The following is a 125,578-nucleotide window of genomic DNA, read 5'->3' as shown; positions in this document are numbered from 1 at the left end:
TGTTCTATGGAGTGACAACCATGTAGTAAGTCATCCATGTAGAAGTTCTCGTCCACCACTTTGATGACGTCACGCGGGTAGTTATCTTGTTCCAGGTGGGCCAATTGCTTTAGCGTCATCATAGCTAGGAACGCGGCTGGCTTCAGGCCATAACTGACCGTCTCCAATTGATATTCCCTTAATGCTGAGTCAGGGGAGTCTCTCCAGATGATTTTCTGTAGAGGCTGGTGCTCCTCTGCTACCCATATACATCTGAACATCTTTTCAATGTCGGCTGTAAATCCCACTTGATATTGGCGCCATTTGAGTAGCAGCATTTGTAAGTCTTGCTGTAGGTTTGGACCGCTATACATAAAATCATTAAGGCTCATTCCATTTGATAATTTTTGGCTCGCATTAAAAACCACACGAAACTTCGAAATGTTGGCGTCTGATTTTAATATACCATGATGCGGCAAAAAACATTCAAGTTGTTTTCTGTCTCTGTCGCACTCGCGCATGTGGCCTAGATTTATATACTCAGCTATAAACAATTTATATTGTTTTGCAAATTCGCTGTTCTTGATAAATTTCCGTTCTTGATTGCGAAATTGAGCGATTGCTTTATTTTTTGACTCTCCTAATGATTGACTGATATTTGACTTAAGGGGAAGCCGAACTTGAAATCGGCCATCCTCTAATCTTGATGTTGTAGCCTTATACATTTTTATGTATTCTTGATCATTTTCTGATAATTCTGTTTCTTCCGAAATGTCTTCCGTCTCCCAAAATTTCTGTAGCTCCTCTATGTTATTTAGTGTGACGTTGCATTGCAATGGTTTCGCATTTCCACTTAAGATCCATCCTAAGCGGGTCTGCTGTGCAATCGGGATGTTAGGTTCCGATCGACAGATGCCTTCCATGATTATGGCTGAATAGACGTCTGCTCCAAATAAGATGTCTATGGGTCGGCTGATATTAAACTCTGGGTCTGCTAACTCTATGCCTTCCAGAAACGACCAGTTGGGCTTCGGGAATGAAAAACTCGGTAGCTCCCGTACAAGTTTGTTCATGATAAATACTTGGGAATCGAACGAGTAGTTACCGCTAGCTGACGTACACTTGATATGAGTAAGACCCTTGCTATTACTCTCCTTTGAGCCAACACCTGATATGACTCCGCTACACTTACTTCGCTCCAACCCTAACAATTGAGCGGCATTCTCAGTTATTATAGAGGCTTGTGATCCTTGATCCAAAAGTGACCTCAAAATATGGTAGGACCCGTCTCTTGCTTGGACCCGTACCAAAGCTGTCGCTAACAGCACCTCCGGTATTTCACCTTGCGTTAATACGTGCGTATTCCCCTTAACAGTTTGCTGTTCTTGCTTGGCTGTGATATTCGGACGTATGAACGAGTCGTGCATTATTGTGTTATGATCCTTATTGCACTCGCGACAACGGCGTTCAGAATAGCAACCTTTTCCCTTATGATCATAGAGACAATTTTTGCATAAATTAAGTTTCTCAATTGTTTTTAATTTCAGATATGGTGACATAGATAAAAATGCTTTGCAATAGTACAACCCGTGATCGGCTGTGTTGCAATGAGGACAACTATGTTTACTCGTTTGCGAATTATTCTGGTTGACGTCACGTTTTACTGATGGAAATGTAGAGTATGATTTTTTACTTGATCTAAAATCATATTTCCCGGTATTTGTCGGATTTTGATATGGTTTCTGCGACGGACCTTCTTGCTTTCGCCGTGCGGATTCCATGGCCGTAAATCTATTTTCAAGGAATGATAGGAAGTCATCTAATTTAGGCAGGTCCCTAGGCTGCTTCAGTGACTCCACGTAGTCATTATAAGATTCCAAATCGAGTTTCTGGGACAGAAAGTACACAATCATGGTCCATGGGTCCCATGTACTTGTGTCGACACCCATGGCCTTTATAGCGTTGAGGCACTCTAATGTAGTGTCGTGCAGCCTCTTGATATGGCCTGCAGTGGCTTGTTGCATGATAGGGATGCTTGTCAGGATGTTCATGTGCGAATTGAAAATTAATTTTGTATTTTTATAACGGTTGTTTAAGATATCCCAACTGATGACGTAGTTATCCGATGTAATAGGCAAGTGTTGAATTAGTTTTTCGGCCTCTCCTTTGACCTTACTTTTTAAATATTGCATTTTCTGGACGTTAGACATGCTGGGGTTGTTGTGTATGGTCTCCGTAAAAATATCTTTGAAGGATACCCACTGATGATAGTTGCCGTGGAACACCGGAATGTCAATTTGTGGAGTAGACTTCTCTCGGTGCGACATCGAAGACAACTTACTGTTGATGTTTCTCTTGATCCGCTGATATTCTTGCTCGAACACGGAGAATGTATCTTCGTATTCCTTGTTATTGATGTTACCTGCGCACTCGTTGTCGAGCTCCCAGTGCAGGGAGTCGATAGCTGTCCACCTTGATTGTAGCAGCTTGAGCACGTCATCAAACTCCCATCGTTCACAGATGTTATCCAACTTGATACCTGATATAGTTCTCTCGAGAGCGCGGAAGTTGCTTGATTGCTTCTGCAGCATCTCGTTCGTCTTGCTGTTGGTGCCGTGCGACGACGCGCCGCCAGCATGGAGTGTTGCTGCTTTCAATATTGGAGTCTGAGGCCTTGATTCTTGTTCTGATAGTAAATTATGTATTACCTTTTTAAACTCGACGTATTTCGCCTTGATGACGTCGTATTGATTCAACGAGAAGTACTCGTTGTCGCAAGAACTCGTAGGGAACTCGCAAAGTTTTATATGATTGGCATGAAAGTCAATCCAGAAGTTTTCGAGCGCATCTAACCGTTTAGTTAAATAATCGTAATTCTTCCTTGGTTGACCGTCTTTTTTGAAATTTGCGTAAAGCTGATTTATTGCTGTTATGTTTTCTTGTTACTTAAAAAGCAGATCCTTCATATTCGACATGATAGAAAATAAGGAAAGATCTTACTTTGACGCTGGCACGTAGTTACAGAGGACGCAGCTTTCGCTTTGTACTGCCAACGGATGTCCGGGAAGCTTGATACCCAAACACCACTCCTGATCTTGATAACTTGATACACTGATAGTCCTCCAGAAACGGTAAATCCACAAGAGTCACTGTCGCGAACACGTCACTCAAGTAGTCCCGCCTATTCGGAGGCTCGAAGGACCAAAAAATATATGTACGGGTATAATGTACGTACAGGGAGGTTAAATGATAAGAGTCTGATAACTGATAAATGTTCAATATATTAGAATTTCCACAAATATTTATTAAATGCTAAAACTATGCTAACTTGATATAATATTGAGAACGCGGCGACGACTTGATTGTCTAACACGAACTGAGGATTTTACACGAGTTCTAAGTAATGTGCTGACTAACTTAAACTCTAACTAGGCCGCGGTGTACGTAAACCGTACAGTAGATAACTGTCAGAATTCCGTCGAATAAAAGATCCAGGTGAGAGAGAGATAGATAAGACGTGACGAGTTGACGACACTAACTACACCACAACTGAGTCGCGAGCACAAGTTTCGAACCTCCGTTAACGTTGCGTATCGTCAACTGTCACTGTCAAAATGTAAGGCAAAGTTAGTTCCAAAAGTGACATTTGTTTTTTCGATATGTTAGGTGGAATTTCACCAAACGCTAAACGTATTTAGTAGCCTGTCATACGTCTGTCAGTGAGTACAAAATGTATTTAAAATTTGATTTAAATACGTTTAGCGTTTGGTAAAAGTGACCCTTCGTGTAGATTCGAAAATACACACGACACACCTCTGATTTTGTTTTTAATAGCGATAGCCAACGATGGAGACCTATGTTGCCATATGTTATGTTACATGAAAATGGTGGGTGGTGGGTGAAATCACTCACAGGTGTTATAGGTTTGCAAAACATAAAATTTCTCCCTGAAGTAAAATCGTAAAGATTAAGTTCGTAAAATAGCATATAATAAAAAATCAAAGTCTTGATAGCGAACGCCAGAGGCTAATAATGATAAGAGTTTATCTAATACCTACCGTCCGTAGGTCGGATCTCAATTCGGGCTTGAATAACAAAAAACAGAAACAAAAATTACATCATACATTTTAAATCAGTCCAAAGAAACATTTGGGAAACTGTTTACCCGTTGTTTTTACTCATTCGACTGACTTGTAATCAGTAGGTACATTTTTGTTGTCCACAACTAAAAGTGGGAGTTCAAGAATGCAAATGTAGTTAATGTAGCCAGTCTTTACGCGTCACCGGTGCGCGGCGGTCGCGTTTCACTTGTTTTTTTCCACCAGTTTCACAAATTTTGCCGGCGAAATGACGCAACAAGGCCCGGCGTTCGACGTGAACGCGATGACTCTGACGCGGTGGGTGCTGGCTCAGCAGAGGAGTGCCCCCCAAGCCACGGGAGACCTCACGCAGCTGTTGAACTCCATACAGACCGCAGTCAAGGCCATACAGTCGGCCGTGAGGAAAGCCGGCATCGCTAAACTGTTAGTTACATTAAGTACTTACCTACTTATTATGTTTTTTTAATGTTTCTGTTCAGCTTTAACGCTATTAGCTAGTTATCTAACTGTAACTTTTTAAATATTGGATATAATATCTGCTTCCTAATCATAGATACATGAATGTACCATCATTTTAATTAGGTGTTGTGTTTATCTATCTAACTACATGATAAAGTAGTTAGAAGCAGCCAATTAAACACACACATGAATAGAATAACTTACAATATCAAGCAATTATCTCAATAAGCCGGATGTTAGAGAACAAAGTTTAGCATCAGTAATTTAGTAAGTATTTGTTCCTTATCAAGTACCCACCTTCACTATCCATACTTCTTAACCTTAGTCGTATTGCATTAAGTAGTTACGTTTTTTCCAGCCATGGCATCTCTGGAGACACAAACGTGCAAGGTGAACAGGTGAAGAAATTGGATGTGCTGTCCAACGATCTGTTCATTAACATGCTCAAGTCCTCATTCACAACCTGCCTGCTCGTGTCTGAAGAAAACGACAACGTCATCGAGGTAAACATAGCTTTTTTCTAGGAAATTGAAGATAAGTTAACCATTTGTTTACGTTGGGAGTTAAATAAAATGGGGTAGACTCAAAGGACGACAGTAACCTAACTATCGACTGAATTAACTCGGGAAAGTCGTCCTTTGAAGTCTACAGTACTGTATAAAATACAAAAAGGGCAAGAAATGAAATACATATATATAAAATACAAAAAGGGCAAGAATGGTATACCACCTATGCAATTTTATCCACCGTGCAACAGTTTATTTTTCTTGCCCTTTTAGGTATGTACCTACAAGATAAATTAAATTGGTGCAATTCCTGCTTTGGATTGCCAACTATTTTGATTTCATGACCTTGACATTCTGTATAATCATTATACGACAACGACCTCTTATCTGTTTAAAGTCGCGCCTACAAAATTTAACATTTGGTATATCAAAACAATAAGAGTTTGCTATCAGAATAACGAATAATTATGTATTTTGTTTTATAATGGGACTGACGCAATTACTGTACACAACATAGGTAGGTACACAAAAACGGATTGTAGGTAGTAGAAAACATTTAGAACTCCACATTGTTGAAAACGATTTCCTTTGATGCTATCATAATCATCAACATCAGCCGACTGCCACAAATGCCTCTCCCAAGCAAAGCAGGACACACTGTCATCTCCATAAACGATACTCTATTACTCTCTATTTGACAAAACATTATTATTAACATCGAAGTATTATTAACAAATTATTCTTATCAATAAATAATGAATTAATTCCAGGTGGAGACAGAGCGGCGAGGCAAGTACGTAGTATGCTTCGACCCGCTCGACGGATCTTCCAACATCGACTGTCTAGTGTCCGTCGGATCCATCTTCGCTATTTACAAGTGAGTTCCTTTATAAGCAGTATAAAGATTATAAAGGTAACATTAACAAGATGTTGCAAAATTTTATGTACAGAAACAATGACTACGGCTTTTGTGACTTAGATAAAAATAAACAAACCACATGATTCATGGCCTTATGAAGCTACAGAAATAGAAATCACGCCTTATCAGTTATCACACCTGCGCTGCTTTACCAAACCAACCACACCCAACTCTCTTCCGAAAATCATTAGGTACCTACCTACAATAGTAAATTTGACAAACACCAGCACACTTTGTTACTAGAACCTTGCGTAAATTCCTTTTCCTGTTCACAGAAAGACATCAACAACCGAACCCTCCCTATCCGACGTGCTACGTCCGGGGCGCGAGCTAGTCGCGGCCGGCTACGCTCTCTACGGCTCGGCAACCATGCTGGTGCTGTCTCTGGGGGTGGGCAAGGGAGTGCACGGGTTTATGTACGACCCGTCTCTAGGGGAGTTCATATTGACCGACCCGAACATGAGGATACCGGAGAAGGGGAAGATCTATTCGATTAATGAGGGTAAGTTTTATCGCGAATCGCGACCTATCACGTATACAAAATGTACAACTAAAAGTGGTGGCTCGCTTTTGAGTGTTGAAAATCAGTAGTATCTTCGTCTTCCAATATTATAACTCTTTCACTAGCTAACTCTTTACTAGCTTGTTTAGAGACAATGTTACAATATGAATAGCAATTTTATCACGATTCGCATTATGCTATCATCACGTTACTAACACTACCGACTAGTATCCGGTAAAACAATTTAGATCGCTGATAAATGTAATAGATCCATTATGGCAATAATTAATGATTATTTCCTTCCTGACATCCCGATTAAACTTTCTAATAGTATGGATTTAATTACTAATCTATCATTAATCATTGCTTTGAATAGCCTGACAAAATTTACGCTAATATTGGATCCAATCATAAAGTCGATATTCAAACAAAAGAATGTAACCTTTTGACATTGCTATGTTTAAAAACGTATCCTACAGAACCTCCACTAATAGTGTGTATTTTCTAACTATCTAGGTTACGCAGCAGAATGGTCCACCGGGTTAGCTAGCTACATCAATGAGAAGAAGCGTCCTAAGACGGGCAAGGCGTACGGCGCGCGCTACGTCGGCTCTATGGTCGCCGACGTGCATCGGACCATCAAATATGGCGGCATCTTCATGTACCCGGCTACCACTTCTGCGCCTAAGGGGAAGGTGAGATGATAATTAAATAGTTTAATTGTTTAAATTTGTGGTTGATCTCTGGTTTTATGGTCAAAGCCAAATTATACCTATGACACGATTTAAGACACTCTTTGATCGTCTTGATACAATACCCGATTAGTAAATTTCAAATGATATTTAGCACTCAAGAGTGTACTTAAGAGGTCCACATGCCAAGAGAGCAAAAGTGGCAAAAACTACTCTAATGATTGTCAATAAATATAAGGTACCCAAAAAGGCAAAGAGGAACTAAAATTAATCCATTTTTTCATTCCACAGCTCCGCCTACTCTACGAGTGCAATCCCATGGCATACATAGTCACGGAAGCGGGTGGTCTGGCCACGAGCGGCGAACAGCCAATACTCGACCTCAAACCCGAGTCCATCCACCAAAGAGCCCCGTGCTATCTCGGCTCAAAGAAGGATGTCGAGGAACTCCTTGCCTACTTGAAGAAGTAAATTTGTCTATGGTTGAAAAGAAAAAGTCTAGTCGCCAGCCAGAATGTGACTTTTGGACCTTTTGGTGATACGTGTCATTCCTAATTTATTTACCGCTAAGACTGTGCCGTAAATTTTAAAATAAAGGTTGTTTTTTTTATTTGGAGTATTTGTAGTTGTTATGTTAGGTTATGGTTTGTTAGTACGGTTGGAACGTTATTTTACATTTTAAAAACAAAGATAAGATATTACAATCGGTTTATATTTACATAAACATACTGAAATACATTTTAATAGATTTAAAATATACTTAACTCTCGTTTACTCAATCAAATGCATATTTCAAACGTAGTCGTTATTTATTTGTGCACTTTAAATTGAATGTGTTACATAATAGCTTTATTTAAAACACAATAAATTATCCTTATCTTCAGTCAACCCTAAATAAAATTCGCTTAATCTAATTAAATGAAAATCTTTCGTTCCACATAAAACCATGCCAAATTAGCATTACCTTCCCTTATCTCATTTAATTACATAAGAAAACTTTTCCGTCAAACCTCCTTTCTTCAACATATTTGTCTATGGCCAACGTCCTGGCCATATACAGTATAGTCACTTCCTTCTTCCGAGGTCTCGTTGTCTATGACGTGAGGGCCGTGAACTGGTGGAATATGTCCAGGATATGCGGGTCCAGATCTTGAGTGAAGAGGAGAGTTTCCAATGTGCTGCTGTACTTCTGCACTTGCTCGTGGTGCTGTAACAAAGAAAAGTCGGTGAATAAATCGCTATATTATCTGGATGATATTGTCAGTATGCGTAACGGTGTATTCATAAAGAAAATAGGCGTTTGGATGGATAAGAAAGGGCGAGGGTAGACTGTTCTGATTTGTGAGTATTGTATGTATAATCTATGTCTATGTATAATCTGGGGCAATGTAACCTGCCCCTCTTAGCGACCATAGACGCTCTCTTTTCTTTTCCTCCGACTTGACGAAATATAATACAAACTTTATTGATTGAACTAAAATTAAACTTACAAAAATATGCTTACAGACTAGTAACAATGTCCAATACTCGCTTGCAAGTCACCCCCAAGAGACCCCTTGATTTACAGTCATGTGCATTATGTATGTATGTCTAATAGGCGGCCTTATCGCCAAAAGCAATGTTACCTTGAGGAACACGGTGGCGAGGCGCGCGGTGGTGCCGCGGTACCAGTGCGTGTCGGGGTCGCGCGCGTCCGTGTCGCAGCGCACCAGGTGCTCCGACAGGATCATGATGAACCGCTGGAACACGATGAGGAAGAGCCGCTTCTGGTCCATGTGCGCGGCTTCGAGGCGCTCTTCCATGCGTTCTACGGCCTGAGAAAGGGGGATAGGGTTATTGAGATGTGAATGTTATGGGTGCGTAGCAAGTGTGACATAAAACTTCAGTCACGTCTTATGGGGCGCGCTGCGCATTTTTGATACATATCTAACAGTTGTTTACGTAGTCTATGACCGGGCTGATACAACAGGTAAGTACAGTCCAACTATAAAGTCGTGAAAACGGAAGTGGATCCTAACTAATTATTTAAGATCGTATTTAACCTATCTGTTATATTTATTAAAGGACAAATCCGTTAAAAATTCATAATCAATCGGTATTTTATTTTTAAAATATATGTAAAAGTAAGTAAATAACTGATGATCATAAAAAGTCTTAGCAAAATCGCACTCTTTGATGTCAGGACTTTATAGTTTGACTGTACATGGTATAAAAAAGGGAGTTAGATATCCGTAGATTGTTTATCATATACATACAACGCATATACAATTTTCTATTTTAGACTACTACGATCACAGGATTGATCTAATAACGCAAAGCAATGTCTCTAAAATGTGTTTACACATGGATAACGTAGATACAATAAATAAGCACATACCTCCTCAGTAGGCTTATCCTGGTCCTTCTTCTTCTTGCTAGCGCCTTCGTCTTCAGAATCAGAACTGCTGGAGTCAGCGCGGGCCAGCGCCTCCCGAGCTTCTTGCAGCTCTTTGCCTGGAACAACAAGCAAGTATTAGATTTGGGGTCCAAATATAGTAATTTGTGTATTAGCCGGTGTGGCAAGTAAACCAGGACTGTGTGGTGAAAAACAAAACTACAAGTCATTTACTGTCTGCGTCTAGAGTATCTCGTCTATATAGTCGTAGGACTTCAAGTCATGTATTTTCTATCTTATTGTTCCTAACCGCCATCTACACATTGACTTTCCGGGAAACGCTATGGGTTATTGGGCGAAAATTACTTACTCAGCTTAGTGACATGCTTGTTCATCTTATCAATCGTCAAGTGCAGTATCTCCCACAGATAGTGTGTGTGTGAAGTACTGGCTCATCTCCTTGGAGAACAGCCAGATGGCCACGGCACTACACTCCACTATCTGTGTCTTGAGCATCTTGTCCACTGAACCCAAGCTTATTCTGTGCTGATGGTGGCACTTTACGCACTAACCTTTTATACCGTTTATAGAAAGCTGTCGGCTTTTGTTCGCTTAGAAACAGAGATAACTCGAAGCATAGTGTAATTTTCTCATTTACCAATATAAAAGAAAATATACTCACTCAGCTTAGTGACATGCTTGTTCATCTTATCAATCGTCAGATGCAGTATCTCCCATAGATAGCCGTGTGTGAAGTACTGGCTCATCTCCTTGGAGAACAGCCAGGTGGCGACCGCACTGCACTCCACTATCTGTGTCTTGAGCATCTTGTCCACTAACACACAGACCATCTGCGGGTGTCGCTGCCAGAGCTCCCACACGTTGCGCAGGATGCAGATTTGGGCCTCTTCGGATTCTGCGAGGATCTGGGAAGGAAGGGTTTTGGTTGGTTAATTGGTTGTTAATTTATTGCCAATTTCTCCATTGTCGGTTATCTAACCGACAGGAATTGATTTATAAATTAAACGTCATCTCCATATAAAATTCATGTCAAAAGTTAACTACTACTCCCTGGTTATGCTCTAACCGAGAATGAAGAAATTGGCACTTAACCCTGTTTTTTGCAGAGAGTTTACAGCTTTCAATCTCGATAGTTCTGGTTATTTGGCTTTTGTGCGATGAAATTGGTAATATTAACAATAATTATGTAGGCCGTATTCTATAAATAACGAATACTGCATAGCGAAAGTATCTCATTCCATCAACCAAACAAACATCCATCTCGTTTGGCACATATTTTATGCTTACATATTATTTATCACATAATTATAGCATCTAAAACATCTCATTAATTAATAATAGTCTCGTTAAACAAATCACTTTCCCCGCTGTCCACTGGGGGATGTCCACTCGTCTCGCGCTTGCATTCATCATTGTAAATATAGCATTCGTAGCTTCTCTCTTTGTTGATAGGTGTTTTAGCAGTTCGTGAAGACTAAAAAAAAAAAAAAAACACGCACTCACGCCTTGTACTAATGTACTCCCTTGCGGGGTAGGCAGAGGTGCAGACTACTTTACTTGGTAAATGATACATAATTTGTTTTTGAAGCTGGTTAGCTGTGGAAAATTATCAGGAACAGTAGAAAACCCATGGAAAACATTTACATATTTATTTAATATACTGTAAGTTTTGAATATACCTCAAAACAGTACGCACCTACTAGCCACTTACACATTACCTTACAATTCCCATTTTTGGAGTTTCATACAGATAATACTGAACGGCTCGAATTGATACGTCTACGAATTCTTTCCGAGTTGATATGTGTGCTGTCACCTTTACGAACCAACCTTAAACACATAGTGAAACTTCGATATGGCGGCGGCGCTGTGGTTTTCCGAGTTGATATGTGTGCTGTAACCTTTACAAACCAACCTTAAACACATAATGAAACTTGGATATGGCGGCGCTGTGCGAGATGCTCTTGCTGCCCAGGTTGAGCAGCGTCTGCACGAACACGTCGATCTTGAGCGGGTTGTGCGGCGCGGCCTGCGCGCTCGCCGCCGCCTCGCCCTCGCGCAGCGGGTTCGGCAGCGAGCGGACCACGTTCAGCGCCTCTTCAGGGTTGCTAATATTGCGGACGCATACCTAGTTACTTATGTCACATCTTCAATGCGCCCCGTGCTTCTAGCCCAGGGCTTCTTCGGGGGTGCACTTTTTGAAGACGCATAGCTTCTTACGGTCACAGCACACATAAATGAAATGTAAACTAATCGCCCCTTGCTTGCCCCGTGTCGTTTCATACAAAGAATACTGAACTGCTCGAATTGATACGGCTACAATCTCTTTCCGAATTCATATGTGTGCTGTGACCTTTATGAGACAAAAGCAAACCTTACTTACTTACTCCGGAGGCGCAGCGACCCAAAATGAGACCCGATACAAGAACTCGCCATTTTCCTCGGTCCTGTGTAACAAAAGCAAACCGACCAACCTTAAACACATAGTGAAACTTGGATATGGCGGCGGCGCTGTGCGAGATGCTCTTGCTGCCCAGGTTGAGCAGCGTCTGCACGAACACGTCGATCTTGAGCGGGTTGTGCGGCGCGGCCTGCGCGCTCGCCGCCGCCTCGCCCTCGCGCAGCGGGTTCGGCAGCGAGCGGACCACGTTCAGCGCCTCTTCAGGGGTGCACTTGTTGCGCACGCAGACTACGAGTTGGTGGGCCGCTTCTGTGCCCGGGAGCGATGCTGTGGGGCGGACGGAGGATTGTAAGAAATGAGAGTGTTTTAATTAAATATAGGCGGTGTGTCAAGCATATAGCCATATTATATGTATACAATCTTCTTAGCGCGTCGGTTGCAAATACTATAAGTAATTAGCTAGGGTTTATCATCGTGCGTGCAGGTAAGGGTCCTCGCTGGCTGCCCAGGATGCAACGGGCTATACACGGGAAGGCTACTTTGGTGCATCCCGTAGATTCAATGTATTGCTAACAAGTGTAAATAAAAAGTTGCCGTCAGTCAAAAAGGAAATGATGTGTGAAAACTGTTTAGTTACACCGGAGCGCTTTTTGCGCTCCGGTGTAACTATATATATTCAGTAGGTAATTGTTTGAAGTGAAAAAATACAAAGCCGATAATATTTATAAGCAGTTTCATACTTGATTAGCTCACGAAACGGAATACCTCGAGTTTATCACGCGTAAACTACCTATCAAATATGCTCATTAGAAAGAAAGTAACGTAAACACCAAAATACGTGACATCCTTATTTATATTGTTATGTTGGCAACACTTATTGCTTGATCAGAAGATCACTTGGTGACCAAAACATTCGAAGATTTTTCTTAACTTGGAACTAGGTACATGGAATTGAAGGCCTAGGCACCACGGTCTACTGTTTAGGGCCATCGTCCCTTAAATCTGTATTTACAGAAACATTAAAAGTATAATCTATAAAAACATAAAGTGGTTCACATTACTAGTATATTTACATATAGTTCACATAGTTGCTAAAAGCCCACACATTACACGGTTTTTTGTTAAACATAATGGCACTAGAGTAGATCTGTTAGGGAGATAACGCATAGTGTTACAATAAAATTGCGCAAAGAATACAGATTCTATCTGAATCAGAAACAATATCCGCCCATTTTACTAAAATAGTAAGGCACCTACCTAGTTTCAGTTCTTTATAAAGGTGTGATTTATTATTATTGTGAAATTCTTTATTGCACATAAAATAAATAAGAACAAAGGCCAACTTAATGGTCTTACTAATAGTATTCTCTACCAGTTAACCTTTGGTGATGTCGAGAAAGTGTCTGGTATTGGTAAATTTACTAACATAAAACAAACAGTTTCAGTGAACGCGACTGATGTTTCTCTATTCATTCCTCTAGTTACAATTTCAGTCATATTTTAAACGGCACATAACTCATCAACATCAATATACAAAGCTGTCGATAGTTGGTCGTAAAACATCTAATAATAGAGCAAACAAGTGAATAATTTCCATCAAGGAAAGCCGTTGGATTCCGTGTGTGTCCGAGCGTGGAATGTCGCACGCCGCTCGCATTACAAACAAACGTATAACATTTAACTCTTATTAGTTATTAGGAATCGTCATTAAGTACATTCCCGGTACATTTGCCAAATACCACCCTATTATGAACATGATTAGAGATAGTATTGATCGGATTTTCGCGGTAATGTTAACGTAAAAGCCTAGTACAGGTTGATAAAAAATCATTTAAATTTAAGAAGTGGGAATTAAAATACAATAAACGATAATATCCTATGATTTAATGGTATGAGTATCAGTGAGGTATGAGATAACTCCATAAAACAAGAGCTCGTAAGCGTTCTAAATTTGCCGTAAGTATTTTCAATAAAACTTGTAAGATTATCCTCATACATCTTAACACGGAGTAAGTTGTAAGTTCTTATATAAACATTTTCTTTTTTTACACCTGTCTTATGTGGCTAGGTAACGGTAGGCACAAAAGAGTAATTATTCGCAACATATAAAAACCATAAGCGCCATCTACACACCGATCCGCCTGTACTCAAGCCGTGCGCTTTCCGCGTCGCACGCGCATGAAAAAACCTATGAAAACTCTGGCCGAGATGGAAAGTGCGCACGCCACGATTTCACTACGGGATCGCGTGAACAAAGACAGTTTTTCAGCTCGTACACACTCGCTGGCTAGTGGCTACAACGGTCATTAGAAATACGGTTGTACGGCTGTTCTGTTATTCTAAAATTATATGTTTGGTTTTATGGTCGGAGTTTAGGAAGTTGGCATTCTACTATATTATTTTAGCTGGTTTCATGAATTAATTATAATTACATTATGAATTTCAAATGTTTTATGGAAAAAATATTAAACGATTAAAGCTATGTACCTATCTGTTAAACTTGATTAATTGATTGATAGGAACTCATAGAACTAGGTTCTTCAGGATGACCGATGACCCCCTGAGTCACCGGCGACACACTTTTGCGAAACCCAGTAAAACCCATTTGGTCTGGGTACTAGTTATTATTATGTGGTCTGGCTTAGCTTAAAATAAACTAACAAGGCGCATCCTTTTCCAAGATTACGATCATCAAATACACACATCACACATCCCGCCATTAGCATGCAACTTACAAGTTCAAATAATAATAATTAAACTGGCAGCATTCCGCCATCTCCCGGCAATATTTCCACACACTTCCTGCATCTGATCTTCATTCTAGATTATACACTATGTCCTAACATCACCTGAGAGAAAACTTAATGAAAATGCACCTTTAAAGCCATAAGAATAAGCATACAGCATACAGCACTTTTTAGTAAACTGTTCTCATTTATTGAGTGTGGCAAGCTAACATCACGCATGCTGAATTCCAATGAAAGGAAAATGATTGAAGTAAAAAATGGTAGTAGCTTTCTATGCAAATAAATAACAATTATGAGAAAGTCCTATATATTGTTTGAAGTGTTAAATCGCATGTGTAATATCAAGTAATATGTAACGGGTTACTGTTAATTAATATCACATGATAATGATCTAATTAATTACTGTTGAAATATCTGAAATTTTAATTTTAAACAAAGCTCACAACTTAGAAAATTATTTTTGTTAAGTAAATTTAGGTTACATGGGGACAGTCAAAACTATAATTAAACAATTAACTGCATATTTACAAGGCTGTATTAAAACCTGTCTGGATCCATGGAATACAACTGTGGGGATCAGCAAAAACCTCCAACATCGAAATAATGCAGCGGTTCCAAAACAGTGTTTTAAAAACCATAGCTCACGTACCATGGTTCACTAAAATTTATGAGGTCCATGAGTACTTACAATTAAATGCCTACGGTAATAACGGAAGTGGAAAACCTCTCAAGAGCCTACAGAGATAGGATTGCTGATCACCCCAACAAGCTACTGACCTCACCAGATGTATTCCAATAAGAAGGTTGAAACGAAAGTACATTTAAGACAGTCTAAGACCAGTTGAATAAGAAGGCAACCCAACGACGGGAGGGAGTGCCTAAACCGCCATAAACACACTCCAAACAAATGCAAATGGTCAATCAAAACCGACTGCATGTTAAAGTGACTACAAAAAAAATACACAAATTCATACTCAATATTTAGGTCTCAAAACATTAAGACATTTTCTTTCAATAAAATTAGGCAGCTAAAGTAGGTACCTGTTTCTCATAGTCTAATAAAACAAAAAGACAATCAACTATAACTCTGAATTTGATTAACCTTATAGATAGCAAACCAGAATTATATTCAGACTTAGATTATATGACTATTAAAACCTCAGTAAGCTTGCTGACAATACAACAAAACGTTGCATATGTACTGTGGCTGCCATTTCAGCAACCTATCATGAAACAGAAAGCTATCAGCACATCAGTCGCTCTAGCCATCAGTATTGTCCAGAAGAACAATGTTTTTTTACGGACGCATCTATTTCCTAGCAGTCACTTGGTGGCACTGAGTACCGTCACCACTGTCAACAAAACATACAAGATAACAGGCCCATTAGGACCACAGGAATAACTGAAAAAAATCATAGTAAAATTATAATGCCTAATTAATGCAGGCAAATTATTCAAACCATCTACCTATATGTCTCACCCATTTCCCTGTGGGTGGGTAGGATCTGTCTAGTGACTTATTTTGTTGACGGTACCAGGAATAGTTGTTAACCACCACCAATAGTGGGGTTGGTGCCGACTGGCTCGCGAGACTCCGTCAGTCCGCGGTTAACGGTGCTCTAGCGCCGCACGCGTCAACATAACAATTTAATAAAAATAGTGTGAAAACGTGCGTTTTCGGACGTCGAGTGTTGTGAATCAGTGCCTCAAGATGCGATCCGCGTTGCTATGCGTATTATTTACGATAATTGTAAGTATTCGTTGCAACTGCGCGGGTTTTCTTTTATGAAAGTTTCTGTTCAGTTTAAAATTGACATAGCTTCACGCTATGTATTCTATTCAGTGAACAGATAGTATAAGAAGACAACAAGACACGACATAAGTCATATTGGTTTTTTTAAAACGTTAAAATTATCAGAACAAAACAAATAGTTAGGTTTACCAATCGGAAGTTGTATGGAATGATGTCTTCAAATGTGCATGTATAAATTAAATAATACAATTTACAAAACTGGACAAGTAGGGCATTTTCTTTCAATCAACTACTTTAACCGGTACAGCTAACCATAAACTTACATCTTCACGTATTACCATAATTATATCACAGATTCACAGTAGTGTAGAGCTATGACCTAACAACTCATTAATTAAGCATTCCGTTTGAAACGGGATATCAGCTGTGCAGTTCAAATACCAGTTTTTTTAAAAGAAAGTGTCCGAAATCTAGACGATGATCCATGTGGTGCGATGCTACTAGTTCACACACGTGCGTTCATAGCCATGTGAGTTGGAAACAACCGTGGCTACTGTAAACTGAAAATGGCTAAATATCTACTTACCTACTGTATTCACTGATGGTACAACTTTTTCATTCTATCAATGAACATTACATTTACTTTTGAATATCAACATCATTTTTAAACTGAACATTCCTAGAAATAAAGTTCATATATTTCTATTATTTGTGGGAGCATTTAATCCAGTCTTCACATGGTAATGTAGACACTTACCTACCTGTTTTTTTTTCTATTTATAATCCATCATAACTCGGAAGAGATTTATGCATGTTTGGATTATGTTTACTTAGTAAATGCCTTATGAATCTTTTATAAAGGTATCACATTGACCGACTTTAACTAATTAGTTTATGATATAACTTTACTATAACATACCACTTTTTTATCTTTTTAATTTGACCAAATATGGATATATCGTCGATGTAACAGTTAATTCAATAGAGGTGATTTAATAAACATACACTACACAGTCTACTGATTAATTTAAGCCAATAATTTAGCCACCAAACTATTAGCTAGTGTTTGTTGCAGAATTGCCAAAGAAGACAAAGATTCATTTATTATTTAAGTAAATAGTGAATTAAGCAGAGCTACGTCCACTGTCTTATTCAACTAAGGACACAACAGACACTACTAAATTTTGCAACGCGATTGAATGATTATCTCCGATTAATACATAATCCTCGATTAGCTTTACTTTCCCGACAATAGTTCAAATAATCGCACACATAATGTACTTCGGTACTAATCCAACCATTTCACTGTGACCTTCGTCGGATGTTCTTCATGGCCTATTGTAGAGAATCTCCCACGACGCTGCAGGCCGAAGTAGAGCAATCGATAAAATCGTTAAGAGTTTTTTTCATGCGTTTCGAAATGCACTGTCTAGTTGTCTACATTGAAACGTACTGTTCATTGTGCGGTTAAAGTTGTTTTGTAAGTTCCTGGGTTTTTGTTACTGGGATAATCTTCGTTGTTAGTAGAATTGGCTTTATAAAGTATACCGTTATTTGGTTCAACTTTAAACTATGACATTCATTCTCACAAATGGATTAGTAGCAAGGGCGTTCAATCATTGTTAATTTGGCCAAGCATTCATCATAGTAGTCAAGTTTCAGTGTTAATTATACAAAAAGTCCCTGTACTAAGATATAAACTGACATAACAATAGTTTCTATTTGGGTGGAACCATTTTTGTAGAACAAGGCGAATATACCAGATGATTCTTAATTTACTATATCATACTTGTTGTATAAAATTAACGAAGACCTCAAAGTAAATAAAACACCGGTATTACTAAACCTCAGAACATTGAACCTGTTCCATAGAACGTAACAATAATAATCGTCGAAGTAATCTGTGAAATGTGATGAGGTTTCACGGCGCGCGCGCATCGCGGTCTAGATCAACAGAATGCGCCATCGCACAATACTTTATAACAATAATTGCAACTAACATTAAACGCACCGCTGCACAAGATAGGTCGATCAGATTAATGGTCTTCAATGCCGCGTTAATTGGGATAAATTTTCATTGGTAAGGGTTAAGATTAAGATTGGAGGGTTATAAAAAATATTAAGTATATGACAATGATAAGTAATCCTCTACACAATTTCTTTTGTCTTTGATTTAGCTAATTACTTCAACAAACAACTCAAGTCGATACTCAATTTATACAATACACACTTAAAGTTAACAAGATTTAGAATGAGTCAAATTAGTCTAGTAGTTAACCTTCAGTGAGCCTATCTTTAATGAATATAGCACCCGTGGGACAGTTGTGAAATAGACCCCTTTGTGTAATAATAATTTACATCTACTGATTGTATATTGGATCTAGTCTTTGGTGAGAAAATGTTTCAAAACTAAAAGCCTAATGAATGCGTTCACTACAGCTTTTGCATACTTTAGTTTAATAAATTAAAAGCAGTTTTTTAATGAAAAAAAATAGCAGTATTTTTTATGCCGATGTGCTTTCAGTATGAATGCTTTGCATTTGAAATAATTATTAAGAAATATTTGGACTGATAGAATTTTTGATTTTACATTTTTTTCTTATTCAATTTCCTATGCTAACTAGTATACAATATCGAGAAAAGTAAATAATTTTCTATCAAGTAATTTACCCTGCAATATGGCAATGGAATCTAAATTACAGGTGTGTCTATTTTTAACAATATATACTTAAACACACAATAATAACTAATATACCTAACCTGAGAATGTTAATGAAACGGAGACAAGGCATTCAGTCACGGCGATATTTGAATTAGTTGAGTAGAAAATGTACAGTCAAACTCGACATACAGATATAATAAATCTTATACGTGTAGGAATAAAGATTATTTCACTGGTATGTTTGTGTCAAGGAGCTATGTGTAAACACGCAAGCCTGCAGACACGCTAGCAAAGTCACCGAGCGTCGCACTTTCCATCCATTTTACTTTCGAGCGCATGAAAACCGTTTTTTTCATCCGATGTAACGTCCAATCTAATAATAATTACGTTTCTTTTGTCATTTATACTAAGCCTGCTGTCATTGTTCCAGTATAACCAGGATATAAGATTTACAATCTATCTACTCATTATAAACTTGTAGAACTGTCTTTAAATTTTGAAATGCTTCAGAGCCTAAACGTATTTTTCTGGAACTTTCAGACACACAAGTCAGGGCGAGCGTCACCTGACGACTACTTCAGACCGAAGCCCATACCGCTGTGGGACTTCGACGAGCGAGATGCAAGAGCCGCGCCGCTCTACGAGCCCGAGCAACCCAAGGAGGCGGCAGTCCCGGCCCACTACTGGGAGGACGCGCTCCGGCACAGCGTCTACCTCACCCTGGTCAGAGACAAGATAGACCAGCTCATAGCGCAGGGTGACGTCATCGCGCCCAACTCCAAACCGAACCTCGACTCGTCCAAGGAGGCCGACGATCACGACTTGTGGGACAAAATAAAAAGCGCACCATTCGAACGAATTCAAGCGGAGGAGCAACCCTCGCATGGCGACCTGACTGTCGTGTCTAAGGGAAGGCTTTTAGACCAACACGGCAAATACAAATTCACTGAGGACGAAATGAGCAAAGACAGCTGCGGAAACGACTCGTGCAAGGAAGGGGTCAAGGCGTTCTGGTCGGTGAAGCGCATCAAGCAGAGCGACGACGCCAGCTCGGGGCGGTACCACTATGAGCTGACCTTCTCCGTCGTGACGCAGACGCCCAAGAAACATAAGAAGCCGTACGAGAACCCGACGCGGACGTTCACCGTTCGAGAATCTTCCACGGAGAAAATCGTGGAGCAGCCGCTGGAGCACCGCGGCTACGAGCCCCCCGCCCCCGCCCCCACCCCCGCGCACACCCCACGCCCCGAGCGCGCGCTGTGGTTCCACAGAAACATCTTCCCTACGCACCGCATACAGGCGAGACAACACCAGAACGGCCTGGACAGACTCTTCACCTCGCTGTTTTCCGACGACGATGACGACTACACCGTCGTGCAACGATACAAGCCGAAGCCGCAATACCTGCCTCAGACGCAGGCGTACCCTCAGGTTAACTCCAAGATCAGTTACGTTGGGGCGTCGAGTGAGCAGTACCAGTCGCAGCCGCAGCAGCAGCAGCAGCAGCAGAAGAAGTTGATTCCGTACGTTCCGTACAAACCGCACTCGACTATGAAGTACGCTCGGCCGCCCATGCAGCCGCAGCCAATGGCGATGCCGCACCCGCATCACTACCTGGACACGGACTCCATCGGCGTGGTCTCCGCGCCCTACGTGCCGCCCTACCCTGAACACCCCAAGTTCCACTACAACGGAAAACCTATCAAGGTCAGGCCGCCCCTGCCTCAGGCACCGCTGATCCAGGCGCCTATTGCCGTGTACCCACAGAAGAAAGTGAACTCGACTTACGAAGCGCCCGTGATATCTGACGAGGTTGTCAGTACGACTAAAGCTGCAGACATAGTGACGGCCCCCGTGCCTGAGGATGACTTGAACTGGGAGGCGGCGCCGCAAGGGTCTCTGACGAGCCATCTCAAACAGAAGCCGCAAACCACAACGACATCGTCATACCTACCACAGGAGGAGCAGTGGTCGTCCGCGGAACAATACGGGACTGAAAAGCCGACATCGACGTCGAACGAATCTGACAAGCCTCAGGACAGTCCCTGGCCGACCACCCCCTACACCGACGAGAGGCCGCCGCCACAACCGCAACAGCAAAACCAAGCGCAGCAGTATCAGCAAAGTCAGCAGCAGCAACAGTACAACCAGCAACAGCAGCAGCAATATCATCAACAACTGCAGCAACAGTACAACAAGCAGAAACCCTCGCAAGTGAAGGTGGGTTACTTTCCGGAGCACGTGCGTCCGCCCGTGTACAACGCTCCGCCCGGCATCTTCGTCACTATGGACAAGAAGCCGTTCAAGCCAATGCCGCCTCTAAGACTGCAGTCCACGAAGCCTATAAAGACGCACAAGCCGATCGACTTCAGGCCGAGCCCGCAGGTGCTGGACACGGCGCAGTACACCGAGCCCGAGCACAAGGACTTGTTCCGACCGATCACAGTCAACTACCACGCAAACGCAACTGTCAATGAAAATGAAGAGGTCGTAGAGAGCAGCAGCCACAAGCCCGTCGTAGAGAAAGTAGTGAGGAAGTCCAACTCGACGCACCATCACCATCATCACCACCACCGCAAGCCCGCCAAGAAACACGAGCACAAGAAGGCGCAAGCGTACGCGACGACCACCCCTGCGCCCGAGATCATCACCGCGGCGAAATCATCATCGGAGGAAGCCAACGATTCCATTCAATGGGCGAACTTACTCGGAGCGTTCTCTAAAACGACACCGATGGAGCCGCAGACTGAGGCGCCCCGGGAGCCGGAGACCACGACCACACCCGCAACGACTACCAGCACTACGCAGAAGCCGCGCAGGACCACTACCACCACCACCACAACCACCGAGGAGCCTACGACCACCACGCTCAAGCCGGCCAAGCGCACGCGCCCACCGCCCAAGTTCACCAAGCCGGCCAGCAAGCTCAAGAAGCACAAGCGTGTCACTACCACCACCACTAAGGCACCAGAGAAGTTCACTCCCAAGCGACCCGTGCACGACCTGACGCCTCAAGCCAGCTCCGCCGCCGCCACCAAGACCAGCCCCAAGTGGACGCCTTCTACCACCACGCCGGCTCCAACGACTACCAAGCAACCAACCACCACCCCGAAACCAACCACCACCACGGAACCACCCACCACGAAGAGCGAACCCGAAACACCCGCACCCACTACTGAGAAACCCAAGAACAAAAGCCGCTACAGACAGTCGACTCTGATGTACAAGGGCACCTCTATCAAACACGACAAGTGGTCGGTCATAAATGACTTTGCTTCGAAGGCGCAAACTGTTCTACCGCCGTCCGGCAACTTCCCGCCGCGAAGAAAAGGCTCCAATTTCCAGGGATACGTAACGTCATCCACTTCCAAGTCCTACGAAGAAGACGATGATGATTACGATGAAGCGCCTCGGCCGACCACGCCTAAACTCACGAGCACAACTGAAGTTTCCAGTATTAAAGCTGAAAAACTTGAAGTAATAAAGCTATCGAAACCCACACAAGCATCGAAACCCACACAAGCAACCTACGAAGAGACTGTCGACCAGTATGAAGCTGTTAGCGAAGCGCAACACGCACCACAACCTGATAACTCACACGACGAAGACGAAGATGAAAACGATCATGAGGAAGAGGATGAAGAAGAAAGCGACGACGAGGACACGAAAGATCGCAATGAATACATGTTCTACGGTAGATCTACGACGCCGCCTAGTGATAGAGCCAACGAGATCACGGACGAAGAACCGTTGATAACCGAACAATCTGTTATTGTAACAACACAAACTGTGCCCAAAAACAAAACGAAATGCAAAAAGAAGCAAACAACAACAACAACCACTGAAACGTATGACGAATTAGAAGTAGACGAACAACTGCAGCCCGCGTCACCCATCACCACTACCTCCACTACTGAAAAGCCTTCGGCCGATATTTTTGATGAATTATTTGGAGCATTCACATTTGATGAGACTCAAGAGAAAACGCCAGAACAAAATAATGTAGCATCGACACCTGAATCGGATCACGAGGAAGACGAAAGCGAAACTCATGAGAGGTATGTGAAACTAGACGAAGGGCAAGATTTTGAGGACTTTTTAGATGAATTAGAGGAACATAACAAAGGAGGAAAAGAAGAGGATTCCTACAGTGACGACGACAGCAAAGAAAACGACGAAGAAAAATCATCAGGGGAAGAGGAAGAAGATTCTGATGAAGAAGAAGAACAAGACTCTGAGGCCCGAGGTTCGGAAGACTTCCACGACATTGAAACATCTCCATTCAGTTTATTTGAACTAATGGCCATGGAATAGACTGAAACATTCCCTTTAGCTTAATTGAAGTCCTTGTAAAATATTTCAGCTTTAACTCTACTTCTTTTAATTATTATTGATCTCAATACTCTACTTGGTCTGTATGCGTTTTGTATTATATAACTTTAGAACTATAATTTAAGTTTGTGTTGTAAGCATTTTTAGATGAGGAAGAAAATAAATTACAAATGAAGTTGTAGCATTTATAAAATATTCAAGTTTACTTGGTAATGAAATACTCATTTCGATTATATGCACATTGATGTCTCTGTACATTTTATGTTTACTAATACCGTGTTACCGAAGTGTAAATATTTCAGCATTCTAGATAGGTTTAGAATAAGACGAAGTAATTTATTTTATAATAAAAAAAAACAATAAATCAAATAGTGTATTTTCTTACCTGCACCTTCCATGGAATACTTGTAAATGGGCTCAGGTTTCGGAGGGACAAAGGCAGCAAACGATTCCGGCATCATATCCTTGATTCTCTGGTGGTAGGACAACCTGCAAGTTACAGAAAAATCTTTTTTTAATTTCTATTCACCACTACTAATGAGGAATTTAAGTAAGGTAGGTACGGTCAACAGTAGATTAGCTACTTATGCAGCTAACTGCACATAATGGTAAATTCTACTTACCTGAGACATTTCCCAAGCGTTTCTCTGATGAACCTCGGCTTGGGATGGTCTGGGTCCAGCTGAATGCACGCTTCCCAATCCTCCCACGACCAGCGGTACTGGAAGTTGCTCAGGTGGTAGGCAAACCAGTTGACAAACCTGGAATATATACATTTATATTGTGCAGTTATTCTACTGTGTGTGAAAGTAGTTAAAAATGATCTAATCAAACTATTTCACCTAGCTTGTATGATAAATAAATGGAATAAAATGTATGAAGGAAATTCTGAAAAAATAATTTAGAACCTCACCTGTCAAAGGATGCCACATTCATTGTATCAATCCTCAAAAATAGGATCTCTGTAGCTTGAGCCAACACTTGAGGCATAGTAGAAGGCTGTAGCTTACACAGCTCAATCAAAATAGATCCATAACAGATCTCCAAGTATCTTGGACGAGGCAAGTTAAACAGCTCTGCAAAGATCACCTCCACAATACAATACTCTAGCGGAATCTTTGCCTTGTACGGGAAGCAAAGTAGCTGTGCCGCACACTCTTTCCTCTCCAAGTGGTAAGCTTCAATGATGTTGTGCAGATGTTCCTCAATGAGGAACCTCTCGATGGAGTGAACTCCAGGCAGGACTGGCCCATCAGGGCAGTCAGTGTAGTCAAACATGCGGAATATTACCCGTGGCATTGGGTAACTGTCCCCGTCATTGTGAGGTGGTGGCTGAAATATGAAATAATAACAATTACTTACTATTATCTTTTAAGAAGATATTATGATGATGAAGATGAAAAGATTTAACACTCTTGAAAAGGGGTGGATGCAGCAATACAGCTGGGTCTACACTGCAAGGGCAGGATATAAGTACAAGGTAATGCTTTTGGAGAAAGGAGAGTTTACATGAAATAGGTTTCCAATTCTCATCATCATCATTCTCCTAGTTTCAGTATAAACAGATAAGCATAACAATATGATACACACCTGAATAGTTGGCAAAGTGTGCTGCAAAGCTTCACACAGTATAGAATCAAAGGCCAAGTATGGCCTTGGAATGTGCTTTTCAGACCAGTTGTCCTGCCTCAACTTCTTGATCTGAGCCCAGAGGCAGTCCAGGTACTCTTCCTGCAAGTGCGGGGAGTCTGCCGACCACACCTTCAGCGCTGGCCAGTGTTTCTTGCTCCTCTTGTTTAGGAATACTTCAATAGTGACGAGTAAGTGGTCCAGCTGAGATTCCTTTTTCTCATACAGCTCGCGGCCCACCCAGGGTAGTGCCGACAGCACGGCAAACACGAACCAGTCGCGGCGCACCTGTGGCACCCCATCCTCGTTGGCGCAGTCTACTAGCGTCTCCAGCAGAGTCAACAGAGATGATGCAGCCAACACATGGCAATTGACCAAGTCAGATATGAACCTAAGACAGTACCTGGCGGCATTCCACTTGCCAGTCTTCAAGTTCTCCTTGAAAGTCTTGACAATGTAATCAACAAATTCACCACCAAAGTTGTAGTTTTTGGCATTGAGCAAACCAACTAATGTAGCGTAGATGGTGCACTTCTCTGGCATTCGAATGGCGCATTCAGTAAGGATGCGAAGAATTTTCATCCGAAAAGTACTGAGGTCAGCCTCTAGGACGCTGGCAAGTCCTTCCAAGTTGCTCTCTAGACTGGAGCTGCTTTTCTCGCCAACTCTCAAGATAAGAGATTCTAGGCGATCTTCTATTTCTTGATTTTCAGATACACGACGCCGCTTTCGGTGAAGACGCTCTAATAACAGTAAACAGTAATATTTTGATTAATAAAAGAAATTTGTTTATAACCTAAAAACAAGAGATTTTATTTATAAAATTACCATAGCCATCTTCTTCTTCGTGCCTTCTACGATTCATAGTAGCGTTTTAGATTTGTGTATTTGAATCAAAAATAGGAAGATTCCCCTAAAATTCAACAAAATCTAAATTAGTTTACGTGAAAACAAATTTTCAACATAAACGAACCATAAAGAAGAAAGTTTTTTTTTAATCGAACCACAGATTATGTCTTTAGTCTATAGCGTCTATAGAGAACTGTTGAAAAGCGGCCACTGACAATCTGACAAACGCTCCTTTTGCTATAAAGGCGTCTTTCCGAATGATTGACGGATTTTTTTATATTTATTTATTTTATCAATATTTTATCTATATTCGCATTGGCTGAGACATTGAAGCAAGGAACATGTAAAGTTGCCGCTAGGAGTCCTCAGAATAATAACGACCCCGCGCCACCTAATTTTTTGTCTGTGAACTTTAGCTAGTCTATGGCACAGAAAAAACACTATGTCAGACATCTCCTCGTCTATGGTCTTGTTTGATTTGTTTTGTTTCCTTTTTGTAACCTCAAATCAGTCTCAGACTTACAAACAGTTTTATGTTTTTATGTAAAACTGAGAAATATTTAACTGAAATTATATTTCGTATGATCTATGTTTGAATAATTATGTCTTGTAATTATGCAGAGGGCCTTTCGCCCTATGAAAACAAAGGAGTTCTGGGTTTACCAGAGGTAAGTTTGATTTGTTGGTATTCAGTCTCTATAGTATTAGAAACCAAGCTCTTTAGTATTAGTCCACCTAAAAGACCATACACTATCGCTGTAACAATACAATTGACTTTAAAAGAGATATATACCTTTATCCCGACTTTCCCAGAAATTTGATTCGCCTGAGAAGTTCAGCAAAAAATGTGAGCTACTTGCCCAACTCTTGACCCAAAGCAAGCACGTAGTGGTGCATACAGGTGCTGGCATAAGTACGTCGGCAGGCATTCCAGATTTTCGGTAAATATTATACAAGCTGGTAATTTTTAACATACCTTTATTTGATTGTATCTTGTTTATATCAGTAAAAATATGTACCTATGTTTCAGAGGCCCCAATGGTGTTTGGACATTAGAAAGAGATGGGAAAAGACCTAATATAAATGTCTCTTTCACTGATGCTAAGCCAACAAAGACTCATATGATTCTGAAGAAATTAGTGGAATGTAAGAAGGTGCACTATATTGTTAGCCAGAATATAGATGGATTGCATTTGAAGTCTGGTCTTCCAAGAAAATACTTGGCTGAGTTGCATGGCAACATGTTCATTGATGAATGCAATGTTTGTAAAAGGTAATAATCATGATAAATCTAAATTGAATATGTCAAACCTGTGGATATGCAATATTGCTCACTTATTAGCTAACTTAAAAAAATAAACAGTTTCTCAATTTGACTGTTTGTATGTATTATTTTAAGCATGCAATCTAAATCAAGTTGTACAATAAATTTCAGGCAGTACATCCGAAGTGCACCAGTGGAGACAGTAGGAAAGAAGTGCAGTGGAGTGCCTTGTGCAGCAGAACTGGTGGGGGGACGCCCGTGTCGGGGACGGCTTTACGATGGGGTACTAGACTGGGAGCACAGTCTGCCTGAAAATGATCTGTTGATGGCTGAGTGGCATTCTAGGTGAGAAAACGTTTGTGAATTGCAAATCTGTTTGTTAAAAAAAATATGAATTTCACTTCACTGTTTTATGAATTACTTTATTTATAAATTAATTAATTGATTTCAGTATAGCGGACTTGAGCCTATGCCTGGGGACAACACTGCAGATAGTTCCAAGTGGAAACTTGCCTCTAAAAACGGTCAAATATGGGGGGAAATTAGTTATTTGCAACTTACAACCAACAAAACAGGTAATTTGCAGAAGACTCCTGCTAAAGTAGCTGCTTTCCAAAAAAATGCATTTTTAATTAATTATTCGTCAAGAAATAACTCGATAATGTATTCAATAATTTCTAGAATTACTTAATTACAAATATTTGTTCATAAGTTATTAGTAGTATGTAATTAAATTAACTATTCATTTACAGGACAACAAAGCAGATCTGATTATAAACTATTATGTGGATGATATACTTGAGAAAGTTATGAATATACTTGGACTAGAAATACCTGAATATTCAGAGGCAGAAAACCCAATGCATATTGCTGAGAATACAGTAGTGAACTGGACTATAGAGAGAAAAGATGTTCTAGCTTTAGAAAAACAATTCAAAGCCAAATGTAAAGGAGTAAAGAAGAAACGAATATTGATAAAATCTAAAAGAAATAGTATTGATTTACAAAATGAAATAAACACTGATGATGATAAATCTAAAGTAATCAAACTAGATATTAAGGAAGAAAATGTTGTTGATGAGAATGCTGAAATTAAGACTGAAACCAATGAAGAACAAAATGGTGTAATAAAAGGGGAAATCATTTAATTTCACTAAAATCTCATTACCTATGTTCAAAATAATGATCTCTTTTTATACTTGTACAAAGTTTAATACAATAACCACCGTTAATTTATACATTTACTTAATTATACAGATTTCAACTCTCATACAAATGATTTTATTTACATTAAAATTGTAGTCTTTGGTGTATAAAATGGAATGCATTCATTTATGTTATCAAAAATATAAAAGGGTATAAAATGTTCACTTACTAATAAATTATAACTATAAATTTTGACTGCTTGGCACATATCACGAAATCGATGTAGACTATAAAATGCACTAGAATTTATTCTAAAAACCATGTTAGTTGGAATGCTATGATCGAAACTAGAGGTAGTATAAGATTGTCCACTTGGTCGGTCGTGGCTTCAACTAGTCCTGATATAGTGGCTACAAAAGCTACTCTGATCATAGTGGCGATGGCAGAGGCTGTCATCAAGTATCCTGAAAAGATACAATAGAGTTTGTTAACTTGTTTAGTTCTAGGAAATTAGTACAACATGCAGCTACTATGCCTTATTAAAGTCCAAAGTTATAGTTACCTAGATATCGTAATACAACAACTGTCGCTATCTGTGCCAGAATATTCGCGTAAGCACCTTCTTTAGTTTTATTTGTACCTGCGGAAAATAACCATACACCTTTTTAAAATTGTAGTTGTATTATCTCAGCCAAGGCAAATAAGAATTAATTCAAATATTTAGAAATACATAGTAGAATATAATAAAATAAAATGAACGGCTGGATAGACCAAACTAAAAAAGGCAGGTAACCAAGTATAGAGTTGTGGAGTTCCTTGGGAGGGGACTAAAACTAAAAAAATATAGGTTAGCTATCTTACCCAAAATCTTCGTAACCCCATACCGACTGCCGTACCAGCTAGCGGCAGTGTCCCCCACGCCTATAGACAGCACTCCGCTGAGCAGCACCAGCTGATGCCCTTCATACTGCGGCACCAGCACCAGCGGGCAGGCTAGCCCCACGAACAGGTAGATAGGCGTCATGGCGAATGAACCTGCGTCCTGGAGAGGATGACACGAGATGTATTAGTACAGGTAGATACTTACTTACTCCGCTGGATCAGCGGCCCAAAGTGGATCTTGGCCTCAGACACAAGAAGTCCCCACTGGCCTCTATCCTACCCTGAGAGCGACTACGCAGGATAGTAGAGGTAGATAAATGAATAATATTTTAATGGTGGCCTTGGTACATAAGTAGAAAGGAGTAAATATGAAGATAAGATGTTACGCGAAGTGATATCTATTTTACGCTGTCGATACAGAAGGTCGTAAATGGGTTTAAAATACTGATCGATCTACTAAGTACCTACTTCTCTAACGAGAATGCTGATGAACCTACGAATAATATGAGATAGTAACTACGTGTCCGTCCGACATTTTCATGTTGTTTCTTTATATGCGTGCGTTTTATGGACATGTTTTTCACCATATGAACCAAATATGAACACGTACATATAAATACTCAGAGTAGAGAAAACCAGAGTAGGTACCTAAAGCTTACCTTCTCATCAGCATAAACTTGGAAGGCTGACTGCAAAGCAGAAGAGTAGGGTTCAATCCCGGATTTCCTCAAGGCCTCCAACGTAATCAGGAGCCCTAAGGCCACTCCAGAAGCCAACTTCATGAATTGAACATCACAAAGTATCCCTGGTATGAATACCAGTGAGGCAACAATGTGGAAGGACTTTCTTGCTACAGTGTCGGCCTTGGTACTGGTTGGGGACACTGTGACCAGGTAGATGGCTAGGAATACCATCATCAGCCAGAATAGGAGGAGTTTGATCTGGAACAGGAAATCTTAGGCTTTATTATAAATATAGCACCACAGCTATAGTGTTTTAGCCTAGTAAATGCCAGGAAAGATCTGTAATAAGTTTAGGTGTAAGACATGCTCATAAAGAAACCAATAAATTAGGTAAATTGGCGACGCCTGTGCCTTCTGGCATTTAGCATAGCCTGCTGGTATTGTCAATAGATGCGTTAAGTATAAAATTATAATTTACTAAGATAATACAACTTGCAACTTACTTTATTGAAGTCATCAAATATGTAGCTGAACAACCTCATAAGAATAGTTGGGCCCAGCACAATATGCAGCACTAGGGCTGCCAGTAAACAGACTGAGGCAGTCACTTGCAGCAATTTGCTAGATGTGTGACTCTCTTTTGGTAGTTTTGCCATTATAGTTATACCAGCTGCTACAGTTGTCAACCCTATCTGAAAAATACAATATTATTTTTTTACAAAACTGGAAAGATATGCATAAAGTTACAGTACTTCTGAAAAGGTGATGGTAACTAACTTACATAAATTGTGGTGTCCACAATATCAATATCTGGATTTACTTTATCTGTTAAGACTAGTTTTCCAATCGATAAGGATACAAATAAAATGAATCCTTGTATTACAATTAAAGCTTCACCAAGAGTGAAAGTGGACGGAAAATTCTTCAGAACAAATCTTATCAAATAGTAGAGAGCCATTATAGGTGGTAATGTTATTGCCATTGAGATAAATAGATCTGAAACCAATAAAAATCAAATTAAGTAATTTAGTTATTGTAGGTGTAAGGCCATGGGAAAAGAAGGAATTATTATTGTTGCATTCCTTCCTCCTTCCCCAATCACCTGTTTAGTGCAGCCAGTACCTAAATAAAATATTATATATGACCTAACCTTCAACCTTCTGGATATGGTGGCCTATGCTCAACAGTGGACTATAAAATAGGCTGATGATGATAATGATAACTAATAATTTAGTTGATACCTAACCTACCTGGTTAATTATTTATTTACTGTTAAATTAAATGAAAATACATAAAATGAAATAAATACTCACTTTGGTCTAATAAAGTGTAAACTAGCAAAGAAGACAATATTCCGCATGCAAGCGATCCTCCATATATATTCTCTTTTATTACCCTGCATGATATTGACAGGAATAGCATGAAAAGAGCGGAATTAAATAATAATCCTAAAGAAATGTATGCAGTGAGACTGTAGGCAGTCGGCACATGATACAGTGTGTTAAACAGAACCAGGATAACCGGCAAGAGAGCGCAGCACCATACTCCATTTGAGCTCGACGGCCTGAAACGTAAAGCAAACTAAGATAAATAACGACCTTTGATCATATTAATCATTTTTAGTCAGGTAAGTTTACAAAAGTTAGTACATACCTCGTCTGTATACTGGCCGCTGCAATATTTTTTGATATCTGTTTGTCGAATGAGCCATGGTATTCAATTATTTTGCTACATAGGCCCTCTAAGATATAATATTTTCTCTCGATTGTTTCGTAGAGGGAATCTAAAGTTTTATTTTGCATTTTTATTTATTTACACACACAGCACAGCTGATTTTGACAACACAGTGACAGCTGACAGTGAATCTTGAGTACTATTGACATTGACACATCATTGTTGCCAGGCTTTAAAATACTCTCTACATAGTCTATGACACGACACGGCACAGCTGCGTACGGATTGTTGGACTTGTACGACGGATTTGATCGTGGATGGCCGACTTTTCACAGAACAACTTAGGATAAAGGAGATATAGTGCCACAAACTTATCTGTTCCGGTGAGAGCGAACTAAATTGGTCCATACCTCATTACTTACTGTACTCATTACAATTTCATTATTATCAACTGTTATTGCTACTTTACTGAATGTACATTGTTTAATTAATTGTTTAAGAGTGTGAACATCTGATAGATAACTGCATCATTGATTATTTCTGAGAAAGTCACTGATGTCTATATTACAGGGTTTCCCTAGTTTAGACATCAGAGGATTACCGCATACGGACTATTACATTATGTGATTATCTAAAAACCTTATTGTTACAAGGAATATTTACATGATTAAATTAATTATTAAGTAATTTATTATACTTCTATAATATAAGTTCATTCTAGCAATGGGAGATTTTCCAGTAGTTCCAAAATCGACCAATAGATGGCATTCGGCCTGTCGTTTTTAGTAGTGAGCTACATTCTTCTGAGGAAACGGAGATGACAAATGTCACAGACCTACTACAAAACAAATGTTATGTCATTCGGTTTCTCTTGTAGCTACGCGAATGTCTCCGGTGCTGTGTTTTGTGATAATTTCGACGACTCTGGCTATTCTTTTGGACTTTTGTGACTTCTATACCCGACCGACCTTTGCACTCCCCCTGGACCCTTGCTTGCCATTACAATTATTAAAAAAATATTAAAAAGTTTGTTTTAATTACCTACCTACTGAATGAGCAAGAATAAGTAAGTAGTATTACCTAAGAGGTAGTCTGATGGTTTGAAGTGGCCGGGGCATATTCTTGAATGCTTTTTTATGTTTAATCCAGGCTTTAATTCTTTTAATGCTTCCATCCATTTTGCCCGTCTTGTTTCGTTTTGTGGAATTTTGTGCACCCCCCTTTCTCTACAGTAAGCTACAATACAACACGACGACATATCTACTATAAATGCTATTCAGAGAGTCGGAAAACTTTAGTTTTGTGGTGTGGGTAGAGAAAACTAAGTACAGTGCCACAAACTTATCTGTTCCGGTGAGAGCGAACTAAATTGATCCATATCTCATTAGTTACTTACTATTGAATTGTATATTATAAAAGATTAGATGGGTTTATTAACACCGCAAGAGTGAATTAACAATACGAGCAAACTTAAAATCTTATAGAATTAAGGAATATTAGTAATTTCTGTGAGCTGTCACCGGAACAGATAAGTTTGTGGCACTGTACCCACCTACTAATGTCTGCTCTACCATAGAGAAATCATTACTTCCAACGTGCCTCAGAATAATTAAGATACTTACACACGGCGGTCGCACCTCGGACATGGACAGAGGATGCAGATGATCTCAACTAGTTCACACTTAATATTATGTATAACTACATATAACAGCAATTTATTATTATTAGTTTGCACGTTCTCAACAAATACCAGTTATGCTACGAAATCATTTGTATTTGGCAATATTTGCCTAATATGCAACTTGTAGGCAAACTATTTAATCATAGTATTATTCTGTGGAATAAACATGGATTTTTGTATTGGCTGAAAGGACTCGAATCCATGCCGGCTATAAAAAAATATGCAGTCCTGTTCAGTATGAAGATTTACTAGCGCCATCTATTGTCGGGTTTTGTCTATGGACGTTGTCTATGGTTGAAAACCTCCCATTGTAACTATTATTGTGAACTTAAGTAAGTTCTCTGAAGACAGCTGACACTGGCCCTACCCTTCAAATGTTTGTTGCCATTATAATTGTAAGTGTGACTGTGTGAAACAAAGAAAGAAAAAAAAAAAAAAAAAAAAAAAAAACAAGAAATGCACAACTGGGGGTTTTTAGTCGGTTAAAGGCCGACACTACCTGGGTCCCCTTCCCAGGTGTCTGTGTAGATTTTCCTCCAGGAGTGCAAAAAAAAAAAAAAAATTATTAATAATATATAGGTATATATATAAAAGATTGAGTAGTGAGTAGTTAAAAGATGAAGACAAAAAACAACCAAACTCTCACAATATATTGATCTCTCAAAAAGGCACGGACATAAAGTCTGTGGAGTGATAATAAAATCTTAAAAAAAAAAAAAAAAAAAAACTATTATTGTGGTACTTTTTGTGTAAAATTTTTGAAATAAAGTTTATTATTATTATTATTATTATTACTAATGAATTTCATATTGACATAGATTATATGGACCAATTTAGTTCGCTCTCACCGGAACAGATAAGTTTGTGGCACTATACACTTGACTCCTTTCCTCCTTCACTCGTAGTTTATTTTCTCTATGCCTTGACTAACTGACTTAGTCACACACGACATATAGCCGCGTGTTTTGAAACTATACAAGGCCAGAACGCAGAGGGTGGGACTGCTCGCGTATATTTTCAAATTGAAATGGTGCCATGATTTACTTGAAAGTATACAAGGCCATTACGCACTAATCGCGTATATTTTCAAGTAAGTTAGGCCAAAATTATGGCTTGAAAATATACTGCAGCAGTTACCACTGCGTACTAATCGTGTATATTTTCAAGTGCCAAAGGGCAATACGAGCACTTGAAACTATACGTGATTAGTTACCAGGTAGCCGTTTTGAATTGTTGCTCTCTCTTTCTTTCATGCGAAATAGTAATAAGTCTATTGCTTTCTAAACATTGCATCATAATTCCGCACTTGGCATTGTTTTCGTAACGTGTTTTTTGTTTACACCGTACAGGTAAAAAGTAATTTGATATTAAACTGTAGAACTGTTGTTAATATGTAGTAGAAATTATCTCAGAAGAGGGTGTTCATTCATAAAAGACAACTACGGTGAATTCAAAACTTGATGAAAAATATGTCTGTAATAGGTCTATAGAGTAGTAGGTACCTACTACACTTACGAGCAATGAATAAGTCCAAGTAGCAAAAAGTCAACACCAAATGACCCCTATTATATAAACATTTAATTTAGAATTTGATCAAAATTTTCATTTTTAGTTAAAAAAAAAACACGCACTCACGCCTTGTACTAATGTACTCCCTTGCGGGGTAGGCAGAGGTGCATTGCTGCACCCAATTTTCGCCAGAGTGTTATGTTAGTCCCAATGTAATAGGGGGCGGGCCTATTGCCATTTTACGGGCACATCCAAGACCCGAGAACAAATATCTGCCCCAGCCGGGAATCGAACCCGGGACTATCGGCTCAGTAGTCAGGGTCACTAACCACTACGCCATTCGGTCGTCATCATTTTTAGTTGGTTATAATATATTTGTATTATTAATATTGCCGACGGCGTCATTAAGCTAGTCTTTTCCGTGAGTGTAGTAGGTATAACTCTTAATTTATATAAATAATAAGATATTAGTATTCTTACTTGCAAGTATGATTGCTATATATACCAATTTATCAATCAAATTAGAGCTTGTTCATCTTTATTTATTAACATTCTATAGGTATGACAGGCAGAACAAGTGAATTGTAGTCATTTACATTTATCGAAATAGTTAAGTAAATTAGAATCAGCATGTAGGTATAAATTATATGCGACAAGTATACGACAATCAAGCAATGTGCGTAATAGCAATGTATATTTTCAAGAACGATTCAGTAAATCCCAACTTGAAAGTATACGCGATTAGTACGCACAAATCGTGTATATTTTCAAGTAAAATATTATTTTTTTTCACTTGAAACTATACAGTGCTAGTACACTATGGGTGCGTTCTGGCCTTGTATAGTTTCAAAACACGCCATATAGCCACAAACAAGATTGAATTTAATATCAGAAAGAGAAAAAAATACCAAATTTATTCATATACGAATAGATATTAACAATCTTCGTCATTCTGTCTAGAACGTCGTCATCGTCAGCGTAACATGCTTCGTCAAAGTAAAAAGTAAAATTAAATTAATCTAATAAGATTGAATTGACTGACTGAAATGTCAGATATTGTTTATGTTTTGATTCCAAGATAACCTAAAATTCCAAACAATAATAATTTATTTATGTATATGCTATAGTTATTAGCTAAAAGTATGAGCCGTGAGAACTCTAGGTCGTTAAAGCGTAAACGCTCACCAGCTCCAGATCGTGAAACCTGCAGAGATCGGAGCACTGGTCAAGGATGTTCCAAAAAATTGGATACAGAATTTAGTTTTGAAAAATACAAGCGGCCTTTAAATAAAATATTACAGTACAGTGATGATAGAAACACCATTACCAACAACTTGGACGACTTCTGGATATTTGTTAAGAAGTATGAAGCCACATTACGAAAAGCTGGAAAACCAATCCTTGATCACCAGAATGCAGAGGAAAAAGACACTTATTCCAAGTACAAGTGTATAAATTTTACAACTAAAATGAAATTTGTTGATGTATATGACGACAGAGACCGTAACAGATTGGACAAGAAGCTGTTTGATGCATTTTTGGATATTGTATCCATATATTTGGACTTTAAAAACAAAGAGAAATTTGAGAAGCTCAGAAAGTTGCGAAAAACACAAGCAGACCTTCCAGTAGCCAAGTACAGGTGAGTGCACATTTATACAAGAAAACCCTTTATAAAAGAATATAATATATGTAGTCAGAGGTAAGGTTGTCTGTGCCTATTTTCCCAAATTAAACTAAAAGTAATGAGACTAATTTAAGAGTTTTTTTACAATTTACAAATAAATATGGTATAACAATATTACAGCTCACTCTTCATCACATAACTGATTCATGCTCACTCATGTTCTCTATTTAATACATTCTTAACTTTTAGAGATGTAATAGTTTCGGCAGTTCAAGATAACAGGGTGGTGATTGTCGCCGGAGACACTGGGTGCGGGAAGTCAACACAAGTGCCCCAGTACTTACATGAAGCTGGATTTCAAAATATAGGTATTTAAAAAGAAAACACTGTCCTTTGTATGTACACTAATTCAACATAGCACTATGACCTTCTAAGATTTGTATAAACACATAAACAGAATGAATACTGTTTATGGCTAAAATTCAATTACATTATTACAGAACAAAATAATGAGATTTGCCATCATCTAACTCATTAAAAAAACATTTGGATATAACACATAGGTACAGATGGTGGTTGTATTAAAGTTATTTCTTCCAGACAACTTTTGGGTGGAAGATATTATAAATTTATGAAAAAATTATAATAATTTGCTTTTATATTTTCAGCTTGCACCCAGCCAAGGAGGATAGCCTGTATATCTCTGTCCAAGCGAGTGGCCTACGAGACTCTCTCACAGTTTGAGACTCACATTGGGTACCAGATCAGGTTTGAGAAGAGCAAAACTGCAGACACCAAGATCTGCTTCATTACTGAAGGTTTACTTTTAAGACAGGTATGTTTTTAGTAAACTTAAAATTATGTTATGTTTAAAATACTTTCACAATAACAAATAACATGACACACACATAACAATTTTACAAATATAAGAAAATGCATAATATATTAGCCTTATTTTTATAAACTTAAACCAACAAGTGAACATTTTGTGTACCTGTGCTCCATCCATCTGGAAGCTGGCGAGTCTTATCTTTTGTTTTCCAAAAAAAAAAAAATCTCTTTTCATAACGCATCTATCCCTATTCCAGATGTCCTCCGACTCTCTCCCCAGCTACGACGTGATCATCCTGGACGAGATCCACGAGCGCCACCTCATGGGCGACTTCCTGCTCGGCGTGCTCAAGTGCCTCGTGCACACCCGGACGGATATCAAGCTCGTGCTCATGTCCGCTACTATTAATATAAAGTTGTTTGAAGATTACTTTGCGGCTGAGAGTGCTGCTGTTATTCAGGTGGGTTGATGTTTTGTTTTCTGGACTGTGTATGTAAGCTTATGCGCTAAGTCTTAAACGGCTCAAAGCCAAAATTTTACAAAAAAAAAACCGTTTTGTAGTGAATGGGAGGGAAACAAGCACACTGCCATCTTTTTAATGTTCATTGGAATAGGCAACCGATTACGTATTGTCCTAATGTCCTAAGATATGGCATCAGATATGCATTAATTTTTCGCTCCTGATGGGCGTCCCAATATCCATACTTTCTACAAAAATTTATCATATTAATTTATGATAGGTATATATTTGAAGTCAAAATACTCAAAGTATTCTACATCTTCTAGGTTCCAGGCAGGCTGTACCCGATAGACCTGCACTACAAGCCGATCTTCATCGAGGGCAAACCGACGAGGGACGACCGCCTCGACCCGCAGCCGTATGTTCAGATCATGCAGCTCATTGATGATAAGTACCCGAGTGAGTAGCTTTTAAAGTAAAGAAAATAATTCTAAAAATTTCCTTCAATAAAGAAAAAATATGAAATTGGTAGCCGTTACACAGGTAGGAGTAACTACTATGATTTAAACGAGTACGAGCGTAATAGTATGGGTCCATCCGCCGTTTTCGTAATGATTCTTTATTCACACAAGGGGCATTCCATAGTGACTGGTGGGACTGTTTACTCCAGAATTGCTATTGTTTAGACCTGTAACTTTTTATTTTAATCAAATAATATGATTAAATATATACTGTATAGTAGATAATGAACCAAGTAATGTAATGATTACCAAATTAATAACCCATGTACATTTATTGGTGATATATTAACGGTTTAAGGAGTGTGACTGGTGGGACAGCCAAAAATACCTCAGCCCCGACCTCTGCTCCGTCAAACGAGATTTTAGTCCAAATACTTAACATAGCAAAATGTATTTGAATGTGCTATTAAATGATTAAATATATTAAGACGTGAACTATAAACTATGAGCAAGCTTTGTTTCTGCAAGAAATATAGACCAAATAAATTGTGACTGGTGGGACATGAACATGACCCAAAAAATCGTACCACATGTTCAGAACAAAAAGACAACGTATGAAACGTATGTAAAAAAATACTTTCCTGCTTTTTTCAGAAAAAAAATAACAGAACATGTAAATATGTATATCTAATATTGAATTAACAATAAAATAATCTTGATTAGATTAATAAAAAAATATCTCATTTTCCCACTACCCGTGGAATGCCCCACAAGTTAAACAAGTTTTGATATGTAAAGTATGAAAGATACCAACTTTTTCGTATCTTCCTTTTCCGTAAACTGTTCAAACTTTCGATTACTCAATTTATTTTTGATAGTGCGACTGTCGTTTTGCTGTATCGCTATTTTTTCTAACCTTACAACGACCCATCTCACTCTGTCAATATCGGAAATGTGTAAGAAACATACTCAGTACTCGTTTGTTATAAAAAATATAAATATAATTATTCTTAGGCGATGAAAGAGGCGACGTGCTGATATTCATGTCGGGCGTGCAGGAGATCACCAACATCTGCGACGCGGCGCAGCAGTACGCCGACAAGAGCCAGAAGTGGATCGTGCTGCCGCTGCACAGCGGACTGTCTGTAGCTGAACAGGACAAGGTAATGTATTGTTCAATGAACGAGCTAGTGATTCAATCAAAAATAAGATTCAACCAGATGACTGCGACATATACATATCCTCTTATCGTAATGGTGAAAATCTCCAGTTTCAGTCATTATCATCGGCTTATAGCAGTCCACTGCTGGACGTAGGCCTCTCCAATCCAATCATTCCAGACACCTTTCGCAAGTCATCACCCCATCTAGTTGTGGGCATTTAAACTACATTTAGCTAGTCGTGGTCTCCATTCCGAAACACGTTTACCCCATCGGTTATCGGTTCTTCGACAAATGTGACACCCCATTGCCACTTTAGCTTACTAACTCAGTGAGCTATAAGTCGGCGATTATAGTTCTCTGTCTCTGATGTCCTTATGTATGTAATAATAATATAATCATTTACAGGTTTTCCACTATCCACCAGAGGGCATCAGGAAATGTATAGTATCAACGAACATAGCGGAAACTTCAGTCACTATTGATGGCATACGATTTGTCGTGGATTCTGGAAAGGTAAACGTTACATATTTTACTCTAACACTGAGTTGCACAAAAGAACTTTAAGCTAATGTTGACATTCAATCTATTGCTGCCTTGCTTTGACAGAATACGGATAGAAAGGGACAGACAGATTTAATGCCGATATTAGCTTAATGTTTATTTTTGGACCTCTGCATGAAACACCTACAGCTTCATAATAATTGGTTGGTGTTAATAATGTAAGTTTATATTCAGGTGAAAGAGATGAGTTACGACCCCACCACCAAGATGCAAAGGCTGAAAGAGTTTTGGATTTCGCAAGCCAGCGCTGACCAGAGGAAAGGAAGAGCCGGGAGAACAGGTATTATACAATCTTTCAGTTTACCACATTACGTCATTACTCTATTAACAATATAAACAATTATGTACTTGCATGTGAAGAACAAAGACCACGAACAGAGTGGGACGCAGTCCCGCCCGCCGGACTAATCGTTTTTAGACAGATAACGGGTAATGGCTGAAGCAACACTGACGATAATAAAATTGTGTTGTGTGGTATGGTATCTTAATATCTCTAACTCTGCCAAGCGAGGACGTCATGGAAATTACCCTCCAGTCTTCCAGTCTTGTCCATGTCTCCTAGCCCAGTGCATCAATTATTTGTTATTTTTGCATGTTAGTTCAGTAGATTAAACATTTCGCTCTTATAGAGGTATACATATAGCCCATTAAAATTTTAATATTTTAAATCAACTTAAGAGTAGGTACCTTCATATATTTAACTCCGCAGGCCCCGGCGTATGCTACCGCATATACTCCGTGGAACAATTCAACGCCATGGACCGCTTCAGCACGCCGGAGATAGCTCGAGTGCCGCTAGCCAGCCTCGTGCTGCTGATGACGTCACTGGGCATGAGCGACGCGCGCCGGTTCCCGTTCGTGGACAAGCCCCCGGGTGAGGTGCTCGAGAATGCACTGTTGGAGTTGAAACAACATGTGAGTGTTTCTGTGTAGCTACCTGTCTGTGAAATTGAGGCTTCGAAGTGGATGATAGCTATAAGATAGGGTTTTTAAACGTTCGACCGAAAAAAGTGTCTAAGAGAGGTGTTATAGGATTGTATCTGTCTGTAGCATTATATCTTAGATAAACGTCACTATATACCTACAGCGATTCGTGATAAATGTGGTGCAATGATTAGTCGACCCGTGCCGCTGGATCGGTTGCATGTAAACGTACTAAGGTTCGTTTTGTCGACAAGCCGCCGGCTGAAGTGCTCGAGAATGCACTGTTGGAGATCAAGCAACATGTGAGTTGAAGCTGTAGTAAATGTGTGTGTTTCTGTCTGTGAAATCGTGGATTCGAAGCGGATTAACCCATCAGATTACGTTTTTTATTTGATTGCGATCGAAAAAGTTACCATAGAGAAGTGTTGTAAGATTGTCTGTCTTTCTGTAGCATTATAATAATACAAACGTCAGTATGTACAGCGATTCGCGATAAATGCGGCTTTGTGATTAGTGGTTGCCGTGGAGCAAAATTGGAGATACGGAAATCCAATTGGTGACACTTGCAGATGGCAACTTTAAAAAATAAAACTCCGTAAGCGTTATCTGTGCTACAATTGAATCTTCACAACCTCTCTATTTTTCTTTCCAGGGGGCCTTAACACCGAATGAAAAGCTGACGCCTCTAGGCAAGGCCCTAGCTAATCTACCCGTGGAGGTGCCACTAGCTAAAGCCCTAGTCCTGGGCAGTGCCACGTTACCTCCCCATCAGAGAGATTCGGCGCTAGCCCTGGCCGCTGGGCTGGGTATACGGTCTATCTTCACTACAAGGGCGCATAGGGATTTTGAATGCGAGGTAAGGCTATTTTGGAATTTATTCGTATTGTTGGTTGTATACCATATATTATGTATGTAGTGAGTTTTGACGCTCTTGGCCTTGAAAGAGGCATATGTCCAGCAGAGGACGATTATTTGATTCCGCACTAGGCATATAATCGTTTTACTGCGATTGAAGAGCCATAGCATAGTATGACCCTTTATGGCGGCTCAGTGGAAGCAGATAATTTTACAGTTGGCATTATGATGTACAAACCCTTGTGCCAAAACTCAAAAAATACTACCAGCATGAGCCTTTACCCCTCTGCCACCAACGGCGCCTTGTAGTCACCGTTTTCACTTCCACTATGTCAGTGTCAATTCAGTGCCCAAGGAGTAATCTATGACAAATGGGAAAATACACCGTATTGTTTTGTAAATGTTATTTTGGCGGATCGCAAAATGTTTATTTTCACCATTATGTACCATTTCATCTTATTTTCAACACAATTCTTCGATAAATTAATAAAATTAGGTTTGTAAACAAAGCAATACACGGAAAAATTTGCATGTCATATTTTTGTACAAACCTGCAACCTATTTTAGATATTACATCCGTAATTAAGTTGGATTATACATGAGAACGAAGTAAATGTTCTTTCATTCAATACTTTTTTCTGCCGCATATGGCTTGAAAACATCGATGAACAGTATCGATGTGGTATCGATAAAGCGTAATAAATCCATTAATTTACAGCTAAGTACATTTTTATTGCACAAGTATAAGTAAACTATAAGATAAAACATAAATATAGGCAATACGCAATCACTACTGATACTATTGATACGCGTAATATGCGTGTTATTCTTAATTATAATTTTACTCTATGAGTATGAAAAACTTCATTTTGTACTTTTAGAATCGATATAATTGTTAGGGTATATCAAAGTGGAAATACTTTTCAAAATTATATTTTATTCCATCGTGATTCGTTCATTCTTTCCGTTATTACTTTTCGATAAAAAAAATATCAACTTTGTCATGCACTTCTGTCAAGCGAACCCTCCCCTCGCCCCGCAAAACATGGTCGATGCGGTTTTCATACATTTTGATATGCGCTTCTTATCCACAGGCGCGGATCCAGACCTCAAAATAGGTGATGGGCAAGTCCAAAAAAGAGATTTTGCCTCGCCTATATTGAGATACGTGATGATATTATGGTGTGCACAGTGCAATTTTTTCAAATAATTAATTCAAAACTGTAAAACACACACGCACTCACGCCTTGTACTACAGTACTCCCTTGCGGGGTAGGCAGAGGTGCATTGCTGCACCCACTTTTCGCCAGAGTGTTATGTTAGTCCCAATGTAATAGGGGGCGGGCCTATTGCCATGTAACATTCAAAACTGTAAAACATACCTACTTACTTACATTTTTTGATTTTTTTTACAGACAAAGGCTTAAGGCTGTGTTAATGAAAAAATTACAATACCACGTAAACAACTAGACTAAATTCGCATTTAACTGTGGCTGACTTTATAGGCAAACTATTTTTTAACATAGCTACTTTATACACCTATTTAAAAGAAAGGCATTTTTTGATAAAACCTTCAGATTTCTTTAATTTTGACCCAAATACCTACAGAAGGCAAAAGTTTAAATAAGTTTGGATGGATGTTTGTAAATGTTTTACGAAAAAACCGATGTAGATGGCTGCCATTTCTAGAATATTGAGATTTGACCCCACATATGGGGGTGTTTTCTCGATGAAATCACTCGTAGAATACACCCTTAAAGTTTGTCGGGTTCGAAAAACAACACATTGTATACATCTCTCGACCATTTTTTGTGGCAATCGGTGCAGAAACGGCAGAGAACGAGCCAGGACAACTCTTAAAAGACTACGGAACCCTAAAAAATAAGTTCAGGAAACTTAAATTCAGGCTACTTTTTATTGCGGAATTCCCAAGAGAAAACTTTTTTAGACGAAGCGAAGCAATCAGGAATGAAGACTATGTAGTTACTAATTTATTTAGTTAAGTACTAGTTTTATTTACAAGTTTACTTTATCATTTTTAGGGTTCCGTAGTCTTTTAAGAGTTGTCCTGGCTCGTTCTCTGCCGTTTCTGCACCAATTGCCATAAAAAATGGTCGAGAGATGTATACAATGTGTTGTTTTTCGAACCCGACAAACTTTAAGGGTGTATTCTACGAGTGATTTCATCGAGAAAACACCCCCATATGTGGGGTCAAATCTCAATAATCTAGAAATGGCGGCCATTTTAAAGTTTTAGATACTTTCCCCCTTATTCATAGAGAAGTTACAGAACGTTTTAACTAATAAACTGTTTTGTCCCTCTCCGACAAAGTGCAATTTGTTCTTTGACAGAGAGGGACAAAACAGTTTATTAGTTAAAACGTATTGTAACTTTTCTATGAATAAGGGGGTTAGTTTTCAAAAAAAATAATCATATCTCGAGCTTCAAAAGCCTTACGGACATGAAATAAAATGATTTTATCCGTAAAAAAATCATCTCTATCCAATAAAAATATTATGCACAACTGCTAAAAAGTTACATAACACAAGTTATAAGCACCTAATCTAGTTTTTTTGACAAAAAAAAACAGCAAAAATTTACATTTACTTGAATTACTTTGAAAATAGCCCTCCTTTGATGGTATTTTTATGTATTTATTAAAAAGTATTTGAAATAGGCTAAACAATGATACCAAAACCGTATCTGTACGTCGAGGCAATCAAGAATTATGGAAGTTCAAAACACACCCTTAAAGTTTGTCCGGTTCGAAAAACAACACATTGTATATTGTATTGTAAATTGATAATACAAAAATTTGTTATTAAACTATCGAAAAATAATTATTTTTTTCTGCCTTTCCCATACAGCGAAAAGTTAATAAGAGAAAAAAATTACTTACCCCATCGTGTAAGGTTAAAAAGGTTTCTTTAAATATAACAAAAATTGCCTTGAAACCATGTTGATCAAACCCCCCAGTCTCGGATAATATTAATACAAAGTGAAAGTTAGAGCGTCCCCCCTTAACTTTTGAAATACTATTAAAATAATATTTAAAAAAATGTGCTGTATACCTACCTCCTTGTAAGTACATACTTTCAACGAAAACTATAGCGGCCTCTGTATCATACATAGTTATTTTTATACAACTCGACCAACTTAATTATGACGTGCAGTTGCCCTAACTGGTAATGTATGGATTTTTTTGTTGTGTGAAGCGGTCTAAGAAAAGAATGAAAGATGGGTCTCTTAAGGCTACGGATCCCTTTCATGCATGTGTCCGACACGCTCTTGGCCGGTTTTTTGCAATATTTATAAATATTGTTTGGGATCCTTCCATAGAGTATACGTAAAACGTGCACAATTTCAACTATGGCTTATTTCCTACTACTTATGGCTAACATTATTTTTAGATAAACAAAAAAGTGTTTTTTTTATCTGGTTTTTCAGCCATTACTCAAACGCGCGATCATTAAAAAAAGTGCTGCAAAGTTTTGAATTAGTCAAGTATAATAAAATTATGTGACGGATCCTACCTAGAAATTGTTAATACCCCAACAAATTTACACAACTCGTATAATTTTGTTATTATTTTTTCCACAAACTGGGGAAAAAATGGGTCAAAATTGGGGAAATATTTAAAAAAATCAGAAATTCTGGACGTTTTTTCCAAAAAAGGCTGTCTTTTAAATAATGAATCGAGATCAAACTATTATCGTTGTGCCCATACGTAAATAGTGACTTTGGCCGTAAGCTGTAACACAGACTCTTGAAGGTATGACAGAAAATTTTATAGGAAATCATCTCATCATAACTATAAAAAAGCCATTTGATAAAATAAATAAATTATAAAATCCCGTGGTTTGATATGGCAAGTCATTTAGGTGATGGGCATGCCCACCTTGCCCATATGGGTGGATCCGCGCCTGCTTATCCAGTGGTTGACATATCTCTGGTCCTATGACGTTTGATTGATAGGTCTATAATATACCTTTCCAGAAAACGAAAAACGAAACGAACAAAATACAACAATAACACAAACCTTAACCCCTCTCTCCCCAGAACGCCCGTAAACCAGACGAGTCCGACCGTGGGGACCCCCTAACCCTGCTCTCTCTGTACTGCTCGTGGCTGGCAGTGAAGCGGGCGGGCAGCGGCCGCGCGTGGTGCAAGCGAAGAGGCATCGAGGAGCAGAGCCTGTATGAGATGACCAAGTTGCATGCGCAACTGCAGAGCTTGTTACGGGTGAATATGATAGATTTCATGTTCGTCATTTGGACTAATTCCTCATTGACCTTGTTCACACGCCGTTTACTCACTCTTCGTCTAGCTCACTCACTCTTTTATCAATTCACTTCAATGTTACTGTTACTCATTCATTCATATATACCTTATTAAGAGTGCGTAGGGCCTATGGTTTAATCTGTAATACAAAGAATTTCAGACACTTATACTTCCGCTAACTCACTAATTCACTCTTCTATCTACGCACTTCTCCTTTCTAAATCATTTTCCAAGTTCGTATTCTACTCTTTTATGCCAGGCCATTCACTCACTTTATTTCTCACTCTTCTATCCACTCACTCAAATCTCTTCCTATAACATTCATTCACTTACTGTTACTGTAACGCTGCCACTCTGTATTTATTAACAGTGCAGCGATTACAAGATTTTGGAACCTCCGTTACATTACGTTGCGTATCGTCTACTATCACTGTCAAAATGTAAGGCTTAGTTCCAAAAGTGACCACGTTGGCGCTGTTATTTTTCCATATGTTTGTGTAGTATCGCACAACGCTAGCGTATTGCTACGTTAGCCTGTGATAGGGGCTCTATACATTATCTAACAAAGTTACTTACATGATTGCAGGACAGCAACTTGATAGAAGCGCCGGAGCCCGAGTCGATGTCATCAGCGGAGCGTGCGCAGAGGCACGGGCAGATGAAGCATTTGAGGGACTTGAAGAGGTAACCACTGAATACTGATGTACTAATCACTTTGTACCTGTAAAATCATCGCTATATCCTCAATGTTTAGGTATAGGTCTCCTTATGTAAAACACAATTTTGGGTTCCTTCAACGTTTACATCTTTTCGACTATACGTTTAATATAGAATGTTTAAGTTTGGTATAAAATGTAACCAATTCCTTTTGTAATCCTTCAGGGATAGGTCATGTAGCAATGTATTTAAAATGTGATATTTAACATTTAATGAAATGTAATAAAAATGTGATACTTAACATTATAAGCTAAAACTAAAACTCCAACACAATTTTCCAGAAAATACAAGCAGCAATCGGCGGAAGACCTCAAGAAGAAGAAGCGCCTGAAATTCAACAGCTACGAAATCGTCGACGAAGACAAAGAGGACGACAACACCATAGACATTAAGGACATAGAGTTCCGTATGAGCAACGATGCTGGGAGGCTGGCGGGGCTACTGAGCGCGGGCGGGGGGCGGCAGCTGATGACGCTGCAACTGTTGCTGGCTCGAGCCTTGTATCCGAACCAGGCTGTGCCCGACAATCATAACCATTGCAAGGTAAAGTATAGCCGTTGATTTGGTGTAAATAGTGCTAATAATTGATAGGCAGAAAATGCTAATACAACCATCCGCTGCTGACTTTTCCACGTCCAAACAAGAATGGTCTAAGGCCGTAATGTTTGTCTGTTTGTCTTCTCTCAAGAATTCATCAACCGGAAATGTTATCAGACGGCAGATATTACCGGCTCACTGCCAATTTAGCTTGCAGACTATACAATCGTATTTTTTAACGCTTTCAGAATTTGAGTTCTCATTTTTATCAGCAGTTGTATGTAGATGTGTTCGCGATTACCTCTCCTTTTGCTGAACCGATTTTGATGCACTTTTTCCACTTTCCACAGTCAGTCTCCGAGCAACTCTTCCACACATACCACAAGCCGTATGTCTTCCTTCACCCGACGAGTTACTTCGGCAAGAACCCTCGCGCGGTGCAACTGACGGACGACGAGGTGATGGACAAGCCGCCCGGGTATAAGAGCAACCTGCCGCTGTCCGGGAAACATCAGCTGTTGTGTTACTTGTGAGTGCGCTGTTTGTTGTTTTAAATTTGGTAGCCATGCAGTGTAGTGGTAGCGGCGGCTGGTTTGGTTGTCTATGTAGAAAAAAAATATAATTCCGTCCCACCAATCAATTCGTACGATATAGTAACGTTATGTATTTATGGCTTGCTCAGTGATACTACTCAAATTCGTTCGTTAGTTCGTGAAACATGGTTAGCGAACGACACTTTGTCTAGTATGTAAAGTATTAAATGACCTTACCCACCCACTCTTTACATAACTGATGATGAAGCCTCTAGGGTACCTACATGAACAGTCAGACATGAGAAGTCAGTTAAAATGCTGTGAGTGCGCGGTTTGTCATTGTGAATTTTCGGCTACGAAAATCATGCATGTGCAAAACGTTACATTACAATTGTAAGGTAGTTATTTATAAATATTTTACATTTCCAGATCTCTGCTAGAAACGACGAAGCCCTACGTGGTGAATTCAATGCGTATGCCGGCGGCACAGACCCTGCTGGTGCTCGCGCATAGCATCGACACTAACATGGGATTTACTAGGTATGGACATTGTTTTTTAATCATACTAGAGCTTAGTTCACTAGGTATGGAAATTAACATATATTAGAGTCCACCAACCCACACTAGGCCAGCGTGGTGGACTAGGCCTAAACCCTTCCTTGATTGGAAGGAGACCCGAGCCCTAGCAGTGGAGACGTGATGGGTTGAGATGACAAGATTTTTGGTAGAGGCTTTTGCGCTGTGGGCGATTATTGGCTGATGATGATTTAACGCCACGATACTTTTGCCTGTTCATGGTGTCAAGAACTCCTTTATTCACCAGCTTCATTGCTGATGTCATTCAGCTTGCTGGATACTTATATTAAACTATAATGTCAATTTGAACATAATGTTCTTTTTCAGATTGGTATGTGATTCGTGGCTTCTTCTAGAATTTCCATATCCTGACTCCGGTTTGAATTTACTGCTGAAAGCCACTAAAGTGAGACAGAAATGGGACTACTTGATTAATCGCAGACTAGCCGGTAGGATACTGAATTTTTGAGTTTGTTTTTATTATTTACTTTTAGGCAAATACTACACACACTAACTTACTTACGCATATTTATATTTAACGTATAATGTTTGCTGAGACAATGTTTTTGTACACCAAAATATAGTCAAAATAAACTGTTTTTGTTCCAGATGCAAACACAGAAAAATCTGTAGAGTCGGAGCTAGAAAAGGCTAAAAATATTCACAAAAAGTCTTACGATGAATTACAACACGAATTATCGTGTGACATCGGATCTTATATGACCACTGAAGTGTACTATACTATTAAGAGACTTTTACCGGGAGATTTAAAAGTTATGTACTATGGAGCGGACGAGGAATCGACGCAAGCTAATATAGACCCTAACCCGTTTGAAGAGGGTTACGAATGCCATCCACACGAGAAGAAAGGAGGCGTTTATGTGACGGATAATATTATTTATAACTGGTAAGTTTCATTAGACCACGGCTTCGACCCCTGGTTTTATAAGAATCTTTATGTATTTTTTTAAATATACTTATACCAATTTATATTTATAAGAGCCCATACAAATAAGAAACAATACTACTGGAGGGCCGCTCTAGATCAAATCTTGTTATATTAAACGTAACGATTGCATGGCAGCTCTCTTTTCTCAAGCTAGAGTACCTAACCCACTTTTCGGCCTAGAATACCAGATACATTTAATTTATTTCATTTAATTTATATTATTTTATTGTTCTAGTGTGGTCGACACAGAATGGAGTGCGAATAACTACAACGAACTACACAACATCCCTTGGGAGTGCCCCGAATGCTCCCTAACCCTCTGTCTATCGCCAATAGAGAAACTACAACACAAACATTTCATCTGTACTTCTAGAAACATCCAGAAGGAACCAGAAGCTTCGACGAGCAAAAGGGAAAATAAACCCAATGCCAAGGAGTATAAGTGTGAAGTTTGTTCGCAGGATTTGTACCTGACGCCTGTCGAGATTTTAAAACATAAGAAGAGTTGTAAGAGATAATTAATAAATGTATGATGTAAGTAATTTTTGGGTCTTTGTTTTTAAATATATTCTCCATTATGTTCCCATCATTTTGAATAAGTAAGTAGGTATATTTTTTAGTAGATCAGAATTGCAAATAGGTGTGGCGGAAATAAATATGGAATGAAAATCAAACACATTAAAGTGTTTAATTAGAGCCGCATCTCAAAAATGTGCGACAGAAATCGAGTATACTTTCTTGTAAAGAAGCAAAAAAAAGTCAACGACACGTGGTGTTCCCAGGCGGTCACCCATCCAAGTACTGACCACGCCCGATGTTGCTTAACTTCGGTGATCGGACGAGAACCGGTGTTTTCAACATGGTATGGACGTTGACGACATATGTTTTGAAAATAGACTGCATTATCATTTTAACGTGAGTTGTGGCTACTTGTGTTGTGATAACAATATCGGTATTATCACACTGAATTCTAATTCTATTTTTATAACATTGCGAAACATGTTTTTAGATTTTAAAGCTACGCTCGTCAACGTCCATACCATGTTGAAAACACCGGTTCTCGTCCGATCACCGAAGTTAAGCAACATCGGGCGTGGTCAGTACTTGGATGGGTGACCGCCTGGGAACACCACGTGTCGTTGACTTTTTTAATTGAATGTATTTTTTATGGCGTTTATTAAAAAAAAGTAGTGCTATGTTTTTTTTTCGCTTTCCACTTTTATTTATTTGTAAAGTAGACGGTACAATGTTTGCTTGGAACAATTTGCTATGCGTACCTATTGTCTCAGTGATTGTGGGAACTGTCTTCCCTGTGGGAAATGTATTTTCTTAACTAGTGTCCGTATAATACGTACATACATAGGTATGTATGTACTTTAGTAAGAATCAGAAACTTGATAAGTAAATCTAAAAAACTGGAACGTTGGAAAACGGAAGGCATGGAACTGAAAAATATCGTAAGGAATTTTTTGTTACTATTAATACATAATTTCAAAATAAGACGTTACAGTAAAGCCAGATAATACCTATCAAGAACTATAACCATAGACTTATTAGTATTCTATAACCAATGAACTTCTAATATATAAATACATAAAGCCTAAACTCACATCTGTATACGCTTGCCAAATCATTTTCAAATGTAAGCCTATCTTTTAGATATAAAGCGAGCGACTACTTACTACTTAGGTACCTACTTAATCTAGATTCTAGATCTAGATATAAAGTAGCTTAAAACTTGAATCCAGACACGTCTACCGCGGCTGTTCCTGCGTTCGTGACATAAAGTGTAGTGTTTATTCACGAAACTAGAACATCGGGACTCACGACTTTACTCAAGACAAGTTGATAACTAGACGACGCGACGCCCTATTGTATTTTAGGAGTCACCATCACCTATTTGAGTGGCTTTCATGACTATAAATACTGAAGATTTGTTTTAATTTCGATTAAAAAAAATATATTTATCTTTTAACGTCAACTTTAGGCGCTCCGCCCATTGCAAGAGTAGAGGCGGCGTTCAAGAGTCGCGGCGGCGGCGGCGTCTCGGTAGCGTTGCATTAAAAAATGCCAAGTTCTTGCCTCTCCTGAACACCTCGCCCGTACCGCGTCTTTGCCTCTATTTACGTGCAGTGATCGGAGCTGAAGTCCACAAAAAGAGCTTCCTTCCTTTCCACAAAAGAAGTGACATAAGTATCTTCTGCGACTTATATGTATGTCCGGGGCACCCTGGGCAGTCAGCGACTGACACTTATGTGACTGACCAATATTTACACCACTGTGACGAACCCCTGTAGATCTAGTTTTTGTCACCGACATGCTATAAGCATCACCTCATTTACCACGGAACTTTGAGAAATGTTATTGATTTGCAATTTCATTTATAGCAGTGGGTATTTTAGCAAACAAGGTTTCTTTCACCGAATAAAAATACGGTAAGCCGGCAACCCAACACGAAGCACCATCTCATTAAAACAACCGTTTTATACTTTGTTGAAATAATTTAATTAAAACAACTTAGCGGGGCTTCCACTGGCGACAGCCGACAGGAACGTTGAAAAACTTTTCATATTCCCCTCAACAGCCACTCAACAATCAGCTCTATTTGTAACAAGCTAAGAACCAAGTGGCTGTGTAAACGTGATAGTAAGATGGAGGTTAAAAGTTAACTAGATATCTGAAGTGCAGACGAGAGCAAATTTGTCGGTAGTTGGATAGGATTTCTAAACTTTATATCTACTGACCTGTCTTGCCGGCTTGGCATGCAATTTTAAAATAAGTTAGTGAAAAGTATTCAAGATCTAGTTAGTCCTTATATTGATAAGTAGGTACCTAGATAAGATCCCTAACATAGAAAGTCAGGTAAGGTACCTTCGACTTGCTTAGGTGAGCAAAACCTATCATATTTATCTGATTCTTATTATATCTTATCCAATCTCATTTTATTTGTAAGCACTTACCTAAGTACCTATAAATTACTTAACCCTACCCTAACCGACGCCATACCTAGGTACATACGACCTCCGTAGCTAACAAAAATCGATACAAAAGACCTTAAAACTGTAACGCGGCGTATTTTCGAGCAGACGCGCGCTTCCGGACCTCGGACATGTAAATTGCTCGACATTGATATAGGTAAATGTTTCCACGCCCGTCTACACTCTATATTAAACTCTAAAACACACAGTTCTAGGGTTCAAAATGTGAACGGGGTGTGTTTTAAGGCAAAGGCGCCGGTCGACATATGACCAAACAGCCTAATTGCGCCCCTATAATAGCGGGATTATAGGCTGTCGTTTGAACTCGAGGTCGTTTTCAATGTCCAAACGTTTAGCCAGACAGAAAAGAATTCGGTATGTTAAGTAAAAAAAATTGCTAATTCCAAAACCGTTTCGAGATATTATCTTCTTAATAAGTGTCTCATTCTTAAAAATATAAAATATTCAAGGATTCCGATTATTTTATCAAAAATGAAAATATAATTTGTCCTTCAAGACGCTGCGCAAGGTTAAAGTTTCAACCAAAGAGAATAAAAATGTTCAATTGTTAAATGTCACTTCTGTCAATCTAAAGTGTAAATATTCACAGAGTTACGATCTTGATGACGTCAGCGGCTGCATGGTAGCGAATGACGTCATAAAATCGTCGAAGAGCCGATCTTTAATTATTTTTTATTAAATTAACGAGAGCAGTAAAATAAAAAATATTCAAATTAGTGTCTCAAATTCCAACATACTTCAATTTAAAATTATAAAAACAATCACCATAAAATTACTTAACATACCGAATTAGTCGAGACTAATTTTCGTTGCGCAAATAGGTAATCGGACCCCCAGTTAAAAGGCTGTGCACGGATAAAGGCTGCATAGGACACGGAAGTTTTAAAACATGGAATTAACTTTGGCAAAATATTTGAAGTTAACTAATTTGGAAGAATGCCTTCAAATGTGCAAAACAATAATGAACCGGGTATCTACTACCCTACCCACTATCGTATTCAGACAAAACTACCAATCATAAGTAGTAGTACCTAGTTACCAACAGTACAGCTGAACACAAAAGAGTAGAGATTAATGTTTTTGGAACTAAACAGATTTAAACCTGGCAATAAAAAAAAACTTGTGATTTGTGGTCTGTTTCTATGGTTTGAATGTCAAACTCGCCCTGTTCCTGTATAAACAAATCGAATTTTGCTTAATTTTGGAGTTTTGTGGATTGTTGAGTTTGTTCACGAAGTGAAAATGAATAAAACCATTCGCAGCGAAGCTAGACAGATGATTTACAGCGTTTACCTACGATGTTTGGCGGAGAATGAGGCTGGAGAAGTATTAGTCAATATATACGATGTTTATGAAAGAGCAGCGTTTTATACTGGTGAGTAGGTACTTAATTTCTAACCATTAACATACATTGCTTATATTTCTTGTAAAAAAGTACTATTTTGATGTAATAGAATGCCTTTCAATGTGTATTTGTTATTCTTATAGAGGTTAGAAAATACTAGTGTCAAACGTTACATGACATCAGGGTCTGGATGCTAATGTTGTCAAAACATCAGGTCTAGATACTTTTTTACTAACCCCCGACTCAAAAAGGGTATCGATAAGTTTTACAGCTGTAGGTGTCTATGTGTGTCGGTCTCTCCGTGTAGAGTACCTATTGTAAAAATATGTATAAGAATATGTAATGCCGAGTTGCAGCAAGGGACTTTAAGCTAATGTGGACATTAAATCTATGTCTGTCTCTTTCTGTCCGTATACTGTCAAAGCAAGGCAACAATACATTTAATGCCGACATTAACTTAAAGATCCTTTCTGCAACTCAGTGTAAGAGTCGGTATAAATTCTCCAGACATAATAATTTGCAAGTCACTGCTTTTCTGACCAATTAAATAATTTGTTGCAGGAAAATCGGTAAACACAGTTTTAGAAGAATTGCCGGGGCACATTTGAACTTTTTCCTGAGCAAGAAAAAACTGTAATAAAATATCGATGTGTGATACTATCACTTTTCTCCTATAGTAATTACATAATGGGATAACCAACACATGTTTCAGTGCAAAAAAACATTATGAAATACACAATGAAATAAAAGTTACAGTTGATTTGATTTAATGAAATTCATTCAAGACTACCCCCCTCTCCCCTACTAATTTCTTCTCTTAACATAAACCTCCCCAAAAAGTCGCATTTTATAATTAGTAAATATTTGAAACATTTCTCGTTTTGATTTTTTCTGCTAAAGTATCGTGATACTTTTGTCCGTTTTCTATACTATAATAGTGTGGCCACTTTCTTAGATTGCAACGCCCTCAATTATTCTCTACTCTTTTATGTTCCATTGTAATGAAAAAGGTAAAATGAAAGAAGAAAACTTCCAATGACAATATTACCAAATTACTCCTACACGGAAAAGACGAGCTTATTTACGCCGTCTGCAATATTACCAACTAAAATATAAATATTATAATCAAATTCTAAATTAACCTATGTTTAAAAAAATCGGATCATGTGGTGTAGCCCGATTTTGTAATTGGAACCTTTTCACTGCTCCTGATTGTTACCTACATAGTCTGGACCTGCACACAACAATTCCCACATTTGAGTTGCACTTGAATCGGTGGACCCACCTCCACTATCACTGCATCAGATAGCGGCGCGAGTCACGAGGGATTTCAATTTACGCGGGCCGTGTACTGCAGATGGAAAGCTGATCGCTGGACGAGGATGTGGAGTCGCCTTTATAGACTCACGGGCAGTGTGTTGGCGCTCCTTGGGAGACGCCTATGTCAAGCTGTGGATGATTATTGGCTGATGATGATGGTGATGGGCAATGGAAAAGTCGCACCTGAAAACGACGTTCCATCACGTCACTAGAACTTTTTCACTGATTTCAGTGCGTGTAATGGAATTGACAATAGCTCGTGGGTTGTAGGTTGGTAGGCACAAAGCAAGTATTAGAAGAATACTTATGAGAAGAGATCCATGGAATCCACTGATTTTGTCAAATTTTAAATGAAAGCGTTTTTGTTATTATTTGTATAATTTTACAAGTGTGCGATTTATGGTTGGTACGTTCATTATAGTTAATAACGTGGCGTGCATCTACCTACATCCTTCACATCATATTCTGTCTTCGGCCTTCCTCTTCTTGGCCAGAGAGTGACATCAGTCCAGTAGGGCTTGGTCTCCCCACTTGCAGTTATCGTTTCTATTGAATACATCAGCTCTCTACCACTAGGTACATCTTGTAAACGTAAAAAAAAACCCATCTTTTATTATACATTTATTAATCAAGGCAGCCTCTCCAAAGCCTTCAACAGCCGCTCCACAGCCCCCTATATTCCGGAGTATACTCTCGTGTCGCCAGACTCGCCAGCAGTCGGGCGGTCGCAGGGCGCACGGCAGTCGCGGCAAACGTATCGTCGGATAGAGCAGTAAATTGTCCGATATCGGCCCGGGCCAGATCGTGTCGGATCTTTCTACTGGTGAGCTTTTGACTAGGACTTGGGGTTGGACCTGGCTTTGTAGGGATTAATAAAATAATTATTTTACCTAATAAAGTTTGTTTTGTACGTTTTAGGAACGTTATACATAAATAGAGAAAGGACCTCTTGTTCTACTATATAAAACTTCCCCGGAAATTATCATATTGGGCTGGATTACAATATTTACTACTTATAGACTGTATAAATGTGTAAAATTTTCTATCTTCTTGATTTTTTTTTGTTACATATATAAGTATACATACTTACATAAAAGGCTTCTGCTGATAGGAAACCGATGGAGAATTGATAAACGGGACACCTACATTATTTAAATGGTACTTACTTCCCGTCCATGTGGCATCATACACTCAAAGTATTAACGATGATTGCTTGCCCGAGACACATATTCTCACGCCCTCTAATTATATGCACAAAAAAACGAATCATGCATTAAACATAATTATGAAACTGGTTCAAATTCAGAGGTCCCTTGAGTTTGGAGCCGTTGTGCGCGTGATCGCGAGCGCCGCGGTCACACGACATCGCGCCCAGTTAATTTGTTCTCGTACCACCTAGCCGGGCCCACTGCTGCCCAGGGCCGGGTGGGGAACAACACTTTTACCTACTTTTTACTCTCTCCATCCATACCATACTATTATTAAGTACTCATCGCTTGAAATTTGAATTTTCATAGTTTTTCTTCATTGTAGTACGAGTGTGGTACACTTATTGCGTCTCTCTCTACTTAGGCTTTGATGTTGTACTCAGTACCTATAACTTTTATTATATCTTACATAATATTTGTATGTGTAGGTATGTGCTTGTTTTTAAGACCTTTGAATTAATTGTAAGTAAGTAAGTAAGTATTTGTCATGCCTATATTTTGTCAAAAGTTACGTTTTAAGTAAACGTTCGTAATGTTGGTATGTAGTTTGGTTTGGTACGTTTACACTTAATTTCGGTAATCCTTAATCTACAATACTCGAATACGGCCCTGTGCACCACAATAGGTACGATTGTGATTGCAGATCATTTTGCGGTCTGTAAAATGTGTAAGAAAGTGCACAACGAGCCCGCTGCAATCATTCTATCGATCGTTACATAGGCGTGATTCAATTTGAAATGATTTGAATCGTACCGACCATAGTTACGGAAACAAGGGACCAGATATCGAGCAATAGCTTATCTCTAAGTATTATCATTACGTTTTCCTATTTACGAGGTAGGCCTGAGATCACTAATAAAATAGCTATTAGTCAGAAATGAAAGATTCCGCTGACGATTGTTGATGACAATAAATATAACTTAGACTGAAATAGGTAGGAATGATTACAATTTGATATAATTTTTAGTCATGGAAGTAGGACTCAGGAGGGCCGACAGATATAAACTGCGAAAAACATAAAAAGAAATTCATCAACGAACTTAGGTATTTTCCCTACAAAATCCGAATTCGGATACCATTTTTGGCACACCCTGCACCTGTAGGTACATCTACAAAACCAACTTAACCATTGTCCAAATGCCAGTAAACCTAGAAGCAGGCGGCCAGTGCTTGCGTGTTACCCTATCAGGGCATCCTGGCACGCCAGGAGGGTTACTCTATACTGACGAAAAACTAACAAACGAGAGCTTTAATGCAATTGGGACGTCCAATACAACGAGATAAAGTCGTGGCTCGCGCAGCAGAGCTCCGAAACTTCGTTTTTCGTCATATAGAGTGACCCCTGGGCATCTGAGGAACAGATGTGCGGGAGCCGCGATGCTATCGGCGTGGTCACACGGCCACGGGGAATTAATTGTCTTAGATTGTGCACTTGTGGGCTTCTTTTGTTTTTGTGTAGGCTTTTGGTTGTACAGTTGATAAAATTGGGATTAAAAGTGGTAATTTCCTTTTCGGTGGTGTGAGGGTGTATTGTACTTATATTTACATAGAGCCATTTATTATTTATAAGAAAAAAAACAAGATGGAACTCGGCTGCCGATACTCTATTTTTTGTTTTGTAGATAACTTTGTATGTCTAGACGTAAAACAATAGTGCGTGCAAGACTTTGGTAGAAAACCTAGTTATTACCTAGCTACCATTAGACAATTAGGCCTACCATCCCGTCTTAGTTTAACTGGCAGTAAAAGTAGCGAAATGATTAAAAATACTTGCATTTCCATACTTAATCATAAGTTCCATGTATACCCGTTAGCGAGTGCGTATTGCCACGGCTCGTAAACTCAAAAAAACGTTGTTCTACGACTATTACTTATTTAAATGAAGTTAACATCATGTTTGTGGTCTGTCGGTGCTTTTGTGGAGTGATGGATGAGAGAGGTGACCGGCCATCTTCTGCCGTTTCTAGTGAAGTATGGTCCGTTGAACGCGCTTTGTGTTGTGATAATTTTATGTTTTGACCTGCATTGGCAAAGTCGTAGAGAGTCTGAGTGGTAATACTTCAGAGAGGTCTAGGTATGTTCACTTTTCCAGTAGTCCACACATAGTAGTCAGTACATTAATAAATGCATAATTATTAAGGAAAATATTATGGAGGAAGTCATTCAATTCAATTTCATTTCATTTCCCTGAAAATCTGGATTGCAATTTTTGGCATGTACCTATGCGTTATTAGTTATTAGTCAGATAATTGAGTTACCGAATGTGAGTCACGAACAGGTATACATGTAAAGGTAGCATGGGCGCCTTCCAGTCCTAATAGGCGCTACATGCAATGTTTTGGTTGTACAGAGCGTTTGTCATTCGTGGACAGACCGAGACGTATGTCAAGCAGTAGACGATAGCTACCTAATAACTCTGAAACAGATACAGTTTGTCCATATTTCTTTTCCGAATTACAACAATAAAAATGTAATCCTACAACCTCCATATTTTCATTAAACACCACAGTTTATATGGGCTTATTCCTTAGATCCAGAGCCTCGGCCGGGCGGTGGTTCTCGGTTGATATGAAGCCCGCTCGTGAGCGATGGCGCAGAGATTAACCGCATAGCTTTGTTTCGCGTTAAACTCGAAAATTAACATCATTTGCCACAAGCGATTGCCGCAGTGATACTCGGAGGCTAAGGACGCCCGCACGATCGCGACTGCGCAAATAAAATAACAATGAAAATAAAACTATTGGATTCACACTTGTTTTTTGTGCTTGGAATCGGATTCTTGTTTTTTCTAGATTCTATTTCTGCGCTTTTACCTACCCATTTTTTTTTGTATTTCAGTAGATATTTCAGACCTTGCAGTCATCGCTGATGAAATTTTAACACACTACTAAGATCTAAATCCTCTCCAATAAAAGTCGCTACCTATGTATCGTGTGTTGTTTATATTAATGTTTACCTAACTATGTAAATATTTAATGTAAGAAGTTATAACGTATAAGTTATACGGCTATAGGCAGGAATTGTGTTTACCAACAATAAAATTAACCCTTTTTGGCAAACACAGTAAATTTCGTACTTGTACAGGGTGCCTAAACCTTAACACATTTGAGGGAAATAATTTCTTAGCCGAGGCAGCCTGTAGATAACAGTGGGTGGTAATGAGGTTGGCCTATCGTTATTTGTGGGTTATGTAAGTGTAAGGTCGTACCTAAGATATCATCACTTTCGAAGGTAAGTAGATACTTACTACTGTTGTAGGTAAGTTGCAGTTAAAATTATTTTTATGCTTAATACTAATTTATGATAAATCTACTTGAAACTATGAGTAGGTAGTTTGGTGAACCTATCCTTATATTTGTTTTAAAAGTGGCGCTGCTAATTGTGATAGTGATTGATTTATATGTCATAACATTATGCAATTCAGGTAAGTACACTACGAGCAATAAAAAAAACCACTTATAAAATGTCCACATAAATTACCCCTATTTTCTATAAACATTAACATTTGATCAAAATACTTACTAAAGTTTTTAGTTATACCTAATATTCCTATGCGCTGTAAAATGTACTTTTATATGTTAGAGATGCTTCATTACCTTTTCCATTTAGGAGTAATTCGGTGCTATTGCCACTGAAAGTTTTTCATTGCTCGTGAATGTAGTACATAACCTACGCCACCAGTATTACCCGCGCCACAGAACAATGCGGTCCCGACGACTCCTGAAGGGTTACTCTATAATGACTAAAAACTAAGTATCGGAGCACTGCTGCGCGAGCCACGACTCTATCTCGTTTTATTATACCTGTCGATTGCAAGACAGCTTTTGTTTGTTCGTTTTTCGTCATTATAGAGTGACCCCCCTGGTCCTGACCAACATGACGTCACGTTTCGATCCTGCGCGCAAATCTCGACCGCTTTATTCCCATATTTACCGGCAATACGTTAATAGCGGCGACTGGATGCGCGCACGCAGGCGGCGATCGTGAGAACTGCGCAAACTGTTCATTATTGCTACCGAGCGGGGCGAGCGGAGGTAGAGATGTTGTAGAGTTTGAATAAGACCTGCGTAGAGGTCACGGGCCCATTCTTAACTTATTGTAGCAACTGATAAACTTGAACGCCCAAAGTATTCTATCATATTAGTTTTATACTAATTTTAAAAAGTTTGTATTGTTTTACAGACCGGCGATGTAGAGTTACTAAGTAGATTTGTCGAATTACTCGCCCTTAGACTAACTACCGCCAATAGTGGAAAATCATGAATGCGTTAATATTTCGCAATGTTTTTCCTTCGTAGCAGAAAATAACTCTTTAGTATGTTTCAATACCACCATCATCAACCCCTAATACCTAATTGTCCACTGCTGGAAATAGGCTTCTACGAATGAGTGCTACATCACTCTGCCAGATATTACTGATACAGTATACTCACATTACTCACCCTCATTCTATATCTGTCTAATAAGGTCGTTGGTCCTTCAGGCCAGACCGTCCAAAAAGTCCCACGCCACAATTATCAACAATCACTGCCAAACTGGTAATGTATGCAGGCTGTACCTCAGTCAGAAAATTGGCGTTATATAGGTACCTTCTTACGAACGAGGAAGTTTAGTTTAGTTTTATGCTAGTATGTCTTTACAGCGATGGAAAACATTTTCAGTAAACCTCAATGTCTGAATTATAGAATAGCCTATGTGCTTTAATTAAGCTAGTCTGTTTTGTTTTGGAGTAATTTTGTATTGTCACTGAAACTTTTTTATTGCTCGTGACTGTACTAAACGGAAATTCCAAGAGGAAAAAATATAAGAAGTCTGCCAAGTTATTTCTGAAAATTTTGTTTCTTACATTTTTAAATATTAAGGACTATACTGTACCTTCTAAACACCGTGTCAGGTCGAACTGTACCACTATCCATTCTGCATCGTCCAAGCGGTAATTTGAACAACGTCTAATGAACAGACGTTAGGCCGCGGTCCGCGCATATGTGTTTGTTGGATGCAAGTTGCTGCACTTGATCTTTAGGTAAATAGAACTGCCGCGGTTGCATATTCCGCTTATGGAGTTTTGTAACAATATCTTTCCCTTGATTTTGGAGGTGCCAGAACGTTGCAAATAGGCGTTATTAAAATCATACTATAAGTACTTGTAGTATGTTTTAAATATCATTTTTTGTACCTCCCTAGTTCCTAGTTCCTGAACATCTTATAATAATATAAAAGGACAAATTTTCTAAAATTTTACATTGTGTATTGACTTTTTTAGCAAAGTTGCCTTATTATGTAAATACACATACCTACAATGTGTCTCATTATGGTAAAATATTATATTGAAAATAAATTGAATATTTTATTATAAAACGTAGAAAATGCTGCTGCTCCCTCTTAACTTAACATATTGACGAATAAACAAAAGAAAAATAACAACAAAATCACACTCCCAAACCAAAACGCAATCGATCCAATCTTGAACAATATTCTTTCAAAAATCGTCCACCTGGCTATCAATTACTCTCCTGACAGCACAGACTGAAAACGTCTTCTAAACCTTGAGGCAACCCCGTAAGGTATAAAATTGCCTGGTACCGTAGCAGTCAGGGGAAAAGTTAAACTAAACGTGTCGTACACCGAAATCGGTTTGTGTGAAATTACGGGGAACACTTGACGCGAGAATATCGCGTGTCATGAAGGAAAGAAAGAAAAAAAAAGTTTATTTACCAAATATTTCCTTCATGAATCCCGATGCCTTGAGCTTAGATGTGAGGGCCTGTGAGGGAGCTTTGCATTTCTGCTTTTCTTTGCAGTTAGAAAATAAATTTCTGGGCCAAGTTATATTATTTTACCGTCGTCATCTGAAAAGGAGAGGTGTTTTAGTTTATCGACTGCAGCTGCCATTGCATAGACATAGAAATTACATGGCAACGTAACAAATACCTACTTAGTTAAATTCGGCTTCGCATGTCGGAGCTTCTCATACATAACTCATAATAAGTAGTCCTAATGAGTAATTATCATGTTGAGAAACGTAAAGTTATATATTATGTTGATAGTCTGACTGAACTCAATGTTTTTGCCATATTATTTTTCATGATCTAGATCTCTACTATTCTCTACCTACTTACTTATAAAGTTAGTCATAATTTATTCACACAATTTTCTTACGCAGCCTAGTATCCAAACCAGGCAATGCTACTCACGCACCCGAAACCTCCAGTGTGCTGATCACGAATATTGTCGACTCTAGTCGATAAGTAGGGCATGCAATACCGGTAATATTTTCAATACCGGTATTGAATTCCGGTATTAGAACTCAATACCGGAATCCCGGTATTAATACCGGTATTAGACTTCCTTGTTATAAATGGCATATATTTTTATTTAAGGTCGTATAGGGCAAAATACAACAAGAAAAAAGCAATCAAATTCTGTATTACTTATTATTATATTTTTTATGATAATTGTTAGAGTTAAAATTTTGGAACGCATGGACAACAAGTAGGTTTCCAAAGGCCAAAAACCGCATGTAGTAGTGATGTAACGAATGTGTGTTTTTGGACATTCGCGAATGCGAATGCGAGTGCGAATATCTGATATCGATATTCGCGAATGCGAATGCGAATATTCAGTTTGTGTTCAAATTTGACGTCATTTGTATGGTTTCGTTTCGTGGCAGTCTTGTTCTGAACGAGGTACGTTCCGTTCTAGGCGCATTCCGAATGAGACTAGCCAATACTAGTCGCAGTTTTTTTTTGAAGTAGTTACACTTTATTTAGCTCCGTAACTGTTACGACACATTGCGACTGTGTGCGGTTTCTGAGGGCGACTTACACGAAACATTTTAACGTAAGGTACCTGCGCCTTGTAAGGCCCATTTTTTGCAATAATTAAATAAATAAAAAAATTGAAACAATGTAAGAAAATAAACTTGATTACTATATTCTCCATTTATTTTTAAATATTAATCCACAAATAAATCATCAGATTAAATCAAGCTTCTTTACGGAAACAATCATTTTCGAAATCCTCTAATGTGGGCCTTATATTGCCTAGGAACATAGGCACTTATCATGGCCCGATATTAATCAAGTAAGGGGCCGTCCATTAATCACGTGAGGTCGTTTTTCTCATTTTTTGACCCCCCCCTCCCCCCTGGTGATATTTGGTGAGGTTTGGGACCAACCCCCCCTCCCCCATCCTGGATCACGTGTATTTTTTTGGTAGTCTATGTAAAGGCTATTTTTTACTAGAAAAAATAAAACAAAAATTGCGTTTTGAATTGAAAAACATTTATGTGTAATTGCAATAAAATTTATACTATAAATCGTTAAAATTTTTAGGCCGTTCAAAATTTCGGTTCAGAAATACCTCGCTTTTTGTCAAAAAATTAATACACGTGATGTCTAACGAGACCCCCCCTCCCCCCTCGTGATGTTTCGTGAGGTTTTCCGTACCCCCTCCCCCCCCCCTTTGAGCCTCACGTGATTAATGGACGGCCCCTAATTTATAAATTCTATCAGAACATAAACCATTTTTTTACGTAAAACTTAAACAAAAATATGAGCTTCTTTGTTAATTAATCAATTACTATCGAATTTTTGGGCGTTAATAGTACGGTGGCTTAGCAAAACTAAATCTACATTCAATACAAAAGTCTGTAATGATATTAAAATTATATAAATGTTTTTCTGTTATTCTGACAATTATTTAGAGTGAAAAACAATGCTTCAATTTTTGGTGGGCTTTATTAGGTTTATAAAAAAATATGTTTGAATTTTTGTTTATTAATTTTATAAGTATTTAAACTGGAAAGTAGGTACTTAAGAGACCGTAACTACGCTTAAAGTTTAGTTTCAGTGTTTGAATATAATATAATAATAAAAAATATAGCCGAAATTCTATCTTTTATGTTCCAAAGAAACTATGATATTGTATAGTCCTGTAAGGCCCGGGCCATCTTGTTAACGCGTGTGGTGGGCCTTCATATGAACTTTTCACGGTGACAAGACCTAATGAAATTAATTGGAAAACAAAAAAGAATACAAACAACGCAAGCTTAGCTTCTTCAGAATGCCCTTGAACCTACGAAAGTCTGTATCGAAAAAAAACGATAATACTTTGTTATTTTAAAGAAATACAACTAAAGAGTTTGTAAACATTAGGTTGTAAATCGTAGGCCATTTTTTCTATGGCACTAACCAAACATTAGAGAAATTTCAACTTATCTTAGAAGATTTAAATTTTGTAAGTGGGCCATTTTAGGAATAGGGCCATCTTTGGCGCACGTACCTTATTTAAAGCTATGGCTGTCTTGCTGTGACACTATATTGTGAAAATACGCTTTTTGATTGCTTAAAGAAGCTATTTATGTTTAGGTCTTATGAAACTATTAACTACCTATATCTAAAGTTTCATTTTCCAAAGTAAATAAATATGATAAAGTAAGACTGTTAATTTGATTAAGAGAGTGACTTGTAATAAAAAAGTAACTTATCGACGAATGGATTTTGACTTTGGTAACCTTTGTTAACCATTATTTTGAAATAGTTTTTTCTAAAAAGTACCTACTGATATTCGCAAAACATTCGCACCAAATTTTGCGAATGCGAATGCGAATGCGAATATCCAAAAAAGTGCGAATATTCGCGAATGCGAATGCGAATATTCGTTACATCACTAGCATGTAGCGGTTGAAAACAAGTGCACTTTCATAGTATATAGGAGCACAAGGCCTAAAATATTAACTTTCAATACCGGTATTGAAAAAAGCGTGGATTTTGTCCGGGATCCCGGTATTACGCAATACCGGTATTGCGGTATTGCATGCCCTATCGATAAGTAATTCTCTAGGAGTTGGTATGCGTTTTAATAGTTTCTAACGTTACCGACAGGGGCGCTGATCAAGATGTCGTACAAATCGCGGTGATCCGCCAATCGAATTACCTATCGACCACAGTCGAAAATATTCGTGATTGGCACACAGCATGCACGCACCATGGGAAAGACTCCCGTGTCTCCCGGGGAGGCTAATTGTGGAGGGGAAGGAGAGAGGGGAGGGGAGGGGTACCTTTGTAAACAGCCGCGGGGCAATTTGCGTATCGACTCGGGGATGCGGACCGTACTTAGCCGTTAATTGCGGGGACGGTGCGCAATGGAAGTGTGGGAGGTTGGCAACAAAAGATGGAGTTAAAAACTTGCGGATTCGAATGTACAATCATTGTTTTACCAGCACTGTTTAGGCTTTATACCTAGGTACTTATCCTATTGGCCTTCCTTATTTATGCATTACCAGTTCTGGTAGTGGTTCATAGATCGTCGGTCCAGGCCGCTGGAGGTGTCCCACGCTGAATTTGTATGTTTGTGATTACCACTAGATAATTTGTATATGCTAAAAAATATGTCATCGCTGCTTCGGCAAATATAAAAATTGTACAGACCCACTGGCGCATCACTGGTCGCAGTGAAATACATGTTCATTCCAATTTTATAATTTATTTACATTCTTAAAAAAAATATTTACAAACAGAGTCTTTCATTAACTGTAACTTAAAAAAAACTTTACAAACACAGTCTTCCGATTGCATTGCGGACGCTCCCAACTCATTTGAGATCGAAGTTCTGTTCTTTCAAATGCGCATTAAATCTGATGAGGTTTTGTGAAACCATTTGTTAAATCGCACTCCTTCGTTACTCCACCAGCCACGGTATAGAACACTCTGTATAAAACTCGCTATATAGAACACGCTGTATATAGGCCGACACGACTTAGAGGTTCCCGGTATACCCTTGTTACATTACCAAAGTTGTTCCACTGGACCAGTTTTCCAGTGGAACTGAACATTAAAATTTGATTCGTGTCATGTGTAGAGGTAAAAAAATTAAGAATAAGAATAAGAATAAATTTATTCAGATAACTATAGGTAATACATATTTTAAAAATAGGTCAACTCTTAAATCTAAAGGTAGGTGAAATACTGCTCTGAACTAGGAAATAACAGAGTTTTTCCTGTGTTTCAGATTAAAAAGTTACATACAGAAACTTAAGCATCTAATTAAATAATCTTAGTAACTAAACATCTTTATGAATAAGTTTAAACAAGGCAAAATTATGTAAAAGGAATGTGCAAAGTAGAAGTAAAATTGTTTGCTGAATAATTGTGTATATGTATCGTGGTGACCGCATCATCATTTATTAGTAAACTGGGTCAAGATCGATAGGTATTAAGTAAATACTAAAAATCTTTCTCAAGTCTGTTTAGATTTAGTTTGATACATTGTTTACGTGTAAATTAGCTTAGGTACGGGTTTATTATTATGGTAAGTAGGACAGTTCCGTGTGTTCTATTACTTATGTAGAATTAATCTAGTTCATTAAATTAAGATAAGTACATACATAATATTATACATGAATAAGTTCAAATTAGACTTTGAATAGATAGGTTAAAATTATGTAAATATACATGGTTTTTCCAAAAGTCATAGAACAAAAGGAAGGAGGCCACTTTCGGCTTACTATACTTTTACCACTTTAACTTTTCTATAATTTTATTATAAAAATTATCTTCTTATTTCATAATTAGCAAAAAGAGAAACTTATAGAGTGCCCAATAGATTATTTTCGCAAACACGTCAAAGAAGCACAAATTACGCCCCAAATAACCATGAAATTGTTCTGTTTTTTCCTACGCGCCAAGGCTACCGTCCTAATCTCGAAAGCCTTGGGAGGTCCAAGCATCAAACCTTGTCATATCTGCCTATTGTTCGTTCCGTACGTCTTTGTTACCCACAAAGCCATGGTTGTACTCGCATAATTGCACATAATTGTATTACAATTGGCTCAGGCGGATAATAATTTGCTGGGGCAAAAGCTTTGACCAATGACGATGTGGCGCCTACCGTCACGGCTGTAGTATAGTCGTAGTTGTATTGGTTTCCTGGAACCTGTTTCATAATATCTATTCATAAACAAAATGTAGGTCAATAGAGGTTTTACCAACTTAGCGTACCTACGAGTATTCTTACTTTTTCAGTTGTATGCGATGACTTGCAATGCCACACTCCTTAATGTTTACGAAAACAGCTGAAAAATAAATATAGTCTCTTGCCAACTCAATCATCAATTTAGATTTCTTATGATATTCACGAGTTTACGGCAAATACTTCAGACGGCTACTTATACTTGGTAAAACACTAGGCAGTCTTCTTTCCTTGACTTGAACAAATGTTCATGCTAATACAATCGTGACAAGGCCGTTCATTCTCCAACACTCAACAAAATAGACAATAATGAAATGCAAGTATTCACACACCACCATAAAGATGGCATTGAACTTTTCATGGAGATTACGCCCAGGCAATTTATTCTGGATATAAAAGAGTGTCTTTTCTGCCCGAGGCATTCCATATCGCACGCGCGGTCACATTCTTTGCAAACTACCCGCACGCATCGCACGGGAAAAAAGGCTAAAATGCTCACTTAGCCTCGGGCGCTCGGCGCGAGCGGTCGTCTCATGTCGCTACGCTGTGGGAACATTTAAATGTCATGCTTGCATCGATAAAGAGTAACAATAGCGTGCACCCCGGGCAAACTCATATTGTTTCCAATAATAAACGAATTCTAAATGAAGTCTGCGTATAACTTTATTTCGTAAGATAAGAAATGGGTTCCTTTTTTATGAATTTACGATTATGATAGTGTAATACTGTTCCCGAAAACCTTTTGTTACAAAAAATAAAGGCCGGCAATCATTGAAATTGCTAAAATTAAAAGGTTTTATAATGGCACCGTTCTGTTATATAATTTTTTACGGGCATTTGGCACGCGCTGTCCCTTTTTTAGTGCATTTAATAATGAAAGGTCTATTTTGCCAACTACGAAATGACAGGTTGTGGTATTGTTGGGTCCTTAAGTAGCGATCCATATGCCACGTTCAAGAATTTCAGCAACATAATAACGTTCTGCGAAATTCTTTTGTATGGTCACCACACTACTCGTTCATCGAATCTAAAGAGCTTCCATCACTCACGTAGTAACCTTATTTCTTTCATAAAACTACCTCTATGAGTTATGTAGAGTGTAAAAATTATATATTTTGTATACCCTAAAATATCGCATCGTCTATAAATACCACCTTAATTTTCAAGTTCATCATAATCAATATTTATAATTACCTACATACTTATAAATTGGATACAAAATACTGAAATCATCAGTAGGTACCTAACTATTCCTAAACTCTACGGCTACTACTGCCCATTCCCAACAAACTTATAACGCATGGCTACAGTACAAAAATCTCTAATGGCTTGGCTGGTCTTAATAGGCGGGTATAAATGCGCCTTCCACTTATGCGTCCATAAATCATACCGCTGATTAGAGATATCAAGGTCGCCACGACATTTAGACCCATCGACGTTAAACGGCGGACTGTGGAACGGAAAAATTTACTATCAGTTGTAAACAAACAGGTTTTTTAAAATGGCTTTTCAGTTTTTGAAACTTAAAAAGTCGGGCTGTTCAACTATGAGGTGTAGTATTTAGTAAAAGTCCTTATTTTCTTGGCAAAATAGGTCTGTGATTCGCAACTGTCTCTACATAGTATTCCAAGAAAGTCGCTTCGAAAGTAAAAGCGGGGAGGACGAAATGCCTCCGGGTTGGTCATGTTCCTATTGGAAATTCACATAGATTTCACGGCGCATCACCGGCAAATCAGCGGTTCATCTAAGCCAGCTGGCCAGAGGTGGACACAGAGAAATGAGCGGACATATTTCAAAACGGTCACAGTATCAGCGCCGGCGCATCAACGACACGTACTCGGCGCTATCGGCCAATCGCGGGCGAGGGCGGGAACTCGACGGCTTTTTGAAAAAAGAACGCGCAACGTTGGCGCGCTTTATCTCTCGTTCGGTTTAATGTGCTCGTGTCATCGCATTGTACACAGCAAGAGATGGATTGCTTGTAATTAGGTGTAGTTAAATATGGTTTTGAGACGGTACCTAACATTACCAACCAAAACTTACTTAATATCTTTAAGTAGAAGAAGAATTTAAACGACGGTCAGACGTGGGAAATACATACGATAGGTTACGTATTGAACTTTTTCAGACATACAGTACATAAAACTCCGGGAGGCCACCACGACACAGGTTACCTGGATCATTATGTTGACATTATAAAGCCCAAATCGTCTTCAGACAGCAAATTATATTCTTCTTTAGTCGGTTAACTCACATACACGAGCGTTGGGCAGTCACTACAATGATTGATGTCGACTGACGATAAAAACCCGTCATTGTGTGTCTGTTATTATGTTTTAGGCATTAGCCGTGATTAGAGGAAGTTCTCTAGACAATATCCAAGGGCAGCTGTCATTGGAACGCACCTCGGAAATCATTCCATTGTAATGAGGGGTTTTCAATGACGTCATTCAACGAAAATATTAAGATGTTAAGATGGCGCTACTCGTGTCTAGATAGCGATTGAGGATTCCGTCTAATATATAAATTTGCCTTAGCCACAGAATAATAACAAGTCTTCAAGATTCAAGTCTTAGCGAAGACTCTAGATAAGTAGCTGCGCAAGTGCAGTATAGTTACTTACGTTTACTGAAAAGGGCCATCAAAATAGATGTTTCCTACACAGGGAAAAAATCTAAATTAATTCGATAGTATTTAGCAACAAGCATACAGTTTGGCCTTAAGCATATATTATACATATTCAAATTAATTAATACTTATCATATTTATAAACGTGAAAGTTTGTAACAGCAATCCGTTATGGATTTTTGTTACTCTTTGACGGAAAAACGGCTGGACCAATTTTAAGAAAATTTCACATGTAGGTTGTAGGCTGACACCCTGGATTCACACACTCCTACGGAAAAAAACTTTTTAGGCCAGGCGATGCTCACGGCAAATAAGCTACTACTATTTTTGTGCGATGCGATGGTAGGATACTTATTTAAAATAAATTGTAGGAAGGTACCTACCTACTTACATAACCTATTCCTACAGACGAGGGCAATTTAAAACAAATCACACCTCAAAGATAGTAAATGGAGACGTCAGTATTGTCAGTAGCACAATCATTTACAAATGAGATTACATTCATCATGAGCATAATAAATAACTAATCAATCGAAAACTTGTTGGATAAATTAGGTTGATAGGTAAGTAGGTACTAGGTACTCATTACTGCCGAATCAAAAACTTGATAGGTACACTTAAATTACATCATTTAAATAAAAAATACCTATATTTACTGAAAGAACTTTTGAGGATAACCTTACTTTTAAATTAATTATTACTATATAGCCAGTGTTACTTTGAGTCAATCATTTTAAATGAAATTAAAGTACCTCCAATAAGTAAAATATTCCTAATTAATTCAGTCACATATCATCAACTATGTAGATAGGAATTACATAGTGAGTATTGTTCCTTTACGGAACTTAAAAAATGCCCCTGCTATAAGCAGGGGCATTTTTTTATTAGGGGGACAAACTCTTCGTGACACAATCATTACGACTGACGCCTTTTAAGTGAATCGCCAGTCTATGTCACATCTAAATAGTTCTAACACCTTCCAGATAAGATACATTTTGGATTGTAAATAGATCATCCACGCATGTTCTATGAGTGTGCACGCACAAAAATCATTACTCAAAGCCTTCCAGCATTAAATTGTACTATTATTTTGTTTAAACAAAAGCGTCTTAATATTTATGAATGACCATAATTCCAAAGTGTCTACCAGCAACCCATGTATAAGTTTGTATAATGAAAAAGCGTGTTAGAATTTGCGTTAAGTACATAAAAATGTAAACATTGACCCTCAAACTAAACCATACAATTCTAAACCATAAACCCTGATTCAGCAGTTTAATCATGGGTATATTTCAGGATAACAACCAGAAATAATCGGTGACCACTAAAAATGATTTTCAATATTCATAAATTTTATATTTATAACAACTTAGGTAAGTTCGAGTATACCTAGCCGTTAGTATCGTATCAGATAAAGCATGTTATCACGCGTATTCAAATGCGGCGGAAAACTTTTATCACGTCTTGACGTGCACCCCTTGCGCCCCGTGCTGGGCCTACAGAATGACAAAGCGCTAATGGTTTCAGAAAACGTGAAATAACACTGCGGCCTCGCACAGACACTTATTAGTCGCTCTAATTGGACACGAGTTTGACCAATTACAGGCAAGGACTAATCAAATTTGACTGTTTCTAGAGTTGTCTGAGCGGAAAAGAATTTGTACTTCGGCTACCAACTTGAATTCGAAAAAAAAAAATTGTGATTACTTCTATTTGTTTAGTTTGTATACTACTATACAAACTAAACAAATAGCCTACTACTAAACAAAAAACCTACGTTTAGGTTCCTATTATTTTTCAAATGGCACTATCTGTGACTAATATTAATGCGTTAGTAGGTACTTGGGCAGTTCTTCTTTTTATAGTAATTTTTTTCGACTTTGGGTTTTTTTTTAAATTTATTATGTAGGTTAAAAACAAGAACTGCCCACTTACCAATAGCCAATACCTACATATCAATATTTTTATTTCTATATCTATGCTGTTAATATCTTCCTCCAAATCAACAAACTTTCAAAAGCCGCTATGAGTTTCTACATATTTTCCAAGCTCCTTGCTCTTGCCAGCCAGCACATCACGTCGTTCTAAATTCAAACCGCGCGTGCCAAGATGACTCGCTCCAGTCTTCGTCTTTCAAATTAGCGCGACGCAACGGCATAATGGCTACTGTAAATGTGACTCGCTAAACTGATTAGAGCGCAATGAGTGTTGTTATCATTCTAACGCTATGTGGAACGAACGGCCATAGACAATGGTGTAGCTTTTGTTTGTTCGCTGCCGATCGCTTATAGGCGAATGTATAGGTAGAGCATGAGGAGGTACTGTTTAGATAGTAGACCTGTGTCAATCGTTCATTCTAAGTGATTCGTTCGTTCAAGTATTGATTGATGAAGTGACCCGGGTCATATCAATCGTTCGTTCGTTTGAACGAACCGGCGAAAAATATACTCTATGGAACCGCCCGCTCCATAATCGTTTCATTGATAGATCGTTCGTACCATACTGTTCTTTCTTGTCTGTGGTCATTCATTAAGACAGAAAGAAGAAAGTTTCTTGTTATTTTCTCTCTCGCACATCTTTAAAAATATTCATACTGATGATGTATGATTGCATACATTTTTAGAACTGATTCTCTCCATACTTGGATATTCGTATTTATTAATATTGGATGTTTGCTTCATCATGTTTTTATTTAGTTGGACTAATAGTAGGCTCCATAGCCAAGGCTGTCATGTGTAATTTTTTTTTTTAAAATAGCTAAGTTCACTTCAATAGATCGCCACATCAATCGTTCATTTAAAAAAAAAATGTTGCTAAGTTCACTTCAATCGATTACCTCATCATTCGTTCGTTCTATACAATCATTATTTCAATCAATACTAAGCATAGACAAAGACCAACATGATTGGAGAACCGGTACTTTAAAAACAAACGATTGCAATCATCAATACTTTTACATGTTCCGGGTCGAATGAACGAATCGTTCACTATTGACACAGTTCTATTAGATAGAGTTTTAACGGTAACCCTTATGTGCGACTTCGCCGTTTGAATCTGGAGTAATCTGGAATTGTATTTTAATTATGACTTGTTAACACTCTATACGCTGTATTGCATGAATGAACTTTAAACTAACGTCGACCTAAAAACAGATTGTTATTAATTGATAATCCTGTAGGTACTTACCTAATATAATTTAATTTGTTTTATAGGTAAACTCATGTATGAATCTTCTATGTTTTGTGTCCCTGTAATTGTAAATTTACACTGAAATAATTGAATAATCTCCCTCTACTACCCCGCTCTAAGATGTTTCTCCGAAACGAAACAGCAGATTAACCTACAGACCAGAACTTCAATACGGCTCAAACTAAGCCAAGAAAAGCCCCACTTCCCTGTTGGCTCGTCACCAACATCATATCTGAGCCAGCCATAACATCCAGAGTCACAGGGCACATCTATAAACGGCAGTTTATTTACAAAAGCTTGCCCGTCGTGGGTGGCCGAATGGGAATCAATTATTACAAATTAACACGCGTACAGGAAGCTAGTGTTTATGTTAGCAGCGGACACAGACTTGGGAAATAACTTGGACTAGCTGGACTGTTGGGAAAATTGTGGAAAGCCTCAGATACGAGCAAAGTATGTGGACGGTACTCAGCTATAAAACTTGACGGAGTTCAAATAAACTGACGCTCAGTTCCAGAAACGACCTTTAAGTTTTTAAAGCGTCATTATACCTTATATTTAATTAATCGTTGCTGAAAAGCAGTGTAAAGGGATGTTTATGCTTAGTGACACTTATTAGCAAGATATCAATTAGCATTTGAATCGGTTTTTCTGATTATATTATATTCTGTATAGTTTAAGTAAGTATGTTTGGTATGTAGAGCTTTATGTTGATGAATACTCTATTTGTATTACCAAACTGCATTTGACTGAAGGAATTCGTTTAGAAATGAATAAATTGCACTAAATCCCCGCCTCCCTCGTTAGCGGTTATGCAGCGTTCGTTCAAAGTTTGAATTTAAAAAAATTGCGAGTCATTTGCCGTTACTCGCGACTGTTGCGCGGGACACATGACGTCATTAGTCAACAACACAACAAAGTTATGAAGTGCGATTGTGGAGTCTTGATCCTAGCCTGCTTATTCACACACAGTTCAGTAGTAGTGATTAAAGTACTTACGAGTACATTGAGGGCGTTGTGTTAAAATATGTTGTAATCTCTACAATATAGGTGTTGAAAAAGTTCAACCATGCCGCCGCGCACCGTACCGTATTTTTATTAATTAAATTAATTTACAAAATTACTATTACAGATTACATTACAATTAAAGCAACTTTAAAGCCCCTAAGTGGTATTTTCTAAATCACGTCAAAGTATAAAATAATACCCCTAAATCTATTTTTAAAAGTATCAAGACCGTATTGCTGATTATCACTACACAGTTTTCAGTGAAGCGAGGCGTTAGCAATGTCGCGACATGACGAATGGCGGCGGTGCTTGAGTTCGCTCGACGTTCCAAATTTAAAATTTGCCACGTAACGTTCCTGCTAATGGCATTGTTTATAAATAATACATTTTCTTCCCAACCTGCCCGTGACTTCGAAAATTGCTTTATGGGGGATTACAGCGCTAAAGCGCTTTAGTAAAACTTTGAAGCGAGTTAACTAATTAAAAAATACTGTAAACTGAAATTACTGATACTCGTATCATAAATTATAGGACTTACGATCATTATTTTTGATTACTGATCTTATTTTATACAAAAATTTAGAAAAAAATTGCAAAATTTTTAATAGTAAAAAGTCACGTGACCAACAAAGTCTATGGATTATCTTTTTTTTCTTTCAAAAGATGCAGGACAAAATTTGTACAATGATAGCGTGAGTCACCTTTTTTCGGGTTAATATAACACTTTTGCAACACCCTATAAAAAAAGGTCAATTATCTGATATGATAGAAGTCTGCCTCCCCGAGTGACGTATCAACCGTAACTTATACAGAGTGATTGGAAAGTCGATGTATTCCTTCAAATGGGTTATAGACGAAGGCATTTCCAGTCGATTGAACCCCATAATGCATTATCCGAAACTCAACCATTTCTGAGTTATTTAAGTTTTAAGTTTTTTTTATATAATTTTGCCAAAATTTATGTTTAAAAGCCAAATATTTAAAACACTAACCATTTTATTAATATTTTTTTCATTGTTTTGCATCAGTGACACCCTAGTTAACTAATTATAATCAATAAATTCGCAATATTCAACTTAATTTAGACACAGTGCTTCAAAATAATTGAAACAATAAGAAAATGTTTCAAAAGGTGAAAACAAAAATGCTTAATTAAAAAAGAATTTTATCTGAAAAATTTTTAGGCACTAAAGCTTAAAAACATAGTCTATTTATAAGCTTTAAAATGACATATTACAATCTAAAATTGATTAGGTATGACCAAGATATAGCCGATAATTTGACTTTCGGATAATGCAAAAAGAGGGCAGCACTGTGCCACTGTTTACATCGGCTCCGTAATTAAAGTATAATTAAAATATAACAAGTGGCTAATTACAGTCAAAATTTGCACCAAATAAATGTGTATAGTGCGTATCATATGTACAAGTGTTATTGAAGTGATATAAAACATTATAGCAAAGATAATACTTCTTCAAAACGATAATATATTACGAGTAAACAGTGAGTTACTGGACAAATAAACAGTAATAAAACAATAATAATTCAAACAATCTAGTGTGTAATAAAATTGTGAATGAGTGAAAATCAAATATTGAGTGAAATATTCGAATAATTATAGTGCATTCCATTGCTGTGTGACTACAACCCTTTCACCAAAAGATACATATCTAAGAAGCTTTTGAGCTATTCCAATGATCACGAACAGTGCTGATGTAAGCAGCAGGTACCTGCTTATAATTAAGTATATTCAAAACCTATATAGAGCTTCCACTATGTTATTGTATTTTAGACATTACGTGTTAAGTAAAGTTGGTTTTCCTTTGCAGTCATCAAATATGTATGGGTTTTCGACTGTCAAAAAACCAATAATATAATGGACAGAGTATACATACGCATAAAATCCGTATTCAACGGTGGCCCTTCTACATCTTGGCGTGAACTGAGTGTTTATGTAACGAACTGTCACTACGGCAGCTCGGTATCCGCAAGGCTAGTTAGTAAAAGCTTGACCACTTAATTTGTCTGTCCGTCCGCGGTTTCTGAAAGTTAATAGGATCCGCACCCCGCTGCGCATGAAATTTACTTGCAACTAGCCGCGGTCATCAGACGTTCAAACAGGGCCTCTAGTACGGGATTTGCTATTTTTGAAAACTAAAAAAGTTTACGTTTTCTCCTGTCATCTGCATACATTATCTGTCAAAAGTTTCATGATAGTTTCCAGTAAAGGCACCACTTAAGAAAACGTAAACTTTTTTAGTTTTTGCCAAACTATCAAACCTGTACTAGACCTGCAGACATACTTTAAGTACACTCACGTGCAATGAAAAAGTTCCACTTGTCACCTGGCAAAGTGTCAACACCAAATGATCTTAGATTTTGATCCAAATATTTGCGTTTTTAGTTGGTAGGTAGGTAATATTCTGATTCTGATACGCTGATAAATGAAATTCAATATTGAAGACGGCGTCATTAAGCTAATCTTTTCAGTAATTTTGTAGGTACTTTATCACTGGTACATTTTCATTGCTCGAGATATTGCCCGAGACTACTGCGAGCTTCGCCTCGCCTAAAACCTACCTCTACCTACTACAGGTCCACCATACCTACTTGGTGCTACATTTATTTTACAAGGTAATGCAGCGAAAAAAGTTTTGAAAACACCCAGCCAAAAATACAACAAAAATTTATATCCGCCAACCAAAAGGACTAGGCTCAACTTTGGCGTCCGTCCGAAATCCTAATTAAAAGTTATATCAGAAAATCCATCGGAAAGTTTAAGGGGAAGTTTCAACAATTTTCGTTTAATTGATATTGAAAGTTTTGAATAATATTTTGAATTCCCAACTAGGTATACCTACTGCTAATAAAGAACCAATCTAGTTCTTAGTTTGGGAGGTAGGTACTTACCTAGTGCGGCAGAATTGTTTTTCAGAGCTATCCTATAGGCTAAAGGGCATTCAGCGGGCTGCGTTCAAAACCCCTTTCATTTTACAATACCAGTATCACTGCATGGCACTACCGCACGGAAAATCTCAAAAAATCACAATAAAAAACAAATGAACCGTAGCTTTTTTCACCCGCGCAAATGCAAAACTATGGCAGGTAAATAGAGGGTCCCGTACTCCCGCGCTAAAACTTTATGATGGTCGTAAACCCGACATTGACTCCGGAATCACTTGCGGAATCAACAGGTCTCAGCATTTTTGGAACTAAAAATTATGAAGATTTCTATAGCATGTGTGTTAAAAAAAACTTTCACGTCAAAGCATGTTTACCTATTGGGTGCGTAAATACTATGTATGCCTAGTCTGCCTACACATTTTTGTCTAATCGGTTCAGATACACCAACCAATAAGCTTCTGCATGTAACTTTCAGTACTAGACAAAAAGCTACACCTAAACTAAATCTATACCTAAAACTGCTTCTACATAAATTGAAAGGAGTTCGCACTCTTTTACTATAGTTACCTACTATCATGGAAGTAGATTCTACTTCCATGGTTACTATATGTATAGGTACCTGAGTGGGTGAATCTAACAGTAGTAATACGTTTCATTACTTCTAGTCTGCAGTCATTCAACCTCTTGGCTCTCCGCAATGTCGTTACATTTGCGTTCCATTTCATTTGGAGAACTTGCCCGTTTTATTTCATCGCTTCACCCTTTATTAAGGTGAGGGTTGCTGCAAAAAGTTTTTGTGTTTTTTTTACTGTTCGCTTTTACGATGGTACTGGAAGCACACTTGAGTTTTTATTTGTTTTTGTTGGTGGGTAATATTTTTATTTCACTAAAGAAATGAGTCTGGCCGTAGTAAAAAGAAGAGGCACGGGGCTGGAAATGAATTAAGTAAACAAAGGTAATTATTTACGAGTGGGTAATAATTATGTTAATAATTTAGAGATTATGTATAATAATAGTGGGGTCCATATTCTGCCACACAACTAAGTCTTTATTAATTTTGTTCCTACTTTATGTAATCTTCAGAGTAGGTATACCTATCTACCAACCTAGAGTAAGTACCTATGTTGCATAGGTATTAATATACTTACCTTCAATAGGTAATTACCTAGGTAGAGGGTAAACGTAATTATAAATACTAGCCTATATTTAAGAATATACCTCTCACCCAGCCAGCCAGCACCGGCGCGATCTCTCCGCAAGTAGGTCGCATACGTATCCCTGTAGCTCGGAATAATGCAGCGGACGGTGTCCCAGCTCGCGACAAGCGGCGGCGGCGGCGGCGGGCTTGCGCGGAAGTATTGATTGCGTGGACCGGAGACTTGGCCCGAGTCGACGCCCGGTGACACCACCCTGTTTAGAAAAAATCTAGGCCACGCGCTAATTAAAAACATGGCGGCTGCCGGGCGCGAATTTCCCGCCATCGGTTATTGTTGTTGACTTTTATTTTGTCCTTTGTTAAATACTGAGTAGGTACATATTTTTAAGAACCTTCACATTTGTAGCGACGAGCATGTTATTAAAATAATAGGAGCAATTTTAATTCAGTTTCAATTTCCTGTAGAAAAAGTAAAATCGAATGGCACCTGCTACTGGCTGGAATAGCCAAAAGTGCGACTGGAACACTGGAAGTGCCTATTCAAATTACAATTTAAAATGCGGAACACGAAGCAGGTCGTGGGCGTGGCCTAGCCAATGAGAAATGTCGCGCGCCGCGACACGGTGACACTTTCAGCCAATGGCGTAGCGGCGCTCTAGATGGCGGTGACATTTTTAACCAATAGAATAGTGCCCGCCCACATGTCGTAATGTCTACTCTTTTGAATTTAGATCTGTAGGTACGTAAACTTTAGATAATAGGTAGGTACTTATTCAAAGTTATTCTATCAATCTATGTCGATTAGATACGCAAATAGTTTCGGAGGAAAATATAGGTAAGTTAAGTATACTTAAGCCTACATGTGTTGCAAAAGTGGAACTTAAGTAGGTATAGTAAGCTAAACGGGGGCGAATCAGGGGGTTATCCTGAACAACTTTTGTTCTAAGACTTTTGGAAAATTGGAAAATATTTTTCTCCATAAAGTAAAAAGTTGAAAAACTCACGTGACCAACAAAGTTTATATTTCGTTAGCACATCTTAGACTAATAATGATAAAAAATGTCAACTACGTACCTACTTACCTACAGATAAAATAGAATACCTTGACGATTTTTTTATCAATTGTTTCAAATGGGAGGGGTATCGTCTTCATGATTGGCTGACGACAATTTTGCCTAGATGTCATTGTTTTGATGGCACTTGAAAGAGGAAATCTTTTCTTTATTACAATCGAGTCACCGTTTAAAATCGCTTATCAGCCACAGCTTCTGAAAGGGAAAACTTTTTTCTTTCGCTTATTTTCTTATTTTATATTATTAGCGGCCAGCATGTAGTTAATCCGCGTTGCGTGTGGTATTATATCGATATCAAATTACTGAACGTGCCGTAAGCGTTTTGAATTTGGAACAATTTCACTTCTCGGCACGAGCTTCTGTTGATCTCATTCGACATTCAAATTTTAAAATTATTATCGCTCTGTTTGCTTCCGTGTAGGAATTTTCAAGACGGTTTTTGTTTTGGGCAGTTCAACATCGGTATTCATCGAACAATTTGTATAATTTGATTTGGGTAGCTAAGCTACCTAACCTTTTAAATTTATCTGCTGCACGCTCCCAAATAAAATTAGTCTTTGTTTTTTCGAGTTCAAACTTCTTGAATTATGTAGGTAGGTCTAGGTATACCTGGTAAGCTTTTCGCTTAGAGCTTTTTCGAAACAAAATCATTGAAAAGCAAAACTCTCTCTTTTGCTTTTCTTTTTTGTTTTATTTTTGGGTTTATTCTATTTTATCAAATCCTGGTCATACAGAGTATTTGGACTCTACGTAAATTTATAAAATTTTAGTCTCGTTGTTTTTACTCTTAAGTAGAGCATTTATTGAGCTAAAATGCTCTAAGTATATATAGGTATCAGCTCTCGGGAAAATATTTCTGCAAAGTAGAGAAGACCTCGTATTATCTCTGTCTGAAACATATTATCTACCTACTGAGTATACCTTTGATAAGCATGTGAATATAATTATTATGGTTTTCAAATATGTGGGTGATAATTATATTTGTAGGTAGGTAGTTGTGTTAGAGAGAGCTGTTTTTCTGTTTTGTATAAAACTAGAAAATCAGTCCTATAGAAAGAAAGTACCACAGGTCTGAGAGGGCGTCTACCGTTCAGGCATATATAAACAGATATTCGTTATTTATAACGTTATAAAATAATTCATAAGCTACGACCACGTTTAACATCACAAAACTTTCTCACGGCGTTAGCACGCCACACCTCTTTAGCTACTGGTATGCGAGATTAAGAAGAAAGTATTTTCAAAATTAGAATGCCTGGGGATGGAATTTCAAACTCGCATCCATCGATCACACAATGCGAATGTCTCATTTAAATTATTTTACATTTTGTATCACGAGATAAAAGTCCCACGCCTGTCAAGGCTTTTTCGAAGTTTCGTAGCCTGAAGCTGAAATTTTTAGGAGATTTTGGTCATTTCGGATCACATATTTTGAATTGGTGATGTATGGGAACGGGACGTGCCTGCACGAGCTCTGCATTTTTGTTTTTTTTTTACATTTCTCTGAGCAATTGGATTACATTGTTGTGTTCTTATTAGGTACTTCTTATGGCACTTAGGGTATATTTCCACGTTTACAGCAGACAGTAGGAGTATAGTAAGATAAGTTCTCAGATAGTTTTAAAAACAGACTTAAATTTTTTTTTGTTTTATGTCTTATCATTTCTTAATTATGGTCTTCTAAAGTCGTAAGCATAAGGTATAGGTATTAGATGCAGAACTATACGTAAAGTATACTAAAGTGCCTAGAAATCACTTCAGAATTCTAAAATCCTTCAGAGCGAAGGAGGAATACCTAATCAAAGTGATTATGTTAAAAGTTTTTATGATACAAATTAAAGTACCGCTAGATTTGCCGTTAAATTCTTATTTTTATTGAATAATGGTAGGTTACCTTGCCTTTTTATAATACAGGGTAAGATAGGTAGGTACACCGTTTGATGAAATAGCACAGTGTCTATGTGAGTTTGCGTGCAATATGACGGCCGATCCGCCGGCGGCGTTGCTTCCAAATTCAAAATTTAAATTTTCAAAATTAGAATTGGAACGTGCTCGGGGCTCGTGTTGCGTGATCGATTGTTTTATATCTCAGTCAACTGTTTGTGTTTAAAACACTAATTTATTACAAGTAGGCAGTTTTTTGATACGGTCTGTAGATTATGTATTTTGCAGTTTCTGGAACTTATGACCAATCATTTAGGTAGGTTTCTTTAAAAAAAGATATTATTTAATTTATTTCTTAAGTTATTTAAACGTGGTTCATTTTTAACAAAAACCATTATACCTACCTACCTTGTGGAAAAATTAAGTTATTCTTTTGAGTTCTTCGTAAACAAACCTTTAATAGCCAATCCAATGACCAGCCTTTCAGAAGACTGTCTAATCTTTAGAACCGAAAGCTTGCTTATTAGAAGTATATTTTTTTGTTGAAAACTCGAGAAGTGCACAATTTAATAACAACCGCGGTGGCTCCCTAAGAAGCCACACGCTCATTAGCAGCCGCAAAAAGAATAAAAACCATCTAGAAAGCCCCATTTCGAACTTTTCAAATTTGAATTCGGAACTCGTAAGGACGCGTTTGCATTGGTGGAACCACTGACAAAGTACTTATTAGTAGTAAATTTAATAGTTTGTATCAATCTGCTTCAGTACTAGGTTCTAGCATTCCTCTATTATGTAATTGTAGGTACCTAAGTTTTTAAATACATAAATAGTTACATGAATCACAAAATTGCTTCTAGGTACTGCGGCCCTACTTCGTGCTACGAAGCGTGGCTACGCAACGCGCTACGAACAAGCGGTGGAGTGTCTATTAATTAGGTATCTACTTTTCCTAAGTACTATTTCCTTATTAGGTATGGGTACCTCTATCTGTATCTTTAGCAAGAAGCTGAAACATAAATAAATATTATTCAGACTTTTATACCAACGCCAAGACTTCTTACTGTTGCAAGCTCCAGTGTAGAAGCGCCCTTACCAAAGCTTGCGTGACGATACTTTTTAAACATAGAGCGATCGTTCTTTTTGCAAATTAGAAGTGTTCTCTTCAAAACAAATTGCTGACAAAGAGACGTTTGGATTCTTTTTTCGAATTTGCCAAGAGCTATTATACTGTGGCTATTGCGATGTAAACTCAATATTATTTGTGTCAGCGTTTTTTGGATTTTAAAGTAAAGTTGATTGATCCGTAAGCTGCGTAACAGCCTAAGCAATGAAAAAGTTCCAGTGACAATAGCGCCAAATTACTCTAATAATCGAAAAAGAACAGCTTAAGAGGAGAGTATAGCACTTGCTCGTCCATACGAAAAGAGAAAACGTTTTACTACCTCTAAATATTATCAAATTTTCATGATTTATTAGTACGTTTTTGACATAAGGAATAACTAGGTTTATAGCTTTTTCTTTTTTCAAAATTTTTTATAGGTTCAAAGTTATAGACACCTCAAATAACGTAATTTTTGTGTGTTGAATCAAGCCGTTGGTTGAACAATAACAATGTACTTTTTTTTAAAAAGCGAAACCTATAAACCTAGAATATATTATGCTGAAGCGATTGACACCAAAATCTAAAAGATTGGTTGATATTTAGTTAGTGTAAAACGTTTTCTCCCGAAACTAGAATTTCATTATGAAAAGTACCTATTGTCAGTCGCGTGCTGCAATGCATCTCTATCGCACCCGTTCCCGGGGTATTAGAGCACAAGTGATAACAAATCTTTTCCTAAATACCTATTTCGCTAGAATCGCGAAGGTATACTCTCCTCTTCATGACGCCGTCTGCAATATTGGAATACTTACATTTTATTACAGCGCATACAATTTTTACAAACTATAAACGTAAATGCTTCATTAATAAAATAAGAGCTAGTTGTAGTATCATATCATAAGGTAATAATAATATATTGATATTCAATCAATAAAAGACCATGTGAATACTGAATACATAGAGAAGGTACATCCATCATTTATATCATAAAGTTTTCCTTTACCTACTTACCTATATACCTACGTACGTCGAAAGAATACGGTAAAATAACATTATGATAGGAGTTTTTCTGTTTTTTTACTAAACAGATGCAAATCCCTGTTTGATGGTAGTTTATTATGTAAATGTAGGCAGCTACCAGTACAGTCACCAAAAGAAATAACTATCCACGCACCAGCTCTAGGTACTTACACATAGTACTTACATAGAGTATCTACTGACGAATGATAAATTAATAAGAGCACCTATTTAATAGAGATTGTATGGCTTCCAACGTGCCTTTAGAGATGAAACTGTTTGCGCAGGGGGTGGATTACTTATCTCTTTTGTTGTCTGTACGTACGGAGGTCGGGTCGTGGGTGCCGGCTGCATCTTCGCTGTGTTTGCCAACTTTGGTGTTTTTCTTTGTACTTAGTTATTGTGTTTACTTCTAAGCTGCTCATATTTCTGCTGCCGCTGCACGGGTCGCTAAACGTCGTTTGTTTTTATCCTTTAGAATAGACAAACCTAAGTACCTAATTTAAAAAATTATACCTATTTATCACGATCATCAGCGAATAATTTAATTGTTCACTGCAGGAATTGGGTGCATGACATAGGTGTATTAAGCTTCTCCCACTGGGCATCACAACATTCACAACACAACGTCAATGGAAACGTAACTAGATACTTCATATTCGCGTCTTTCCATTCGTCATATACACTACCTATTATACCTTTCCCAAAACGTAACTTGAATTTTATTTCCAGTGTACAGAGCCGCGAGCACAGGATTCGAAACCTCCGTTTACGTTGCGTATCGTCAAATGTCACTGTCAAAAAGTAAGGCAAATTTTAGTTCCAAAAGTGGCGTTTGTTTTTTCCATATGTTTGTGTAGATTCAAAAATAGTGACAGTTGACGATACTGAGTCGCGAGCACAGGATTCGAAACCTCCGTTTACGTTGCGTATCGTCAACTGTCACAGTTAAAATGTAAGGCAAAGTTAGTTCCAAAAGTTACATTTGCTTTTCCATATGTCAGGTGGAATTTCACCAAACGCTAAACGTATTTAGTAGCCTGTCATACGTCTGTCAGTTAGTACAAAATTTATTTAAAATTTGATTTAAATACGTTTAGCGTTTGGTAAAAGTGACCCTTCGTGTAGATTTGAAAATAGTATCGAATCCTATGCTCGCGGCTCAGGTTCTTCAATTAATAAAACAAGGGACAGTCGCGCCAGCCAGTGTCAGCGCGGTGTCACGTGATCCACTTGGACATGAAATCAATTTGTAATTGGCATTTCGATAATCGAAATTTAAAAATTAACGGTCGCCCCCTGGCGGCGACACGCGATGTCACACGGCGACGACGTGACAGGGGGGTGGGTGAGGCGCGTTAGGACTAGAGAGTATTGCCCTAGAATTAATACAATTTATAGTTTTAGGTTGTTTTTAGCCATGGGCATACAACTAGCAAAAGAAGGGTCTAAAATTTATCTGACAAACCTACTTAACTACTTTTTAAATTACCGAAGTGTAGGATATGTAAGTACTCATGACTTTGTAATTCATTATAGTACGCTTTACTTAATTTTTGGTTTCATTAGCATAATAATATAAGGTTTAAGGTTTTTTTTAAAAAAAAGGTAAATAATTATGTAAGCACCTTCAATCGTATTGTTCTATCTTGCCAATGCCTTTTTGTGAATGGAAGCTGGATATACGTAAGAAGTAGCTTATACTTGCTTAATTTACTTTAATTAAAAGGGCCGACTTGGAGATGCAAATCAGCTATAGGTCCAATCGTTCTAATTATCGTAGCGGAAGGTACAGTTGGTCCATCGCTGCGTTACCTATACGAAATGTCACGCTACTGAAATGTCAAACATAGCAGGCTATGTGACATTATGTACGTACAGTCTGCCACCTACAACCTGGAGGGTTACTCTATACTATAATATTCTTAGCCCCTGTTTCACAATGTCTGGTTAGTGGCTACCTGACGGATAAAATACATGCTGTCACTGTCTAAAAAATAATAACAGAGAGTGACAGCATGTATTTTATCCGTCAGGTAGCCACTAACCAGACATTGTGAAACAGACCCTTAATCTCTCATGCAATCGTCATGTCTAAAATATAATGAGATAGATTCGTGGCTCGCGCAGCAGCCCTTCGAAACTTAGTTTTTCGTCATAATAGAGTGGCCCCTGACCCCTCCACATATTTAAGTTAGTATACTATTTATTACTATACATACCACATAGTTAAGTTTAGGCTACAAGCAGACAGACAGATACAATATAAACGTAGGTATTATTATTAGGTAAACGTGCTCATCAAATTAAATTCATAATAGGTTCTCCCTTCACACAGTGTGTAAATAGTAAATGATAATTATGCTCCCTAAGATGTTACCACATTATATTGAAATATCGTTTATTCGACGTAGAATTTTAAAATTGATATATGATATAGGTAGTATATTTTTCCTTTATTATTCTTTAGTATACTTGACCCCCCTTTAATCAAAATATCCTTCCACCCTAAGGTTGTCTTGAAAAAATCGCTTTAAGCGATGAGACCGCCATTTTTGTACATAGTTTATAGTATTTAAGTTATGTAAGTTTCTTTTATGTGTGTGTGTACAAATAAAAAATATTCTTACTATCTATCTATCTATATCCACATGATATACCTACTAGTAAATATGTGGGCACGGCAATATTATAATTAAACTATGTTTTACAGATAGAAACTATGTTCTACCTATAAGCAGAGGTACACGTAGGTACCTTTATTTCTTCAGTGTATTAGTCCCGATAAAGTGTAAGTAGGTCCTATTTTATATTTCCATCATTTAAGAACCGATATAATATCTGTGGTCAAAAGTATTCCTACATGTATGTGGCCGCTGCCGGGAATCGAACCCGAAACTTATGATTTTAGGCAAAACAGCTTTTCATGAGAAGAGGTATACAAGTTTTCAATATTTACTTTCTTACCTAAATAAATACTTACAACTTGATCCAGACACGCGAAGTTATTGTAACCATGATGTCAACATAATTGTACCCTCAAATTCATAGAACGTAGGTATTGTAAATTTACAATAAGGTTAAAATTGACTTTGAAATACCAGAGTCTTTACGTAAGTGAAAAAGTTGAAATTCGTATATCGTATCGTTCAAACATATTGTAAAGTGTCAAAAAGCGTTAGTGTTTGGTGTTTTTAAATTTAGATCAATTTCTGTTTCTGAAAGTTGTAAAATATCTACGGGGACAAATGGCGAAGAATAAAAGAGGATGATTTGAAAAACCTTTTCGTTTATTCATATATGTTTGGCAAAAGGAATAATACCTAACGATGACATGCTTAATTTATTCTGTACAAAATTATGCGTTAACATACAATTTAGCATAAGTACAAGTTTACACATGCATAAAGCATTCACATATTCATTTTAATACTTTTTTGGTTTGTAACACCACTAACATACATTAATTTAACAAATCTCACACTTTAAATTGATCCTAAACACTTACACTTAATTTAGCTTATACTTTAGCAAAAGATGGAATTTTGACGAGTAAATAAAATCTTGTTGAATAAATGTACCTATTTAGCACCAAAATAGCTGAAAGTTATCATTACTTACTTACATACCAATATTTATGATACACATATTTTTTGTACATTTGTCTCTATTATTTATTTACACATTTATTGCACAAATTATTACTATGGAATGTTGAACAATAGACTAAGTAGTTACTAACTAGGTTTATTTACAGAATGAGATTTGACTTATTGAGAATTTATTAAGAGGTACTGGCTAACATTGTATTTATATTTACGAACATAGGTATTTGGATTACTATTCTATTCACCGAATTGAGTATAATATTTGGTACTTAAACGTTAACTAAATCACAAATGCACTGGAGATTAGTTTTCACTGAGAGTTCGTAGCACTTTACTGATGACGTCACGAGGAGTTGACATGCACCCCCCGCGCGCCCCGCGCCCCCTGCAGGCGCAAGCCCAGCGCGTGCGCCTCGGCGTGGTGGTTCCTCTTAGTCCTTGAGAAGAACGCAGCCCCGCACCCGCCGACCGTGCAACGGTGCAATAACTGCTGGTGCTTCGCCTCACAATGCTTCTTCAGGACGCCCAAGTCAGTGAACGACTCGCTGCAGCCCCGACATGGATAGTGCCCGGCGCTGTCCGGTCGCGGCGCCTCCTCCTCCACACAGTAGTTTAGTTTCCCATGAGATATCGGCGGCGAGAAGCTCTGATTCTGACAGCCGAAGCCGTTGAGGCCCGGCGGCAGGAAGCCGAAGGGCAGTGGAGGGAAATTGGGCAGCATGTTGAAGGGAGGGAAGAGGAAGGGGTGTTGCGGAAACGCTTCTCTGTTCAGGTAGGCCTCGGGCAGGTTTAGTGGAAGGTATGGCGATCCAAAAGGAAGCTGCGTTTGACTGATTGGGCTTGATTTCAGCTTTTCCGCTTCCTTTGCCTGGTAGTACTTGTTCGACTCGATGTAGGGCATGCCGGGATCGTCGTCGGTGAGCCTCATCATCAGCTCCACCTGCTCACGAGCCTTCTCTAGCAGCACCAGAGGAGAGTCATCTACACCTCCTACTTCATCAGTAGACAGAAGTTTCCGGTGCAGGTTCATGTTGGCGCTGTGCCGGTCGCGACTCCTCCTCGACGGGAAGGCAGCATAGCATCCCTCTACGTTGCACTTATGCATTGACTTTAAATGCTCGTTTTGATAATGAGAGCGGACACTGAAAACGTTCTGGAACATCTTTCCACAGACGGTACATTTTCTCGGATTTTCGTGATCTAATGGTATATCATTGGTACTGACAAAGATGCCGTTGTCGATGTGACCATATATTTGTCCTGGACCATCGTCAGAGGGACTCTCGTAGCTGGAGACGGAAGATGATCGTGATCTGTCAGATAAATGGGCACTGTCGTTCATGGAGAGATTGTAAGGCCCAGCAGCGGTTAGAAGAGGTTCAGGTTTTCGGTGTGTTGGATGGAAATCGCCTCGAGATAAGCTTTCTAGCCGCTTTAGTGCATTTTCCGACGAAAATTGTTCATCAAGCTTAGTAGTCACTTTCTTATTTTCAGTATTCTCAAGACTTTCTCTAGGTTCTTCTTTTACTCTTAGATCCTGTGCCATGTTATTATCAGATGGCTCCTCTTTAATAGGATGCAGATCATCTTTGACTTCTGTGGGTTTGTTGTAGTTGTCTTTGTACTCCGTGTCGTGAGTTTCACGTTTAACTTTTTTGAGATCCAGTACTTCATCATCATCATTGCTCTGTTGATTTTCCGAATCATCGATATGGGAATTGTTTTGAAGTCGAGTAGGATTTAAGTTCTTTCGTTTTCTTTTATTAGAATTAGGACTAACTGGGCATTCTTTAATGCTTTCTGTTTGTTCTGCATCTCCCAAACTTTGATCATATTCTGCTTCGGAGTCTGCAACTGACCCACTGTTATTTTTATGGAAGTTATGTGTGTAATAATCATTTGTGTCACCATCTTCATCATCATCGTCCCCTGCAACCACTACTATGCCATCATCTTCATCAGAATCACCTTGGCCATTTTGATCCTTGTTATCCATAGAATCACTTTCTCCACCGTCACGATTGTATTCGTTGTGTTCCATGTGAGATGAGTAATTCACATCCATATTATTTTTATATTCTGGAGGCATGTTGTTAAACTGTCGCATGTTGTGCCCGGGGTTCAGCAACGGAAACGAGCCGAATGGATGCAGTGGATTCATCACGGGAGGCATCCCCAATCCTGCTGCGTGGGGAGGGATCAACACAGGGTGGAGTTGTGAGCTTCGACCATCATGTGGTGAGATTTTTCTTCTTAAATGTGGAGAATGAAGTTTAGGGTTAGGGTTAGCACTATGTCTGTTACGAGATCTTCTTGAGCTAAACATCATGCTACATCCATCTACTGTGCATTTGTGCATTTCTCTCAAATGAACCGCTGAGAAGTGGATCTTTAATGCACCTTTGTCACAGAATGTTTTTAGACAAACGTTGCATTGAACTCTCTTCTTTCCGGTTGCTGGATTGATAAAGTGAGTACCAAGGTTCAAAGGTATCTGTGACGCCCCCCATTGCCTTTTAGGTGGGCTCATACTCTTCTGTAGCATAGCATTTCTTGACATTTGTGGTGGGTCAGGCAAAACATCTTTACTAAGATTTAAAATGTTTTCCTCTTCTGCCCTTTTTTCTTGCCTCTCTTTGTCGGCAGTTCTCGCAGGCTTATTTTCAGCATTTTCTGAGTGTTTACCAGCTATATGAGGTAAAAGAGCTTGTAAAGATGCAAGCCCCATTGGATTCTGACTGAGTGCTGCCACCATAGCAGCAGGGTGGTTAAATGTCGACGGTAGGGACATCGGGGGCATGGGCATGTTGCCTGGGAGGGAGAAGTTGAAGAGTGGGTTTCTCATGCTCATGTTCATAAAGTCAACTGCATTTCTGTCTCGTGCATCATATGCGTGTTTTCTACGATCTGGTGTCTCATCGTGATGCTCGTTGCGATTATACTTATTGGCCTCAAATGGTTGCATATTTCTTAGATGGTTCAGTGGAGATACGTTGCTAGGACTAGTGTTAGACACAGGACTGGATGAGGTAGATAGTCGGACACTTCGGTTCGGAGACGCTTCAGCTGACGATCGGTACTGAGGTGATCTGCTAGGGACTGGAGACGTTCTCGCATCGTGGGGGGAGAGTCGCTCTTTTTTCACTTTCGCTTCGTACTCTGCTCTGTCCTCAGAGTTCTTCTTCGTCTCTTTCTCCTGTAGACTCATCAAGTAGTCAAACCGGCTCTTGGCTTCCATCATTTGTTGGAAATATTTCAACGACTCATCATGTCGTTCTTGTTCCTTGGTTCTCGCTTCGTCGCTCAGTTTCCTGAACTCGGCTTGAAGCTTCATTTGTTGGAAGGCGCGGGAGTCCGGCTGTTCCATTCTTTTGTCTGCTTTCATTTTCTCAATGTCCAGTGCGGGTTCTGGGGGCGGGGTGAGGCCGTTCTCGCGGTAGAGCGGCAGCAGCGAGGTCTTGTGGTAGGCGCGCGCCTCCTGGAGCTTGAGGATCTGCTGCAGCGCCGCGCTGTGCTCCGAGCGCGCGCTCCATCGGTCGCCGCCACTCGACTGAGATTCCTGAAACAAGAAAACACCATCCATTAGCACATGACTATTCAACAGACCATTTTTGAATGTTTATGCTAAATACAGCTTGGTGTTAAATCTGCTCCCGCCCCGCACCCGGCGCTAGGACGAAACCAGTTAAATACGCTTAATTCCGTAACATTAACCTGAATTAATTTATACAAATCATAAAGAATGAATGGTAAACCAGATTTAGTAGACTAAACACAGGTTAGTCAAAAGTTTTCAAATGGGCGCCTCTTCGAAATAATAGCTGCGCCGACACAAAACCACACCTTGTGTTTTCAAAGGCTAATATCAAATTAATTCCAAGAACCGAGAGCAATTGGGTAAAATTGTGTAAAATGACGGCTCGAGTCCCGACTTCACGATAGAAAAGCCGTTTGTGTCGCGTGTTTGGAACGATTTAATCCACAAACCAAATTACTATTCATTTAGTAACTATTCTGGGGCTCACTGTGCCGCCGCGTTGTCAATAGTTATATTAGGCTCTGCCTAGCTTGGGGTCGGATGGCCGTGTGTGAGATGTCCCCACATATAAGTTATCCCGGCCTAAACTCTTGCTTGAGGTTAATCTCTTTAATGTTTGATGGCACTTACACTTATTATATGACTGTTAGTGTAAAATAGCATTTAGTTGTTTTAATTATGATATAAATAACTATTACCTACTAGGTTAATGAAAAATAACTATTTATCCAGTGATCAAGTTGGTCCGTTAAATGTATTGATGTTAAATCCAATATTTTTAAAGGCCTTTCTAACCGAAAGAGCTACATTATATAGTTACAAACATAAATAGACATAAGTATTACCGAAACAAACCTTTTACATCTGACATGGGTAAATCGACCATTAAAAAAATTAAGTCTGCCTGCTGGCCTCACGTGACCACTAACCGAAAAGATTGTCGCTTTTAAAATATCATTTTGTCACTCGATTATGTACCGCTCCGTATAAACGACCGAGACAAACATACAATTACTGGATTTCTCGGGAAAATTAAATTGTAGTTTGGGCGGCGGCGGCGGCGGCGGGGGCAATTTTACTCGAAATCGGGCAATTATTCTCAAACACTCGAGGATTTGTTTCTAATGGCACTAAGCGGATAAGTACTGGGGATAATAAAGTGTCGTTTAAGAAAAATACACGTTTCATTGGAATCGGGGCCTCGGGCGAAATTATAGGGGATTTTAAAAGGCAATTTGGGAACATTCGTGAGGACAAATAAAGGATTGTGGTTTCGTTAGAAGAAAATAATGGTGATGTGGAAATGCCATTTGATGGTGATCTTTTTAATAAGCAATTAGAGCATTATAGCCGGTCCTTGTTTGTGGTTGGGCCCTTTTAAGAAGCATTTGTGAGGACTGTTATTATTTATAAGAGCATTGTCATTTACATAAAAAATACTTTTATTGTTTGGGTTAACATTCTTTGGTTCATAATTATTATGTTAACAAAATGAAATGGGTACCAACTGTCAGTTATAAAATGTAGAGATCAGAATAAAATTATGAAGTGAAAAAAATATATACTTATACGTATACTTAAATATACATACTATAGCTAATACACATTTTGTAGAGATAAGATATAGGTATTCAATCCATTAGATAAAGTTATTGTTGATTCTCGTATTCAGTACCGGTTCATACCTACATGTGGGTACACAAAGCCAATGTCAAAGCCGTGTCAACTCACAAGTATACCACCAAGTACCCTGACATAAGCTGAGGTGATCGACCTCTTAAGTCTGGCTGCGTCCCAGGTCCGTAACCCACGACAATAAGGGCTAATTTACCTCGCACAGCCTGAAGAAATAAACTTTTGAGCATGCTGACCCACGCCCACCGTCAGATCAAGCAATGGACAAGCGAACATATTTCACATTTTTTTCTTAGCTTTTAATTATCTGTCACAACAAAATGGACCTTGTCGTTGAGAAATTGGAGTTGTTTTCCGCGCTGTGTCTTTTTTGTATCGTTTAAAACTTGCAGATGCGTGCGTTTTTTTTCCGTCGGCAGTCGGTCTGCCCGGACTGGGCCCATATTGTTTCTCGCACGATTGAGATTAAAACTCGTATGCAGCTTCAGTTGCTTACAAATTACATAGTGAGGAAACCTGTCCGGTGTGCAGGGACGTATGGCTATGTTGAGTAAAGCTAAATATTGTAAGGTTATTAATTCTATTATAGGTTAACAGTGCACGGAGCAATGTCATGAATTATTTATGAAGCCGCCGCGTATTTAGGAACTGTCTACGAAGTTTCGTAGCGCTTAATGCTGCTACGGCGTTTATCAAATGTGTTCAGGAAACTATGTATGTGTTTTATTTTCAAAATTATCCTAATTGCTAAAAATTATAAAATTATTTTTGTGATGGAAAGTAGTTTTCATTTGAGAGCTTCTATGAGACTTTGAGCTGACATACCTAACTATTTGACGGATAGATTTCGAGTAAAGTGATCTAAAGAAATTGAGAAATATGAATACCTTATCAAACAACACACTGTCCTAATATTATTTTGTTTGGACAATGGCGGGCGCGTGGGTGGCAAACAGTATGTTTCGTCATCTCATTATCATCTACTTATACATAAGGTAGGTACATAATAGTTAAGACATAGCAATCATGAAAATAATCCACCGGTAAACCAGCTGAAAAGGTTTTCCAGTGGAAAATTCAGTATAAAGATAATATTATTATTGCTCGTCATAAAAGTTGAAATAAATCTATCAGAAAAGGATCCTACACTCTAGGTATTACAGCCAAAAGGAGATTTTGACAGCACTACAGTTATTTTAACAAACATAATTATTTAACAAACACGCCAATGACGTCCAAACTTCGCTATTAACCCTTCGAGCGTCATCACCTGTCCCCACGCCCTGATACAAATTAGATTTCTTTGAACATGATCGTCAAAGAGCATTATCTTTAATGTAAAGGTAATGATACACTGGGCCGCGGAGACGCTTATCTTAATCTGGTGTTACGGCACCTCGCGGCGGTTATGGGTATTAAAAATAATAATTGGATGACAAAGGTCAACTATCGACTGGGGGTGAGCTGAACTGACCGGTGTGGAATGAGAATGGAGCTTTACTTTTTTGTAATGGCGCGTATAGGCACCAGTATAGATCATATCTGCGAATGTTTGGATCCGACGATCTTTAATGGGAACTAACTGCAGGGTGGCATCTTATCAGTGGTATAGGCGAAGGTCAATAGGGAGTTGACATACTAAATAACATCTGCTATAAAAGTTAAAGCCATAAAAAGTTTTTAATTCGATGATTAGGTAAGGTTTAGTAATTAGTTTAGACATTTTATTTGAAAGTCTATCTACATGGAATATCCACCTAGGTGTAGGACAATATTTTATTCGGTTTGTTAGTTTCTATCTTTATATCTCTATATTTACCTTCTGAATACAAGATGGAAGTTTTTTTTTGTTAAGAGTAAGAAGTTGAATCAGTGGGGTTACCCATCTGAAAGCATGCAAAGTCAAAATAAGTATGTAGGCATAATTTCAAAATAGTACAACCGACCTCTTTATCCTCCCACCAGCGCTTCACGAACTGATCCAGGCTCTGCAAACTACTGTTCTCATACATTTCCACTCAACACACACACAGTTTGACACACACTTTTCGCCCTCACTTCACTTTAGGGTGAAAGCACTAATATTTGTCACTGGGCAGTTTGCGCGAGATCAAACGCTCGGTTCGAGCGGCGAACAACTTATGATGTGACAATTGTCCTAAATCCGTAAAGCAGCCGCCTCTTAGGGGTGGGGATGAAAGGGATAAGAATTTTTCGCGAGTTTTGACCTCACGCAGGTCACTACTTAGAAATGTCAACGCAGGTAAAAAACCCTTTTACCTGAAAGGGTTTAAGACACTGTCAGCAGATTTTTTTGCAACTTATAATGATGTTAAAATCGGATTATTTATGATTCAACAATCATATTGGTAGCTAAGGTATTATTGTTTTATTACTTAAGATTTTTAATCCTGTTTGGGGTGGCACGTGCGCCTCAAATATACTATTTTTGATTATATTAAATACAAGGATTAAGTTAAATGCAATCTGTTAGACCCATATGTTTGAGCTAGGTTCGATGGATTATAATGCTCTTAAATTAAATTTTCATGGAGCAAGATAGGTAGAATTAAATAAAAAATATAAAATAAAGAACGGTCTTGACTAATAGCATGTTTGTATAAAAATTACTATGTATACCTAGACAAAGTTATTTACAAGTATAAATTAGGTAGTATTTTTGTTTAAAATTTATTGGACAAACATACTTAATTATTATCTGCAGTTTATATTTTTATTAGTAATTGCTCGTCCTTAATGTGCAACCATTAACTATGTATTAATTAACGTTTAAAGTTTTATGAAAAATAATAAGCAGTAAAAGCACAATGCATATAATACAGAGTGAACGTCGCAGACACCTGCACAACGGTAATGCTGATGTAAACATGAAATGCGTGAACTCCCAACCATGAAATTGGTCTCTCGCCCTAATTAAGGCTAAAATTATGCGAAAAACGTGTCAAAACTCCGCAAAAATTACTCAATATACTTTTAAATCTCATGGCCCAGTTAAAAAGGCAAATTCAGCAACGAAAATTACACAAAGGTCAGTGCACAAAACCCTCCGTGCCGTACCTTCACGATCCCATACTCGCTCCCTTTCAAAGCCTTCCGTGAACTTATTAAAAAGAAGACTGAGAAATATGAGCCGCGGCGCCTTTGAAGTCCCGCGTGTGTGAGACACAATTAGATAAGCAGCTTAAAAGGTGACAGTGTATCCGACAATGGGCTCGCTCACCCTACACCTTGCGGCTAGACAATAGAACATCTTTAAACAATACAAAAAAGTAATTTCGCTTCTTTGCCGAAAACTTGGCGTCTGTCTGGACGGTGCTAGACAAAAGAAAATGGCAGAAACAACATGTGTGGAACAGGTAAAACCCTATGTATGTATTGTTTGCAAAATGGACTACCTTTGAAGTTTTCCGAGAAGTGTCTTAGGAGATACCAACTTCTAAGTTCCCAAGTTATGTGGACCACACATGTTAGCAAATAATTAGCCAACCGTGAACCCAAAAACCTAACCAAGCACTAAAAACAAGCCAGAAGGAATAGGAAAGGCGAGATTATGCCATTTCAATAACCATTCCCATGGACCCATAAACAACGGTTTCTATCATCGCATCACCCTGACATGCGCTTAGCGTATGCATCAGATATATCCGTACTATGCCGCAGGCGGGCTGTTTCGAGCAATAATATAATTTTGCACCTAATAATTTTGCGTTGTAATTATAATTTATGCTTCGGGTACCTTCGGGTAGTTTCGGATAAGAACGGAGCCCGAGGCGCGGTGACGGCGGGAGTAGCCGTGTCATTGCGATGCGAACGTCTCACGGGATGAATAAATAAAATTGAGCCTCTAAAAACATAAGGACCTAAACCATTTTGTGGGCCAATTAGTTTAAAATATTAATACAGGATGTCCCGTAAATAGTGACGAACGAAAAACTGGAGATACAGGAGGTTGTCTATAATCCGAAACGGTGAAAATAAAAATGGGGGTAGCGACTCTATCAGTAAAGTATCAAAAACTTTCAAAATATTCAAAATGCAGGGGTATTTTTTATTGTACTTTTAGTCATCAAAAGCCGTAGGTGACTGATATGATTAAGGGCTGATTTTATTTATGTATTAGTTTAATATTTTACTTTTGAATACTTAAATAGCTATAAATAGTAAGATTAACGTCGGATCGAACTGAGTGCCAAAAGCGATAAAACTAACTGGAATGCAGAGAAGTATTAGGTTTGAAGATTATGTTTATGTTGTGTCAAAATTTCATAAGGTTTGGTTTCACTTAGGTAAAGGTATCAAATTTAAAGTCAATAAATCCGTTTTAGTGTAGGAGTAGCAGGCATGAGATATGAGCTAAAGCAATTTATCGCAGTTAGGATTAGGTAATATTAGCTGATCTAGGTTCTCAAGTTACACACTGATTTGCATTGAGTAGATGTAGGCAGTGTGCCTCATTAATGACAATGTAACAAGCAATAAATACCCATTATCATGTAATCTGAATGTGTTCTGTCATTCCTTGTTGATGTAAATGTCGAAAATTTTAGAAAACTAATATGATGTGGAAGTCTTTAAATAACATAACTACGTATGATTATAATTACCTAGTTCTCAAGTACTAAAATTATTTACTTTAAACATGTCGTTTACGCTAAATAACTAAAACAAATTATAATTTACTTCTAATCATAGCTCTTAATCATAGGCTTAAATAATATTTAGGTACCGTTCAACTCGGAAAATATCTTAACACGTTTAAAGCCATCAAAGTTCAGTTGATACCTATGATATGACATGTGCTCGTCTAACTAGCTTAGGTAGGCTTTGATGCCAGTATATTTTATATGCTAATAAAAAAACAGCCAGTGAAATTCAATCAAAGTACAGTTTCAATAAAAAGATAATAATAAAGTGATAACCGAATTACTTGTACTAAATAATCCCCTATTTTCGTAATGTCCACCAGTTTTATAAGTAACAGCGCATTAATAAAGAGAATTGGATATAAACTATTTGTATTTAAAACTCTTATTTACTTATTATTATGTAGGTAGTGCTTAAAAACGCTAACGCCACAAAATAATAACTACCTAGTGTATGTATGTACCAGTACTAACGCAAACAATAACTTAATAATTATATTAACCTTGTAATACCTACAGGTGGTCTTAGGATTTTCCTGGAAAAGCCAAAATACAGACAGTTGTAAATTCTTGGAAATAAAGTTTTAATAAAATTATTTTACTACTACACGTTTTCCTGGCTTCAAAAGTGAGCAAATGAATGAATACTCTTTCGAACTGAAAATTATTTTGTGTTTACTTACTAATAATATTTATCTTACAACTAATGGTTTAAAAGTGAAAATAGGTTGGGTGAAGCATGACATAAAATACCTACTTATGTAGATATTCATACCAAAAAACTATCAAATATCTATCTCTACATTCGTACAAATCCTAGGAAACTCTCCTTCTGGGAAATATTGTCTTGCAAATTTATAAGTATATATTTCTAATAGTCAGCGACTGCGCCCATCTGTGATTCTCAATCCGCCTAATGGAGCGTTGCACCAGCCTTGCATTTACCTGATGACCCTCGATTTATTTCAATAAGCGGGGCCGCGGTAATAGCTAGTCTAGCCGGCGACGGACAGCCATGTTTTGCATTATTATAATGTTATGGACAATCTTGTGTGTTGAGGAAGTACGTGAGGCAAACAACATTAGACGTAATGGTGTTAGTTTTCGAAAATGTCCGAGTTTGTCTGGCTTGCGATGGCAAAGAATAGAAATCGGTGCTATGAAATTGTAACCTAAACTCGTATACTTGTTTAGATAAACAACGAATGTTTTTGTTTTTTGTAAACTTTTCCACAAAACACTTATCAGTCCAAAACTAATTGACCCTAAACATTGTATCCTAACCTAAGATGATGTCCTATGCCCAGAGATGAAGAGATCCCTCGGCAGTTCCAATTAGTCTCGATGACTTCAACGCGCGAAACCTCAGAGGAACAATAGCAAGAAACTGAAGCCGCCAGGTGCGCGCTACCATCTCAAATTACTTTATTGTCAGACACGTGGTAGGTACACGACGAGGGAATCGGTTGGCAGGTATATAGCCGCGAATATGGCTGCTTTAAACCATTTCGAATACTATAGAATGGTAGATGAATACCTTCTATGAAATCATTTATAAAGCATAGTAATAAAGTAGTAGTAAGTAGATTAGGTATTCACAAATTATTTTGCGTTACAAAATACTTGATCAGTAGTAAAAATCAACAGATAAGATGAGTTTACGCGAAAGCAAAAGCATTGACCTCATTGGTCAGTCTTTTAAAACAATGCCTCCGGTGTTGATCTGGCTGGCGGCGAGCGTGGTCGAGATTGCGCATCAAGTCTCCAGGAAGCGCAAAACCAACACACGAAACGGGCAGAAGTCGACACAGCGCTTTATCTGGCATCGCGGCGCAGCTCAACCGTGTATAAGTTTCAGCGATGCATTTCTCAGTTGCAATCGCGACGTTTGCCCGCGGCGCTGCAGTCGGCGGCGGCGCGTGGAACTAATGGGCGTCACGCTCGGGGCGCGCGCGCAACTTTTGACATCTCTCCGCTTTATATCCTGCCTCGAATGCGCTTTCAGCCCGTACGTAGGTGTTTAGGAAACGTTTCGTCTTCTGTAATTAGCGTCAACGGAACAAAGGGGTTCTGTGATTAGCTCCGGGAGATTGCGCGCTGATTTTGAGATGGGGTTCTCGAGACGAGTGGGTTTGATGCGGAATAATTATTAACTAGCTATTCTGGATCTTTGGATGGAAATGTTTGCAGTCCACTTTTATTCTTGATCTTCATAAATGACATTACTTCCTGCATTCAACATTGTAAATTTTCTCTCTATGCCGATGATCTTAAAATTTATAGAACAGTTAATTCCGTAAACGATATAAATCTAATTCAACAAGACATAAATAGGATACAAATCTGGTGTGACAGAAACAAAATGTGTCTCAATATAAATAAATGTTACTTTATAAAATTTACCAAAAAGAAAAACCCTTTAGTATCATTGTATAAAATTGCAAACCAAAATATTAGTCAAGTTCTGGAAATAAAAGATTTAGGCGTTATACTTGATAGCCAACTAAATTTTAAAAGTCACATAGACAGTGTCACTAAAAGAGCGGCTCAGATGCTTGGCTTTCTAAAGCGTAATACAAGGGGATTTAGTAATAAAACGAAAATCCTTTTGTATAACGCTTTGGTTAGGAGTATATTGGAGTTCGCAAGCGTGGTGTGGAACCCGCACTACGCCGTGCACTCGCAGCGCCTCGAGGGCATCCAGCGCGCCTTCACCCGCCACCTCGCCTTCATCAGCCCCGGCATCTCACACCGGTGTCCGTACGAACAGCGGTTGACATATTTCAATATGATTTCTTTACGGCATCGACGGATTCAGCATGATCTCATGTTCTTATATAATGTTGTTAATAATAAAATATACTCTACTAATATCTCCAGTAAAATCAAAATATCAGTCCCATTTAATTACCCGCGTAAACGTATAACCAATTTATTTCACTCAAACCATTCCAGAACCAACCTCGGTGTACACGCTCCACTCAATAGAATGTGCAATGAATTCAACACTATAAATAGTAAATTTGACAATTTGGATATTTTTTCGGATAGTCTTGCAGTTTTTAGAAATAAGGTACTTAGTGCGATCTCTAACTAATAATGTATAACATATTAGTGTTAAGAAGTTGTTTTTGTTTTTATAGTTTAAATAAGTTTATATATCTGTTTTCATGTCAGAATTTTTAAAGAATGTGAGTTAAAGTTTTATTTTTCTTTTTGTAATACTAAACTGTATTTTTAATTATGATTATTTCTATGTTTTGTTATGTGCCTAACAAGTGTTGAGCATGTCTGTAATTGGTACATGTTATTGATAAGTACCTCTCTAACCTTTCTTTTATAAGTGTATTGTAACATGTACTGTTGATGTGCCTTATATAAATAAATAAATAAATAAATAAATAAATCTTGTCAGCTATTCTAAAACGTTACCAATTTTGTGAGAAAAATAAAGCGAAGAAATTCACATATTTAACATTTGTACAATAATTAGATACCCATATTATATGCTCTGCCTAGCTTGGGGTCGGATCGGATAGCCGTGTGTGAGATGTCATTATTGTGTTATTATTAGTTTGTACATCAATATTCTTGGTTCGTACTGCAACTAAGGACCTCCGGGAAAAGCAAAATTATTCGCCGTTTAGGCAACTACAAGCGCCGTTTTAGTATATGTTTGACAACGAAACGTTATCTGTATTATTATTGGTAGTGCGATAAACGTTGTAAGGTAAAACGCGAGGGCCTTCTGGGCGCCCCGGGCGTCACGCCAGCAGCGCGGGGCCATCGGGCGACGCGACGCCGGGGCGGCAGCGAACGTGTTAACTACGATATTGCTGAAATGCTGCAGTGGTTTTGCTGTGCGGCTACCAAATAATAGTATTTATGCTATTGTCTAATTTAATGAATTAGTTTTAAAATGTAAATAATCATTGAATTGATTGAATGAAGTTAAGTTAGGAATAGTTTTGATTTGTATGTAGAGTCCAAAAAAGCTACTATCCTACAAAACAATTTTCAAGACCAAAAAAATATACTGTACTTAATTATATATTATAATTTATCGTTTTTCAATCTTATGGCAAAAAAAACTTGTTTAATAAATAGTAAGACTGTAGTTAGGTTATTTTAAAGTATAATAAATAAAGAATATTAAATAAATACCTATCTTAAATATATACCGAGGGAGACGATTGGAGCTAAGCAGCCTAGCTTTGGTAACTAATTAGGAAAAGTATATCGGCGGTTCATAGGACATAATACAGATGCTCTTGAAAGAGAGGAGGAATGAAATAGGTACTCTGCCGAATGATCATACTTTAGTGACACAAGATGTTGCTAAGTGGCAATTTCGGCATATTCTGTTATCTAACCGACAGGGATTGATTTACAAATTAAACGTCATCTCCATATGAAATTCATGACAGATGTGTTAAAAGTCAACCACTACTCCCTGGTTAAGCTCTAACCGACTATAGAGAAATTGGCACTAAGAAGGCAAGAATTAAGTAATCAAGACGGACAACTCACAGAACATCAACAGAAACAAATTCCAACACCAAAATAGGGAAAATTTATATTCTGTGTAATTTGAATTTTTCATCCATTTAGGGGTAGCAGTTTGTGTGGTTTTGGACTTATAATTCCGTAATTAAATACATTTTTTATTAGAAAATTAGGTTTTGTTACAAACACACACATATAAAATAAGCGTAAGTAATTATAACTAAAGCTAATACAATAATAATAATTGCATTCACAAATAAATCCCTACAAAGAAGTTTTATTTTATATTCAAACAGAAATACCTACTAATTGTATTTTTATAACAGACTAGCTGTTCCCGCGCGCTTCGCTTCGCCTTAAAAAGTTTTCCCGTGGGAATTCCGGGATAAAAAGTAGCCTATGTTCTTTCCCAGGGTCTTGACCGTATGTATACCAAATTTCATTCAAATCCGTTCAGTAGTTTTGGCGTGAAAGAGTAACAGACAGACAGACAGACAGACAGACAGACACAGTTACTTTCGCATTTATAATATTAGTTAGGATTAAATCGTCAGTGTCGATTAGCACACTTAATTTATAAAAGTATAATTTTAATCATGCCTCAGTAGCTCAGTACCGACTTAAAAGAACTTAATATGACGGCGCCAAAAATTTAGGGCGTAAATTAAATTATTCAACATTTTGGCAAGCATAAAAAAATACCTGAGTAAAATAAAATGGAATACACTATGAAGTTAGTTATTTAAATTAATCCTAGATTGTATCATTAAACATGCCAATCAACTTCTCGTAATTAAGCACCTTTACCGTTTACTGCACCAAACTGAAATTGCGCTAAATCCTAATTCTTATTAGACAATACCAAACATAAAATAAAGAAACAAACCTGAATCATGAATGCTGCTGCGGTGTTCTTCTCAAAACAAATTGTTCACACACTGAGAACGTCACATCACAGTTCATTTCACATATACAAATCCTATATTAGTATGCGCGAGTATCTAAATATGTCTCGGACAACGTATACGTATAGAAGCTATACTGACGCACCGCGCAATACACGACCGTCTTGGCGTCTGCGAGGCCGGCCACTGGGCTTCGCGGAGAGCGGGATGAAAGATCCGCGGGTCACATGCAAGCTGAAGGATGCCAAAGGAGCTGGGCAGATGCGACAGGACACACTCTGGTGAAAAGAGACGACAGTACTCCGTGACATTTGAAAACTGTGTCTTTACACCACCCTGTATACTGCCGTTGGATTTTATACCCTAACTGCCACGTATAAGGTCCAGTTTACTACTAATGAAATACAAGTTATGGCATTTTGTAGCTGAGCAACAATTGTCCTCTAATGTGTCGCACAAAACAGAGCGCCAGCTTTAAGCATAGCCCGCTAGGGGCGAAAATGCTTCGTTGCGGCCTTGTCGCTTGAGCTGTAAGGTGTTAAAAAGCTGTATGTCGTTTGATGTCGCTTCTAGAGCAACCGGGCAGGCGAGCGAGCGAGACGGGGACATGTGGGCCGTGGGGGGAGGAAAGGGAGGTGTCACCACGAATGCTTTTTAGGGCTTAAGCCGGATAAGCGTAGTGCGGATTTTATGACGCCGCTGTTTAGCTTTTGCGCAACAGTGAATTTTTCAGTAGTGCACTACTGCTTCTTCTGACGCGCTTCAAATATAAAGTTATTTATGGATGCGGTTACATGATTTAGAACTGTAATTTATTAATGTTTAGGCACACTTCAACCATCTAATATTTATACAGTTGTTTAGTTTGGTCTCGGGGCTTGTGAAACTTTTGACAGGTCCGATGGAAACGAATAGATGGTTTACTTTAAATACATGACTAGACAATGTTTAGCGTTGAAATTAGTAGAGTACTAAAAGCTTTGTTTTTTTAAAATTATTTTATCATAGAATTAGATTTAGACCCAAATGAAAAAGAAACCTAGCAAAAAAAAACTATTCCAAATCTCATTACTACGTCTCCCAATCCATTTTGCGGGCCCGCCTGTCCTTTGTCAACTGTCATCGTATCAATAACGCGGCCGCAAACACGAATGGGCAAAAAGTGACTTTTTCCGATACAAGTGGCTTTCTGAGTCTGAGCGACACAATGCGCAAGCGCCACCGAATGATTATGAACAAAAACCAAGTGACATTTTCTTGTCATCTTCTGGCCCACCGTCGGTTTGGCTTTGTCGGGTGGGTTTAAATATTAATTCTTGTGTTGAGTTTTTTTTCTTTTTGCGTACAATGGCAGTGTCGCTGGCCAGTGGCCACCCACGAGGAGCAAACCGTGAAATGAGCTGCAATGAGATAAGCTGCCGGCCTCGTTCGCGTTACATTTGCTGTTTTAGTTTTTTTTTTCAGCTAAGGTAAGTAGATTTGTTATTGGATATTTGTATATTTAGATATAATAGGTATCTATAAAATTACTAAAATTGTGTAAAACACCTAAGATCTATTTTTGATCTTAGGTGTTTGATACAATTTTAGCACCTAATTGGTATATTAATTATACACTTAAAATCATTTTTCACAATAAACAAATATGTAGGTATAAACTTTTATACTTAAATGTATTTTCCTTGGTAACCAACTCAAAGCTCGTCAAAACCCACAAACAAAGACATCGCGATTAACCATCTGCTTTTCAAAATTAAAAACCAGCAAATTAGCTCGACTATCTCGCCGAGGTATCGCATGATAGCGACCTGCGAACACGCAATAAAATGTATAACAATTCAGTCCACCCCGCATAGGTATTGTAAAAAACTAAAAAAAATACGAAAAGGCGATCGTCACCTGTTGTGTCATTTGGTCCCAATAAACACACCGCCAAAGAAAACGTAAAATGGAACGTATTTTTTTGTTGTTGACCAATATGACCGAAACTTGTGTTACGACCATTTGGTATTGGTGTCCAACTCCTAGTGAACATTTCGTTAATTGAAACTAGCCTTTATTCTTGGGTCGGTAGGAGCATTTCATTTTTGTTTTTAGGGTGTAAAAAATAAAAGACAAGTTTTTTTTTCGTAAACGTCACGTCGTTTTGACTGACGAATATTTACGAGGCTATTCGTTACTATGGCTATGGCTGTGGGCGGAATAAAACTTGGGGCCAACTTCATTAGGTGGAATTGGCAATAGCGACAGGTCGCTGTAAAATGATAATACCTACTTGGCTCACAATTATACGATCAGTCACGCCATCTGAAAAAAATTGAAGCAGTTTTTTAAGATGAGCAAGCACGTTTTTAAAGTTATAAGTATTATCAAATTTCATATACACTCATATGTTATACATTTAAATTACATTGAAACTGAATAGATGAAGTTGTATTTTTGGACGATGATAAAGAAGTAGGTAGCATTACTTCGTAATAGATGTTGTATATTTTAGTTTACGTAAAACTATCGAACGTTTATAACTCTTATAAGTATAGCACTTTGAAATTAACAAAGCCCCAATATAAATCTATCACAACTAGCGATAACATATCGGTAGTAATCTTTAAAAGTGGTTATAACAATTAACGGTAATTAAGTTGAATGCTATTTAATTGATACGTCTCAAGTCCAATTCAATTGTTGGACTTTATCTTAAAATTCAATTGCGAGGTCTCTTATTTTGATAGGTTAAGCGATTGATGTAGATGTATTACTCCATGAGTATTTTGTTTTGTTGTTGAAATGAAACGGCAAGGACACAGACATCTTTATATTCCGCCTAACTAAGCTACGTAGAGCGTAAGTTTTTAATAAAATTATGACCTTTAAAGAACGTAAGTACCTATAGTACTTATAAATATAGTACTTTATAGTTAATTAATATTAGTAATAGTGAGTGACCCGTCAATTATTAAAGTTAATTGTTACAATTTTATTCGGCTAAGCGATATAAGTCGTCTACACAACCGTTCATATCTAGTCCATCTACTCACACACTGAGTCAAAACGCAATACGTTTCTAATATCAAATTATGTTTGAAACAGTCGACTTCTGCCGACACAGGGAACGTTCGCCATACCTTTGTGTACGAGCTAAACAAAATCACAGATAGCATCTCTACCGACGAAATTACTTGCTACCTCCGGTGCAATAGCTTCATAATCTGCCAGTGCTTATTGAAATTGGAAAACGCATTGAGGCAATCAGCACTGGCCTTTGTTGCGCTGCGGTTGGGTAATAAAGAGCTAGGGAAGAACCCTGCTCCGTTGGTAAGGTGGTGTAGAATTGGGTATAAATAGAGAAGCTCTACTTGAAAATTTTCCTTATAGGTACCTACTCTCTATTAAAAACGTAAAATAAAGATAGTAATGGTTTAAGTCCGGAGTTTAAAAAAAAACAGTAGTCTAAAACCGCGTTGAATCCCGAGCTAGGTATATTTAGTCAATTCAAGATTCAAGTTCCATGTCAATAATGTAATAAAAGAACGAACAATACATTTTTAGATCCAGCTTTGTTTGTACCTATGCAGATAGTAGTGTAGTAGTGATAGTCAATCATAAAAAGCTATTTTATTTTTACTGTTAGAGATGGATGCCTCTCTAATCGTTATAATCTGCTTTACTTCATAATAATAGTTCAATAATAACGAGCCTATTTTAATAACAATAAACCTCATTTAAAATGACCCACCCTCATTATAAAACATCGAACTAACTAAAATGTCACAGCATGTTGAAACGTTAAAAGGCTCTTCATCACCTAGCCCTCGATTTTGTATTAGTGTCGCCACATTACTATAAATTACCAGGACATCCAATTGGACCGTATCGTGATAAAAGCGCATAAATACGAGGCTGTCGTCTTTACGGAGTTGGGGAGACACGCAGGGCCGAGGAGTGTTCCTTGTGGGACGCCGCGAAACTGAGTCGCTGTAGGGAAGCGTAGCGGGGTCCCCATCATGCGAGCTCTCCGAGAGACGCCCGGGGCCTGTCACCAGCTCGAGACAGCAGGAGGCGGCGGGCGGTCCAGATTGAACGTTGCGATGGATCGCGGTAGACCGTGTCGGACGCTTTTGAGAAGCTGTCAAGGAAAATTCCTCGGGTTTGACAATGTTGCGTTTGGATTAAAATTAAATGTTGGAGCCATTCATAATTGTTTGTTTATAAAGGTTTTGAATTTAAAAAAGCGATATTTGCATTAAACGTGCCTTCAGTTAAAAGCAATGTTGATTTACGATAAGAATCGTTTAGATAGTGTGTTTGTGCAGAATAAAGTGAGCCGTTCGTGCCATTAGGTTGAATATAAAAGCTACCCATGGCTTTATAAGGCATCGGTCGGGCGAGTCGTCAAACAGATACCCTGTCGACACATTGCCGTGTTGGTTTAGTGAACACAGGCCGCTGATGTACTCTCGCCCCGCGGGATACTGCAGCGCTCTTTTAACCTCTTTTTTTCTCATATTTTTTATACATGCCACAAAGGACGGCGACTTTTGTTCTCGTGTCTCGCTCGTTAATGATTTTTACGAATTATTAATTGTGGGCTGATAAAAGCGGATTGAAAAATGGTGATTGTTATCCGATTTGTTAGTTTCAATATGAGATATTGTTGTGCCGCGGTCCTTTTAGTTTAGGTTCGGGGTGGCATCACGAGCATATGTTGCTAAAGCGATCATTAATTTATTATTGAATGTGGAGTCAATAAATTGTTATTTATTGTTCTATTAATTCCCCTTTATCCATATTTTTGATGCTTACGTAGGTAGAGTAGGCAGATACACGAACATCATAAATATGGCATATAAATATGGATCTATTTTCATTCAAAATAAGATGATCAATCACACACAAGAACGTATTCTGAGCCTAAACGCGCTAAGTTCCGAAAAAATCGCTTACGTAATTATGATTAACAGCGAGGCCCGCGATAAAATCTTTCATTTTCATAACGACCTTCCATTGTGGAAGTTACATGCCCGAGTCATTTAAAATGTAAAGTCTCCATCTCTCTCTAACACATACATTATTGATGTATCTGGGATATGATCCTCGTCCGTACCCTCAGCGTTAACCTTTGCTTTTGTTTAAACGCGTAATAAGTACCGTGGTAATTTCCTCCGCATGATATATGAGTAGTCGGCGACGCGTCCCCAGGTAATGGCGGGGCGGTGCAGTTGTTAGCCTGATGGCGTCGGGATATTTCGGCCGTGGGACGTCCCATAAGATATTGGATGCGGTGAAATAAATTAAATAAACTCGTGTCTAATAATTAAGTTCGGGAGTCCGGTGGAATTTTGATTAATGGTCCCACGGTGCGATTTTTTTATGATCTTTGATAAATGGTTTTGTGAATCATGTTTCCGAGAACGTTGACATTTTGACGTTGCAATTTGCTTTTCCTTTCCATGTCTGACCCCATCTGGTTCATCATTCATTGGCATGTGATATGTTTCTGTGTCGGGATGTCGTTGGTCATCGACCTTGGCAGCAGCGGAAGACACTGGGGGCCGATGGCGCCGTCTCAAAGGGCTTACATAACGCACAATGCGAGAGCGGATCGCGCGCGGCGGCGGCGGCGGCGGCGGCTATCGCTCAGTGCCATCAATAACACCACCGACCCTGCAGACCGAAGAATCTAGATTAATAATAAATAGTTTTGAAAACTTAACTTCTACTGCCGTATTCGTAGTTATGTCAGTGGATTTCTTTCGATATATAATATATCTACTAATACTCGTTAATACCTTCCTGTTATTTGCACTGGTATTGGATTTAAATGTAGGCACCTAGTTAAGATCAAGGCCTGTATCACCTATCACATTGAGACTAATACATAGCAACATCAAAAATAGACTCAGCATTGCACCTCTACCTACCCCGTAAGGCAGTTAAATAGTAATCCACAGTTTGTGTTGTGTTCAGAGACCACCGCTCTCCATTAATATCAAAATTTTAAAATAGTACCTACCTAGATCTTAACATTAATACTAAATCCATTCTAAACCGTTTGTTAAGTCTATGGCGCGGGCAAAGGACGTCGGCTGCGGCGGGCAGGGCGAAACATCAACCATTTTAATTATGTTCGGGACACCATTAACAATAAATCTGTTGTTCCTATACTGACCCACACATGGGCGCCCTGCGTCGACTAATACAAGGATGAGGGCCTTTCGATGCTGAATATGAACGCATGCGAGAGATAAACGAAACCAATTTTATGGTAACGGAAAGTAGTAGTTTTAGATGCAGTCAAAGTTGAATAAAAAATTAATGTACTTACCTAATTTTAACTTCAAACGAATATTGGTATAGTTCTATTAATTACGTTTAATAAAATAAAAACATCATTTAAAGTTTAAAGGATTGCAGTTGTAATGCACGAAATGCGAGTCCGCGCAAAAATCACTTAAAAAGAGTTATTGATTAAAACTGGTATAGCAATACCGGTACACACGGGCCATTCTCCCCCCTACACAACAACCGCGTGCTGGTGAGAAAATCGATCGGCGGTGACCACGATCCGATTTATAGCTAATTATAATTTTGTTTTAGCGATTCCCAGTCGTAAACTACACTCTGTGACCAATCTTGTAATTATTACGTTGCCCGATTGAAACTTCTTTTCATTAAAGGAAAGCGCTTGTGTTTTTATTATTATTGTCTAATGAAAGTTCTTCGTTTGCTATTTTACTTCGCTAAGTTGGGATACGTTTCAGTGAAGTTTAACTCTTAATGTTTTCTAAATTTATAAGTTTTTACTAAGATATACCTTGTTTCAGTACGCTTCTTACAATTACATAATTTCAAAGTCGTTTTTTTTTTCATTTTATACGTAGGTACAGCTTAGTATGTACGTTGAGACCCAAAAATATCGGGTAGGTAGGTAATATTACCTACTTCCCACTTTAAAATACGATATAATTTATAAAAAATGCAAAATAATATTCTTGTTTTTTTTTAATTGGTAGCTTTAACTATATTTATATTACGGAGCTTTCATTGTTATTTTGTCTATACGGACCAAAGAGACGGAAGTGTACTGCAGTGCGATAAACAAGGAATGACTTCACAATTTCCTTTGTGAGTTATCTAACTATCGGACGGACTTTAAGACCTAGATTGTCGGCAAAAATCACTCGTTTCTATCAACTGCTTGGCTCTTATCGACGACGTTGTGTCTCTCAGTTTGACATCTGCGTAAACGGTGATAACCTCTAGGTGCACTAGGCACCCTATTCTTGAACCCACTGATCTAATTTCAATCGATACGCTCCTCTTAATTTATAAGGAAGATTCAAAAGTGTTTCGAGCAAGTTTTCAGAATAGGGTCCCTGGTCTGGATGCGTCCGTTTCGACCTAAAGACACATAAAAGGACCCGAGTGTTACAATGACACGAATTCTGTTTAAATGTTTATGATAGCGTAATAACAATAATGAATTCACGGAATTGCGTTATAATGAGACTTTGATTGGCTATAAATTTGCGAAGAGAAGTATTCAGTAGGTATTAGGTATCCATAGGATAAAAGATACTAAACAAAACTTTGAATCAGACAATAGCAAGCTAAAACCAAATTAAATTCCTTCAAATACTAAAGTTCATCCCCATTGCATAACGTCTCTTCGGTGCATCAAATACAGTAGTTATATAACATCCAAACACATGTCATACTTATCGGTTTAATATTTGCTTAGCTGTGTACCATCCTTGTGCCATAGGGTAGGGGTGCCTTTGTGTGGCATTGAAGCGGCAAATATGACATTCTGTATGGATTCCACGGTCCGCCATTGTCTTGTCAATCACTGGATGATGGCGGCTCAGCAAGAACCAAATTAGGATGAAGTTACTGAGCGAATGTCAGGCTTCATGATCTTCTAGGCAGATTGAATTCATTTTTGATAAGGATTTAAATCAATTGATTTAATTTGTCAATTTTATAATATTATTTTATTTATAGGTACTAGGTGAATTAGTTTTAGAGCTATCTGTTTTATTTAATAAATTTATTAAACAGGAAAAAAAATTAACAATGCGTCCTGCAAATAATGTAAATGTAAGTACCTAGTCTTGGGCTAACATCCAATCTTGGGCTCAAAACCACCCTTTAATGCTGAAAACGCATTTAACCTACATTGTATGCGACAAGCTTGCATCAATTTGAAGTACCTCTATTAGCAACCTACGAATTGACCAATATCAGATTAAAACTCAGATTAAGTAATAGCCATTACTGCAAGTAACTAGGTATTGCCATATTTTTTTACGTGGTTTTACTTTTGATAAAGATTATAAAGCAAATAAGTAAAAGTATAGCACTATTTCGTACATTACAGTAGCAATGTGTAAAGATAATGTTTTGTGTTCAATCAATCGATTCACAAACAAGAATTCATATTGCGCATTTGGGGCGCATCTCTTTTCGACCGTTATTCAAAACCCATATTTTCCGGTCGGCATGATTTGCTTTTTTTTTGGGAAATATAGGGGAACCCGGGGTAAGACGGGGTCGCTAAGGGAAAAAAAAAACAACAGGTATTTATAACCACAGCGTAATCAATTATTTATGGCTTATTAGGAACTTAATGACGAACACTTTGGCGTAGCTTTTGCCAAAAAAGTAATCATTACAATTGACTTATTTCAAGAAATGTAAAAAATGGGAAATAAACCATCTTGCCCCATGTACGGGGTAAGATGGGGTAAGTAGACTATGTGGGGCACAAAAAAGACAAACAACACTTCTTCTGTGTTTTTTTCGTCAACACCAGCACCTGCAGTGTGAGCCCAACGCCTGCACCTTTGACATCCGACCCAGTTTTCCTTACATTTAAAGTAGGACTGATGATATCCTCACAGTAGAGGTAGACACAGTCATCTTCGTTGTTATACTTCTTCGTAGGCAGTATGTGCTTTGTCTTTTTAGCCAACCTTCCTGTAGCCCTTTTAGAGTCCTCCTACAATGTCAAATATCGGGTTGGAGAAAAAAAAATCTTTACCAAGCTAGATCCGTACCCTATATTGCCCCTCCAAAAATACCCCGTCTTGCCCCACGTTATATTTTTTATAAAAATAATTCATAAAAAAATACTTTCAATGTTAAAGTGATTTTGCACATATTTAAACAAAGCGTACCAAACCTTAAATAAAAACACACAATTACCAAATATCCCACTGTTTTACTTACTGAGTTGTGACGTTGTTTCTACCGGTCAAAAATAACATGTACACTACGCAAAAACAAACAATTGAGCTTACACAAAAAACGTATGCGCTCACACCTTCTGTCATTTCGGCACTTAAGGTCAATCATTTAAGCCTTTCTATTGGCTCATTACTCAGATTCCTAAGATGTATAGTTTTGCATATAAGTGGGGGGCCCCGTCTTACCTCGCGACCCCATCTTACCCCGGGTTCCCCTAGTCCTTTGAACGTTACATTCTATACAATTATAATATAATATAGGTAACAGCAACAATTAAATTGGTCGTTATATTGTCAAATTATCTTCCTATAATAACACTTGAATGTGTAATTGGTTTGTAATACTATACATATTGTGTACTTACAGTTGGTTCTGGGGCAGAGACATAATTTTTTATGATTAACAAATATAAGTAAATCTCATGTTAGTGTATAAATATCATGATAGTTTGAAAGACTATGATGGTGTGCCCTGGCTGTCCCAACACCTGCACCCGGGAAGACCTCCTCAAGGCCAACCAGAGGGGTATCGACGTGGCGGTCCACTGGACCGCGGAAGTGTGACAGTTGCCATCGACACGACAAGAAGAAGAAGAATTTCACATCATAATAAAATTCATATGATAATGACTGAAAACATGTTTCATTACGGATTTTACGCTACACATCCACATTACATAACATCACAAAACATCATAGGTATCGCACAAAGCACATTTCTCAAACCGTACAATGAGGTAACGAGCGTGTCATTACATCATCCCCTACAATGCCGGGACAAAAGGGGACAAAACATCAATAGATATCCCTTTTGTACATAATCCAGAAACACGAAAAACACGGCCTCTATACGAAATATAATCCACATCCTAACATTGACAAAAACCATGTAATTGGATTACTCCGCCACTTCATATCTTGTTTCTAATACCGGTACCGAAACCGGTTTCGGAAAATCAACTCAATGTTAAGGCCCCTAAAGTCGTGTTTATTTTAGGTGGTTTTAGTTAAGCTATATTTTCAAGGGTAGGGATTCTAAGTAGAGGAGCGGCGACAAAAAAATATCACCGTAGAAAAGATGTCATATTAAGAAACGTGTCAATCATATTTTTATGAAGCATTCAAAAGGGTCGTTGAGTCGTTGTTCACTTGCGCAGTGCATTTTTTTTTTCGAATTCATATTTCACGCTCAGTTTGAGTAGCTGGGTCCCGGCCGAGGACCCGTACGGACTACTTTGTGTGTGCTCGATTATAAATATTTGACTTAAAAAAAATGATGTCCAAATATAAACAGAAAAATACGTATACGTAAATGTACGCTTCCTCATTTATTCCATAAGTCTTTCATTCAACCGGCTTTCAGGTTTATCTAATCGACTGTAAATTTCAATGTAATAAAATTTAATAATTTTCGTTGTGTTAGGACTGGCGGGACAAAACCTACCTCAATAATATTTCATATTTTGAAGAGTTTCCGTTGTTAAATTCCCAAAATTTAGTTTTTATTATCCATCGCAATACAATACTTGAACGGAGTGCTTGTACAAACTTTCAAAAATTCACTAGTCTTTCTTCTAAATATTTTTTAACTTCCGTTCACAATTTTATCCCCAATTATCATAAATTGTGGCCAAGAATATTGTACAAAATGCAGTTATATTAGATTTTGACCTACATTCATTAACAACAGGTTATTGATTGCCTCCGTCCGTGGTTCGAGGTCCTAAATTTCAGTGACCTCTTCGGTACTTTAGCACAGTACCGCGAACCGTAAAATGTTTTAACGACTCTACAATACGCTTTGTTTCCCCAATTATACCTACCGGGGGTTTCACAAATTTGCGCGTCATAACAACCAGTTTTACCCGACCTCTCATTACCCCTATTATTGACCCGGGTCGCGCACGGCTTTCAAGAAACGAGGAGGGAATTGGGAGGTCTTGTTCCAATGGTCGGTCCACGCGTACCTAATTAACAGCAGTGTACATTGAAATTGCACTGTGAAATGCTGTTAATGCGTTGTTTTAGGGTTCGCGGTAAAAATTCTTAGAACGGCAGAGGAGCGGAATGCTGTTTAGAAATTTTACCATTGTAGATACCTACACTATACATGTATACAAACCTACGTAATTTCCTTATTTCCTTCTCTACAAAAATAATGTCAGTCATTTATTGGCTATTGCCCTGCCGAACGATAAAATATACTAGTAACTCTCCTAAAAGAAGTAGTAAAAGTATATACTAGAGATGCCACGAATATTCGGCAAGTATTCGGTATTCGGCCTATTCGGCCAGTTTTTTCAGTATTCGGTATTCGGCCGAATAGTAAGTAGTATTCGGCCGAATACCGAATACTTAAAAAAGTAGCCAATATCTTACAAAAGGGAATAAAAAAATAATTTAATCGAAACATTTATTAAACAATCATTAATTGCGAAAACCTGAATACAACATCAGTATTTTTAATATTAAAAATACTGTGTTGTGTTGATGAATAAAGACAAGTTTATCGGCATTGTACGTAAGAGACGATTGCACTTTTCTTCATAAAATATACAATACCTGCTACTGAGAGACAGGTATTTTCATCAAAATATGTAAGGTTTGGCTGCTGATTCGAGTTGGTTGACTACCAGTTCTACAGATCTGCCGTAAGATTAAGAAGAACACTCTTCAAATAAAACTTCAACGTATTGAATTATACTACATCACCTGCCGAATATTCGGTGGCCGAATATTCGGTATTCGGCTGAGAGCGCCGGCCGAATATTCGGTATTCGGTATTCGGCCAAATCACTATTCGTGGCATCACTAGTATATACTCCTAAAAGAATCAAACGGTAGCTCAGCCTATTCCGAGGTATTTCCAATAAGCACCCATTTTCCAACCAGTTAGTAACAGATTCTGACTTGACCACGGTGGTGTTCTTAGCTGCGGACTAATGAAGGGACAAAGGGTGCCTTGTGGGAGACGGCGAAATATGATCGTCGGGACTTGAAGCGACATCGCCGCTGGGGATACCCGGGCCGGTTGGACATGCAGCTATTAATGCGGGGAAACTGCCGAATAATGTTACAAACAAGTACTTAGATACGTGTGATAAATATATAGATTAGTAGGTACATTTAACACTATCTCAGATATTATGGAATCAATATTATTATTTTATATCAATATTATAAGTTTCATTCAAGTCTGACATATTCTTTTCTATTTTACAATACTCTTTATTATCACCAAAAAACATAGAAATACAAAATAAAAGAAATAAAGTAAAAAGGTGACCTTAATGCTTATAACAATCTCTACCAGAGAACCTATTAATATAAGAGAGAGTATAAAAAGTAAAAAAAAATATTTTACTTTCATGAGCACAACTCTCCAAAGCCTCCCCTTTTGCATCGCTGCGCGGGCGCAGCACAAGGCGCTCTGTGCGTCTCCCGCCACTCGCGCTAATCGCTTTCACGTGCTGTCATTGGACGGCAGGCACTGTTTGTTTTTTGAAATGCCTTCAGAGAGGATATAGTAGAGAGATAGTGCAGCATTATCATCACGGGGTAACTTAAAACTATTCCTATTATACAGGGTGTTACAAAAAGGGTATACTAAGCCGAAACCTACATGTGCAGCATGTTATATCTAAGCCCGAAACTGAAATCAGAATTTGAAAATTCGCGAAAAAAAAAATTCATTTTCCATAGAAACTTTGTTGGTGACGTGACTTTTACTATGGTTTTTTTTTTTTTCGCGAATTTCCAAATTCTGATTTCAGTTTCGGCTTAGATATAACATACTGCACATGTAGGTTTCGGCTTAGTATACCAATTTTGCAACACCCTGTATTTAATAGGTATAATACATTTGCTGTACTTAGTTGTCAAAAAGGGTGTCCACTCAGCTAATGCAGCGCTTTTGGCAAGCTTATCGTAAGTATAAAATATAAAATTTACTGATCAACTAATCTGACTGGTTCATTCTCTCACCACTCTGACAAACTCTCCAAATCTATTGCCAACACGCTAAGAAGAACATCATCATCTTCATCACCAAAATAACTATCATCTACTGCTGGACTTTGCTTTTCTCCTAAGGTTAAATTGTCGGTGCAGCGAGCTGGGGCCTCTAAAAAGGAACATAATATTTCCCGTCGACTCCTACCTATGTCGTCGAAAAGAAAAAAATGTGTGAGTTTGAGTAGCGATGGTCTTTGTCATGTTTCCCGTCCGCCCACTACTTCAGTTACTGTAAAAACAACGTTTCAGTTCGTTGCAGTTGAGTTAAGAATGTGTTGATCTTTTCAGCATGCTCGCCTCAGATCGGATTACCAAAATTATTAAGCTTAAGTATAATTTTTTAATCGCATCTTTTTAAAAATCTTAAGTATTGCAATGTTTTTTGTTTTGTTTTAGTTTAGTGATTCTGTAAAATAGTATCATTGGCACAACCAAGTCTTGTACATAATATTAAATTGAGCCGATTCGGTTAATTTCATACATAATCTCTTCGCAAATTATGTTGTACGAATTTACACAGTGGGAAAAACTCTAACGCTACATTGTGGTAAGACAACATTTTTTTCTATGGAATGCAAATCACATTCGCATTCCAACATAACCTAAGTAGCCCTGCGCTTTAAAAAAAAGAAATGCAATTGCAAAAGTGAAATTAGTGAGTGTACCACAATAGCAATGTTTATACCGCGCATGATTACACATGGTAGTGGGTATCTGTGTGTGTGTCTGTCGGGCACACTGGACAAGACAAGCTACCAGAGGTTCCCATGGCATTCCCGCGACCGACATGACATGATTATTGCCAAAGATCAAGGGTTTTGCGCAGATGTGACCGTGAGATGAAAGCTCTTGTTTTTGCGAGTACATAAAAAAATGGTTGGATGAGATGGGAGATGGAATATTGTATCTTGCCCGAATTTTTATCACCCAATCGGTTTAATTTGAATGTGGATTACGAAATAAATGTTCCGTACTTGTATTATTGTTTACATTGTACTCTATGAAAAGATCGGGGGCACCAAATTTAAACTTAGCAATGTCAAATTAAAAAAAATGCTGCGTGAATCAAATTTTCTAAATTCAAAATTTAAACCTACACAACCTTTCACCATCTCTACCCACCGTCGCATCTGCCGTCCTTACTCCCAGTGATTACGCGCCCATGCGAATATGGAGCCGCGACTCACGTAAATAAGGACTGTTGTAGACAAAGACCAGGTAAAAAGACCAATTGCGCGGGTAAAAAGACCAAGGGAACGGGTAAAAAGTAGCTGTCAGAGCGGTCACGACGCCGCAGACGTGCGCTATGAAAAAACGCAGCAACTTTCAGCCTGTGACTTGTAGCGGTGATTGATACCTGCGCCGCCACGCTACGGAGGTTTTAATGGGTTTTAAGTATAGTTTACCTAGGGTACCTAGACGCTGGGTCTTGGGTTTAGGAGAAATATGGTTTAAATACTTATCTTTATTAGAGTTTCAATAGGTACCTTATTTCCAACAATACCTACTTACCTACATTATTTTTAAAGAGTTTCAATGCACATACATAAATTGCAACAATACTTACATAATTACCATCTACTACAAAATGCATTCATTAGGAGGCATATTTGTGCTCTATACCTACTATTTTGTGTCGCCAAATAATGATTCCAAAATAATTTAAGATTTAATAACCACAATCAACATATGCAAAAACATAAATAAAATCACGTTAGCAGAAGGCAAAGTTCTTTTAGACTCTTAGTAACACTAGGCTTTTAACACTGAATTAGTGTTAGGTGAATCCCGATTAGTTACAGTAACAGATAACTTTTAATTGAATGAACCTTGACTCTTCGCGCCACTGTTCAACTTTGGCCTATAGACAAGGACGTAGAGGTATGTAACGACTACCGCCACCCAATTAATACGAAATCTAGATACGGCTTTATTAATCTGCTGCTAAACTGCTATACAGGATGTTAAAAAAGGGTATACCAAGCTGAAAGAGAGAGACTGAGCTCATCATTCTAAACAAATTTTGTTCCACGAATTTTGGAAATTCAGGAAAATAAAGTGAAAAATACATAACACATTAAGCTAAAAATACTATTAAATCCCTGTATGCATTGTACATTATTATGTCTCTAGAATTAATGTTTATTGTTCATTTATTTATAATATGTCTTAATAATACATACAGTGCTCTTAAACCTATACAGAATCATTACTGTTATGGTATTAATTTTTAATTGCAAAAATTATGCAAGTAAGTATATTTACTTTATCTATGTAAGTATCCTATTGATTTGATAGTATAACCATCACTTGTATTGCATGATTATTAAAAAATATTAGCAGCACGTACGAATGACGACTTTACGAGTCATCCGCCTAGACTCTGTACAGAACAAAATCGCTCAACTCAACTCAGTAGACTCCGCGTGTCTGAGTCACAACACTCACAGCACAGCAACAATGGCCAACAAAATAACACGGCAACACTGTAGATAAATTTTGTCGTGATATAAATAGTCTATGGACCAGTTTTTAATAACATCGTGCTTCTATACGTTATTACAGACGATTCTTACATTAAGTACTAGCCAGTGGACCCGTGTCAGGTGCCTGGGCGAGGCCGGTCACGACGCGGGCACTGACGAACGGACGGTTTATGCTGCCATTATCATTACTTACCACCACAACGAGAATGCACCTTCAACTTACCCACTTAAAGTCACTACTCCAATGGCAAAAGTAAATGAGATTTGGCAAAAACAGCGTTAGAAATTCGACTGTAAAAGCGAGCTTCAGAGGCGGTTTTCGGATGCGGGCGGCGAGTATCGCGCCACGATTAAGAATCCGCGTTAGTTAATGTTGTGTCTATGATCGTAATAAGTAGATGGCGTGTTGAAAAATTATCGGTACTGTATTACCAAGTTATCTTCGACAGGTTTGTGGCTCTTACTGCTTTGGGATAAGGGGAGCTTTCGAAAGCTTTCGGTCTGGTTTTGCGCGGCGGAATCGGAGGCGCAGTACTCGGGAGTATTTTTTAGTTGTTTATTGCGTGAAACTATTTTGAATACCCGCTGAGTTGTAATACGCTTGAAGGCTTCATCGCCATCCAAATGTCATCAGTGTTTGGTACACATAGTAAATTAACAAGCGATTTGGCGTCGTTCTATATAATATGAATGACGAGTAACTGAAATGAAAATTGAGAAAATCGATTAAGTACAGTTTTATGTCAGAGTTATAGGGACCTCTTCATTGGAGGGTAACGGGTTCGATATGTGATAAATGAGGTCCACACTAATTATCGGCGAGTAATCGAGCGGACTGCGAGCGCTGTCGTGACATCAATTTATACGCTGTCTTGTGCTGCGCAAGCGCCGGTTCCCGTTCGCACGATTCATGTGCGTTCTGCGACTTTATAACAAAAAAAGACATTTTTTTTTCAAATTTGCGTTACTTAAAAATCTGATAAATTTACATAAATAATATAACTAATGTTATTGTACAAAAACTGAACGGATAGCTTGTTCAATAAACATGATTGGTTAGATAAATACTTTTATAAAATATGAAAATGTGCGTTGTTTATTTGTATTACAACGCTAGGAACAACATTTTTACAAAGAAATTTAGCTTGTGAGACTTGAAAAAGCTGAAGTGTGACAAAAGCTTAATTTTTGATTTCCGTCGAGAAAAAGCTTGCGGAAAATTTTTGTTGCCAACAATTCATTTAATGCCTTAATGCACAAGGATTGACTGTACGGATTGTAAATCTGTTACCGTACCTGGACATTACACACACCTCCACTATTCAACAATAATTAAAAGTCCAATGGCTAATTGCGTATTTGGTGCTTAGGCTCTTGACATAAAGCCTCACATTGCACAACAGTTGATAGAGACCATTTATGCAGGTTTATTCACTTGTTTTCTGGATTATACGATGGTGTAAAAGCCTGAAGTAACTCTAAAAATAACGGAATAGAGACTATTTTTTATGGTTTTATGCGTAGGGCTAGGTAAATTCTAAATTTGAATCCAGAAATAAAATTAATGTTTTTAACTGCTTCTAATTTTGAATATTTCATAATTTGATCGACAGTGGTCGATGATTAAAAAGCGATATTGCCAGCCAGTCCTGTCTTCATGCCATGTAATTTAATGTCATAATCTAATTTCGTGTTTCCATTGGACAGTTTAAAACGGAGTCCGGCAATTAGATTTGGTCGTATTATATTAGTGTAATAGGTGGCTTTTACGGCATGGAAGGCGTTACAGAATTTTAAGGTTGCGATATAAATAGGGTGGGGTTTTATCAATGTACGTTTTGAAGGCACAGTTGTAAAATATAAACTATGTTAGTATATAAAAATAAATACTTATGTAATATATTTTTAATTTTATGAACATTTCGGTACTATTTCAGGTTACTTGGATTTGATTACACAATTTATACCATAAATTACAAATGTGAAGAAACTTTAAACGCCAACTTGAACTATGTGCATTCGGTACATAAATCAAGGCATAATTAAGTTTGTTTAATCAAAGTGTGTGTTATGTGTTTATGCTATTCATATTTTAAATTAAGTTGTCATGATGCAATTTATATTTAATAAAATAATTAAATTATTTAGCTAACGAATACTTAAATAAATGTGAATTGATTAGTATAAAGGTTGGAATTTATAAGTGACACACCGTGGCCAGGTTAGCGAAATACTGAAGAGCTTTCATTTAGACTAGCTTTGAAGCAGCAACTCTGAGCTACGAGTATACAAAAGCTATATAGTAATAGAAATAACTCTAGATTCTAAACCAATATGAATAGAGCATCTTATTTTAATATAACATTATGTACTTAACGAAGGTTGCTCAATATATCGGGTTTATTGAACTAGCAATGATAAACTGTATATAGGTGAATTCAACTATCAGTTTTGAAATTACCTACCTATAATTTAGGCAGGTTTACTATGTTTTTTTTTTATAAACAAACGATACAAACAGCAAACACGAGAGATGTTGTTCCTCTCCATTACAAGTAAGGGGATAAACAACACGACAAAATAAAAACAACAAACATGATTTGAAATATCAACAGCATACCGCATCGCGCTACGACGAGACATCATCCAGATTATTCTGGAAAGTTCTAGAAATTGCCCTCGAACAGTCTACGGCAGGCGAGAAATACGTGACTTATTCGCTCTGAGACAGATGAACCTATTTACAACCTACCCATGTTGCAGTGCATGCTCGTAGCATCATGAACTTGGCATTCCAGAAAATGACCAGCTTGGGGTTTTAGAAGTTGTATGTTACTTAATCAATCAACAAGGTTTTGTTATGATTTGTTGTTGTAAAATCATGGAAAAAAATGGTTTTCAATGTAAACAATGAATGATATGAGCTAGAATATCTATCTATTTATCTTAGCAGCTAATACCCAAACGACGAATTTAATTAATACTAGTAAAAAAAACTTATGGCATTCAGTGTATTTGTACACTTATGTTTATATAAGTACATAATATATAGGAATTTGTGCAATAAAGGATTAAATAAACAAATTTGACCACACCAATCTGACGGCAGCATGCTCAATGTATCATCAATACTCGTAGACAAATAAGCGAGCCTGCACTTACGGGACAGAGAGCAGACGTGAGCAATTTTACGTGATCACCTCCGGAGGGTTACTCTATACTGAGGAAAAACGAACAAACAAGAGCTGTCGTGCAAACGGCACGTTTACAACGACATAGTGTCGCCGCCCACGGGCCACCGGCCACAGCCACAAACGCCGCCACGAGAAGCTTTTGTATGGAAACGTTTTGAAGTGTATGGCCGCCACCGGCGTCAACCGTGTGCGGCAAGTCCATATAAAATGACAGGAAATATGCAAGTGACGGCGTTTTGTGGTTGTGGCCGGTGGCCCGTGTGCCGATAGATTCGTGGCGCTCCGAAACTTAGTTTTTCGTCATATAGAGTGACCCCCCTGATCACTGATCACACGGTCACCTCTATAATGATGTTAGTTATTACTGTCCCGGCTTATTTGGACAAGAAAAATGTACGCTCATTGTGGAATAATCGATCGTTGTGGGGGCTATCATTGTCTTTAGCTTTATAGATGATTGGAATAAGGTTTTTATGGTTATAAACCATTGAACTTTGGTAAATATTTTCTAAATTACCTAGTGAACATAGGAATGTGTGATATAAGTAGTTAAGTAGGTTGCTGATCGTTTGTGAATGATTTGAAAATTGTTGGTCGATAGAATGAAACCATAGGTGCTCCACGTTTCAGTTTATGATCGCACCCTGTGTCGTCTCTTGATAAAAGATGTGTATAAAATTATAATAATGAGAAATAAAATAAATAATAAGTAAGTAGTTGATCTAAAGCTAAAGGTAAAAAATAATAATCTACAACCTATGTTAGATACTACTAAAGAATTTATTCCAAACACATTTCAAGTGTAAAACCAACAAACGCCATGTCTTTGTCTATCGCCTTTGACACTAGACAGAGCCGCGCGTCAACCTGTCAAAAGCAGTGAAATTTCGACTCAGCACGATGTTTTATTCAAATTTCTTCCCAACATTATGTGTCATTGGATACAACCGCGACTCGACGTTCTAAAATCCTCTCTTTCACTTCTAAAACATCTTAATTCCTCACATTTTCCGCGTAATCTAATTTCAACTCTTTGCTTTCAAACGGTAGCTCGAAATTTTGTTGTTCAGTGAAAGAATTCGTCAAAAATGGTCTCGCATGCTTGTCATAGGCCGCACTATAAGGAACTGTCAAGTCCGGACGCCATCACAGAGGTTTTATAACATAGGGCATAAGGTCGATTATAGTAAAAGAGTATCCTCGGTGGTCTACTGCGGCTGTGGGGGGCGTCAAAATGTTTCAAATATCGTTGTTCAGTCACCTGCGATGACTCTTGTTAGTATTTCATACGCTGGCACTGGCAGTGACGAGATAATACTCGTGATTGCGAGGTTTTTTATTTATTACATTGAATATTTTTTTGTTCATGTCATGTTAATAGTTTTTTTTATGTCATGTTAATAATTTTTTAAGTAAGTATGTCTTTTTTCAGTTTGAAAGTCACGAAATGTCATTGTGGGTTTTCATATAAAAAAAACTAGATTAGAATTAGATTAGCCCGTGTGCCCACTCATTAATGTGTGATTTTCAGTTTTTCAATATCGATTCTATACAAAGTACCTACAGCCTACCACCCACCGAAGAAAGGCACTCTAATATCAGTAAGTAGAAAGAAAAAAGGATACTAGAAAACTTCCGTTCAGCAATCTAGCCCGGAATGCTGGCAAAGCGTCCGCCACTGCCATAACTCAGCCGCCGCGCGGGGGAAAATTGACATACCCCACCGAGACAAGGCGCGAACACAGAAATCAATTTCAACCCATGATGCAATCTCAACACGCTACCACCGATATGAGAGGCGAAAATTGCCGCGCCATGATAGAGACGCCAGAGCTATACTTAGAACACCTTCATAACTCGACCAGTAACGATATGGCCATATCATCTGCAACTAGTTATTTACTCTCGAATCGTGTGAGAAAAACGTTACTGTAGAATGGAACCTACAATTTCGGGCCTCCTTGCCGGAATGTCAAGCGTTACCCAACTGTTGCTGCGAGTCGGTGTTGAAACGTGACTGTCATTTGTTTTATTGATGAATTTGATTCGATCACGATCGATGTGCTCGATGTTTGAGTGGATGCGCGGGCGCAGTGATGTGCGCTGTCTAGTCAATAGTCTTGCAGCTTTTTTGGTCACGTCAGAATCGTTAGATAGCAACCTGAATGTGTGTAACACCTATGTTATTAAGGCCAGATTTCTCTCAAAATACTCAACACACATTAAGTATTTTATCTGAACTGATATTATGAAATTCATTCATATACATACGTTCTTAAAAATACACCATAACAGTGGAGGCAAACATTCTATCATTGAGAAAAGTTTACACAAACTCAATTCCAAATCAATTCGCTGGCCCCAAAAAACAATATTAACTCACGCAATCACAGCGACGTCCACATACGACAGTTTACAAGTCAATTTACTGCGTCACGTCCGCCGCTGCCGATCGAATCGTGCGCAGATTGTTGTCATCAGTAGTTCTGTGTTTGGCCGCACGCTGTCCGCGGCGCGGTAGTCGCACGGCTATCTCGCGCAGACGTGACATTTGGGTTCTCAAACTTTGTTCGTCAAGTCGGTATACCAAATCAATTTAATATTATAAACTAACCAATGTTAGAAACCCCGAAATTCTACACTAAAAGTCGCATAACTTTTGAATAGCTACGCCGATTTTGATAGAATATGGCTAAGAACAATCAGGGTAACATTATATACCTAAGGTGTCTAAGATCCTAAAAATAAATTCTGTCAAAATCTATTTGATAAATGGCCGAAAATATTCATTCAAAAGACTTCCTATAATTATGGTATTATTTAGATATTTATTATCTTAACATGATTTCGTCTTATTAGAAAGGCAAAAAATATAGATACATAGCTATCATAAAATAACACTAATTAGTAATTAAGTTTTTAATTGATTAACATAACACTCTGGCGAAAAGTGGGTGCAGCAATGCACCTCTGCCTACCCCGCGAGGGAGTACATTAGTACAAGGCGTAAGTTCGTGTGTGTGTGTTTTTAATTGATTCAACATAAGATGAAAAAAGGTCTTATATTCTTCAGCGATACAAGACATAGGTACATAAACATTATAGTAGAAGATAGTAGAGTGACCACAGTTTGAGAAGGCGAGTAATATGTCTCATCTCATCTCATCATATCTTTCGTACATAAAACACAACGACTAAATGAAAGTCAATGCAAGACGTGGGTACAGTCACAAAGAAAACGGTTGATTTTATTTACTATAGATGACATAAATGGCGTATTAGAAATAATTCTATTACTATTAGTTATTTATGAGCTTATTCAGACTTAGTAGTACAAGATGTATGGAACGTTCATAAAATTAAGAGTAACTTTATTGAACCCGGTTATTAACCTCTAACCCCCTTATTCATAGAGAAGTTACAGAACGTTTTAACTAATAAACTGATTTGTCCCTCTCCGACAAAGAACAGTTTGTTCTTTGAAAGAGAGGGACAAAACAGTTTATAAGTTAAAACGTCTTGTAACTTTTCTATGAATAAGGGGGTTACACTTTGAATTTATGGTACTTTTAGTTATATTTTCATTGAAATTCTCCCACCTATCCCACATTTCCATTAAATTTGTTGTTCAATGTACGCGAGGACAGTGATATCGGCAGGTAATGACACTCGGGACGTGCTCCAATCAGCGTGCGGTATGGCGCTGCGCATGCGCAGGGGGTCAGTCTAGCTTCACAACCGACGAACGAATGACTGCTGTCATGCCTTGGTAAAGCGCACTATAAACTCGACAAAACTACACGTGGCGTAGCGAATACGAGACTGTAGAGACCCTATTTGACAGGGCTCGCCAGTAGTTTTAATAGTGAATAGTTTTGTCAAAAACCGAGATAAAACCTCTTGTGCAGAGTATGGGGCGGGCTTTACGTTTACAACGAGAAGGAGTCGTGGTAGCAGCGCAACTTTATCTCTCGTAAGATAGAGTAACCTCCCTGCGTAAATACATCTACGTCTACTGTATTACTGAGGCTACCGACGGCACTGTCAACAGCTATGGGACAGGATGCGAAATTAGTAGCGATACGTGCTTCAATATGTCTACTGTAGGCTTCGATGGAGCGTGGACAAATATTTCTATTTCTACTGGTTTTCAGCGGACATGAGTGCGACATGTTATTGGTTTTAAGACGTGTGTTAGGATTACTCATTGGTACGTCGACTTGTGTGATGTAGTCAACGTCAGCTAAAGTTATTTTTTCCTTGAATATATAGGTAAGTATGTTAGTAATTTCGCCGGTAGATCAACGTGTAGGTATGCGTAGTCGAAGTCAGTAAAAGTATCATTTAAGACTTAAATATATCCGTTAAATATATTAAGTATCCGTCGAATCTATAGGCATGTAAAATGTAAAAACCCAACGCAAACAAAGCAACACAAAACAATAAACAAATCATTCGAATGCACAGATTAAAATAGCAATCAAACCGTGATCCCTTTGCGGGGCAGCCAGTTGGAGCCACAAGCGAATTAGTGAGGGGACATTTACATTCCTCAGTGACAAACCCGTTCGATACAACACTAATCCGGCAGCGGCGACGGTTGGCTCCGTAATGCAATTGCACAACGCACAACAATATGCAGACACGGGGGTTTGGGACCCCTTTGGATGTGTGCTTGGACCTCTTGAAGTCTTTATTGGTGTTTTGATAAACTTAGCTCTTCTCGCCTCAGCTT

General features: G+C 38.2%; 6 protein-coding genes and 2 non-coding genes across 8 annotated transcripts; 4 read left to right on the top strand and 4 right to left on the bottom strand.

Annotated features, from left to right (window-relative positions):
- Window positions 1-4,241: 4,241 nt before the first annotated feature.
- LOC105382796 (fructose-1,6-bisphosphatase 1) lies at window positions 4,242-7,642 on the top strand. The gene is made up of 6 exons (XM_048628526.1): window positions 4,242-4,502; window positions 4,897-5,041; window positions 5,815-5,921; window positions 6,239-6,465; window positions 6,982-7,160; window positions 7,449-7,642. The coding sequence occupies exons 1-6, from the start codon at window positions 4,327-4,329 to the stop codon at window positions 7,626-7,628; spliced, it is 1,014 nt and encodes a 337-aa protein (XP_048484483.1). The 5' UTR covers window positions 4,242-4,326; the 3' UTR covers window positions 7,629-7,642.
- Window positions 7,643-7,848: 206 nt separating this feature from the next.
- LOC105382798 (nuclear cap-binding protein subunit 1) lies at window positions 7,849-26,065 on the bottom strand. Its single transcript, XM_038115785.2, has 10 exons — window positions 25,905-26,065; window positions 25,038-25,819; window positions 24,361-24,779; window positions 24,071-24,208; window positions 23,833-23,936; window positions 12,027-12,280; window positions 10,214-10,457; window positions 9,535-9,650; window positions 8,783-8,971; window positions 7,849-8,364 (listed from the first exon to the last, which is right to left on the bottom strand). Exons 1-10 carry the CDS (start codon window positions 25,939-25,941, stop codon window positions 8,251-8,253), a joined length of 2,397 nt encoding a protein of 798 aa, XP_037971713.1. The 5' UTR covers window positions 25,942-26,065; the 3' UTR covers window positions 7,849-8,250.
- A 402-nt stretch (window positions 26,066-26,467) lies between these two features.
- On the top strand, window positions 26,468-28,459 carry LOC105382799 (NAD-dependent protein deacetylase Sirt6). Its single transcript, XM_011552750.3, has 6 exons — window positions 26,468-26,593; window positions 26,739-26,866; window positions 26,956-27,198; window positions 27,361-27,534; window positions 27,641-27,764; window positions 27,942-28,459. Exons 1-6 carry the CDS (start codon window positions 26,528-26,530, stop codon window positions 28,335-28,337), a joined length of 1,131 nt encoding a protein of 376 aa, XP_011551052.3. The 5' UTR covers window positions 26,468-26,527; the 3' UTR covers window positions 28,338-28,459.
- Window positions 28,359-31,767, bottom strand: LOC105382800 (dolichol kinase). Its single transcript, XM_011552751.3, has 8 exons — window positions 31,554-31,767; window positions 31,214-31,464; window positions 30,682-30,896; window positions 30,404-30,592; window positions 29,877-30,158; window positions 29,197-29,377; window positions 28,898-28,975; window positions 28,359-28,799 (listed from the first exon to the last, which is right to left on the bottom strand). The coding sequence occupies exons 1-8, from the start codon at window positions 31,700-31,702 to the stop codon at window positions 28,642-28,644; spliced, it is 1,503 nt and encodes a 500-aa protein (XP_011551053.3). The 5' UTR covers window positions 31,703-31,767; the 3' UTR covers window positions 28,359-28,641.
- A 4,071-nt stretch (window positions 31,768-35,838) lies between these two features.
- LOC105382802 (probable ATP-dependent RNA helicase DHX34) lies at window positions 35,839-49,783 on the top strand. The gene is made up of 18 exons (XM_048628638.1): window positions 35,839-36,406; window positions 36,641-36,759; window positions 37,060-37,226; window positions 37,480-37,683; window positions 38,010-38,142; window positions 39,159-39,307; window positions 39,713-39,820; window positions 40,043-40,148; window positions 40,578-40,783; window positions 41,445-41,648; window positions 45,708-45,890; window positions 46,516-46,613; window positions 46,928-47,189; window positions 47,534-47,712; window positions 48,146-48,256; window positions 48,620-48,741; window positions 48,902-49,199; window positions 49,477-49,783. Exons 1-18 carry the CDS (start codon window positions 35,907-35,909, stop codon window positions 49,757-49,759), a joined length of 3,432 nt encoding a protein of 1,143 aa, XP_048484595.1. The 5' UTR covers window positions 35,839-35,906; the 3' UTR covers window positions 49,760-49,783.
- A 215-nt stretch (window positions 49,784-49,998) lies between these two features.
- Window positions 49,999-50,117, bottom strand: LOC125490243. The gene has a single exon (XR_007267566.1). It is a non-coding gene; the product is annotated as a 5S ribosomal RNA (ribosomal RNA).
- Window positions 50,118-50,267: 150 nt separating this feature from the next.
- LOC119693251 lies at window positions 50,268-50,386 on the top strand. Its single transcript, XR_005254509.1, has one exon. It is a non-coding gene; the product is annotated as a 5S ribosomal RNA (ribosomal RNA).
- A 35,928-nt stretch (window positions 50,387-86,314) lies between these two features.
- LOC105382803 (zinc finger protein basonuclin-2) lies at window positions 86,315-102,109 on the bottom strand. Its single transcript, XM_011552753.3, has 2 exons — window positions 101,883-102,109; window positions 86,315-90,212 (listed from the first exon to the last, which is right to left on the bottom strand). The coding sequence occupies exons 1-2, from the start codon at window positions 101,889-101,891 to the stop codon at window positions 86,997-86,999; spliced, it is 3,225 nt and encodes a 1,074-aa protein (XP_011551055.3). The 5' UTR covers window positions 101,892-102,109; the 3' UTR covers window positions 86,315-86,996.
- Between the last annotated feature and the right edge of the window lie 23,469 nt (window positions 102,110-125,578).

Source organism: Plutella xylostella, chromosome 21 (assembly GCF_932276165.1).
Source record: "Plutella xylostella chromosome 21, ilPluXylo3.1, whole genome shotgun sequence".
In the NCBI taxonomy this organism is placed as follows: domain Eukaryota; kingdom Metazoa; phylum Arthropoda; class Insecta; order Lepidoptera; family Plutellidae; genus Plutella; species Plutella xylostella.
Note: the sequence above shows the minus strand (reverse complement) of the source record. Positions and strands in the feature narration are given on the sequence as shown.

Bases quoted from the DNA above. Each gene is read 5' to 3' on its own strand.
- LOC105382799 (XM_011552750.3), top strand. From the start codon at position 26,528: ATGTCTTGTAATTATGCAGAGGGCCTTTCGCCCTATGAAAACAAAGGA. The intron at 26,594-26,738 runs GTAAGTTTGATT...CGACTTTCCCAG, and splicing joins GAGTTCTGGGTTTACCAGAG to AAATTTGATTCGCCTGAGAA. The intron at 27,765-27,941 runs GTAATTTGCAGA...ATTCATTTACAG, and splicing joins ACTTACAACCAACAAAACAG to GACAACAAAGCAGATCTGAT.
- LOC105382796 (XM_048628526.1), top strand. From the start codon at position 4,327: ATGACGCAACAAGGCCCGGCGTTCGACGTGAACGCGATGACTCTGACG. The intron at 5,922-6,238 runs GTGAGTTCCTTT...TCCTGTTCACAG, and splicing joins TCCATCTTCGCTATTTACAA to AAAGACATCAACAACCGAAC. The intron at 7,161-7,448 runs GTGAGATGATAA...TTCATTCCACAG, and splicing joins CTTCTGCGCCTAAGGGGAAG to CTCCGCCTACTCTACGAGTG.
- LOC105382802 (XM_048628638.1), top strand. From the start codon at position 35,907: ATGAGCCGTGAGAACTCTAGGTCGTTAAAGCGTAAACGCTCACCAGCT. The intron at 36,760-37,059 runs GTATTTAAAAAG...TTATATTTTCAG, and splicing joins AGCTGGATTTCAAAATATAG to CTTGCACCCAGCCAAGGAGG. The intron at 38,143-39,158 runs GTGAGTAGCTTT...AATTATTCTTAG, and splicing joins CATTGATGATAAGTACCCGA to GCGATGAAAGAGGCGACGTG.
- LOC105382798 (XM_038115785.2), bottom strand. From the start codon at position 25,941: ATGAATCGTAGAAGGCACGAAGAAGAAGATGGCTATG. The intron at 12,281-23,832 runs GTAAGAAAATAC...TCCGCCCCACAG, and splicing joins GTATTCCATGGAAGGTGCAG to CATCGCTCCCGGGCACAGAA. The intron at 10,458-12,026 runs GTTGGTCGGTTT...CTTCCTTCCCAG, and splicing joins AGTTTCACTATGTGTTTAAG to ATCCTCGCAGAATCCGAAGA.
- LOC105382800 (XM_011552751.3), bottom strand. From the start codon at position 31,702: ATGCAAAATAAAACTTTAGATTCCCTCTACGAAACAATCGAGAGAAAA. The intron at 30,897-31,213 runs GTGAGTATTTAT...TATTGGTTTCAG, and splicing joins TTACACTTTATTAGACCAAA to ATCTATTTATCTCAATGGCA. The intron at 28,976-29,196 runs GTAAGATAGCTA...TATTTTCCGCAG, and splicing joins TGGGGTTACGAAGATTTTGG to GTACAAATAAAACTAAAGAA.